Raw genomic sequence first — 144,179 nt, forward strand, 5'->3', positions numbered from 1 at the left:
TAAAGTGATAATTATACCACAGAAAGATATACAGCCTCTCAATCGAACAGACATTTATCTCACACATGAGCTCGCACCCTGTTCAGCTGGCTTTCAATGTTATGCTGATTGTGGCCAGCCTATAGTATCTAAAGCGGCATGTCTACGGTTTGGTATGAGGGTACATGCGCAGTTCTACTGTGAAGCCTGTTTGTCAAGTCAAACTGTGATTCTCATAGCCATGTATCGAGTAAGGTTATTACTTAATCATTATAAAAATTATAGGCATCAGCCCAGGTTGTAAAGTCGAGAAAAATGCTTTGTGCAATTCACGAAACATATAAACAGCATGTAATACGGTTAAGTACCATGTGCTAGTTTGTATATCTAGCGATTAAGAGAGTGATATATGGGTTGTTTTGCTAATCTGGTTTGTTTGTTGTGTTACAACACAGGCTGTGGAGTAAACTTGAACATGTCTAAGTATTTACGAAATGGGAAAGGTGGCAGTGAGACTCCTCTGGGAAGCAGCACCTCAGTCGTACTAATGATATGGCTTGACCATAAAATTCCATCATTGCATGGTTCAAGATCTCGTGGTGACCAATGAAATGCCACAACAAGGTTGCACATCCTCCCTTACTTTTCAGAGGCTTACAAGGAAACATTACTTGGGGTATGCGGATTTTTACGGTACGTCTGAATGAGTACCCGATTTGCCACTATGCATTTTTGTTCTCGTGGAACAATTTTATGTTCAGCGCAAAGTCTGAGTCACTGAGGCATCCTAACTGCAAAATTGCGGTGTTCTGTTTCACAGTAAACATTATTCGCGTTGGACTACTTGTGGAGTGATTGGATGATTATAGAACACGTCGACATTGCATATTTACACAGAACATACTGTGCATTCGTCATAAAGCTCCACCGAAGCAACTATCTGTTGGTTATGAAAATAAAAGATGGCAGCAAACGCTACCTTACTTTCTTGTGCTGCCCTGCGCATGGTGCAAATTAACTAACGTCGATAATGCAAACATTTTGTTCTTTCATTAGAGGTTGGTCCAAGTTGCACAGACACAGTGAATATGCACTCATTGCCTACAAGCTACTGCATGCTGTAATTGGTGTGTCAACACCCGCCGTGGTGGCTTAGCGGCTGTGATGTTGCGCTGCTAAGGACGAGGTCGCGGGATCGCATCCCGGCCGCGGCGGCCGCATTTCGATGGGGCGAAATGCCAAAACGTCCGTGTACCGTGCACGTTAAAAAAAACCAGGGGGTGAAAATTTATCCGGAGTCCCGCTCTACGGCGTGCCTTATAATCAGATCGTGGTTCTGGCACAGAAACCCGCAAAATTTTTTTTTTGATGTGACAACAGTCATGGCTTAATGTTCTGTCCTACTTGTGTCTTGCACCATATGAGTGTGAGCTTAATTTAATTGTCGCGTGCCTGGCTAAGTATTTACTAATTAAGAAAGGCAAATACAAAACCACTTACTAAGTAAATCGTTTTGCACTTGAGATCACTGTACTCTTTGCAAAGCTTCATCTTTGAGTTGAAATACAGGTAGTGGGCACCTGTTTATGTTATCCTATCCACTTTTATTTTTTAAATGTTGCTTTACATTAGCTAACTAGGTTGTCACTACATGAACCACATTCAACCCATGCCCAACTCAATAAAATAATTAGAATAGAGTTTGCTAGAGCACACTGACTTCATGCATCCTATGTAAGCTTTTATTTTTTACAGCGAAGCTGTAAAAAAAAGCTTACACAGCGTGCATGAAGTTATGCATAAAAAAAAAGGCTTACGCAAGCTTTGTTACAGCAAAGCTGTAAAAAAAGGGACTCGTTCTGTGCTCACCCAAAAACAGTACCGCCACCTTGCGGCCGCGGCCACTCAGACAGACCTCAAAGGAAAGCTAGAAAAGGACTTTGTCCGAGTTTCCGCGTAACAGAATTATGTTTTCTCTTATATTCGAATGACAATTCGAAGCTACATCACTGAAGTTTGTGTGTAAGCTGTACTTTACGAATTTTCTGACGCAATATACTTTGACAAATTAATTAGTTCAATAACGCACTTTCACTTGGCGGAGGGCTTAGGAAAATGAGGATGTAAGCGGCACTACCGCACGCATGCGTGCGCGCGTGACGTATATATATATATACGTGTGCAGACAACCTATCTGTCCTTGATGCGTGAGCGTTCTGCCCGTTGCGTCCGTCTCACAGCGTGTGTGTGCTGCAACCGTAATCAACATTCTGGCAAACACTGAATGGATGGATGAATGTCATGAGCATGCAAGTGCACACTGGTGATGATGATGATTTAATGGCATCCCCTTTGAAACGGGGCGCTGACAAATAGTCACCTGGCCTGCTTGATTTAATCAAGTATGCTATACATGTTTTTTATCTAGCATTTTTGTATACATCTCACTAATCTTTTTCCCGCTCCTTGTACCGCTACCTATCACTGCAAGAGATCAGGTCGTATGAATCTCTTCCTACTTTTTTTCCACCAATACTCTAAAGATCTCTTGCTTATCTCGAGTCCTGACCGGTTGATGATTCCGTCCACTTTAAACCAAAGCGCCCCTGAAAGGTGTACGTTACCTACGGTTCTCACTGTGGAAATCCCTTCGCATTCCATTAGGATGTGCTGAGCGGTCTCCGGATCTTTGCTGCAGCATACACATGCCTCATTTAGATCCGAATATTTGCTCCGGTATGTTTTGGTCCTTAGGCAACCGGCTCAAGCCTCGAACACTGTCCGAAAGCAGTACCATCTCCTAGCGACCGCGGCCACTCAGACAGACAACAAAGGCAGCTGGAAAAGTGCTTTGAGTTTCTGTGTAACAGAGATATGTTTTCTCCTATATTAAAATTGCAATCCGAAGCTATCATATCTGCAGCCTGTGTGAAGTTGTAGTTTACGAACTGTCAGACGCAATTTACTTTGAAAAATTCAATTAGTTCAGTAAGGCAGTTGCGTTTGGCGGAGGGCCTATAAGAATTAGGATATATGCTGCACTTCCGCACACGCGCGTGCGCACTTGACGGACGTCGCTTGTGGTGGTGGTGCCTGTCTTACGTCGTCTAACGTCGGTTGTGCTTGTCTAACGTCGGCAACAGCTTCGATGTATATTCACTTTCACAGGGCGGAATTGAGGCGGATTTTGAGAGTGCAGCTCTTAGGTGCCCGTTCCTGCGGCAAGCGTCGGCGTAACCGAGCGAACGAGCGCAACCAACGGGAATGAAAACAGCGGCGAGAGCGTGAGGAGGAAAGCGGAGGAGTAGGGCGTGGCAAAAGCGTGAGAAGAAAAGCGTAGTGCCGCGAAAGACGCGCACTGCGGCGACGATAGCTACGAAATGGCGCCAGTGTAGCGCGCCTCGTCTAGGAAGTCTGTCCGCCGTGGCTACTGTGAATCGCGCCCATACGTCACCCACGCCCTGCTTTTTGCGATCTTCCGTTTAGCGAGGCAGTCGCGCCATGCTTCGCTCCGTTCGCAGATCGTCCGCGCCAGCCAATATATCGTTAAAAATTATGGGGTTTTATGTGCTAAAGCCACGATCTGATTATGAGGCACGCCGTAGTGGAGGACTCCGGAATATTTTGGACCACCTGGGGATCTTTCACGTGCACCTAAGGCTATGTACACAGGTGTTTTCGCAGTTCGCCCCCATCGGAATGCGGTCGCCGTCGCCGGGATTCGATCCCGCGACCTCGTGTGCAATTAAAACACGTATAGAGTTGCGCTCAAATTTCGCATTAGCGAGTATCGTAATCGTTGGTACATTTTTCGTCTTTCTGTATCGAGAGAAAAAAATAAAAAGAGAACACACACATGGATGATCCCGACCGCATCAAAGGGGGCCCGATCATGCTTGATAGTCACCATTGCTGAGAGCGCCAGCATTCCTGTATACACTTTGACCATGGGCCGTAAAGTATTGTTTAAATCTGAATGAGATAATGACGAAGTAGTGAAGGGACAGCAGACTGCTTACCCAGGCCTTCTTGCATGAGCATTGCTGCCTTGTGCGTCCTCTTAAACCTGCCGGCTCTTAAAGGATGAATGGGATAATAACACTGCTATTTGTGGTGACGTTCGTTGCATGAAGAAGAAATGTACACATTGTGTGATTTCAGTCCTAATGAAGGGTAATGTGAGCAATATGAATTAATATTTATTTTCATACAATCATTCTGCTCTTGAAAATATAACGGATAAGCATTTCTGCATAAAGCACCTATCATCACACATATATCGCTTTTATGTCAGTCATAATGAATAGTAATCAGTGGTAGGATCACTTTTACAGCGAAGCTGTTAGCCTCTAGTTGGTCGCGAGTTCTCATGGCGTGCTCACCCAAAAAATGGCAGCTGGAACATGGGCTTTTGCTCGAGTTTTGCATAACAGAATTATGTTTTCTCGTATATTCGAATTACAATCCGATGTTATCATGTCGGCAGGTTGTGTGTAAGTCGTACTTTGCGAATTTTCTAACGCATTTTACGTCGATAAATTCAGTTACTTCAATCACGCACTTGTGCTAGGCGGACCGCCAAGAAATATGAGGATGGATGCTGTGCTGACGGTACCGCCACCAAACGGCCGCGGGCACGCACACAGACCTCAAACGGAAGTTGGAAAAGGGCTTTGTCTTTAAGTTTCCGCGTAACCGATTTATGTTTTATCGTATGTTCTAATAACAATCCGAAGCTTCCAAAGTGAAGCTATATAAGTACTAGATCACATTTATGGAATGCCCAATAGATCACCCTTAGTGTGAGAGCAATGGTACGCAGCAAAGCAAAATAGAAGACTGCTGGGCATCGCCGCCATAGTATTCCCGCAACGGCCCTGATGGCCATCTGCTCGGTGCTAGTGGCATGCTTTACCCACAAAAAATTTCATGGCTTCCTGCAGTAAACAAAAATCCTGTGGTAATTTTTCTCCAACTTGACTGTGCCGAAAATCCTCCTAATGAAAGGATGTGGCGTCAAATTTGTGCCCTCGCCGTGGCGTCATCGACTCAATTATATACGGTCCAATTTTGTGAAGAGAAACTTTCGCCTTCCTTTTCTTGTCCACGTACCTTCCAAGGTCAAGCCAAATTTCAGCGACAGCAACTGTCAACATCACATCCTATAATAATGTGCGTCGCGGGTTGGCAGAACGTCAAGCTCGAGCTTTCTAACGGAACTCCCAGAGTGACAAACTTCGGTGATGGAACTTCTGGCGCAGCTTCCACAGCGTTGTACGCTAAGTCTGAAACGGAGTATAGTAACGTCCCGCGAGAGCAAGACCATGAATAGATTCAGCACCAGCTGGTGCTGGAAATATTCGGCTGTGGTAGTTCAACGGTAGTTCGTCGGAACTACCGTGTCCTGCATATATCGCCAATGCGTTGCCAGAGGTGCGCCGCGATTTTGTAGCGATGCCTTTTCCGATGCTGATCCTTTTCTCGCTGCGTCAGTGGTCATAGCGACACCCCATCCGCGTTATCAGTAGAATGAGCCGGCCATGAACGAGAGATGAGAAGAGTGGCATAGAATCGAGCGAAAGGCATCACTACAGAATCACGGCCGAGGTTCCGACTGATAACCCGCGCACGCGTTCAAGTTGCTACAGGTCACTCTACGCCAAATGTCGCATTGCTCGTCCATCCGAGATTTTCGTGCAACAAATCATGGCTATTTACTACTTGCTCTGTCATTTCCCAATATAATTTTGCTGAAACATTTTGTTCTCTCGGCACATGCTTCCAAAGTTTGATCAATTGCGTGAAACATGGTTCTGCGAGGAAAGTATTATAAAAGTTATTTTGGTGTGTATAACGGTCCACCTTCACGTGCTGAACCAATAAATGTTTGTCTACATGATATATAGTAGTGTTTCTTGGCAATTCCGGTCAGAAAAAGTGCTTTAAGAACTACAACTTTTGGCAAAACCTTGCCAAATTGACCATTTTTATTCGCAATGTTACTGTAATATTCACATTTATGTATACATTGTATTTTAATTTCCTAAATCTGTACTCAACAGTAGAAGTTCTCTTGCATCAATATATTGTGAGGATTTTCTGAAAAAAAAATTAGAGCCCTTCCACTACTGTGAAGATGGAAGCCAGCGGAGCCGTGACTACTATGGTGGGTCTGCTATGGTGAATTTATATATGATCATTATTGGCTATATTGAGCGTCTTCGGCATGTTCGTCTAAGAGCAAGGAAATCGGCGTATTGTTTTCACCCGGTGCGATGGCCAAGTAGTGCGTTTGCTGCGCCAAGTCCGCCCCATCGTCATATACTAGCGTATGAGCCACAGCGTTCATAGCTGTGGCACACTGCACGGCGTCGTCAGTATCTTGACGTCGGGGTCCTGGAAGATGTGGTTAAAGGAGCGTCGATCATATAGCGAGTCCAAACGGCAACTGCTGATAACAGCGCGATCTGTACGTCACGAGACAAAGGGGTACAGCGATTGGTGGGACGTGCCGCCGCCGAGTAGTGCGACACTTTGAAAGAGGCATCGGCGGTTGCGAGGGGTATAACAATGGGCCATCCATCACCCGTTTTCACACCTGTGCTAAGGCACAACTGGCGGCAAACCGTCAAACATGGAGCCAAACCACCACGCACATGGAGCGAAAGCATTGCTGATGATAATATTTTTGTCTACACGTGGACACTTGCCTGGGGAACCTAGCCCTTAACAGCTTCGCTGTAAAAAAAAAAAAAAAAAAAAAACACGGCAAACATACATGCCAAAGAATTCTGGACGTTGCCCTTCACCATTCTGTGGTACCCGCCGGGGTAGCTCAGTCAGCTAAGGCGTTGCGCTGCTGAGCTCGAGATCGCGGGATCGAATCCCGGCCGCGGCGGCCGCGTTTCGATGGAGGCGAAATGCAAAAACGCCCGTGTGCTTGCGTTGTAGTGCACGTTAAAGAACCCCAGGTGGTCGAAATTATTCCGGAGCCCTCCACTACGGCGTGCCTCATAATCAGAACTGGTTTTGGCACGTAAAACCCCAGAAAGAAAGAAGAAGAAGAACCATTCTGTGGAACTTCACAGCCATGCACAGGTGTGGCTGAATGGCCAGAATATTGGGAAAATTATATTTGAAAATATCGGCTGAGTACCAACAAGTTTCAACTGACTGCTACGCGAGGGTAGTCCATTCTAACAACATCTGCATTTATGACACTTAGTCGGAACATTTGTGGAGCAATGTTTTGGTCAGGGATGGGCGGTGAAGCCACACGACAGGAGAAAAGCGCTTTGCACCCTCCCGGCATAGGGCACATCGACTTGAAGAAGCGTCTATTTAAACCGTAAAGCGATTTATGAGTGGCATTCAGTCTGTTTGCACGCGCGGGTTTTTGAGAGGCAGCAGGGAGGGAGAGGGAGTGTATAGGCGGGTTCACGTCTTGAGCGTGCGTGCATGTGTACTTGCATTTGCGTGTGCGTGCGTATTTGTGTCTCCATATTTGAATATGTGAGCGTGTGCGAGCATGCACGTGTTTGTGTATGCGTACGTGCGTACATTATTGTGCGTGTGTGCATGCGTGGGTGCGGCGAGTAAATGTATATGGGGGCGAACATGTGTCGTATCTAGGCATGTGTGTGTGTGTGTGTGTGTGTGTGTGTGTGTGTGTGTGTGTGTGTGTGTCGAATTTGACTTAGAGACATTCAATCTTTGTTCACTAACACCTTGCGCCACGCGGAGGGCCTGTGCGGTCGCGGTGGTTCGGGTGATTTTCTGCGCCACGTACGCCGATGCCTACGCCAGCGCCGACGCCGGATTTACTGCGACACTAGGCCCTTAACGGCTGGCACACAGCTGTCAGCTCGACAGCGCAATGGCTGTCGTGCTGCAGGCAGTCGGGACGCGCAACGTGGGACTCTATAACGCGAATTGCTGTAGCACCTGAGGGCTCGACTACGTTGCACAGTCCCCAAAATCATTATAAATATTGTCTTCGCCTTGTCTTCCTGCCGTACCTCCCAAAAACACCACGATGGTGCGGATGCCGAACAGTGGAGTTCAAGAAAAAAAATTCACCGACGATTACGATACTCCCTAATGCGAAATTTGAGCGCAGCTCTATGCGTGTTTTCATTTCGCGATATGTTGGCGGGAGCGAACAATCGGTCTCGTGCGGCACATTGCAAACGGAGAGAAGTGTGGTGCGATTGCCTCGCTAATCTGAAGATCGTGAGAGGCAGCACGTGGGTGACCTATGGGTGCGAATTCACAGCCGCCGCCGCAGACCAACCCCCGCTAATGCAGCCCTTTGTTTGTATATATGGTATCGGTGGACGCGCTCGCCGCATTCCATTGGTGAACAGACGACGGCGCGCTACTTAGGCGGCATCTCGTAGCGGTCGTCACTGCAGAGCCCATCTTGCGTGGCATTACGCCTTTCTTCTCACGCTTTCGCTGTACCTTCCTCCTCCATTTTCCGCCTTATGGTTACGCACGACGCCGAGGGACGCTGACGCTGAACGCAGGAACGGGTGCCTAAGAGCTGCGCTCTAAAATATAACATACGAATAAGCAGCGCAAGAGCAGCCATTTTCTCTCGTTTCCCGCAACGCTCAACATAAGGCAGTACTTGATTGCGAGGGTAGCGGCGCGGCTGACTCTGCCGCTACGAGGCTATAAAAATCTGGTCTATAGACCTTTTTTTGTGGGTGGCGCCATATTGCGTAGGCATATATTAGCCGTCGCCCTGTTGGCTTGGTCGGACCCGTCTTGTATGCAAGGTATACACTCGGCAGCAGTTTCTGGTGGTTGTTTTCGAGCTCGAGCAGTTTACATTTAGCAGCACATGGCGTCTTCTACGTTGTAAACGGTTCTGTGAGACGTACTGAAGTTATTTAACTTGGCATGGGTCGAAGTTTCTGCTGCTGATGAGGTGGATGATGATCTCAACGCGATGTGTAAATGTACGCATGCTTGAGCCTACAATCAGCCTCGGAAATAAGTTGTGTATTTATAAAAATAAATGCAATAAATAAACAATAAATAAAAATAAATAATAAATAAAAATAATAAATAAATAAATAATAAATAAATAAATAAATAAATAAATAAATAAATAAATAAATAAATAAATAGTGTACCTATAGCGCCGGGCGGCGCGTTGTGCAATCGTCGAGGCGCTGATCTATAGACGCAGCATCTATTGGAGTATCAAGAAACGTCTCAGCCACGTGGAGCGATAAATTCGGCTTGGTATTGGCCGAGGAAACTTTCCGTCTAATGTTCGCGGGGACGTGCGTGCCTCGTCAAGCGCAGGACGTTCGCGAGCGCCGGCAGAGGAAAACAACCAAGGCCGCCCGCGCCATCGTCGGCAATTTTGCAACAACCCGCGCTTCTCTCACGACTGAAACATCTCGCCCCCAAGAGCCAACGCAAGGCGTCAAATGAAACACAGCGCTACCGGTTCCACACACCGGAGACAAGACGCACCAGGAGAAGCTTAATCGCACCAAACAACAGGTAAGGGGCATTCTTCTCGAACTGTACCTCCTGTTAAATAGCTTTCACGAAAGTACAAATCGTGATAGATGCGGTCTTCCGATTAACCTCGATCCTACGATCCATTGTCCCTGACTAATTTCTTGTGCCCTCCGCAATGTTTAGTATGTTATAAGTTAGACGCAGGTGCCGGTCTTTATATAAGGTCTCATGTGTGGTATTGTGGATAAATTACTGTGAAAATTTTTGGCAACTGCAAAACGCTCAGTATGCAACACCAGACTATCAATCAACCAATAAAGTGAGGAAGGCCTTCGATATTAAACAAAGAATTTGGGGTTGCATGTATCAAAAGCCCGATCTGATTAAGCGTCACGCTGTGGAGGGGAGCTCAGAATTAATTTTGACCGCCTGGAGTTCTTAACGTGCGCCGAAATCCAAGTACACGAGCGTATTTGTGTTTCGCTCCCATTAGAATGCGGCCGCCGTGGCGGGGAATCAAAGCTGCGTCCTCGTGCTTCGAAGCCACCATGAAGCAACCGCGGCGGGTAGGTGGCCTTCGGTTGGAAAAACAAAAGACAAATTGCTATCAGCAACGAGGTCATACCTCCTTCATTGCAAAACATTGCAAGAAAAAAATGTCTGCTGTGCCGCAAGTTAATTTTTGAGATACAAAATGTTAGCTTCTCGGACGCTGTGATGGTGACTGTAAAGACGGTACAGATGCATCGAAGTATTTCAAAAAATACTTCAGTGTTCCATAGCAGCTGAGCAAGATTTGTAGCCTGTGTCGCATTACTTCATATACAGTTCGCACACCAGAAGCGTGCGTGCTTCGCGTAGCTGCGTATTACCACGGTTTTTCAATACTTTTCACGAAACTCCCGCATAACTCGTTAAAACGCTATCGGAGCGCTTCATATAGCGCACAGAGTGGACGCGGCGCAGGCGCAAGCCGATCGGGGCACATGCCGAAAAAACTCTACAGGGTTGACTGCCGTTATCGATATGTGCTCCTCTTTGCTCCACATATGTGCTATCGATATGTGCTCCTCTTTGCTCCACATATGTGCTATCGATATGTGCTCCTCTTTGCTCCTCGTTTTCTCTATACATCTCTCCACGTGGGGCGTCAGTGATGCCCTGTGACTACTTCAATGCTTAATTGTTGTTGTGTGCCTGCGCGTCGGTCCGGCTACAAGGACGCCGCACAAAAGGTGTGCTTGTTTTCGTTGCATATCGACGCGGACCTACGAGAAAAGCGGAAACGAGCCATTTCGGCACGAGAGACCCTCGGCTCCCCATTTAATTACAAAAATGTTCGCGTGTGTGAAAAACATTTTCATGCCGAAGACATTATTCGTTAAGACGTGTGCACCATGAAGGGAAATGTGGTGTCCCTCAGACGCGAGTGAGCTAAGCTTCGGGTGAAGGTTTTCTGGCCAGGATAATAGTATGGAAGGACTCTGCTGTAACTGACTCAACTAATTGAACTTAATTACCTAACTATACTAACGAACACCAACCTTAACTTCAACAATGCTAGCCTAGCTAATAAATACCTTAATTAAACTATCGTGAACTAAATAAGCAACTAAACTGACTAATTTTACCAATAACTAACTTAACTAAACTAATTGTGAAATCACTTACTAAACTGAACTATATTACTAACTAAAAATGACACCTAGCTAACTAGCTATACTAAATAATAACTAGATGAATAACTTGTTTACTAAATAAACTAACCTAAGTCAAATAAATACTAACTAAGGTTAACTAACTTAACTATTACAATTACTAACTAAACAAAACCAACTAACCTAACTGATAACTAGCTAATTATCTAAGTAACTAAGTGAAGTTAACTAACCTAAATGATAACTGGCTCATTATCTAAGTAACTAAGCTACGTTAACTAACCTAACAAAACAAACCTACAGGGTATCTAAAATAACTTTTAAAAAATATCTAACCAAACCGACCTAATACACGTCCTAACTATGCTAAATTTTATCAAAACTGAAGTAACCAAACTAAGTAAAAAATAATGAAACTACCTAACTAAACAGAGAACAGTGTAAGTTATTAGTTACCTTACCGGAATTTTTTTGCGAGGAATGCGACGACTTGGTTTCGGGGGGCGCATTCCTCCCAAAATGATCCGGTGTATAATTTAAGCACAAACGCGTCGCACGATAAATAACTTTTCATAAAGTTCCCGTGGCTTGTTTAGTTTGTAAACATGCGGAAATAAATATAGGAGGGGCGCCTTTGCTGGTAAAAGTTGCGCTTCATCGGGCAGCCCTGCATCCTGGCGCGGATGATTGTAGTGTCGTGACCAGAACGAAAATTTAGAAAGACCCTAGGTATTCCATTCGGCTTCACAAACAAGACTCATGGCAATGTGTTCCTTTTTTGCAGTTACAATGGCATATTGACATCGTGTGTGTGTGTTTAAACTAAAACTTTAAAATATAATAATACAGTTTTGTTAATTGGCGACTAATTAACACGTATAACCCGTCACCCCGTATACTCCACCACTGACGGCAAGGCTCCGACGGAAACGTCCATTTATTTCAAAACGGCAATTTTTAAATATTACTTATTCTTCGTTATTACTTCGACCCTGCATAAAGTCAGCTTTAGCAGGAATCCACTATACAGCGCAGGCGGCAGTAGATAGAGCGCCACCTACAGATCTTCACCTGCAATACCATTCAGGTCATGCATAAACGCTTAGTTGCCTTGGCCGCATTTCGGCGCCGAGCGAAAGGCACGGCGTTTTCTTTCAGCGTGCGGCCGACAGACACAGTGAGTATTAATGTTTTTCAGTGCGCTGTGGTTCTCTCTCTTTTCTTTGGGTTTACTTTTATAAACATTCGCAAGAAGGATTGTTTCTTTCCAAAGTATTTTGCGAGTTTTGTCACGAAACTGCAAAAGCATTCTGTTGAAGCGAGTGTCTTTTCAATCAGAGTGGAATCTCTCTATTTAAGGAGTACTTACACAAGCATGTGTGACGTCAAATCACAACAGAAAAATAACATACCTAAAGGATTGTAAGATTACAAAGACTCTATAATGCACCTGCCACCTAACTTCAGAGTTAAGCACGTTTTTTTTAAACCAATACCAAGCGTAATTTTAATTTTTAGAGGAGTAGGTACACAATTCTAAATGAGAGCTCCAGCAAATTCTAACAGGCATCTGCCGTACGTATTTCGTGCACAAGGTAAACTTAAACACGTAATGCATGCAGCGCTTGTGCTACACGCTGGCAGCGTAAATGGTGTATCAGCAAAGCTGTCTTAAGTTTTAAATTCAAGCTCTAGGTATACGATGCTGTTTGGCTTGGCTTGCAGTATTTATGCAGTATATGCCGCAATTAGCACATTATTGCACAGTCCTGTGACAACGTGCTCGGTGGCATTCATGAAGAGAGCGCATCTGGCGCAACGTTAATAAAGTGGTTCCACAAAAACAAAGTGAGAGAGAGAGAGAGAGAAAGGATGCATAGAAAGGCAGGGAGGTTACCCAGCGGTAGTAGCTGTTGCCTACCCTGCATGGGGGGGGGGGGGAGTACGTTGATAAAAAGAGAAAGAGAGTGGACGGGAGAGAGAGAGGAGCGACAAACACAAACAAACCGCGTACACTATAGAGCGGTAGGAGGCGGCCTTTTTAAAGTCTATCGTGAAGTGAAATTATTTTAACAATATACAGGGTGGCCCAACTATCATGCACCGAGATTTTAAAATATGCAGATGCCACGTAGCTGGACAGAACAAAGGTAATGTTTTTTGCCATCGCTTTGAGATACTCAGACTAATACTTTACATTCTGCCTAATTACGTAATTAGTCTTATTTAATTAATCGACTCCTCAAATATTACAATTAGATGAAAAATTTCGTTGGGAAAATTGCAGAGCAACATGAAAAACTCCCGATACAGCTTTCCGTTGCTCAATACGTACTACATAAAAGTTTTTTTCCGAGACCAAAGAAGCGCAAGAATACATGCAATATTGCCGCGCGACTGGCCACTCGGGGCACTTTGCGTGTATTCGTGGGCTTCTTTCACGCTCGGAAAAACACTTTTATGCAGCACGTATTGAGCAACGGAAAGCTGTATCGGGAGTTTTTCATGTTGCTCTGCAATTTTCCCATCGACATTTTTCATCTAATTGTAATATTTGAGGAGTCGATAAATAAATAAGACTAATTATATAATTAGGCGGAATGCAAAAAAAATAGTATGAGTATCTCCAAGCGACGGCAAACAACGTTACCTTGGTTCTACTCAGCTACGTGGCATTTGCATATTTTTAAATCTTCATGCATGATACTTGCGACACCCTGTAGATCAAACGCTAAGTAAAACTTGCGGAAGCCGCAACCTGTGGTTGCTGGAGCGGATTGTGGACTCGACAGCGACTGTTCTCGGTGAGTTCCGGACTTCCCGTTATGGTCGGTAAGCTTGGCGCACGAGTTGTCGGTATTCCGTGTCTCCTGCAAAGCTTAGCTTGATCGATTGGCGTGGCATAACGAATACGAAAATATCCCTGTGGCTACGAGAGGCGCCGTTGCGGAGGGCTCTGGTTTAATTTTAGCCACCTGGGTTTACTTAGCATGCACCTGAACCTATATTTACACGGTTATGGTTGCATTTATCCCATCGAAATGCAGTCGCCTTGGCAGGGAATCGAACCCGGGACCTCGTGCTGAGCAGAACAACACCATAAACACTGAGCCACTGTGGCGGGCCCGTAATTTAGGCGCTGTCTGATAACGACGGCAAGCGAGTATTCACGTTACAGCGCTTGTAACGAGACGCCAAGCGAAGCCGCCTCCCATAAGTTGCTCCTTAAAATGTTACTTGACATAATATTTCTTTTGAACCATGGCGTAAATTAGCGAGACATGAAAACCAGCACGTCTGCCAGAGTCATATAAATGGAAAGTAAAGACAGCAAAAGCTTATTTATTTTGTTTCATTTTATTTTATTTTGACCAGTATGTTTTAGCTGTATTAGTACATTTCCCTTTTACGATACCACGAAAACTACTCCTACCACGAGAAGTGTTCGGAAAGCCAGCAAACACGCAGAAATGAGACTGCTGGCGACGCCGCCTTGACGTTCCCGCACCATCCAACTGTGACGTCATGGATTTTAAAAGGATTTTTTTAGCCTAGTTACCTTTCAATCAGTAAAAAATAGAATGCACTGTATTCTGAAAAAGCCAAAGATTGAATTTAGCATGTTTCAAGAACTTTCACTGAGCCACACAGCCGAAATTCTACCAAAATACTTTGAAATATATGGCGTCTCACTGATGTACCTGCGCTAGGGTCTCGGCGCTAAATCTAAAAAAGAAAATTATTTTGACTTTCATTTTCTGTCCCAATATAACCCACCTATTGGTGTAAAAATGAACGAAACTAAACTTTTGGATGTATAGTTTATCAGACTTAAGGAAAGAGGCCAATCGAAAATTGCAACATTTTTTTCACAATGTCATTTTTTTGTTTTGGACTTTGTTAGATGTCAAATTTCTCGGGCAGCATCTTACTGAAAAAATGTTTCTTTCTACACTGTTTCTTTCAAGAGATACATAAAAAATTGTACACCCACCCAGGGTCTACGAAACCAAAACTGAACGCGCCAGTTTCGTGTGCCACATAATAATGCCTGAATTTGTAGTTTTTTTCTTACCCAATCATATCGCGAACAAAAAAAGTAATAATGCCTTAATAGCATTTTCAGCACATTATGTGCCAATTAAAAATCTATACTTCTGACCAGGGGGACGCGCGACATTTTGCACGTGCTGTTTACATTCTGGAGGCTTCGTGCGCGCGCCGCAGGAGCAGAGCGGATTGCTGTTTGGATGCGTTTACTCGCCGTCGCTTCCTTTTTTCTTACTGGTAGCCACAGTATGAGGCAGGCGCACAAAACGGAACTTTGCCGGCAATCGACACAAAGAAGTCGGACTGCGCGATGAACCCGGAGACGTGAGTGGTTCTGCGAGTGCGTTGAAACTCCGTGAACTGGATGGCGGCTACTGTAATGGAGAGTCAAGTTCTCCCCCGCAACTGAACAAGATCAGGGATCTTGGTATTTTGCCACGTCTGTTTTTATCAGTGGCTTGCCCCAGTGCCTCACTATACATCTCTGAAACTGGAGGAGCGCCTCTAACGACGGGTGCCTTGTGTATTTGCTGTTGTGTGCATTGCTTGCGGCTTTGAGCATGTGTTTAATACTTCGAAAAAAAAAATCAGGAAGCATGACGGAAAACAATGTTGGTGTGCGCAATGCGGCAGATTGGGAAAGGACACGAGGGAGCAGAAATATTATGCAAAGTGATGAATATGCCCCCACCCATGCAGCATTTTGCTTAGGACAAGATGTCATGGAAGCTCGCTGCAGCTTCCCAACTCGTCGCATCGAAGTCAATGATTGATGCTGCTGCAGAAGTGCGCCATGCAGTGCACAGTGGTGAGTGCGGGGTGTTCGGGAATGGTACGGGGCAAAAACGTGGGCACTCGTCATTGAATGGTTGCATGCCAGTGATTTCCGTGGACCCAAGAAAAGGTCTCGATGTAGAGATTTTATCGAGAAGCTGCAAGGCATGCAAACTGTCTCACAAGTGCCGAATCCGAAGAGGGGCAACCAAAACACATTAAATATTAGGCCACCCTTACAGGTATTGCTGGAGATATGGAACCCGTTGGACTATACCGCATATTCGATAGATCCGAAGGAACATGTAGTTTAATATACGTGGATTACTACGGAGACGGTGATTCAGAAAGCCATACTGCAGTGAAGAACATTTATGGCAAGAACAGTGTCGTAAAGCTAGAAACCATTGGGCACGTGCAAACGCGTGTTGGCTGCCGGCTGCGAAAGGTAAAGATGACAGTGGCTGGCTTGGCAGGAAGAGAAATATTGACAGATGCCCTCATTGACCGTCTTCAAAACTATTACCGCATTGTCATCAAGGCTAATGGTGCAGATATTCGAGGAATGAAACAGGCAATACTAGCCTGTTTGTTTCACTGCAACTCAACAGATGAGCATCCAAGGCATGGCTAGTGCCCCCTTAGACCAAGTTGCTGGTGCAGCCTCAAGAGAGCTGAAGTATAAAAGAGGGCTTTCTGATGACGTTCTCAACAAGGCGAATAAGGTACAGTGACCTCTCTTCAGATGATTTACTATAGAAATGCTAGCATGGAAGAACGCAGAATGCCAACGAGTGCTTCAATGGTATGATTTGGCAAAGGGCACCCAAAGACACGTATGTGAGCCTACCAATCGTCAACTTTCCATTGTATGATACTGTGTGTAATTTTAACAATGGCAACAGAGGCACCCTCGAAGTCCTCAACCAAGTTGACATTGAACTCTGGCCTCTACACTACTACAGTTTGCCTCATAAATGATCAGCAGCGCATCGCAGGGGCCTCCCATCACAGTAGTGATGGTGCAAAGCAAGCTAGAAAAAAAATCGAGGTGCCACTCGAACAAAAGCAGACACGAACAAGACACAAGACGGAACTAGCTACAAATATCGGGGATTTCAGCTCTCTTGGTCATCTTATGTAAGCGATGCACTTGTTTAAAATCTTTTTGTCGATTTTCTCAGAACGAATTTTCTTAGCAATTCCTTCATACGCAAACAAACATAACTTCTTTTCTAATAAAGATTTGTTAGTGAAACTTGGTACAGTTCTCCTCGCGTTACTGGGTGTGCAATGAACCACAAGGAGTAAAATCGTGTCACAAGTTTTGATATGGCTGCCTTTTATGTAGCAAGGCGTACTCATTGCAAGCTAACATTTTTGGCTATTTCATCACTACGCGCCGAGTATTTATCTGATATCATTAATTTTGGTTCATTGCACAGGTCAAAGGCTCCCCTATGCTGCTACCAAAACTGTGCTTTTAACGAGCTAAATTAGAGTTATGAGGGTTGGCTTGTGATCCACATTAACTAGTTAATAAATAAAAAACAATAATAATAATAGTACCCACTAATAAGGCTGGCATGGGCTTAAAAAGTGTGAAATATAAAGTAGTATAATAATTTGTATTGGTTGTCTTCTTTTAAATTTCTTTCCCCGGCACTTGGGCTCATACATTAACTCATTTAGTGTTTCTCCTTAAGGTCCGTCTAATGGGATAGCTCTGCTGGTTACTGTATGAAGCGTTTACAGCCACACCCTGGGGTCGAGATTACGGAACGATATAAATGGACACAGTGCACAAGAAAGAAATAAACTAAGCGAAAAATCCCGGTAGAACCAAAGTTGGGTTGATGTCTTTGTAAGCGTCCCTCAGCATATCATGTTATGAGTAACGCACACACGCACACACACACACACCACACACACACACACGCACATATATATATATATATATATATATATATATATATATATATATATATATATAACCTTTCTGCTAGTTCAATATATATATATATATATATATATATGAGCGAGCAGAAAGGGAACCGAGGGGCCCGATTTTTATTAATCGTATAAGAAGCCAACAAACGGAGACACCAAGGACACCATAGGGGAAATGTGCTAGTACTGAATAATTGAATTACTTCTTCTTCTTTCTGGGGTTTTACGTGCCAAAACCAGGGGCGCTATAACGTAAAACGGTACCCCAAACTGTCTTTATTCCAAACTCCTGACGTAAAATTTACGTAACCACCGACGCAAGCATCGGGCGGTGACCCGCAGCGTTGTCTGAACAAACCAATCAAACACTCTCCTCGTTTATAGGAGGTCTCCTTTGTTCGCTTTCAAAACCAATAACATTGTCTACACTCAGCGATTTTTCTTATCTAATTGGCGAGGAGCACGCTCTAGTGGCGAGGGTTTCGATGGGGCCGAGCCGGCACAGTGAAAATAGATAACCGCATGAAGAGGGTGAGGCCGGCTTCTCCGATTGGTCCGCTTCGCCATACTTAGCTTGCGGTGGCTGGTCGAAAATCGCGGCGGCGTGCAACGGAAGGATAAGAATTCCGCTAAAACGGAACCTCAGCAAGGAAGAATTGGCAGAGCGATCTCGTATGCATGCCGAAAGGGCTCGATAACGTTTTACTATCACTCAAAAAGGTTTATCATGCGCAAATAAATACATGCTCACCGGCAGGTGCGAGTAGCGAGAGCCTGAGCGATCGGCGGGCAGCCATCCTATATTCCTTTCGGAACGGGGCCGTCTGTGGCTATTCAGAAAAAAATCAGTTTTGTTCGGCATAATAATGCATTTTTTTTCGCGTCACGTCACTTTGACGCGATGAATTTTCGCGGTTTTGTGAGGTCGCGTGACAGACAGGCGAAGTGGGCGTATCCAGAAAACATTGTACCAATAGCAGAGGGTTAATGGTGAAAAGGCGTCGAATCAGGGATGATTATTTTTCTTTTGTGCGGTTTAATCATGCATAATCAGTCCGTAAGCGTTATATCAGATAGGGAGCTATCGCGGTTTTCGTGACGTCGCGTGACCGACAGGCGAAGTTGGGAGTGGCCCGAAAATGTTTTGACCAATCGTGGAGGCTGATTGCAGAAATTGGAATCAATACAGTTTGGAATCATTTTACGTTATAGCGCCCCAGTTCTGATTATGAGGCACGCCGTAGTGGAGGGCTCCGGATTAATTTTGACCACCTGGGGTTCTTTAACGTGCACTACAACTCAAGCACATGGGCGTTTTTGCATTTCGCCTCCATCGAACTGCGGCCGCAGCGGCCGGGATTCGATCCCACGATCTCGTGCTCAGCAGCGCAACGCCTTAGCTGACTGAGCCACCGCGGCGGGGGTAATAATTGAATTAAAGAAATGATAGAATAATGGAAATGAAAGCGGATAAAAAACAACTTGCCACAGGCGGCGAACGACTCCACGTCTTAGCATTACGCGTGCGATGCCCTTAACCAATTGAGCTACCGCGGCGCCGTCTTCCCATCCACTTTCTAGGGTGTTTATGATTGTACTACTAAAACTAACCCAGGGAGTGTTAGCCAGTGCCACCACTGTTCGCATGCGTATTGCGAAGACGTGGGATCGTTCCCATCTGCGGCCAGGTGTTTTTCATCCACTTATGTATATATATATATATATATATATATATATATATATATATATATATATATATACGTAAGCGTGTGTGTGTGTGTGTGTGTTCATTTTTTTTCGCAATAGTTTCATCAAATGCCCACGCCTTCCTTCTTTCCCCTGATTTTCTTCTGATCCATCTTCATTCCAGCCGCTGTTGATCTCGCGTGCAGCTCCAACGCGCGCGTTGCGGTCCACTGCGAAGCAACGCCTTGTTTAGTGATGCCTATTTGACTCTATACAAGGACTGGCTTGGCTTGGTTTGGTTGGGTTTGGTTTGATTAGTTTTGTGTGGGGGGAATCGGCATTGGGCCTCACAAATTCTGGAGCATAAGCCAAGAACGAGCACACCCCCGCCGACACAAATTGAGTGGCTAAATAAAAGACAATAAAGTAAATCACGGAATCTGCTATATGTAATTCACAATTCCATTAACAGATCGATGTAACTTAGAGATGTCTGTGAGCCGACATTATATGTTCAGGTTTTATGCAGGGAGTTTTCTTTTTTCTTTTGGTACACAGAACATGGGCAGGAATACTTGGTCATCATGCAAGGGCTATTAAATCCCGTTCGCTGGTACTTTCATTCGGTACCCATTAACAGCTAGTGGCATCCAGTGTCCCAAGTTGGCAGTAAATGGCCAGAAAGTGACAAACTGGAAGGTCGGGGGAAGAGCCAAAGTAAAAAAAAAATGTAGATTCAATGCACATCTTGGAATACATGTGAAGTGAAGCTATAGTGAAGCAGTTAATGAAATGCTATAAACTAAAGACGATGTATATAATGTTGTTTATTTTTATGCTCTGCAACAATGCTATATATGCATAAGTTGATTCACCGCAAAGATCGCAACTTTAATCTCATGCGTTTTTTACATTATTATTCCACCGTTCACAATACACTGGGGAAGTGCAAGTAGCGAATCAGTTGGATACGCAGTGTGAAACATCTACGCAGTTGTACATACACAGAAGCCCCAGAATGGTATAGCCCAAATACATGAAAATCAAGATGTCGTTGAATACCATGTGCTGTTGCATTAAGATATCTGTGTGCTTTAGAAGCGTATGAGCCGACATTAGGTACAGACGTTTTATGTCGTGATGTATTGTCTGACTACGCAGAATGGAGGTGCGCTCACTGGTGCTACTTTGCCGGTAGGGCTACTAATTGAGGGCTATATAAGCTGTCAATTTTACACACACCTGCTAGACACCGTCCTGGTGCCGTACGCGCTCAGCGGTGCATTTCACGACGATTATTTCTACCAGCGCCACCGCAGCCCCATCCATACTGATGCATCCGTTACTGGCCTCCTGGAAGAGAATTGTGTGATGGTGCTGGACTGGCCTCCGCAAGGTGCGGACATGAACATTATCGAAAACATCTGGGCGGAGATAAAGAAAGCCCTTTCTCGTCGGCCGATGCAACGGTGTTCAGCGAACGACCTGGGGGTGGCGGTACACACAGAAGGACAGAGGCTGGCGGTGTGTTCTAGCTTTGCCATGACCCTGTATGATAGTCTGCCACGCAGAATGGATGCCGTCGTGGCTGCGAAAGGAGAGCCGACAAAATACTAATACTCCGCACTTCATGCGAACGTGTCTGCAACTGCGTCTTCTACTCTTTTTTTTAACAGCGAAGCTGTTTAAACCAGTCGTAATATGTGCGCGTTTCAAGAAAAGCCAGCCGCGCCGTAGCCATGGAAACCAGCGACGCCACAGCTGCCTGCCACTGCGTTGCCTCGCAACCACCTCGCGGAGCGTCGCGCGCTATGTTCGGGAGAGAGAAATAGAAAATGAGAGCGAAAGAGAGAGACAGGGAAACAAATTGTAGCAGCACCAACAAGGCAACGCGCAGAGGTGCTGCAGCCGCCAACCGCGCTTCTCCGTTTCCCAGCATTAGCGCCGAACGCTCGCGGTGCCCGTGACTGCAGAAGGCGCCTCTGGCGGTGGCTCGGCCTAGCTCACACCAGCTGCGCGCTGCTGCGCATGCGCCGTGACGTCATCCAGGCGTTTCGTCTGTTGTGCGCTGCCCGTGCACTGTGTATAGCTTTCGCCCCACTGCAAGTGTTTCGCGAGGCGTTCCCCGATGCCACGGACCACGAGGAAATGCTTATACGCTTCGTATAACTTAGCATCACTTAGCATTACTTCGTATAACTTAACATCACTTCGTATAGCCATGACCAGCTAGGAACCGAGGAGCTCCGCTGTGTCTTTAGCCTTACGACCCCAGTGCAAGCTACCCCGATTTTTTTTTCTAGAAGTTAAGATTCTGGAATAAAGTTTGCTATTCCTTCGTGCAGACACTCGTTTTATTCAGATGTGCGTAACGTTGCCTTAGTTGCACAGCATATGTGCCGCATCGGAAGGACACGCGTAACAACAGGACGCGAGCCGCCGAGGTCGCGAAATCGGCACACAAGCGCGCTCCAGCGCGCCTAGCGCTCCAAACGCGCCAGGCTTCCAGCGCCCCGCTGGCGCTGCAGGGAACCACAGTCCCGCTCCTTAGCAACCGGAAGCAGTAAGCCACGCTCCACAATGCAACTGGGCCTTTTCGATTTTCGTTGTTTGGGCAGCCAGACAACAGCTCCCTGACGAAAAAATAACGTCATGCCGGCATTGTGGTCACCAGAGCCAAAAGTTTCCGGCAAGTCTCGGGCAGCCCGAGGCGGTCGCGAGCCTCGCGAAATCGAACAGCCGGCAGCTGGCGCTACCGTGCCGACGCTGCAGACGCTGCTAGACGCTGCCGTTCGCTCAGTATCGTCTGGTCCGTCATCTGCTTGTAGAAGAGCAGAGCTTCGGCGGACGAGATTGCAGTGCTGCTTCAAGCAGCAACCGAACTGTTGGATGCATACGAGACTATTGAAGAGGAACGTGACGAAGTGGACGAGCATGCCATGAACCTTTTGCTGGCTCGACTCGTGAGGCAGGATCGGCACAGAGTTCCCCTGTACGTGGAGCGGGTTGTGCCGGCATACATGGAAATGGAGTTTAAGAAGATGTTTCGACTTTCCAGAAGCTCAGCTGCGGCTGTTATCGAAGAATTTGAAAAGTCAGCGTTTTACCCTCAAAGTTCGCATGCATGGAAACAGTTGTCAGCTGAGAAGACGGTGCTGATAACGCTTAGGGACTTGGTACCATGGGTTCTTCGGCATGTCGACGACTTGTTTGAGCTCCAGGTTCTTCAGTAGATGACACAATTGTTCTAGTCTGTACGCGCCGTGATCGTAAAGCCCATTTGTTAGTATTATAACAACGCCATTTCTGAGTTATATAAAATCTAAAGTTCATGTAATAGCCTTTTGTTTTTTCCTCTTCATATAATTTGAGACAGTCTGGTGTAGTAAAATAAAAGGATAGGTTGTATTCTTGTGATCCTTGTGGTCCATATAAATTCATGAATTGTTTGAAACTAGGGAACGCTGTTATCAAATCGGTAAATTTATCAAGGATCACAGCGCGTTTAGAGTTTACTGGTAAATAACATAACGTATGGTGACGAGGACCACGTGGATAAGCTTTACGCCAATCTTCACTAACCGGCTGAGTATTATCAGTTATAACTCCATATTTATCCCATATTGTAAATAAATACTGATTATTTAAATGCTGATATTGTTCGAACTGTCCAGTATATACTTTTTGCCTTTGCTCTACATTAATATCTAATGTAATACCTGCCTGGACTATGATATCTGAGATTGTTATTTTAACCCATTTTAAATATTTAGTATGGTAGCAATCCCATTGTGAAGAACCTCTACAGTCATAGGTAGATGACCAGCGTCCATCGATATCAAGTTTTGCGCGAATTGCACGCAAACTACAATGTATACGATTGCTGACAAATTCGATGTGTGCGAGTCAAGCGTACACACTTCAATCCGGCGTGTTCTCGACTTCTTGATGTCTATCAGCGCAAGAGAGATTAAATGGCCCGACGGCAACGACATCGTACGAAGCAAGAGGGCATTTCGAGCCCTTTATCACCGCCGGGGCGTGGAAGCCGGCCTGCCGCATGTCATTGGGGCTGTCGGCGGAGGCCACATCCGAATATCAAGACCCTCCGAGAGTCAGAGGAGAGTTATTTGAAAAGAAAGAAGCTTCACTCGATAATCTTACAGGGAGTCTGCAACGCCGACATGATGTTTACGCACGTTTTCATCGGCTTTCCTGGCAGCGCACACGATGCCCGGGTACTGCAGGAAAGCTCCCCTTTCCGAGATGCCGGAACGAAGTGCGAAGGTAAGAAAAAAATATCTGTATGTAGTCAGTTGCAGCCTCTATAATTAACTTTGTTAGGTGATTTATCGAACAATTCCCATTGTAGCATAGGTCTGATCGAGCTGCCGGATAATAAACCCTTGCAGGAGGTTACCTGATCGGCGACTGTGCCTATCCATTGCTGGCCTGGCTGCAGACCCCATACCGTCAATGCGGAGCGAGTTGGCAGCCATCGATGGAGGCCTTCAACGCAGCCCACTGCAAGCAGCGGGTCGTCATCGAGGGAGCTTTCGGCCTGTTAAAGGCCCGCTTCCGACGACTGGCGTACGTTGATGTCGCTACCATCCCGCAAGCTGTGGACATCGTGATGGCGGCCTGCGTCCTCCACAATATTGCCAGCAGAAGCGGCGACGCCGTGGACGATGTGGAGCCAGTGGACAGCGGAACAAATGTTTCGTCTAATGACCCAGAGAGTGGGGTATAGGCATTGGTCCTTGCAACAACTGTCCGCAACATCATAGCACAGGCTCTGTAGTTTGTCTTGACGGAGCATTCTTGAAGTTTTGTTTGTTTTGCTTGAGTTTATTACTGCTCTTTTGGACATCTGATTAACCTTTTTTTATTATACACTCAACATCTTTATGGTTGCTCAGTGGCCGTGTAATCATTATCCATGCTGCCATATCCCAAAGTGTTTTTGAACCTAATCTTGATAAAGGCAATTTCTTTCTATAGTACTGCGCCCATTGCGCATGGTATGTATACACACTCCCGACAATGATCTTAGACGACTAACAAATGACTTGAAAGGAAGTTTAATCACTAAAAAATTTGTACACGTCACGAAAACTAAGACAATTATATGTTTGTGAATACACACAGCGCGCTCTTAAAACTGAGGATGGCACTTAGTTCTCACGTCAATATCGGGCATTCTCACAGTGGATATCGTTACTATATAGCAGTTGAAATTAAGGTTAAAACAAAATAGAAAGTAATTAGTTATCTGCAATTAGTGACAATCAGAAATAAATTAGAGCACTGGTTAGTGTAATATATGCAGAGGAACGGGATTGCCACTTTAAATATAGAAAAATGAATAAAGCACACATTATACTGATCATTAAAGGAAACAATAAAACATTTCGAATGCCCATTGCATGTATACAGGAAACTATATGTGATGTACAAGAAAACGAGACTGCGCTTCTTGAAGGAATAGAGGATCTATCATTTATACATTTATTGAAAGCAAAAACATCACAGAGGCATCCGGCGAGAATTCTTGGTAACTAGATAAAACCAAGGCACATATTCATCGAAAAAGTAATTGCACTACTCGTCATCATCTGGCTGCCACGAACTGCGCGCAAAATAACTTTCTGTAGCAGCAAAAAGCCTTTCAAGTAGCGCTTCATGCCTGGCCCGACTGGCCGTTAGCTCTTTGTGGCATTCCTCCCAATTTTTCCCCATTTATCTAAACGCTACAGAAGTTCCTGTTGAATTTCCCGCGTTCTTCCTACAAGAAAGAAGAGGACGAGCATCGGGCCAGGGAGCGCGTGAGCGCGTTCGAAGGGATTAGCTGCCATCTTGGACGCTAATAAACGCCTGTCTGAGTCTCGAGTTTTTGTCGGCTGTTCCGTGTGCCACGTACTCTAACATTTGATGCCGAAGAACCCGGGACGCGACAGCCGGGAGCTATCGTCAAGGGACTTCGCTGGTGGCTACCGATTGGAACCACTGCCACGAACCACGGAGGTATACGGATCAGCTGACCGCCATGGATAAGCTCAAGTTGAAGCGAGCCACAAGAAGGGCCCAAAACACCAGGATCATACAAGAGGCAAGTGCGGTGCTAGAAAACAATGCCGCGACATTGCGACAGATTGACTGTATTTACGAGCGGCTCAAGATCAATAACGATGAATTGAAGAATATTAATGATGAATTAGAAAGCCACATAAGTGACGAGGCATTCGAGGCGGATTACGCAAACGTAATAGAGTATGAGGACAACGCGACCCGCATCTTAGCCGAGCTCCAGAGCAAACGCCGCCAGCAGTCCGAAACCACTTCAGTGTGATCGCCAGTCGATGTTCGCGACATGCCGGTGGCCACGGGGCATTCTGAAAGGCCAGGAGTCAAGTTGCCGAAGCTGATAATAAATGCTTTCGATGTTGATCTGTGCAAGTGGAACGCGTTCTGGGAGCAATTCGACCAGATCATCAACCAGAACGGAAGTCTTACAGCTACCGACAAATTCAACTACCTGAGGTTATTTTTGAAAGGAGACGCGGCGACAGCTATAGCGGGGCTGCCTACCGCCGAAGCGTGTTACGTTGACGCCTTGGACATGCTAAAAAGACGTTTCGGGGACAAGAAGCGATTGGAGCAGGAGTATTTCTCTAGGCTTCGAAGGCTCACTCCTGTGCGTTCCTCTAATGAAGTAACAGAACTTCGCAAGTTGTACGACCAGGTGCTCATTAACACGCGGGGACTGGAGGCGCTTGGCGTGAGCAAGTCGTCTTTCTCGTCGATGCAATGCGACGTTCTGCTCAGGGCACTGCCACATGACATTGTCGTAGCGTATCACAGATCATGCGCTACACAAGCTGCAAGTTCCGCCAATGACTTTGGGGAGCAAAAAGTATACGACAAGGCGACTCATCCTAGAGACAATAAGAACCGCCGTTTTGACAGTGCGATCCCAACGTCATCAGTGCTTCATAACCAAGCTTCAAAAACACCTCCGGACACGGGCTGCATTTTCTGCAAGTCAATGCAGCATTTGACGGAATCTTGCCGTACAGACCTATCGCTGTCAGCGAAGAAGAAAATTCTCGCCACCGACATGCGGTGCTTTCGATGCACCACTAAAGGCCGGCCGTGCAAGGGATTGCAGACGGAGAAGTGCGTGCTCCAGCTGCAGAGGTCGTCATGCGTCTAGTATTTGCGACCTAGATAAACTAAACCGAAAGGCCCATGAAGACGTAAAAGGCAGCAGTACGACTCTATGCGCAGCTACAACTAAGGGCAACGAAAGAAGTGACACTTTGACGTGTATGCTCCTACAAACTTTCCGAGCATGGGCAGTGACAGATTATTCATGCCGCTACATCAGAGGCGTGTTTGACGGAGGAAGTGAATGTACGTTCGTAACAGAAGCTCTCTCAAGGCGGTTAAAGCTGAGGAGTCTTGGCTTTGATACCATAGCAATAAACACTTTCGCCAGTGTGAGCAGTTGCACACCAAAAATATTTCGCATCGTCCAGCTTCACCTCCGAAGTCAGCATTCCGACGTTGAAGTTGCATTGAGAGCCATCGAGATACGCCACATTTGCCGAGACATATCAGCCAACACGATGACTCCTTCGTTCGTCACATCATTAAAAAAAACCGGGCACGATATCGCCGATGAACTGATCCACCCGTCCATTGAAAAAGAAAACGGAGTAAGTGTACTAATTGGCTCAGACCAGATTTGGGCGGTGATGACAGGTGAACTCTCCAGACCGGGAAACGAGGAAACACTCATCGCTATGAACTCAAAGTTCGGATGGATCTTTCAAGGGAGCACCGAGCACTTGTCGTCAAAGCCAATCAACTCACGAGTCATGAATCTGCAAGCAAGCCAGCCGTCTGCAGAAGATGAGCAGTTGTTGAGTCGGCTGGAGTTGCTCAAGAGGGAAGTCGACAAGCTGACAGCCACAGTGGAGAACCTGTCCAAGCAGCATGATCACTTGCTTGTGGAGAGGGACAGCCAGGCTCGCCAGCTTGCCCTGCTGACTGTAAAACTCAAGGAAAAGGATAGATAAACCGACTGCCCACTTTGCATGCCGAGCTACAGAATCACACATTGACAAGCTGCAAGACAACCTAAACAGCAAGGAGAGTGATGTTGTGAGGCTCACATGTCGAGTGAGAGAGTTGGAAGCAGAAGCTGCATCAGCAGCCGAGTCCCATTCCCACCTCCTGCAAGAAAACCAGAGGCTTCATAGGAACTTTACACTTGTGGCGAAAGAGCACAAGAACATGGCATCTGACTTGGAGAATGCTGTACAACAGAAGAAAGACTTTGAACTTCAAATCCAGGAGTATGTGACTAAAGTGGCCAAAATGGAAGAGCTGCTGCGTACAAGGGATCGAGAGAGGGAAGATTTTTTGGACCAGTACCGGTTCCTTATCTCGGCCAACGCTGATCTGCTGACTCAGGCCGAGCAGAGCCAGAAAGAACAAGACCGCAGTGATGCCACACTCAATAGCCTGCGTCAGCAGCTTGCAAGACACATGAGTGTGACGACAGAGCAGGAGCAGAAGCTGGCTTCACTGGGAGCAACTATGGCAGCCTTGCAAGAGTCCCTGCAGCACAGCGCTGCCGAGGGAAGTCGGCTGAAGGAGGAACTTCAGAAGAGCTCAGACATGCGCGCAAGGCTCGTCGAGCAAGTGGAATCGCTTCAGGACCAGCTCGCCAAAGAACAAACTGTCAACAATCATATTTCTGGGCACTTGAGGCGCCTAGAGGACGATTTTTGTCTGGCACGTACCGAAACAGCTACGGCTCGCTCCGACGCAACCAGTATGGAGCGCTTGCTTGCCACATCTCGGGAGCAGCGCTGCCAGACAGACATTGCCCTCGAAAGGCTCTCTACCGAGATGGAAAACATGAAGCAGGAGGTGCAAGCAGGAGCCACGAGCAGGGCAGCCCAAAATGAAGAGGTCAGTTTTCTCAGAAGCAAGCTGTCAGAGTTTGAGCATGCAGTGGAGCAACTAAAGCAACAAGTCATCAGTGAGCAATATGCAAGGGTGATTAAAGTCTACGCAGGAGAAGATGGACACGTTCGCTCTTGCAAGATAAAGCGACAAGACGGCCTCGTGACAAGGGCCATCCAAAGACTGTTTCCGCTTGAACTACAGGCATGACCGCACTTCGCGGCCGAGAATGTGTTGAATTTCCTGCGTTCTTCCTACAAGAAAGAAGAGGACGAGGATCGGGCCAGGGAGCGCGTGAGCACGTTCGAAGGGACTAGCTGCCATCTTGGACGTTCTGCGCTGAGGTGGATGCTAATAAACGCCTCTCCGAGTCCCGAGTTTTTGTCGGCTGTTCCGTGTGCCACGTACTCTAACATGCCTCTGCGACAGTGGTTTTTTTTTGTTTTTTTTTTTCCTTGCGGGACCTCTAGGCCGGTGGCCTGCATTCGGTCTGCTGCGCCGTTGAAGGAACCTCAGTGGCCTACTCAACCACGTCGGAAGCATCTGGGTTATCCTCGGCGGATTCTGGCTGGGGTTGAGTGCTGACATTAATAGACTGCATAATCAGTACAAGGTACCTTACAAAAGACATATCTGCGCAACAGCATGTGTTAACATTTACCAGTATACGCAATTGACACATAGTTTGCCAAAGAATATAACCCAACCTGCCGCCATTCATAATTTATCAACTATGCATGCAGTGCGTGTCTCCATACTTGCAAACATTGCAGACAGCAAGCGTGAAACACACACAAGATATTTTTACTAGTAAATTAGTGATAAAAGCGACATGCCTAACTGCTTGTTAATTCTAACAATCGGTGTTCATGCTGGAATGAGGAAAGCAAACGCATTTCATGAGGAAATATGCCTTTAAAAAGAAATATATGGAAGCGAATTCAACCTATCCTTCCACAGATATAAAGAAATAGATGTCATGAGCTGACATTTTCATTCACCTATTTAGGTACACAGCCAGATCTGCCAATGTTCCTCCATTTATTGACATTTTGCAACTCATTCTTCGAATAGCATATGTGAAAAAGAAAGAGAAAAGAAATACTGCAATGAACGCTACTATATAGATCAGTTGAGCACGCATGCCCTTGGCATGCTCATCTTACAATTGAGACTTACTCATTGCTTCTTTTTACAACTTCAGGCTCCACCAAGTACGTTACGTTGACAGCGTGTTTTTTTTTTTTTCAAATATCTCGCCGAGCTCCCTGGTGAATATAGATCATGAAAAGTGAACAATATCCCATGTATGACATATTTTATCACACCATAGACGCATGCGGGATCTACGCCATGCTGGTTTAGTGGTCTCATCAAACGTCACAATTATTTACATCTACATTCTAAAGCACAACTGCATGAGTATGAAATAAAGAACATTATTAAGTATACTTATGCACTTTATATTCGCGCACATCGTAAAATACATTTCGCATAACCGCCTAATTAAGTTTTTTTTTTTCGAGTTGGCTGACATTGATATGGCACCCGGAACTCAGTCAACAATACTGCACTAGTGCATCACGATACGCAGTCACATATCTGTTATAGTATGCAAATCAAATTGATGGAGAATGCACCTAGCGGGCAAAATGATACAGAATAACAAAAGAAATTCAGAATTAAACGATTTAGAACATACTCCTCAAAGTTGATAACTTTGCGGTCATTTCCTGAGCGACTATTCTGGCTTTTCGCCTTCAATTATGCACGCTTCATCGCGCGCCACTTGTTTTCCAACTGGTTTGCTGCGAGATCTACCCCAAACTCGGCGTTTATTGAAACCGCCAGTTCCTTCCACTCTTCGTTCTTTGTCTTAAGCTTGTTCTTATTGTTCTGCTCGAAACGCTCCTTTGTTTCTATTAAAAAAAGAACTTTTTCACGGGGCCACAGCTGCCTATATCGCCCGCTTCGTTTTCTGCGCGGGTCGCTTCGTGTGATGGCGCCAACACCCCGTCATCATTTTCGTTGGCCTTTGTGGTGCCTGGAGTGCTTCCGCCGCAAGCTTCTTCGACAAAAGTGACGTGTGTGCCTCCTGCGCGAAATCACAAATAAGACGTGAACGACGTGAAAATGTCACTCGCACGAAACTGAAATGCCTTACCTTTAGTAACATACATGGGATTACCTTCGTGAAGCACTAGGCAGTCATTTCTTATAAGCGGACGAACTTAAGTTAGCCAAGTAGGACATAGCAGGACAGAGACGACGAGACTGCAAGCCGATGGAGACCGCGAAAGCTAGCGCGAAGCTTTTGCTCCAACAATTGACGAGCAGACGACGCGAAAGAAAAAAAAAAACGCGTCGTCTGCTCGCTTGCCGGAGAAAAATCGCCCGCGGGCAGCCCGCGAGCAGCGGGAGGAGGGAAACGAACACGATTCCGGCAGCGCTCGGACTGGTGGGCGGAGCTTCGAGAAAAACGAACGTCCGGCAGGCATTCGGGCTGTCCGCTGGCTGCCCGAGCGGATAATCGAAGAGGCCCAGTATTACTGTAGCAACACCTTGCTTCAACGGGCGGCCACGGGCGGCGCTGCATGTACCGGCTGCCACGCGCTCGCAGTGTCGCGTTTCAATGCGTGAGCATTGCGCATCTGCCATCTCCCTCCAACTGTTTTAAAGGTACGTTAGATGGATTCGACAGTGTTTTATAGATGTACAACACCCTTGCAATTTTTTTTAATATCACGCGTGCGTCGACCGGGCGGTGTGTCAGTGGTATTGTAGCGGTGAGGGGCGGCGGGATCGGCGGCAGTACGCGCTGGCATGCAAGGCCACTTCCCAGTTCATATGTATTAAGCTGGAACGTTCAGGAGTGTCCCTCGCCGCTACAAAGCCGCTGACACGCTGTGCGGTCGACGCTTGCGTGATATTAATAAAAAAATTGCAAGGGTGTACGTCCGACGTTCTCGTTGGTTTTTCAATGTTTCACGCTAGGATACGTCGAGCGTAAGCACGGCGTATGCTATATGACTATGCTATATGACTATGCTCACAAAGCTCATGAAGATAGCATAGTCATTTGTAAGTTTGTTCATAATTTAAGGTGATGGCGCACAGAAAGTCGTCGCTCGCGCACACTAGTTAAACATTTGGGCGACTGTACATGTTTCCCTCGCGTCAGCGCTTATTCTGTGCGTGTTGTGTTGCAGCATGCCTGTTTCGGCTCAGCCCGCTCAGATCGGAGTGCTCATCTTTGCTGCAACAACTGCCGCGTCTGCTTCCGTATCATCAATGTGCGCTTTCACAGCAAGAAAAACGCATTCCATTTTGTGCCCCTCGGCTAACGCGTGCTTATTACAAATACAGCAAAGCAGCAATCACGCTTCGCTACCTACCCAATACTGGCGAGATGAAAATCCGTTCGTGTTCCAGCATTTCGCGATTACAAAGACGTCAAAGTCGAAACTGCAGTCCACAAAAAATAACAGAATTCTTAATTCACGAGAGCGGAGAAGCACAACTCTTAATGATAATGATATTGTTACGAAGGTATGGGTTTATTTACATGTGATGATAGATGAGAACACATGAAGGGAGCAGCCAAAGGCGAAAACCAGTCCGGTACGATCAACCGCCCAGTTCAAGCACGCGCTCCACGCCACCTCTTTGTCTTCTTCTAACCTCCGCGCATTGCCGCTACATTTTCCCCGGGGGCAGACGAAGCTCGCCGAGCGAGTTAAATGGGTCGGTGATAATACTGCTTGAGGCGAGCCACATGAACAACTTGTGTCACGCGCGAACGCCGGTTATTTGCAGTCACTTGGGCGACAACGTAGCTTTCGTCACTTAGACGAGCGAGAATGACGAAGGGTCCAGAGTAGGTGGCGAGAAACTTGCGGTACAGCCCTTTTTTGCGAACTGGTTACTAAACAAATAGGTCATCTAACTAAGCACGAGGTCGCGGGATGAAATCCAGGCCGCGGCGACCGCATTTCCATGGGGGCGAAACGCAAGAACGCCCGTGTCCGGTGCATTGGGGGCACGGGAAAGATCCCCTGGTGGTCAAAATTAATCTCGATTCCCCCACTACGGCGTGCCTCAAAATCAATTTGTGGTTTTGGCGCGTAAAACCCCAGAATTCATTAGGTCATCTAAGAGATTGGGGATGGATTTGTGTAGAAGTTCTAATACAACGTTGACGCGCACGTGTTTTTAAAGATAGTGATTAACTGTAAATGACATGAGTATACAAGTGCGTTCCAAAATTCACAGGCAGTATAGTTCTGTGCAAATATTTTTTAAATCGTCTTATGGTCAAAGCATAGCGTATCGTTAATAGCAGTTGCGTGGGCGTACGTCTGCCTTCAATTATGTTGCAGAAATACAAATTGTTCCTAAACAGTTATATTTCGGGAGGGCCTGCACGTGTCCATGAATAACGGGTGGGCGCTTCCTTCCCGTGAGTATGCGCAGATAAGTTTTGTGTGTTACTCCTCTTCCGCCAGTGTACGGGGAACCCTTCAGTTGATAATCAGCGATATTTTGTTCGTTCCTTGTTATCTCTGTGTTTGCATGCCTCCCTTTAAGCAACATGAATCCATATGAACTTGCTGAACTCTAAGTGGTTCTAAAATTTTTTAACAAATGCCTGTGGCCGATAGCGCAATTTTATTCCTTCAACTGGGCTTCTCAAAGGAACGGACATTACTTGCGCAGTAAATCGAAGTATGTGGTTAACAAAATGTTACTCATGAAATTTTTAATAACTAATTTACGGCCACATATTGCGATTCATATCTTGTAACCGGTTAGCTTGCAAGCCATATTGCCTGAAACGAATTGCGAGGATTACACCACTTTCCAGCTAGCGCCGTCAAATTTCCGTAAAGAATGCTCTGTGGGTTCTTAACTTTCTGTTAAAGATGCCGTGTTATGTATCGAAGCACAAAAATAACTGGAACTCTAATACATTTCTTCGTACACTTTGGGAATGAATTTCACGAAATTGACGTCATCCTCAGAATGTGTGCCAAGTGGATACGGCTTGCGAACTCGTCAGTTACAATTCGTAAATTGCAATATACGTCGTGAAGTTAATAGTTCCATATTATTGAAATTTTGTTATTTACCCAATTATGCATTTGAGTTTCACGTGGCAGTAATGTCCTCCTCTTCGCCTCATCCCTTTGAAGGCAACAATTGTGCTATCTGCCATAGGCGATCTTCTCGGCGATCACCGTGTATATTGCCACTTAGTCTAGCGTTCGACGGAATGCGGTCTGGCGAGGAAGGTACGTGTACTGAAGCACGAATAAACGAACGCTCACCAAAATCAGGAAAAATAAAGGAAAACAAAGAAAGTTATTCCTTTATTTTTCCTAATTTTGGCGGGTGTTTGTTTACTTTTGTTACCTCTTCGCAAATCAAGGCACAGACCCCCTTTCACAAGGATCTGTACCGGCCAAGCGAGCTTGAGCATTAATGGCCTGGAACTGGAAGATGAGCTGTCGATTCGGAATATATCCGCGTCGCATTTAATGCTACATTTTCGGTTATTCAGCTGGCATTCATTGATTCGCGGAATGTGGAATCCTTGTAAATTTACGACGCGCATGAATGTGAACTTACCCTAGAAACGTTTCCGATAAAAAGAAACGCTATGTTTGAATTTGAATTTATTTGCCAGAAAAATACAAAAATGATGAAAATAGATGAGAAGCATCTGGATCTTGAGCATCAAGCTAAAGAAATCTTCTTATGAGTGATACTTCCGTCACCTTTACAGCGGCGAGAAAACGTTTTCGAAAAAAAATGCAATGGTCGGGCTGTAGGCGGCTCGAAAATCGTAATGATTAAGTACACTGCCGCTATTTCGTTCTGTGTGTTCTACATTATGAGTACGTAGCTGTTTCCGTATATTCTAATTGCCTGTTGTAGAAAAAAAGGTTTGAGTTAGCACCGGTACCATGTGCATCCTTTTGTTTTTGTGAAAGTTCGCGCTTCTTTCGTTCTTACTGTTATTGTACTGAATAGTTTTTACGGATGTGCGCCATGTTCCGCACGTATGTGCCCGTTTTCAATGCTTTTCTTAAGTGCATCCTCCCGCTTTTTTTTTCGTCTTTTTTTCCCCTCTGTGTGTGATGTGCGAAAGATGTGAGAATTAGCTATTTTCAGTAACGATGCCGTTCTCAGTTGTGGCTGAAAATTAGTATGGTGGATTTATAGGTAATAAAAAAGGAGTGCTACACTTTTTTTGCTGTAGATTACCGTTACCACGCCATTATTCTACTTCATAATATGTGAATACGTATTAATGTATTTCTGGAAACAAATTTTTAACTACGTAGACGATTCAGAAAATAATTCATTTCATTTTTCATTTCATTTTATTTGGGCCCGTTTACAAGCAAATGGAGGGGGCCAAGGTAAAAGCTGCTTATCGGCAGCTTGAGCGGTCCCTGGCCCCTTTTACATATTGGCAGAACGGTGGCAAAGAACAGTTTCAGAAGTGAAAAAACAAATAACAGTTGGTTACATCGATTAAAGGGAATAATTACATTTCTTTCACTGTGAGTACACGAGGTTTCACTGTACCATGGTGATTTAAATTATAGTTTTCGCAAGACAGATGAGCTCCGATTGTGTCAAGACATGAATGTCAACTCCGGCTTCTAGATAAGAATTTAGTAGCCGTGGCAGGGTTGCTATGTTTGTTATTAGGTTGCTTCTATCGTTTACCTGAAAGTAGTAAGTGCGTAGGAGAATTTGTTTGTAGAGATGATGACATTTTGTTATGTTGTACTTGGTGAAAAGACCTTCAGTGTGTGAGTTGTACGGCACATTTGCAATAGCGCGTATTACTTTTTTTGCATCAGTAGTGTTTTAGAGAGATTGGAAGCCGATGTTGTGCCCCATACAAGATGGCAATAATTTACATGCGAGGAAAACAGTGCATTATAAATGATCAATTTAGCTGACGTTGGTAAAAGGTACCGATTTCGATGTAGTATACCTGTTATGCGGCTCCGTTTCTGGAGTATAAAATCCACGTGAGCATCCCATTGCAATGTGTCGGTAAAGTATACGCCAAGTACTTTTACTGTGTCAACAACCTCTATATTCTCAGAGTTGTAAAATATCTTGTGGGTCAAAGGAGTACAGGTACCTCTTGTTTTAAAGATGACTGCTTGTGTTTTATTGGAGTTTACTTTTAAAAAATTCCCCTGGCTCCATTTTGAGAGATGGGTGAAGAGATTGTTCGCTGCACTAATGAGGCCTGTATAGGAGTTGTTTGATAAAAAAACGCTTCTATCATCTGCGTAGTTTACGAATTTTGCCTCGCGGGGGATAAGAACTATGTCATTTATGTAGATGTTAAATAGAAATGGACTAAGGATACTTCCCTGAGGGACACCTGTTTGTATTTGTCGTGTAGATGATATGCTAGTATTTATAGCCACATATTGCTGCCGATTTCTAAGGTAGGATGTCAGCAACTGAAGAGGAAGGCCCCTGATGCCATATCTTTCAAGCTTAAGTATTAGGAGGTGATGATTTATGCAGTCGAATGCTTTTGTGAAGTCTATGAATAGACCAATTACAAGTAACTTATTTTCGATGTTTTGCATTATATATTCTTTCCGTGCTACTAGTGCTAGTTCTGTTGATTTACCTTGTTGGAAACCGTATTGAGCATCTGCGATTAGTTTATGTTTCTTGCTGTAAGATGTTAATTGGTTGAGTAAGATTTTTTCAAGACCTTTAGAAAACTGCGCGAGAATAGATATCGGGCGGTAATTTTTTATATCGAGCTTGTCATCTTTCTTATATAACACAATTACTTTTGCGATTTTCATTTTTTCAGGAAAAGTACCTGATGTTATGCATAAGTTATAGATATACGCTAAGACAGGTGCAATGTCAGAAATGACATGTTTGATAGGTCTTATTTGGAGGCCGTCAGCATCGCAGCTACATGAATTTTTCAGCTTGAGAAAAACTGAACAAACCTCGGTAGGGGTTGTCGCTTGAAAAAAAAATAGTGTCCGTAGTGGCAGGGAACTCAAGTGTATATGGTGGGCTTTGGTGATGAATAGGAATCAGTGTCTGTAAAGTAATCATTAAATGCATTAACTAAATGATCTCCGGTTAAAAGGCATCCATTTACAGAAACTTTGTTTATAGGTTCAGTGTTTTGTTTGCGTCCCATTAGCTCATTTAACTTGTTCTACATCTTCTCTGTATGTCCCTCGCATGAAGAAAATGTACGTAGATAATAGCGATTTCTTGTATTTCTTAGCTCTTTATTTAACTTATTTCTAAAAAGTTTGAAGCATTTTAGATCCTCGCTATTCTGAGATTTTATAAACCTGGCATAAAGCTTACCTCTTTTTTTTTTTTTTTTTAGAAGCTCTTTGGTGATGCAAGGTTTCCGATAAGCTTTATGGTTTCTTTTCTTGTGTATGAAATGTTGCGCATAAACAGCTGAGAATTTCTTTAAGAAAGTGTTGTATGCTGACTCAGCCTCGTTTTGTTGAAAAACCTCCTTCCAAGATACTTGTCTCAAGACATCTTGAAAGGCAGTTAATGTGTGCTCGTTTGTTGTCTGAAATGTTTTTTCAGTGTTTTCTTTTTCGTTCTCGTTTGCTCTTGCGTGGATAAACATGACTATTGGCATGTGGTCGCTAAGAGGGCAGTTTAAGACTCCGCTAGTCACTAAGAATGGATTATAGTTGGTTATAAAAAGATCAAGAGTAGTTTTCGTAGTTTCTGTTATTCTCGTGAAGGTTTCAACTGCATTTATACATCCGCTTGACACAAAATTTCTTTGAAATGTCGTTTTCCTAGCACCATCTGAACTCATATCAATGTTGAAGTCTCCTCCTAAGACCACTTTAGATTTGTTTTCTGACGCAAATTCTAGCATGCGCTCTAAAAAAATTAAAAAAAGGTTCCAATAAACCATCCGGCGGGCGGTAACATACTGCAAAAAGTACACCCGGTGTTTGGAAGCCCACTAATTTGCCAATAGTACTTCAAACATTTTGATCTCTTTATCATTATTACACTGATGTTTAAGCTATAGAATGCCGCTTGCCGCCCCTTCCTATCTTTTCTTGTTCCAGAGTAATCGAGCAATCCATGGCATCCAGTGGTGACGTCCGGTTGAAATAGCAGACTAATTGAATTTCTGACTGCGAAAGGTTGTGCGCCCGTCAACATTCATCGCCGTCTGACTGCAGTTTATGGAGATGCCTGTGTTGACGTCAGCACTGTGCGGAGGTAGGCAAGGACTGTGAAAGACCAAAGTCCAGCCGCATCAAATCTCCACACAAGCCACAACGTTCCGCAGTCAGAAATTCAATTACAGCCCGCTGTTTCAACCGGATGTCACAACTGGATGACATGGATTGCTGAAATACTCTGGAACCAGAAGAGCTAAAAAGGGGCGGCAGGCGACATTCTATAGCTTAAAAATCAGTGCATTCATGAAAAATAGTTGAAAATGTTTGCAATGCTATTGGCAAAGTAGTGGGCTTGGAGGCATTACTTTCTGAATTGCCCTCGTAATATGAATCTAACATTGATGAACACCTTATTTTCTTCGGAAAATATACTTAGGAAACCTTGAAACCCACTACATTAATCAAGAAATTTAAGATTTTTTTTCTTACATAACTCGCATTGCACGAAATATTTCGAACTTCTTACGTTCATGCAACCAACAATGATTAGGGCAAACACAGATGAATAGTGTACAGGGTTGAAAAAACTCGGAACATACAAGTGGTTCAGAAGAACGGTTCATAACTGGCGCTTGCGTGACTAAACACCACACATCATCGAGAATAGTTCATGCTTAGGACACGAGAAACTATTAGGAAAGCAATAAAATTTTTAGCAGCCGAATTCTCAAAGGTTCTCGTTCGTAAGGGCTATTTAAGACTAGCCGGTTGCATTCGCTTATATTATATCCATCTGGATTGGCTGTAAATTTCTCTTATGACGATTTCTATTGTAAAATATTTTTGTGAATGTTGTCCCAGATTAGCAGCACTTTTGGCGCTATTTTTACCAGGGTGAGTGTCGAGTAGATCTCGAGAAAGAGGTGGGAGGACAGACCCTCCTCCATGCACCTATCCTTCTCTTTAAATCTGTTTATCAGCACCCACACATTTAGTTACAAATCGAATTTCTCTTGCACCAGTCGGTCCCAAATATGCATATCTGTTTACAGTCAGGTGCTGCCTAATACAAAGAGAACCGCTGGTTAGAAGATTGAGGAACGCTAATAATAAATGCCGACCCCTCCGGCTCACTCATGCAAAACAAGAGTCAACGAAGCACACGATATAGTAAATGCAAGACCGTCTCTATCTCTTCAATTACGACGAAATTGTATTGGCTAGTTGCGACGAAGACGACTATAGGTCTGAATCCGGCCACCGTCTATTGTTAAAGAGATCCTGAATTTACTATAGAATGTCATAGTGCGTCATTACTTAGTCCTTTCTTCTTTTCGATTTCCTCCCAATGGGGCTTCAGCAATCATTTAAATTTATATTGTGCTGACTCCATGTGTCTCCGAAATTGGAACTCAGTGGCTTTGTACAGCATGAATTCTTGATTACTTAACGAGCCAACACCGCGTCCACGACAGATCTGTTTCTCTCCTGCGCCCTGTCCGATTTTTCAGCTGTTTTTGGGAAGGCAAAGTAGACGGGAGTGATAGATTGTAAATTTCTCGCTACATTTGATTTATTCATTCATTCATTGAAACCCGCTGTGGTGGGTTAGCAGCTATGGTGTTGCGCTGCTAAGCACGAGGCCGCGCGAAAGATCCCTTGGTTGTCAAAATTAATCCGGAGTCCCCCAATAACTCGTAATCCTCATAATCAAATAGTGGTTTTGGCACGTAAAACCACAGAATTCAATTCAATTCGTTGATTCCATTTTATGTATAAAGCATCAAAGGCGACGACTATGACAGACGCTGAAGTGAAAGAATCAGATATTGACAACGTGGGTTACCTTGACATGCATCCAAGGCTCTCTAAGCGAGGGTTTTTGCATTCTATGATGATCGGCATGCGTCCGCCAGTCGCATAGGCGTAGCCAGGAATTTGTTTGTGTGTGTGTGGGCGGGCCACGTACTTCACCGGGGACGGGGTTTACAGAGAGGAGTGAGGGGGTTTAGCAGTCAGCATCCTGGTACACAGAAATTTGGGGGTGCCTGGTGTGCCCCCCCCCCCCCTTTCGTGGCTACTCTCCTGGCCGGTCAAGTGTCAAACCCGCTGCCTCGTTCTCAGCAGCCGAACGCCGCGGCCGCTTATCTGAAGTTTAGGCTTAATTTACTGCCTCTTTCTTCCAGAACATGGAGCAATAGTTTGTTGATTTGCACAATTCGAGAAGCGTTGAAACGGTTTAAGCTTATGGAATTAGTGTAGTGTAAATGAAAGTGTATTTGCAGCGCACACGCAAAATGGCAGCTGCGGTGCGTGACGTCTATCAAGCGCACTGGGTGCTCAACTCACAACAGCTCTTTTATCTAACTTGCAAAGTGATTCCGCTGCGAGGGATGAGAAGCTAACTATACCGAACTATGTCTAATTTTCAGTAAATGGGTCCAGTATCTTGGAGAGTTGTGGAATCCCTGTTCACAATAGTAGCCGTAGCTGTCGTGTCCTGGGTACTGCACAGGCGCTGGAAGCACGGCCTTTTCAAGCGGTATGGAATACCAGGACCTGAGGCGCGCAGCCTGCTTTTTGGACACTGGAGAGACCTTAGAAGAGACACGATTAAAGTGAGTGGAATGCAAGCTTTCAGCCTGTCTAGACGCTGTTTAACCTCACCTGTAAATTATGATTTTCCCCCAATTTTTCAGTGATATTCTTACAGCAACGGCACCTGTGATGACACGGCAAGCGCAATGGTTATCGCTCTAGTACGATGTCTTTACTGCTAGGTCGGCAAGTGTAAGCGGTAGGCTGCCTAGTGCATAGAACATCAACTGTTTCTGAAGGATGAGGCTATGTCTGCATATTATCTGGTAGAAGCTAGGATGAACGTAAAATAATAGATTTTTTGCTCCCAGCAAACTTGGTAGATTACGTCAGTTAAGGTACGAGGCCAAGTAGTAAGAAAAAAGTTTAGGAGCAGAAAATGAATACAGATTACTGGTCTCCGTTATAGAGCACACTTCTTTAGGCACACGACAGCCTCATAATCTGTTTACCAATTTTTATATTTTGTTATTAAAAGAATGAATAAATGTGAGTCTCACGCCCACACATAACTATACTTTGCCTCATCATAACAAAACAATTATTGGCAGCAATATAAGTAAGCCCTTGAACTGTGCAATGAACCAAAGCTAATCAGATCAAGTGAATTCTCGGAGTAGACTGATTGAATAACCAAAAAATATCCTCTTCCGATTGACACGCCTTCCTCTAAAATCGAGCCATATCCAAACTTGTCGCATAACTGTACTTGTTGTGGTTCATTGCCCAGACAACAATGTGAGAAATAGGTATGCAAAGTTTTACTAAAAAATCTTTATCAGGAAAAATGGCACGCTTGCTCGCGCATGGAACTGCGCAAAAAATTGGCTTGGGGAAAATATTTCAAAGAAATGCATCGTGCACAGAAGACATCCAGGACAGATAATATCACCCATATATGTAGCTTGTCTCGTCCTGTGTCATTTTCTTGTCTGCTTTTTCTCGCGTGTCTCCTCGTCGTTTTCTTTTCTTTTGCCCCCTTTTTTTCACGTTTTTTCTCTCTTTTTCTCTACCTTGTTTTGCTGCTTCACTGCAACGCCGGATACGCCGCTTTCGTGAGTTGATTGCGGGCAAACTTTTGTTTTCCTCGCCTCTTCGCTCTGAAGGTAGCCATACTGTGGCTACCAGTACAGAAGAGAACATGACAGCGTGTAAACATCGCTAAACAAGACAATCCGCTGCTCCCTCGAAGCGCGCACAGAACCTCCAGAACGTAAACAACGCGTTTCAAATGTAGCGCGCCCCCCTTGTGAGAGTTAATGTTTGTTAAAGATAACAACATGCTGAAAATGCCCTCAGACCATTATTGTTTGCTTACACGTAATATTAAGGTGAAATAGTAATTTTAAAAGGAGCTTCAAAATTCGTACACCTTTACGTTTCGCACAAAACATGCATTTTCAGTTTCCGTTTCGCAGACGCTGGGTTGGGTTACATTTTCTGCTATATCTTTTTTTCTGCAAGAGGCTCCTCGATAAATCGGACATTTCACTAAATAAAAAACAAGAAATCAAAATTTGGAAAAAAACAAGTTGGGTTGTCAACGTCGCCTTACACCAAAAGCAGTTTGGCTTGGTGGGGTGGTTGGCGAAGTCGTACTTGGAAAGGGTTTCCCGCCCTGCTATATGCAGAGCTTTCTAATTCAGGTCTGGAGGTTGAAGCGATGTGAAGGAGACACGAAAACCAACTAAAGAAACAAAGAAAAGCAAACAAACAAGTTAAGCCTCGAGACGTGGCGTATGCACTTCCAAACAAAATTTACTCTGGTAAGATTTTCAGGATAGTTGGCCAACAAAGCATACTACACAATGTACGGGTGCCCTTAATGCGTTATCATTCCATGGGTACTTCACGCACTTTCCGGGGGCTATGTATCTATATGTCTATGTTTGTATCTATGTATGCTTATATGTAACCGTTTTCCCGTCTACGTGGATCAGTGGGTAATCCGTGGTCGAATGGTTAGCGCATCGAGCTGTTGTGCTGGGGGAACAGGGTTTGAAGCCAACCATCGGACAAACTTGGGTCACTTAGTATGTCGCAATGTGTACCATACTGCCGCTCTTCAACAAGCCTCATTCACGCCAACTTGGGCCGCAGTAGATGCGGAACCGGGTAGGCCCCGCTGTTCGAAGAAACTCTCTGACGCCGACTTGTAGCACTGGTTTTCGGCCACTCAGTCTGTGCCACGGTGTAAGAAGAACAGGTGATCCGACGACACAGCGACCGTTGCTGCGCAGCGCGTCTCACTAATGGTGGAGTTTCACGTCTGCACCGCTGCACGGCAGCACAGGTTACGAGGCTGAAAAAGCGGGAAATTCGAACGTGTAAATAATTGTAACTGTAGGTAAAGCGCCTTTAAAATAATTAAACCAAATTTTTTAACTGTTTCTGTGTGCCACTATACTAATTGAAATCCCTCAGGCGCCGAAACAGACGATAATGTCTCCGGCATTGCGGTCGCGTCGCTGGATCTAGCAGACGGCGTTTGACAACGTCTGGAAGCAGTCGCAGAAAAGTGGTGCGGGCAGATGATAAGTTATCTTTTCTTAATATTTTGCAACGTTTGCTTTACCGCTGAGCGATCAGTCACCCTTGTTCTCGGTAAGCGCTTAATAAAGTGTTCCCGTGGTATACATAATAGAAAAGGACGAATCCGTTTAATCGCAAGAAAGGGAAGAGAGATTTGCCGTTTGAGCCGCGACGTTGCCTGGCGGAGACGGATCTAGCCTGACTATGGGCAAGAAGTGTTTAGTTTCCAACTGCAAGAGTGGATATGACTCGTGCAAAGACAAAGTATGTATGTTCAGTGTCCCTAAAGAGACGAGTCGAGTGCAAGCATGGCGGGATGCTATACAACGTGAAGACCGAGTTCTGCGACCAGGGGACTACGTGTGCGAAAAGCACTTCGACCCAATGTACGTGTCAAAAACATGAACGGCAACGCACAACGGAGTTGTTTTAGCCAGCACGACCCGAAGAGCTTATCTAGCTAGAGATGCTGTGCCGACTCATTTTCCGGTTACTTCACACTACACTTTCAAAGAACTGTGTTTCGTGACAACTGACGCCTGCGAAGCGCTCCCGAAAGAAAGAGCAATAGGCAGAAAGCACAAGCGAAAAAGAAGAAACAAAGCCAAATGTAGTGAATAGCGAGTTACTGGAGCTAGCAACTTACGTGTCAATAGAAGACGGCCATAACCAGAATAGCGAAGCCAACACAGAACAGACAGTAGCTGACGGCAAGCGCAAATCAAAACCCGAAGGCAGTGAACTGCAAGAACCGCAGGCAAAAGCATATGTGATGCAAGAGACAAGAGCTCAAGAGACTTCTCGTGTGGACAAGGAAACGTTAGCCATAGCAGCTCAGCAGTCTACAAGACCTCACAAAATTCGGGACTTCAGTGCAGCATCACATGACGGTAACACCGGCAGCATCCACTTCAACACGCTCTTTGAAAATACGTTTCGCCAGGAATAATGTCACAGCTGGGTATGTATATTCTACATCGATGGACTTCCTTTCGATTGGTTTGCAAGTTGCTTTCATTTGTTTTTCTGCTTCCTCGCAATTTTGAATCAAAAAGCAAGAAAAACGATCGGCGCCTTCTATCATGAATATTTTATTAAGGAGCATGCGTATTAGGATATACGCATGCAAGGTGCCGCATGCTTCATAAGAAACAAACAGCCTTTAAATTGGTGCTTTATGGACCCAATACTATGCACGAAGCCTGTATCGGAAACGCGCAAACTAAATTTTCGTTTGAGTCTACAGAACAATGATAGCACAGTTCCATTGTACGCGGTACTCCCCTACGCACTGTTTTCGCATAAGAAATGAAAACTGGGACGCAGCGTATAGTGACGACAGATAGAAACTCGTCATCGAAACGTAACTTGCAAAATGAATTGTCAGCTTCTCCAACAAAAATGCGGACTGTTAGCGCCGCTTTGAGCGAAATATACGCTTTTGATTTAAAAATGCAGCAAGCCTAGCGACACTCTCAAATAACTCTTTAAGCTTTTGGGAAATTAAGATAATAACCTCAATATGAGAGCGTTAACACTAACAGGCGCTCTGAAAAACGCAGGCTGAAACAGCTGAAACGCGCGCGCTCAGGGTATGTTTGCCCCCGGCCCCCGACGCCCAGCCTCCTAGTCGCGTGCGCCACCTAGCGGCTTCCCAACATTCGTGAGACACGCCGCGTGCTTCCGTCGGATCACCTGTTCTTACACCGTGGTCTGTGCTGGCCTTCAATGAACCTGTTTGATGCCAACTTGGGTAATTAGTTATGTGCCACTGGGAAGGTGCCGCTCTGCAGTGACGAAAAAGATTCCTTAAATTTCCGCCCCAATGCTGAGCGGAATCGAACCCACGTCACAAGGGTTCCTCAAGGACAGCAACCCGATGCATTAGCGAGCTGCGCCAAGAATCCACTGGGTATGAGCCGCTCTTCAATGAACTTCTCGCCAACTCGGGTCAATGAGTATGTGCCCCTCAGTGCGCAGCAAGTGAGGTAACAAGTCTCAGCGTTCGCAAGCGCCGGCGCGCCACGCTTCTCGTCTCGGAGGCCACGCGTGGACTTCTTCGCAGTGCCACTAGATGGCGCAGCGTGCCCACAAAGAAGCGCCATAGTGGAGCCCCGCTGCCGCATGGAGCGTTTCTCAGCGTTCGCACGCACCGGCGTGCCGTGAATCTTGGATGCCACGCGTAGGTTTCGCGGCGGCGGCGTTAGATGGCGCCGGGTGTTCTGGGGGAAGCGCGAAAGCGGAATCACGCTGCAATACACGCCTCGCATGTATCTCATTTCGTCGGTAGAAATACGTTGTGTCGCTTTATCGATTCAATATTAAATGCATTACCGTCGACAGTTATGGTGCAATAGGTTCTGTCGCATTTCTTTTAAGATACACTTTATTAAAATCACCTGGTGGTAGACAGCGCAATTTTAATAATTCAAGTGGGTTACTGGATGAGGCAAACATTATTTGCATGAGCATTCAAAATGCGTATTCGACTAATTAACAACAATGCTCTAGGTGAGTTTTTAATGCGAAGCGTTTTTTGCGAATTTCAGGCACTTTGAGTGTATGTATTTAGGCTTTAAGCCGCAGGGCTGGCCATGGGGTATATTCTCATATTCGCGTTGCCGGCGTGGTAACAGCATCGTCGTCATTCTATAGCTCCGTCATCTGACCCTGGCCTCCGATTCTCGCGTACTATCCTGCGCCGAGCCAGGTGGCGCGCGTAAGATCATCCAAATATGTCGGCGGCGGAACACCGGGTGGTGGTTTCCTCAGTACGAACAGCGATTCATAAGCAAGTTTCCCACCCCATGCACGCCAACCGGCTCCTGACGCTAACAAAGAAGGTCTTAGAAGACCGCAGCTTCGTCCAGAAGTGCGTCAACTTGGACATTGCGTTCCTCAGAGGTTTGCTTGAGCAGCTCGAGGATGGCATACTGCTGGTCTACTACTGGGTGCAACGGAAGGGGGAACGTGTTCTAATTGATCGAGCAGCGATGCAAGCCCACGTTCTTTCAGACACTCAGCATGTCTGAGCTCTACAATGAGCGCCTGCTCTAAATGAGCTGGTCGAGGTGCGCCACCGCAGGGTCCATGGCAAAGCCAGATACCTGCAAAATGTTTCGCAGGACTTTGATTCCCACAGTACGGAAGATCTGCATAATTTTTGACTAATTAATGCAATGCACATATTGCACCTTACGGATTGCAGCCGGTGAGTTCGCAAGGTGTATCCACTGGGAATGAATTCTCAGTGTGACATCAGTTCCTCGATACTCATTCCCTATGTGTGCGACAAAGTACATTGGCGTTCCAGTAAATTTTGTGCTTCATTAAATGAAACTGTGTGTTCTTAAAAAAAATCGCCAGCCCTTCCCCTGACGAGAAAATGGGGGTAAGCGAAGTTTGTTGTGCGTGTACCTGACCTACTACTTTTCCTTCCCTTTCCTACTACTTTCCCTTTCCTTTTGTATTACTTGTCCGAATTCCTTTTACTTGTACTTGCAGCTGCTACTGACTAGTTTAAGTACGCCAGTGGCGCTAACAGCTGCAAAAATTATGCAAGCTATGACAGTCTTCTAGCTACACTGTGGTATCCTCTACCTCTGCCCGCGAAGGTGACTGTGCTGTTCTGGGAAGTGTGCACGTACGCGTAGCACAAACAGTATGCTGTGCAGCCCTCATCATCGTGTTCACCATACCACCATCCTCTTTCCTCTTCACATCCTATCTCTGCTATGCCCCCAAACCCCTTCCCCAGCGTGGAGTAGCAGGCTAGAGGCACTTCACTCAGGCTGACCTCTCCACCTTTCTGCCATTAAAACGTCTCTCTCTCTCTCTTCCCTTTTGTGCAACTTTTCCTTCTGTTGCGTTGTATGATTCTCTGCTCGTGCTGTTGTTGTTTGCTTTCGATGTCTCCAGTTTGCTCGGCGCCGTGGTTAGCAGCATTCGCCCGCCATTGCCGCTTGTGATTCGTCGAAATTAAATTGCTGCAAAATTAAATCTGTCCATAACATAAGACAATGAATGGCTCATGCCCCCTTAAGCAATGGCTCATACGCCTGTAAACGCGGCATCCGCATTACGACGACAGAAGAGAAGTGAACGCTGAAATGATGAGCGGCAACGGCGCCAGCTGTGGTCGAAGACAACGACGAACGTGGGAGCAGTGGCACGAGCGCGTGCCGAGCACGAGCGCAACCCGAGGGGCACCAACGAGCCAGCTGCGGAAGAAGACTACGACGCTAGAGCCAATGCTGATGAGGAACATGTTTTGAGGCAACAACAACAACATACCGCGTACGCGTACACTGACCCCGACACAAGCGAGCCTATAAAGCTTCGCTTAAAAATAAGCGCGATAACAGTGCATTTTTTACCGGAAGTTTGATGGCGCATATCCCGAAATCAGTGCTATCCTCACAGTTATTACCGAGACATTATGCCGTGCAAGTTCAGCGGCAATATGTGTTAATTGGTCGACGACGCATTTAGATTTTTCGTGGCAGTAATGTCCACTTCTTCGAGTAAGCCAGTTCATATATTACAATTATACCATTTGCCATAGGCGACCTTTAAAATGTCAGCATGGTTTAAAAAAACACTCACAGGTCGGTTACTAGTGTGTAACGCGAATGTCGAATGCTTAAACGTTAGCTGTGGTGTGGGCTATGCCGTATTTGCTTCCGATATTCTCTAGCTCCGCGAATAGTTCGAGGGTATGAACGTACCAGTTCTTCCGTGACATGTCAGTGTAAAGAATGTTTTATAGCGTTCTTGTTTAAACTACCACGCTCTTCTCTGATGCTCGAGTGCTCGCCGGCTTTCTAAGGATACACTGGCGCAGCCCAAGGCGCTATGACGTCGATGGCATGACAGTGGGATGGAGATTCTTTGAAATGATGAAGGGAGTATAACGACGGCCGAGTGACGACGATGCCATGAGATGACGACGATGGCGTGTCGACCACTGTATGACGACGTACGATGGCATGACGAGAATTGGATCACGACGGTGGCATAAGATGGCGGGATGAAGACTGGATAATAGAGAGACGATGACGTCGTAGAGACGATAGCACATACCCAGTGGCACATACCGATGGGAACTGTCGGCTGCAATATTTCTGGGATCAGCGCACCACTGTGGAAGGCGCGCATAACTTAGCAACGGGCTTAGAAAATCTAACGCCTTATGTCAAATTTTTCTTGGGCCGCTACACTGCCTAATTAAAGAGAGATAAATGAGATGCGAAAGGCAGGGAGGTTAACCGGAAGGTAGATATCCAGTTTGCTACCCTGCACTGGGGAAGGGGTAAGGGGAGACAGAATGATAAAGAAAACTGCACACACATAGACAGAGAGGGAGATTAAAAAACGCACACATACACACACAAAGCAACTCAGGAGCGACACAGTCGTTCACACAGGTCACTTGACCGGAGGAACTTCAGTAGCGCCCTCGTTGCCTTCTGGTGTGAAGACCGTATCAGCCGGCATTCTAAGATCGTCTACTGAGAAAGCGGCCGGTCGTCGAGGCGCGCCAGCGTCGTCATGAGCGTCTGCCTCTGGGAGCTGTGACGGGGACAATGACTCAGGATATGTTCGATTGTTTCCTCGCTGTCGCAACTATCACAGGTAGCACTGTCAGTCATTCCGATGCGGCAAGCAAAAGCATTCGTAAAAGGTACTCCAAGCCACAGTCGGCAGAGAGCAGTTTTCTCGATTCGGGAAAGTCCAGATGTAATATGTAGTCGGAGGGATGGGTCCAAGCGGTGCAGTCGAGTATATCGGAATCCTGGCGTGTTCCACATGGATCGAGTGTCATCACGCGCGAGTATACGCCTTGAAAGTGTAATGGGTTCCTTCACAGCATTTTCGTGAGCCTTCCTAGCAGCTTCATCGGCCTGTTCGCTGCCCAATATGCCGCAGTGGCCGAAAAGTAATATCATGTCCTTTTTCTACTAGTTGGTGATATATCTGCCTTATTTCAAGCACAAGTTGGTCTTGTGGTCCACGACGCAGAGCGAATAGCAGACACTGCAGGGCTGCCTTCGAATCAGTAAATATACTCCATTTTCGTGGTAAAACGTCATGAAGCATGTGAAGGGCGCTGCGAAGTGCAGCAAGCTCCGCAACAGTCGATGTTGTCCGGTGACAAGTTTTAAACTGAAGGTCACGGCTTTTTCGGGGAAGATCACAGCTCCTGTAGATCCGTCAAGAGTTGTCGAGCCATCAGTGTAAATGTGAACGTGGTCCTTGTATGCCTCGTGCAGCATGATTAGAGATAGCTGCTTGACAGCTGGTGACGGGAATTCTGCTTTCGTTCGAATCCCTGGTACCGAGACTCGAACTTGTGGGCGAGCCAAACACCAAGGAGGTGATAGCAGCCTCTCGGCAGGCGTATAATTTCGAGGGAGGCAGTCAAGGTACGTCAATACCACCTGGCAAAAGGAGGCATTGGGTCGGTCTTTCGGCAGCGTGGCGAGGTGATGGAAAGGGGCGCGGGCAATGTGCCTGATGTGTGCTCTGAGCACTTCCAATGCCATATGAGTTGTGACTGGGTAATCTTGAGCTATCGCCATTGCTTCCGCTGTCGGCGTGCAGCGCGGCAATCCAAGACAAGCCCTGAGTGCCTGTGCCTGAGCACTCTCGATTGTGCGGATGTTGCTTCTGCAGGTATTGCTAAGTACAGGTAAGCTGTACCTCAGGTAGCTGAGAAACAGCGCCCTGTGTAGGCCACATGAGGACTCCAGCTGAGGTCTCGATCAATGATCACCCCTAAGAATGTATGCATCCTGGCGTAACATACGTTTTGCCCATTGATGGATATGGCGTACGACGTCATTGGCTTCCACGTAAACACGATCAGTGCACATTTCTCAGGTTAAATCTGGAGGCCTTGTTCGCTAAGATACGCCGATATTGAAGTCGCGGCTTTTTGAAGCCTCGCGCGCACCTGAGGATGTGTTACACCTGACGTCCACACGCAGATGTCATAGGCGTACATTGATATCTGGAGAGCACTTGATATGCGTTCCACGAGAACGACAAGAATAAGGTTTAATAGTGCGGGGCTCAAGACGCCACCTTGGGGAACACCACGGTATGTGTAGTGTTGTTTGGTCGGACCGTCATCGGCCTGCACAAAAAACGACCCCATGTGTAAGTAGTTGCGGGACCACCGGTACACTCGGCCACCAAGGCCGACTGATTCAAGAGCGTCAAGTATGGCGTCATGAGCAACATTGTCATAAGCTCCTTTTACGTCGAGAAACATGGCGCAGATAACCGTTTCAATCTTTTGATGCTGGACATAAGTGACCAGATCGATGACATCAATAGAGCAACGGAGACGTCCAAAACCTGCCATAGCGTTTGGACAAAGTTTGTGGCGTTCCAGGTACCACTCCAATCTGGCAAGGATCATGCGTTCCATCACCTTCCCTATGCAACTTGCCAGTGCGATTGGGTGGTATGACGTGAGCTCTAGTGGTGACTTGCCAGGTTTGAGGAGTGGCACCAGACGGCTTGTCTTCCATTCCTGAGGGACGTTTCATCCCGCCAGGATTAATTTAATATATCCAGTAACGCATTTCGTGCTCTCTCACCCAGGTGGCACAAGATGCGGTACGATATGCCATCTGGTCCAGGAGACGACGACCGACTACACAAAGCAACAGCCGCATCAAGTTCCTCGGTGGTGAAAGGCAGGTCTATGCGTGAATCCCGTGGATGGGGCATGATGCTATTGGTACTAAGGGCGCCTGTGTACGTTGATTGGCCAGCAATCTTCCCGCAAAAATCTCCCGCAACCTCGATGTTCTCTCGACGTTGGAAAAGCGCCAGGGCTTTGAATGGCGCGCGTTGTTCGGGAAATGTACGTAGGCCTGGCACAGTTCTCCATATATGAGAAAGATATTTTCGGGGGTCTAGGGATTCACAAAATTTTGCCCACCGTTGAGACTCCAATTTGTCCATTCGGCGCTGGATCTTCTTTTGCGTACGTCTGGCTATTCTTAGATCATGGATGGACTTTGTGCGTCGGTATCTTCGCTCAGCGCGCCGACGAATCGCACGGAGTTCCTCCAATTCCACGTTGGATTTTGAGAACATGGAAGTGCATGTCAGTGTGCACATCGCATTCTGCGTTGCTTCTTTGATCGCTTGCTGAAGGCCAGAAGGGAGACCTTTGCGACAAGCTTCTTCCATGCTGGTTTCGAATGTAGTACAGTCAATTCGCCGGATTGTGTTTGGCGAATGACCGCTTGCCAAACATTTGATCTTAAGGTAACTGGAGATATGATCACTCCCATGCGTCTTGCGTAATTAATGTTGCAGTATGAGTCAAAACGCTATTGTTTCTAACTTTGTCACAATTTCCGCAGAATTTTAAGCTTTTATTTGTTCACAAAGTTGTTTTATCAGCTAGTATACAGACCTAGAAAGCTCAAAGTGTGGCATTATTCCATTTTAACCACTTACTTTTTCTGCTCTAAAATGTATAAATTCCTGAATTTTGTGTTTTTTCGTGGCTGAAAAAAAATTGCAATAAAGCTGATTCTTTGCAGCAGTCATGAAACATTAGCATCCTTATGCTACATAGAATACGTTTCGGGGTAGTAGGTAAGGACAATAATTTTCGGGCCGTTGTGCTGCACAGCGTAGATTCATTTCTATGCGCAAAGTTTAAAGCACCCTCACGGCACCAAAAAAATGTTTTTCAGACACAAATATCTGGACTTAGTACTTCTCACAGTGAGGCGAAGTATCATCGTTTATTTTTGAGAGGAGTCGGATATGGTCGACAAAACACCTGCTATAGTTGAGATGAAAAGACCCTATATTTTGCTATAATCTGGGATTGCCTATATTACGTATCTGCTATGGCGTTACGAAATTTGGCGGTGTCTCCAATAGTGACACCCAGCCGGGAGAGTGGTTTCATTCTAGCGAAGTTCCACGAATGAAAGATTGATAAGGAGCGATGTATGACTTGGCAAAATTTCAACCTTTTCAGAATTGTCGTTCCGCGATGTAGGTAAAGGACGTAATTAGACTGCCGCATAGTTGGAAATTTTCGTAGTATATCTTGGGGACCACCAGAATGCGGAAATGTTTACGACGAGAGGAAAGAGGTGGAAGTTGCAAATATGTTTTCGTGCATATGACCCTAGCTGTGCGATTGTTATCATTTAAACACGTTCAAGATATTGAACGAGAATTATAAAGGAGAGGTCCCTAACAGAGGCCACATATTCCATTCACTTGCTAACCAAAAAAACAAGTATATATATATATATATATATATATATATATATATATATATATATATATACCGGGTGTTTCAGCGAACACTTTCAAAATTTATTTAAGGTTGCCTGTGGCAGAACAGATAGCCCAATTCTAGTTAATGAGCTGGTCTACTCAAAGAGGCTGACATTACTTGCACAAAAAATTGAAATGCATAATCGACTAATTAACAAAAATCCACTAATGAAGTTTTTAACTAATTACCTGATGACCCATATTGCAATTTACAAATTGTAGCCGTTGAGTTCGCAAGGCGGATCCACTTGGAACGAATTCTCGGGATGACACCAGTTTCGAGATATTAATTCGCGAACTTTGCGGAGAAATGCATTGGCGTTCCAATTTATTTTGTGCTTCAATGTATAAAGCGACGTTGTGTTAAGAACCTAACTGGTCGCCTCTTTGCGTAGACCAGCTCATGGACTAGAATTGTGCTATCTGCCACAGGCAATCTTTTAGAATTTTTGAAAGTGTTCGCTGAAACACCCTGTATATATATATGTGTGTGTGTGCGTGTGTGTGTGTGTGGTGTGTGTGTGGTGTGTGCGTGCGTGCGTGCGGTGTGTGTGTGTGTGTTGTGTGTGTGTGGGTGTGTGTGTGTGTGTGTGTTGTGTGTGTGTGTGTGTGTGTGTGTGTGTGTGTGTGTGTGGTGTGTGTGTGTGTGTGTGTGTGTGCCTAACAAGTGGTTAGCGTTGTTGATTGCGTGTGTGTGTGTGTGTGTGTGTGTGTGTGTGTGTGTGCGTGCGTGCGTGCGTGCGTGCGTGCGTGCGTGCGTGCGTGCGTGCGTGTGTGTGTGTGTGTGTGTGTGTGTGTGTGTGTGTGTGTGTGTGTGTGTGTGTGTGTGTGTGTGTGTGTGTGTGTGTGTGTGTGTGTGTGTGTGTGTGTGTGTGTGTGTGTGTGTGTGTGTGTGTGTGTGTGTGTGTGTGTGTGTGTGTGTGTGTGTGTGTGTGTGTGTGTGTGTGTGTGTGTGTGTGTGTGTGTGTGTGTGTGTGTGTGTGTGTGTGTAAAGTTAACTTTACCCAACTGGGAGGCCAAAGAAAAGTTTCATCGAAGATAGCCTAACAACTGGTTAGCGTTGTTGATTGCGCTACTAATATGTGCAGGGCAAGAAAATGTCGCGGTTATTAGAACACCTAATTATTTATAAAATGGTACGTGGACTAGGAAATTATTAAGATTACAAGATGGAGCACAAGATACACATATGGCAACGCGCATAGTTTTACATTTATATGTGTTAAATTACATAGTGTTGCACTAGTTAGAGATTGCAATAATATGATCTTGCAGGATGCTAATCTCTGAATCATCGTCAATTTCTCGAAATATAACGCAGTCGGGGGCAGAAGGCGAATGCTGGAAGAAACGCAGTTAGGTAAAGCATCAATATTAGTTATAAAAAGATGCCCTCGGCAGTCCCTGTGGCACACCACAGTCGACAGGTCGATGTGGAGAAACTTTATTGTTAGAGGCAACTGACTGCGAACGGTTAAAAAGAAAATGCTCGACGCCTGAGAATAGATTAAGAGCATTATTTGATTTCATCAGTTTAAACAAAGTTTGTGTCATACTTTCCGAAAGCTTCGGAAAAATAGAGAGCTATGCAATCCGTGCCCGATCGATTGTGAAGGATGAGATGAGCTTTGTGAGTAAAGGATAGAAAGCAGTTGTGTTTGCGAAATGCGTGCTGTACAGATGCGCTCCTTCATTATATATTCCTGCTAGAAAGCACGCCTTCATAAAATATGCTGGCAAGAATATTTATGAGCGTCCTTGTTTATCTTTTTTCCAGTGACCGCGTTTCACCGGCTAACAAATGTTAACCTATTGCTCAGCGTGTGACGCGCCTGCATGTATCAGAACATTCTCGATCATTCTCCCAGATTGTATCTGTTGTCTGTGTTGTAGCCACACATTTTGTAATCAGATCGCATGCTCGACGCGAATAGTTTTGCACATTCTGGAAGGCACGCAAGCATCAGGGATTACGCAGGAATCTTTGAATCTTTGACGAGTAATGTATAAATAGCCGATCCGCTTGAGCCGCATATAATTTTTTCGACGACCAACGAGGGCTCTTGCCGTTATGATTGTTCTGAGCATTACTTGCTTTACTATGCACTAGTTCCCCTAATAAACAATGTCTCAGGCCTTGCGGTGTGCCACTGGGGTTTTTCATCGTCGGTACGTGACAATATTCTCTTCTCGGAGAGAGCTTTAACACCGGGTTTTGGGTATAGGTCGATGACAGCTGAGATGTTTGAGGCCAACAAAAATAGCGACGGCCGCTTAATTCACTCTTTGTTAATAGCTTCCTCTGGGCCGGTATTTTGTAGCGATGCCTTTAAAGTAATAATGCCTTTTCGCGCTTATCGCGCTTTGTCAGTGGTCAGAGCGACGGTCCGCTCACGTATCAACGTTGATAACGCGAGCGACCGTCGCTCTGACCACTGACAAAGCGCGATAAGCGCGAAAAGGCATTATTACTTTAAAGGCATTGCTACAAAATACCGGCCCTGAACTCAGGCACACCGACGTATTATGCTGTGTAGGGCCGCGATTTTGTAGCGATGTCTTATGACTTATTTTGGAATAGTCTTATCATCCACCGCTCACGGCCGGCTGATCCCGTTGATAACGCGAGCGGACCGTCGCTCTGACCACTGACAAAGCGCGATAAGTGCGAAAAGGCATTATTACTTTAAAGTCATCGCTACAAAATACCGGCCTAGTATGCACAAAGTCATAACTATATATTAACGGTCAAGCTATGGCTATGCGGAATTTAAAACAAAGGGCTGCGGAAACTACATATACCGGAACAAAAAAAACTAAAACATCCATGAAGTCTCTCAGATTATTGGCTGATGCGCTTCAGTTAGAAAAGTAAGAGCTGTTTTAGCAGGCTCAGAGTTGAATTAACGACTCAGTTGTAGAACGGACGAATTCGTCCCGAAGAAGGTCCCGAAGCAAAAAGCTTACTGTTGAATTTCGTTCACATTTTACACGTCTACCTCGACTCATCATGCGTACAGAGGAGACCACAGACACAGTCAAAGGGCCGAGAACTCACCATGAGAAGTGCGTGGTTGTCAATATATAATTCTGATTACAGATCCAACTGTGTTTTTAGGAAGCTTACAATGTATCAGAACAATTATTTCATTCGTTTCTCTTTACATATTTGCACTGATGTTTAAGGTGGAAGAAAAAACAGGAGATCCTTAGAAGAAAGCATGACTGGCTTCCGCTACATGTGCCAGCTTAACTGGACGCGCCGGTTTCGCACTGCTGACTACTTCCATAAAGCAAGTGAAGCGTAAAACCCAAATATACATTTGAAACGGAAGTGTATTGGTTTTATAAGTCTCAAAACTGCACTAGTATATCCAAGATTCGAACACCCGTCCAAAGAGTGTATAAAAAAGGATGTCTAACAATCAAAATGCGTGTTCAGGGAGAAGGAAGTTTGCAGGTCGTGGATCGGTAATCATAATTGTATTGTGCTTCATTGCAGATGATGGATGACTGGATTCAGAACTATGGTTCTCTCGTGGGAATATACGGTGGCGATGTGCCGTTACTTCTCGTTAGTGACCTGGATGCGATCAAAGACTGCCTAGTAAAGCGGGCACATGAGTTCCGTGACCGTGTACCTCTGATAGTGAACGTGGAACCCCTTAAGAGCAGCCTTCTGGGAATTAAAGGTACTTATGCGTTTTCTTACGGATAGAAACGATGCCTGTGTTGCTCATGTTGCGACCTGCAACATATTTGTTATATTACTTGCGGCGTGACAGTCAGTCGGACAGCTCTTCTTAACATTAGCCAACATTTATTGAGTAATTATTTTCTGCAGCGAGTGACCAGAGATGTATCCGTCTACCAAGTAGGATTGTCGTTTGGGTTGAAACAAGCAGCTCGTGAATGAGTACAAAACGTTTCCAACACTAACTGACTCAGGAAAAAAATGTTAAGAGCGTGCAGCTGAATCAAGACAGAGTCACTGTTAAGCATAGTAGAACTATGATCAACATAGGTGTAAACGTTCTTTTTGTAAGATTCATGCCTTCCAAGCGCTCTGAAATGGTTCTGTCAATTCTGGCTAACAATCTCAAGCAGCATTAGGGCTATACACGAACCAATACAAATTGTGTCGTTTTGTATAATAGGTTTCCCGTCCCACAAAACATCGGTCGTCTTCAGGTAAAATGATAACAGTTATAAAAATCTGCTCGCGAAAACACACGATGCACTTTCAAGGCTGCGCACTCACATGTGTCAGTACAATTTTGTACCATAGTTTGAAGTTGGTCATGACGAGGTCAATAGTACAAATCTGTTCGATACAATCATAAAAGCTTTTGTCTGCACATGATTGTACGCGCATAAAATTCGAGGCTTGTTTTAAAGACGTAACAAGAAAATGGTCTTGTATTTCTGCAAATAGAAACGGGAAGTCATATTTATTCCCTAAGTAAGCAGCACTGTTTATTGAATTCCCCCTTTTTTCTGTGGCGTAGTATGATCGCACTGACGGGACCTTGTGCAAGTGGTAGGTTAAATGAGCCCAGTGACAGTGTGAATAGTGCACATGATGGCTGGCTCGCCCTCTATTGCCGATCCTGTGGCAATGCACCACTTTAATACATGTATTATTGTCAACAATACACATGCTAAGCTCTCTAGGAAAATAATCGAAGCGGAAACAATATCACGCCAGGCCCACGTTGTTTTAAAGCTCCTCTGTGGGCCTCAACGACAAACAGCTATCGTTTCTCTTGCTGTTTAACTTAACATTTGCTTCTCATCTCACACATCTCAGGTGCCGAATGGAAGATGGTGCGGAGCGTTCTGAATCCAACATTTTCGACCGCAAAAATGAGGATGATATCACGCATCATAGATGACTGCACTAACACTACAGTGGAAATACTGGACCAACAACTTGCCTCGAGTGCTAGGGATGTGGATGTATCTGTTATGGCTCAAGGACTGACCATGGACTGTATCGCGAAATCAGTGCTTGGTTGGAAGGTAAGGTTACTAAAGCCCAAACCGCATGAGAGCGATTTTGTGCGCGACGGAGACGAGCGACGGCTTCGAGCGACGAAACGGGCCGTCGCGCGAACAGATCGCTCGGTCTTTTCGCTCAATCGCTCGGTTTTAGAAATATAGATTTAGTCGCTCGTCGCCCCGAAGTGCCATGAGCGACTAGCCAATAGCGCGAAGCCGGAACTGTATATTTCATCAGTCAAGCACTACCGATTGTCGCACGGAACGAGCAAGCCTCTGGATTTTGATATGTGCAAGGATAATAACGTTGTGCAAGACCTTTCGAAATATTTTTGCTCCTCTTTACACTAAAACACATCAAGTTAAATTAATAAAGCAAGCGTCACGCCAGTTTCGGCGAGCATTTGCTGCCCTCATACCGGCAACACCGGGCAGACGTCGCTCAAAGTCGTCGCTCAAAGTCGTCGCTCGCATGCGGTACGACTTGTAGCCGACGAGCGACCGCGACAGCCATCTCCATCGCGTCGCTTGTCGCTGTCGCGCGCAAGATCGCGTGCATGCGGTTTATACATAACTGCGAAAGCGTTGTCCTGTACAGCATATTGACAGCTCACAGGCTCCTCGTGAACCTCGTCTGTTATCAACGTGCACGTTCTCAATTGACAGTATGGTGGCCGAATAAGCTTGATTGTTTTTGCAGCCCACAGGGACATTCTTTTAATATCTTAGAGAAAATTTTGCCAGCTTATTTTGATCTTGTGCACCCACGTGCACAAGATCATTAAATTTGAAAACAAAACTGTTGTTTGATGTGTGGTAGTGAAGCCATTCAATGCTTAACAATTTGTGCATCATATCATGTTTGTTTGAGATCTGTATAAAGTACCTAGGGGTGGGGAGAATTCAAGTCTACGTAAGTGAAGCACAGAGGCGTATTAGAAAATGCATCGCTGCGGTAAAGATATTGGAAAACGGTTTCATTAACTGCAGATAAGACAACTCACTACTTATGTAGGCAAGTTCACTACACTTTGCTGATCACGTAAACTGCGCAACTAGCTACACGAACTTGCGAACTAGTGCATCAGTGAAATCGTGTAGTAGTTCGAAGATATAAAGCTAAGAGCTGACAATTTTGGCTGTATATACAGCATCTATTTTGTAGGTGTGTGAATACTGATTTTTGAGGCCGAATTAAATACTAATCGAATAGTGTCAGAAGCGAATCGAATCGAATATCGAACACTTTTCGAATAGATTTCGAATAATGAATAACCGTTATCAGAATTAATATAAAACGATGTTTACATCCCAGCCTTCTTTTAGCAAGTTTCTGTGAGTTTCACAGTTTCATAGTACGTTATGAAGCTTTGTATATTAAAAGCACAAAGTGAGCATTAGGAGTATAGTTTCTTCGCATCAACAGGGCACTTCAGAGAGTGCGAATGAGCGCTGTACAGCCTGTAAAGTATTGCGATCTAAGTGACGTAGCCTGCTCCGCTACGCAAGTTCTCATGTTTTATGTCTACGCTATGCCCTTAGGGGTGGAAATTTACCGTACTTTTACTGCGACTGTATGTTTATTTGGGCGCAGTTGACATTTGGAAATGTTCTAAACCTACTCAAAAGTTATCCCAATTAAGAATATTCACTATTTGATTCGAAGACTGAATCGAATAGGACACTATTTGATTCGTTATTCTAAAGTTTCGAGTATTCGCACGCCCCTACTAATTTGGCCCGCATTAACGTAGTGCAAAATCCCAATGAAGAGAGGCCGCCCGAAAGACCGCTATTCTTGCTGTGAGGCCAGTAAAGGTAAAGTTTATATTTTCATTGGACGATTGTCTTGGTGCGTCACTGGTCTGCGTTGAGCGTATCACATTTTTGCTCCGAGTGTGACGAAAAAGGCAGAAACCGACCGAAAAAAAACGTAGCTATTGTTTTTTTTTAAAGTTTAGCACGTACCCACGTGGGGGTATTACCTCCCTCCTCGGAATTCTTAAGATTCTTATTAGACACTATACCACAAAGAAAAAAAGATATCTCGTGATTTTAGTGACAGATTCAGGCCGAACGCTAAAATAAATCTTCCGTAGTCTGCTTCGCTATTATGATTGACGAAAATTATTCTCGAGGAAAGTGTTATCGATATCGGAAGATTCACGACAGAGTTATGCGCTATTCGGCAGCCCACTTGTATAGATGTACAGTCGTCAGTATTACTAGAGGGAACACCGAATGCGCCTTTGAGAAACTGTTACACATTATGTCAGGATTGGCATCTAGGATATCAATATGTAACACGTAGCTTCGCCGTTGGACATTCAGTCGCTTAGAACAATCTTAAGCAGGCCATGTGTGTTAAGCACCGTGACCTTGTGAAGGCAATTTAGTTGTTCTCTTTAATATCCATTGAGAGGGTCATATGTATCAAGCCAAATAATAAGTTTCTTTGTCGTTCACACTTGTCACAGCTTTCACCGATTCGTCGTCGGCGCGAAGTCGATCGACGGGGTATACAAGCCGGTTGGTCGTTCCGTACTCAAGCGAACACAGTGAAAGAGTCAGAGTCGGGAGTAAACAAAAAACAAGATATTTATCGACTGATAAATATACACAAATTAATAAAATCAAATAATAAAAAGAGACAAGACAGGCTAACACACTTGAACATAATATAGCACAATGATGATGACGAAGAAATATGACGAGCAATTAACAGTAGATATAAAAATGAAACAGTGCGAGGATCAAATACACAAGAATGCGCTTAACAGTAATTCACTAAAACAACGTTCAAAAGAAAACAAAGTTCACAAGAAAAAAACCAACGATGTCATACGCGTGGCCGGCAAGCAGCAGCAAGTCCATAAACCATGAAGTCGGCGCGCAGAGCTTTCCCGAAGAATGCTGGCGGGCCGATCTTGTCGAGGTGGGTGCGATTGCTGGGCGGGGTTTCCCGGGAGTTTAGACCTGACGACTCCCCTCAAGCAGGTTGAGCTAACTTGAGGCGAACTACCGTGAGCTTTGTTGCAGACGCTGGTTTGATGTCTCGTACGTCAACTAGTTACTTGGAGTTCCGACGTGGCCAGGCGGCCCAGGCGATACTGGACGGCACTAGTCCCCCGACGACTTCTCAGCAGCTCATAGGTTCAGCTTCTAGACTAATTAGCAGGGCCCAAAACCTGCGCCTAAATAGCCTCTCCTTTCCCTATGCAGGGGAACTGCCGGTATGCAGAGTTGACCTAATTATTTCATGACTTCTCCCAAAAGTCTTGGCTGCACCCCTTTCACCCGGAGGGAAGGACGGTAGATTCCCCTCTCTCCAAGGTCGAGCCCCGGCACTGCACCACACGGTCGCACACGCACACCTCTGGGTCCGTTAATAGGCGTGTGGCTTTTTCGAAACGAGATGCCACCCCGTGGGGCCACGACGTTTTTGACGCCGGTTAATCGGCGTGTCGCCTTCTCGAAATTATATGCCGCACAGTGAGGACACGACGTTCTTGGCGGCCGCTAATCGGCGTGTCGATGTCTCGAGAGACTATATGCTGCCCCGTGAGGACACGACGTTTTTACCGGACGTTAATTGGCCTCAAAACCACTCGAAAACTCTCGAAAATATGCCGCTCCGTGACAACCCTTCTGCTGGTTTCACACGAGACGCTTGTTGGTAGTGAGCAGAGTGTTTTAGCTTAGTACTACCACTGTCCCACTGATTACCGACCTTACCACGTACGAACACGATGTTCAAACGTTAGCCATATAGAGGTAACGCATCTCGTAAAACGCCCTACGGCGCACCACTTGCTTCGATTTCCTCGCAATTATCAGGTGTTGCTCTATATTTTGCAACGTCAGTGGCATCTGTAAGAGCGAACAGGAGGGAAAATAGGCGTATTCTGACGTTATGTTTATACACAAGCGATGCCGCCTCTCCTAACCTTTTACTACACAGATGGTTGTGCGCAATTTGAATAAACAATGGATGAAAGCTTTTATTACTAAGCTTTGGTTTCATTTCTGCCCACTCCTCAACCCACTTCTTTTCTATGCAGTGCGAGTATCAGCGAAATCCACAAGACCCCTTCCTCACGAGTTTGAGGGAGACGCTGATAGGTGCCGACAATCCCATCGTGAGCGTCGCCGTGGCTTTTCCTCCCGTGCGATGGCTCATAAAATTGGTGTATCCGTACGTGAACTACGGAAGGTTCTTCTCCTTGGTTACCGACAGCGTACGCGAAGTGATCAAAGCGCGACGGCTTCTGGAATACAAAAATCGGGAGGAGAATGCTCGTGCAGTGGACATGCTGCAGCTCATGCTGGATGCGCAGTACAAAAGCCACACAGAGAACGTCGAGTCTTGCAGCAACCGTCCATCCATGACGGACGATCATGTGGTGTCCAACTGTTTCGTCACTTTAGGTGGTGGCTTTGAGACGACGTCGCTGACGCTGGCGCTGCTCTTGGATGAACTTGCTAGGAATCCGGACGAGCAACAGAAACTGTACGCAGAGGTTTCTTCAGCCTTCCAGGGCGACGTAACCTCGGAGGCGCTGTACGACAAGCTACAGGGTCTCAAGAGGCTCGAGATGGTAATCAATGAAGGGTTGCGTAAGTACCCGCCACTGGTGTTCTTCACCGCGAGGATGTGCTACCAGGACACAGAGCTCGCTGGAAAGGTCGTTCCAGCAGGGACGCGCCTGATAGTGCCTACGTGGAGCATTCACCGGAATCCAGAACTGTGGCCGGATCCGGAAAGGTTTGACCCGGAGCGATTTTCAGAAGGCTTGGAGAAAGACAGGCATCCCGCCTCTTACATACCTTTTGGCATGGGACCCCGAGAGTGCATTGGAAAGAAGTTCGCGATGCTGGAACTCAAGATGGCGCTTTGTAAACTGGTACGGCGATACGAATTCAGCTTGAGCAGTCAAAGTGTGGCCACGCTCGAATTTAAGGTTCCATTGATATCCATAAACCCTGTAAAGAATATCGTGCTTCAAGTTAAGCGTAGGGGCAGCGCTCTGTGATCAGCTTCTCGTAGATATCTCCCGTGCTGTATTATGTCACGTGACCCTGAAAAAAACCACCTGAAATGAATTTGTTGGGGTTGTCTCAGTACAGCCACCGTCAAAAGTTCAACGCTAATGTGCATGGCAATAATCAGGTGCCCTAAAAGTTGAAGCTAAATGTACCACAAGGCTACAAAGGAATACCGTACAGATTACTCCGAAAGAAACCATTTTCCTGCATTATTCCGGAGTCCCCCACTACGGCGTGCCTCATAATCAGATCGTGGTTTTAGCACGTAAAGCACCATAATTTAATTTAATCACCCTTCATTTATACTTCATCTGAGATCAAGAGGGAAACAAAAAGGGGCTATTATGAGGCAGGTCCCGTTTTCTACACTGATGAGAGTAAAAGGTATCTAAAGAGAAAGGTAGGGAAAGAGGTGAGTAGATAAACGCAGACTGTCGCAGAAGAATACGAGGCGGCACGCATCACTCTCACAGCTTATCACGCAAACCGAAGGATGCGAACTAGCGCTTTGGCTGCCTTTAGCGCAGACGTCCACCGCGGCCACTTAATATCGCTTGTTAAATGCGCAAGCATTTCTATGCTTACCCAACGAGAAAAAGCGTCCGTCCGTCCAGTAAGACGATCGCTTTCAAGATATAGCCCGCAGCAGCGAGCGAATTCACCTTCGCGCTGCCTCCTGCGCCGAGCGCGAACGAAGCGGCGAGAACACAGCTATCACGGAGCTCTCAGCACATGCTGCACTCTGCCCCTTTCGCAGATCGCTTTCAAGATAGGGGCCTCCGCGTCTCTCTTCAACGCGAAGCGGCGAGAACACAGCGCGCGCAGCTATCAGCAGTCGGCCCTCTGTGCGCATCGCAGAACGCTTTCAGAACGTGCCATACGCAGCCGTCGCCGAAGTACGTTTGATCACGGTTCATAATTGTTCGACGCAATGGATAAGGCGCTAAAGAGAGATAACGGCTTATAATAATCGGAACGTAATCAGCGCACCTATCGCCGATACCTGCAGTACTTTGCTTGAGTCATCCATGCACCTTGCGCCGGCACCCGCACCAGTTCGTGTCGCCGCCACGCTGTCGTTGCTCTCGTTTTTACTGGCCCGATCAAGTTTCATAACATTAATAATAACATCGGGCTGCGTGGCGATGAGCAAGTGTCCCAATGCTTACGCATACTTAGACAACTCCCAGAAGAGTTTCTGCGTGAATCTTGTAGACAGTGACCCATTGTCTATAGCGTGGTACGCAGAACTTGCTTCTTTTGACTTTAGTGAGGTCAAGTGCAAAGCAGTTGGCCCATAATTTCATCGCAGCTGCAATATACTGGTACAAAACCATGCAGGAAAGCCAGAGAGCAGATATCTACCATTGTCTTGACGGTTACTACGACGCTTGGTCACATGCCTACTTGGCCGTCCAGGTTGTCTGCATGTGTATCTAGTAAATAAATTTCCGTGTTTGCTTCCTCCTCCTTGCAACAATATAAAAGCAGATTTGGTGTTCAGTGAAATAGCTCATCCTTCATGTCTTGCAACTGATCTAGCCGACATGAACTCATGAGCGCCACATCGCTGAAAGTTGGGAGAAAACCTTACATAAGCCTAAGGAGTTTTCTTAGCTGCGCCTGCACCCCGACTGCACTGCGGCTCAACCATTCACAACTGCATGCATCCAACACGTTGTCTGCTGTCATCCTTATGTAAGACCTGCTTTGTAAGTAAATCTAGGTCGTTCCTACCTGCCTGCCTATCAAAAATAAAAAGGCATATATTTTTTACAGATAACAAGGCGAAAATCAACTTCTGAAGTTTGAGAAAAAGGTGTATCTCTATTCTGCTTACAACAACTTACGGTATGCCCGTATGTTCTCTAGTCACTCTAGTATTGAGCCAGTTGTACATCAATATGGCGATTTGATCATTATACGCAAGGTTTTTGGGAGGGCATAGTGCTGATGCGCACGTTTTTTTTTTGCCACCGTTGGTGCGGACTGTATGTCACACTTTATAATTCTTCTTTTATGCTTTTCGGCCAATAAAACTCTACTGCCAGGAATTCGAGCATAAAGAGGGATTATTTTTGTTTCTACGCAAGCTCACTAGCATTGTGGAGCATCACTCTGCTCCTTAGAGTCCTCTGAACACATGAGAAACAATGAAGTAATGCAAAAACATGTGGCACGTGGCCGCGTGTACTTAGCCAACTGTGGAAGAAATATTAAAAAAAGCTTCACTTCCACTTTATTTTTTTTTCGCTAGAAGTGTCCCCTCCTCACATAGATGGCGCTAAGCCCCATAAACCGCTGATGAGCTGCCATTTTCTATAAGGCATGGGCTTTTATGAAAGCGTCGCTACCAAGTATACATTTATCTTTCTGAAACCTTTGTACCGGTACTTGAGTCTGCCGCCACAAATTTAAAACATTTTCTCGTATTTGGGCCATTTCTCTAGATGAAACGCTCCCAAAACTTACTAGGGGAAGTCTTCAGTTTCTTTAGAAGGCAAAACACTCCTTCTTTTGCGATGGACAATTAGGTAGACCTAAGCAGAAGCATCAAAATCCATGTTGTCACAGCGAGCCGGTACATATTGAAGACAGAGACTGACGTCCGTCGGATGCGGTTTATTCATCCAACTGCTAAGATGGGGCTGGCGCGACCCTTCGCCTCGCTCGTTCTCCACTTCTTCGTCAACTTCAGTTTTCATGACACTCCCGCGGCCGCGTTGCACGTGTGCGCTTCCAGGAGGTAACGCCGCTGTATAGGACGTCGGACTTGCTGGCCGTTTGAAAGTAGTATCAGGAAGGACCGCGCAATGCCTTCTGTTCCTTGAAACGCCTTAACGACACGTCCCATCTTACATGTCAGAGGTGGTGCACTTATGTCCTCGGCGGCAAGCTCGTGGGGCTTTAAGTTTAATGAAGGCACAGGCTTGCTGTGGTGAGCAGCGCGTAGGAACAGAATGTACTCCTTCTTCCACTGCTTCCAAAGCCTCCGAAGCAGCTGTTCCCGATACCGAGATCGTCATCGAAGGTCAGGCACAGCAGCACTAAGAGCAAGGCTTTCTTGTTGTTTTAGCGAAGTGACGAGAAGCTTGCCGACTGAGAAGTGCTAGGGCGTCATAACATCTGTGAATGTGACGTCATCCTCCATGTGGGTGACCAGATGGCAGTTAACTGCCGCCTCAACTTCAGCGAACACGGTGAGTAGCTCGTTGTAACTCAAGCTCCTCCGTCCCAGGCAACGCTTTAGTGCATCCTGAATGGTGCGGATTACGCGCTCCCAAAAGCCTCCCTACCACGGTGCACATTAAACAATAAAGCGCCATTGCATTCGGTGAGAGCTGGCATAGCCGTGAACATTGTCTTCCAAAAGGGAGCACAAATTCTTGGCGCTGCAGCGGAATGTTTTTGCGTTGTCGGAGTGCACTATGGCAGGAATTGCACTCCGTGCTGGAAAGCGACGCGCTGTCAAATCTGTGGTCAACTCCAGGTGTACTGCCTTCGTCACAGCACAAGAAAAGACAACGATGTACACTTTTACAGTAGATGGTAATTCAGCCCGGCAGTAGAGTTGCCCATAGAAGTCAATTCCCACCACTTCAAATGGCGTTGCTTCACTGATTCTTTCCTTTGGCAAGGTTGCTGCGGGGGCAAGTTCGGCGGCATGCTAAGCACGATTTCAGAACGTGCTTCACAGTGCGACGCCCCTTGAGTACCCCAAAACGTTCCCGGAGGTCTGAGAGGGTGAATTTAACTCATCTATGTAGGAGTCGGACGTGCGTTGCATCAACCAACCGGTCGGTAAATCGGTGATCTGCAGGAAGCATTATCGGATGCTTCAATTCCTCTCGGTCGTTAAGCTGCTGCAGTCGGCATCCTACTCGAAGTAGTCTGTCACGGTCGAGAAACGGTTGTAACGTCAGCAGACTGGAGGTGTTGGGAACTCGTTGTCCTTCCTCCAAGGCCGCGACTTCGCTTGCGAATGCGGAGTGTTGGACAATTGCTTCAAACAATACATATCCGCCTGGTGAAACTCTGACGCCGTAAGTGGTCCGGTAGAAGATGGCTTGTTCTGCGAAGCGTTCCGACGAAATCTCGTGATCCAGGCCCTTACTCGGAGTAATCGGGTGAGGCGTCCAAAGCTGGCAACCTCAAGTAGTGGCTCGTGTGGGGGCGCAGGGGGTGCCGGTGGGGCAAGCTTATATCTCTTCACTGTTCTCGCTGAAACGGTCTCCGGTGAAGGAGAAGAACAAATATTCGCAGGCCATTGCAAACGAGACTGTGGATACCACGAAGGACCGGTCCACCACAGAGACTTCAGGGTCAATGACACGGCTGCTGCTCCACGCGTGAGCAAATATGCTGGATTGTCCTTGCCTGCGCAGTGCCTCCAAGAATACCCCGAAGTCAATCGTTGTATTTCGATAGCACGGTTTCTCACGAAAGTCTCCCATCGTTTAACGTCAGCAGCAATCCAATGTATGACTCTCGATGAGTCACTTCAAAAACAGCCCTGACACCTGGATGCTTCTGTAATTTCTCGTATGTAGTTCCAGCGAGGTAGGTTTCAGTGGTGTAACCCTCCACTTGCGCATGGGCACCTGAACCTCAAATGTTCCTCATTTGATCTCGTAGATCGTGTAGACGGCTACACCGTATGCGAGTGGGCTTGCATCGCAGAACAGGTGAAGTTGAAGTGGTGGAATCCGTCGCGGAGTGGAACAAATGACGCAGTGAGAAGAGCGTCGGTGGTTCGGATGTCTAGCGTTCACACAGTTTCTCGACGTCCTTTGGTAATGGCTCGTTCCACGGTGAGTTCACTCGCCACAGCTGCTGTAACAACAATTTCGCTTGAATGACGAACGAAGCCATGATGACTAACGTATCGTAGAGTCTTGCGAATGACTGCAGAATGGTTCGATTCGTGCCTGAGTGCGCAGAGGCCTACTTGGAAACGGCTTTGGTGGGAAACACAATATCGTCAGCGTTGCGGTCACATACTAAGCCAAGCAACTTTGTTGCTGCTCTGGCTTCTCCAATGCTGTCGAGAGAAGTGCTGTCCTTGAGGGGCCAATGACAGAGAATGCTGGAGTTGGGGCACCACTTTCTCAACTCCATACTTGCATCTCCTAACATAGCCAATGCAGCGCGGTAGATTTCGAGGGCCCCTTCAGTGGAAGCTCCTATGACGAGGTCATCCACGTAGAATGATGTCTGTAGGTGTGTAGCTTGCCGTAGACCTTGTAGACCTTGCCGAAAACAAGCAAATTGAAAGCGTCGTCGGCGATGCCCTTTAACACATGTGCCACTTTATCTGCTTCATACATAGTGTCATCAGCATTCTTCTTCTTTCTGGGGTTTTACGTGCCAAAACCAGTTCTGATTATGAGGCACGCCGTAGTGGAAGGCTCCAGATGAATTTTGACCACGTGGGGTTCTTTAACGTGCACTACAACGCAAGCACACGGGCGTTTTTGCATTTCGCCTCCATCGAAATGCGGCCGCCGGGGCCAAGATTCGATCCCGCGACCTCGTGCTCAGAAGCGCAACGCCTTAGTTGACTGAGCCACCCCGGCGGGTGTCGTCAGCTTTTCGGCATAGAGCCAAAACGTCGAGGATGTAGGAAACGTAGGGCTCCGTAGATGTCTGAACACGAGACGCAAGAGCCTTTCTCGCGGCAACCTTACGCCCAATGGGGTCGCCGAACAGTTCCCGTAGCTTTTCTTTGAAACTGTCCCAACTGGTTAACTCACCTTCATGCGTTTGGTGCCACACGCGTGGGGTGCCGCCGAGATAAAAGATGACATTGGCGAGCATAATCGTTCGGTACCACCTGTTATTAGCAATGGCGTATTCATAGAGCTTGATCCATTCGTCAACGTCCTGTCCCTCCAGGCCAGAGAACACACCAGGGTCGCGATGTTGGGCAACCGTGATGATTGGAGCAGGCGGACGAGCCGAAGCCGCTGCAGATGCGGTCTCGTCACCGGGAGGCATAGTGACAAGCTCGATGTACCGACCACTTCGGAGTTCCGTGGCGAGGACGGCGATCGCAACCCTCCACCAGAATGTTACGTGTGGAAAGACACACACGAAAGAGGCTATTTACAATAGATTTACACTGGAACCAAACCACCAGGCCAACACTTTGCTCGCACCAACAGCCCCGCCACACTTCATCGTCTTTCTCGCGGTAGCTCGTCTCTTCAGCATCTTTCGATGCTATCGTAATACTATTATTGGCTGAGTCTCTTTTCACATTTTGAGGTGATGCTGCAATGCAGCCGATAGAAGGAAAGAGTTAGGCTACGCTTCGAAGGGCATACGAGTCATTCGCCATTCGACGATGGAAGGTATTGCAACCTCTTCGCCGGGCAGTCGGTCGACCCATAGAAAGCGGAGAGCGTCGCGGTCTTCTTGTCGAATTGAAATGTGAAGAAAAGGCTTCGGGATGTCCGCTGTCAGGATAACTGGGTTGATCATGAACTGTACAAACAGTTTCAAGAGCTCGGCCACAAGTTTCACCCCTTTGTCCAAGATATCGTTGAGGGATTACTCGCCACTTTCATGGGAAGAGGCGTCTACACTACGCGTATCTTCGGAGTGATAACTTCTCGACGGATGACTCCATGGTGTGGAAGATAGTAAATTGTCACTGCGGGCTCTAGATAGGTGTCTACTTGTTCGGCGTGACCTTCATTGAAGTACTCGATAATGGTTTGGTCATACTCTTGCAGTCCCCTCCCGCTGTCTTTCGAAGCGCTGAAGCGGGCGTCGGAGCCGGTTTTCGGCGACACTTCGGTTTATGCTAGTCAGTCTTCCCTGGTGCCTTATCATGAGAGGAACCACGTAACGTCCACCTTCCTTGTGAACGTACTGTGTGAACTGAGTCACAGCCGCTTGGTCACAAATGCCTGCGGTATCTTGAGGGTAGGTGATCCCTATTGCATCGAGTCACCACATCTCCGTCGGGTGAGCAATGTCATATGAGGATTGCCCATTCCGCTCACACGCAAGGAATAGGGTCGATGTGCTGGAGTTCAAATTAGGCAAGGCATTGGCTGACCTTACTGGGTAGACGCCTTGCACCAGCCAACCGAATACTGTCTCTACTGCGCATAGGTCACTGCTTCGACGTTCACTATGCGCCAATAGTAATCTGATCCTATAAGGACACTAACCGTCGGTATCGGCCGATCGCCCAATCGATGCCCATCTGCGACAAGCATCTTGTATTCACACCACTGTACGAGATCTTGTCCGATGGATGGAGTCTTGACGGTGAAGACTTCCGGTACCTCCTACGCATCTACCGTGATGTTGGGGGAGTCGAGCGGACTATAAAGTTTGAGCTTGACCCTTCGATAGCTGTGAGGGCGGGAACACTTAGAAGTGCCAAACGTCACCAGAGAGAGAGGTCTTCTGTCCCAAGGGAAGGCAGGTCAAGCCTTTTGGACAGGTCGCGTCGAATAAACGTTCTCTGGCTGCCGGTGTCAAGCTGTAATCGAACTAACACGGAATTGTGGTTGTGGTTTCCGGACGCCCACACTGTGGCCGATTGCATCAGGACAGATGCAGACGTAGAACTACTAGCTGGAGCACTTGTCACTGGCGACTTGTCACTTTTCGTTGGGTCATGGTTGACAAGTCACTGCTTTCGGTAGACGGGCGGTTCCTGTCTTCTTTCCATTTGGCGCAGAGTGCTGAAAGATGATGTTTCGAGCAATATTTTACTTAAGCCACGCGGCGTTGCAACATTTTCGTGGGACGTGCCCATCTCTGCCGCATTTAAAAGAACAGTTTTTTTTTTTCAGTTAGTCGGCGTCTAATCTCGTCGGCTGACAATGTGACGTGGCAGTCCTTTATGGCATGGTAACGTTGATCGCACAGTTCACAGCAGAGATGATCGTGCTTTACTATAGGAATCTGATATTGACAAAAGAAGCTGGTCCGTTTCGGGTGACGTAAATATTGAACTCAATCATTCCCGAAGAAAAAGAACTTGGATTCGTGGGACCAGATCACCCGTTTCCACTCCTCACGTGTCCAATTCAAGTGCTATTTGGCCCACTTAATCCTGACGTCCCGGTTCTTCTTACTGATAAGCGGTTTTCTTGCTGGCCTCCTGGCATTTAGCCCAGCAGATCGCAAGCGATGTCTAACAGCCCATGAGACCAGGCTGGAGGCGAATATCTGGGAAAAGTTATTAGATATGTCGACCGCACAGAGGCGAGGTTTTTATCACTCGTTCGAACAATGGCTGTGTCGGCCACAGCAGATGTCGGTCATGGTTGTCCCGGTGAAGCTCGTGCTGTGTCCTGCCGGAACGGTAGCCGTGCGCAACTGTCATTTCAACTGCCATTGCTAAATTACTTGCACGTTTCACTCTGCCCATTCTGAAGAAAACATGCACAAACACCTATATCTGCGAAATATTGCAGTGTAACATAAAAGCCACCTAGTAATAGTAAGAGACCAGAAAAGAATGCGATAAAAAGCTGCCTTGATCGGATGAACATATAAATCTAACCGAAAGATAAGAGATAACATAAACGTGCAATATTTAGGTATACTATATATATCACAGGCAATTCCGTAATGTAACCGTGTGTAGTGTTGGAAGAAGAGGACTCTTTGCGTCTTCAAAGCGGCGACATTCGGTTATGCTCTCAATAACCGTCGTTAAGTTCTTATAAACCAGAAGGTAAACGTGTCGTCCACGATGCCCGTTAGGACGTGGCTAACTTTGCCTCTGCCATGTTATCGTCCGTCTAGCGGCAAAGAGTTAGAACGTCCTGGATATACGTCACGTAGGATTCAGTGGACGTCTGTGCACGGGTCGCAAGGCCCTTCTTAGCAGGGCGTTGGTGGCCGACGGGCTTGCCGAACAAATGTACGAACTTATACTTGCACTGATCCTAACTAGTTATCTCTTCTTCGTGGGTCTCTAACCAGACACGTGCAGTCTTCTTTAGATATATTATGTTCGCCAGCATAAGCGTGTTATCCCACTTGTTGTGGGAGCTGACCCGTTCGTAATTCTGCAACCAGTCCTCCACGTCAACGGTGTCGATCCTAGAAAACATCCCAGGATCGCAGGGCTGGGACAGGATGACCCTCGGCGGTGTCGACGGGGCCGCGGTTAAAGGCTCTCCTTCGGATGACATGGCGGCCAGGTTCCGTGCGCTGCGGAGCGCCGTCTTGCGCAGGTGACTACACCGCACCTCCACCCAAGATGTTACGAGAAGATGTAACAGGGAGAAGCGTATGTATATTTAAATAGTTTTTAATGGCTGAGCCAACGAGCGCCGAAGAGCATTAGTGCCAAATCTTCCTCATCGCCTTTCAGACCGGAATTCAAGTCCTCTTCGTCCAACATTACACACTGTTACAATATTATGGGATAAATTTTCAATTTTAGCACGTAAACCTAAAATATATATTTTTTGTTCACTACTGTAAGTCCTAGCTGCTAGAATTATACGGTTTCTCTGATAATAAAACCAGATTCTGAGGTTCAGTGGCTATGGCTTCGAAGGGCGCGCGTCCCACATGGTCCACAGGATGTTCCGTATCTACTGCCGCAGCCGCAAACGACAATGTGTGTCATCCACGCATGACATGCTTAAATTGTGGCTTGTTTGTATGGTGATATATACATGAGCCGGGCGAAATGTCCCTAATGTTTCAACCGCGAACAGACATTGTCGGCCGATCCTGTAGGTAGTGCAGAAAAGGTCCAAGTGCAATGGCACATACCCCTGTGAACAAGCGAAGCGGAGCCTGCCTAAGTCTAGCTAAGCATGGTTGGGACTACTTAAGCTTAGTCAGTCATCGATAGCCAATCACTAGCTAATTGATAATCGATCAATAATCAATACATTCCGGAAAATGCTGGGTATGACTTGGTAGTGCTATAGCCTTGCCCAAATGCGTGACCAATACCTTGCGATAGCCAATCGATAGCCGATCAATAGCTAATCGATATCGATCAATAATCAATAAGTTCTGGAAAATACTGGGGATGACTTGGTAGTGCTTAGCGTAGCCCAAAAGCCAGGCTAGCTAGGCGCCGATCAACTGCGCTGTCTATTTAGCATTGCGCCTCCAGTGCAAGCTACGCTAATTTTTTCATACTAGCCATTCCAAGAGCAAGCTTAGCACCTATATACCTCACAAAGTGCTTGTGGAACCTTTCCATAAACTGGCTACATTCTTGTTGAATGCAGATTAGCAGCGAGAATTCTAGCGGATGTTGTAGGCTGAATAATTGAGTTTATTACCTTCCACACCTTCTTAGTATCATGGTCATTTGCATTTATTTGCCAGCTATAATAACCTATTATTGCCTAGGCATATCTGTGACTGCCTTATTCCTGTAAATTTTGAACTGCGAACTATACTACGCATTGCCGTTATTCTGTTTCATTTTAGTGTATCAGTATTGACGTTGTTTTATTGCACTCGGTTCTCGGTTGTATATAAATTTTTTCCTAGCACTGGTGCAACAATCCCTAATTGCATTCCTTAGTCTCTCTACCAGCATGTGACAGTACTCATTAGCATCCACATCGGCAAGGCCAGAAAAACTGAGATGAAAAAGCAGACTTCGGATTTTGTCAAAATCAGCTCGTCTAGTGTTACCGCGATTGTTATGGTCGTGCTACATTGTACTTTTTATTTGGTATCTAAAAGGGTGTTGGGAGGTAACCGACAGAGCAATGTCATACGCACGGAGAGGCTGCACTCTGGTTCAAAGTCTGCTGCTCATATATCGTTGACAAAAAGAACAAGACAACACAATAGACATTTGGCGATCCAGAGAACGAACGCGCACCAGAAAATTACATCTTGCCACTGTCCCTACCACCTTGCCAGTAAAAAAATGAAATTGTTACTGTTATTAGAAACTCGATACAATGCTCTTGAGCTTCTAATACATTTGCGGACATTTATTGCGCAGGCAGAAATGTGGCATATGGACTTGCTGCTAACTTGTATATTTACGAATGTACTCCGAATACTATGGATTTATAATCTGGACAATAGTAACTTTACTGCCAATGCAATAGTGTCATTACCACGAGAGCGTAAGCACGGATTACGCGATGAGCTAGAGCTGGAGTTCGCCTTGAAGTCAGCTCAGGCCGCCGAGCTGTAGGTGCGCGCGGTATACAAACAAGCTTCGACAAGCTTGTTGACGATTTCACTAAATGGTGTCGCCATCTGCTGTTGATAAAACGAAGCAAGCGCAAGAGGCTGCCAGGCAAAAAGCATGGCCTCCATGATAGTCGATTTGTGGAACCAGAGCGCACCATGCGTTCTTTGAAGTTGGCGACAGGTGGACGCACCACTGTGCTGCCGCCTAAATATGCAGCCAGCCGAAGCAGCCGAAGCTGAAATGCGATGCTGAATAGCAGGCTGCCCGCCCAGAGCCTGAAGATTTTCTAACCCGTTCGTGGAATTATAGGTCTGGTCTGTATGTATAATATTAGAACAACACAATCATGCGTTTTTATTGCCTGAACCCTCGCCAGCGCTATGCAACAGGTCATTTCACAAAGCTCCTGATTAAGTACCACCCCATCCGCCACAGTAACCCCCTGGTTATGGCGTTGTGCTGATGAGCTTAATATGTCGCGGGTTCCGCCCGCGGCGGCCGCATTTCGATGGGGGCGGAATGCATAACTGTTCGTGTACTTAGATTTAGAAATCCGTTAAAGATCCCCATCTGGTCCAAGTTAGTCAGGAGCCCCTCGCTACAGCGTGGCTCATAATCAGATTGTGGTTTTGACACGTAAAACCCAAAAATTTATTTCTCTTTTTCTTTCTTGCTTTGTTTTACTTTTTTTTAAGTACGACCCCTAAATTTCACCAAGCGCGAAAGTCTGAGCGCAAAGGTGATTTTGCATACTACTTTCGTCGTAATGTGACCGCCACAGCCGCCAATCGACTGCGATATACATGTATGTCGCGTTTTATATAAACTTCCTTGTGTCGTTGCATGCCGCACAACTTCTTGCACGCTGATAGCTCGTCGCCGGCTATGATGATAACGCGCGTTCTTTCTGCATGCAAGTTCGCGAACATCTTAAGGTATCATCGACTGGTCGCCTCGGAGCGCTCTAGATCGCTCTCGCGAGTGGCGTTGTGTTCGGCTGGTTGAAAGAGGGTGCGCGCCATGCGTTCGGCTGGTTCTTTTCGATCGCTCTCCCCCCGCGTCGAGCGCTCTGAGGCACTCCGCGCCCTGTCGTCGGAGCAGTCGTCGAGATGAGAGCGTTTCCAGCAAAGTCATCACAGCACAGTGTCGCCGTTCTTGGCAACGGTCCACCGTAGCTTAGGCAACCTAGGCCACAGCATGCTGGCGGCTCAAAGAACGCTCGTCCCACCGGCGCATCCGCCGGTTTAGCTTTCGATAGCCGAAACATCGGACGTTAGCAGTAGTCACGCGGTTTCGCATCTGCCATTTCCTCCTCCGAGAGCGACACACGTTCGGCTTGCGCGCTTGTCCTCTACCTCCGAGTTCGGGGAACGCCGGATCTGCACGACTCTGCTTTGGGGGATGGATGCGACCAGTCGAAGATACCATTAGTCATCGCAGTACATTTAAATGGAATGTGATGAACGTAATGGTACACGCTGAATGCGCTAACAAAAAAACCTGGCCAAGTCGTCGTCATGTTTTGGATTTCTATTTAAAAGCCTTTGGTCATGTAGTACGTGTCACAAGCCAGGTTTACCGAGACCGTCTTTCTTGCCATTCATTTATTTCACATTCTTCGTCTTCATTGGCTCGCAGGAAAACGCGTCCCTGAGATCGGTCATTCAGCGGGACTGATGATAGCAGATAAATAAGGGGTGTTCGAATGCTAAAAATTTCAAATAATAATCGAATAGTCTTTGCTATCCGATTCGTATTCGATTCGAGAATTCCATATTCGAAAATGCCGAATGTTCGCTTCATTTGAATGTAATGAATATCAACACTATAGTTAGTCTCCGAGGGAGAAAGTGATGCATTTTCTTAATTATGAAAGATTACTTTTTAAAATAAGACATCATAATAATTTCCAGACATTCATTTAAGAACCCCTCGAGGAAGTCTCGCCGTGTTCGGTTTTTAAAAAATATGTTGCAATGTTCTAATATCAATCTTAACTCTTTCAACAAATTTGTACGTGCACCTTGTGACCTGCAGAGAGAGAGAGAGAGATTCAACTTTTATTCGTGCCAGCAATTCACGAGGGTGGACGCAGCCTCCCTCCGCCTAGTAGACGGCCGAGATCCCCTGGGTCTCAGCGGCTGCCTCGGCTAGCTGGATGGCCCAGACCTGGTCTTTCTGGTCTGAGCTCAGCAGAAGGCTCTCCCACTGCTGCCGGTTTTGAATTTTGCGGCCCTCGAAAAGAGCCGCCTTCGAGCATGCCCATAGAATATGTGGCAGATCCGCCCTACCTTTACATAATTTGCATTGATCATTGTATTTCCCTGGATAGAATCTGCTGCAGGCCACTGGGTTTGGATACATGTTTGTTTGCAGGAGGCGCCAAACCACCGCCTGTTTCCTGGTTAGCGCGGGATGAGCTGGTGGGTACCGGGCCCTTCCCAGCCGATAGTAATCGGTTATTTCCTTGTAGCTGACCATGCGGTCTCCTCTCGTTCCCTGCTGGGCTGGCTCACTTGCTCGGCGAGTAAGTCCTCGAGCTATACGTTGTGAGCCGCCTCGTTGCCGGGGAGAGAGGAGTGCGTGGGTGCCCAAATAATTTGGATCGTCCCGCGATGACGGTCGCTGTTATTGTTTAAAATTTTGAGTGCCTCTGGTGAGATGCGTCCTTTCGCGAAATTATTAACTGCAATTTTAGGGTCGCTTACGATAATTATCGCTTTCGTGGAGGCCGCCGCTAATGCTATGGCGGCTTCCTCCGCAACATCGGCGTTGTCCGTTCTCGCGGTGCCACTCGCCAAGGGTTCTCCGTCTGCGTTTACCGCTACTACGGACATCCCTTTGCGTTCTCTGTATTCCGCGGCGTCTACGTAGGCCGCGCCCTCTACGTCATGGTATTTGCGCTCAATGTGGCGTGCCCTTGCCTCTCGTCGCTCCTTGTGGTGCTCCGGGTGCATGTTCTTGGGCAGTGGAGGAATTTTAAATTTCCTCCTCGTCTCTAGTGGAATACTTAATTTCGTGCCGTGTTGCGCTTCATATCGAATTTTGAGTTTCCGTAGAATATGTTGCCTCGTTGGGGTTTGTGTGAGTCTTTCGTATTGGGCGATAGTGTGCGCCTCGATTAGTTTGTCAAGCGTGTTGTGCGGCCCCAACTCTAAGAGTTTGTCGTTGGATGTTGTGACTGGGACGCCAATTGCCTGTTTGAAAGCTCGTCTGATGATGCATTCTATGTTGTTTTTTTCGGCCACTCCAAATCTTAGGTACGGTGCCACATGGACGACGCGGCTGATGACGAAGGCCTGCACTAAACGAATTAGGCTGACCTCCGCCATGCCGTATATTGTGTCTATTGGCAATCCGTTTGATTAGCCTTAGTGTTTGCTGTGAGCTGCTCTCTAGCGCCTTGATGGTACCGAGGTTTCTGCCTTCCGCATGCAACCGAAGTCCTAGGACTTTGATTTGGTCTACGATAGGTATCGGGCCCCCGTTCACCTTGATGTTAATGTTCAGTGTTCCTCCGTATTGTTTCCTGGTCGTAGGGTACACCAGCAGGAGTTCGGACTTTTCAGAGGAGCAACTGAGCCGCTTCTCATGCCGCGTAGCGTTCGACGGCATCCGTGACCGGTTGGAGGGTTTCCTCGATTTGGCGTTCGCTGCCGCCTCTCACCCACAACGTCATGTCGTCGGCGTACAGGCTGTGGTTGAGGCCGCGGATCTTGCTGAGGATTTTCGGCAGGCCGATCATGGACACATGACCTGCAGTATTTTTTCTGCATTGCTATTAGGTTTTAATTAAAACCAGCATATAGTTCCCTTTGCTGTAATTGTCGTGGTGCACCGCATACCTTGTGGGGTCTCACACATGCTCTTGGGACAAAGGAACGACAACACAGTAGTGCAAACAATCAAAAGGGCATTTATTGCACCTTTCATACACAAATACACACTAGTCGAATTACAACCAATAGAACATTCACATGGGCGCGCCACAAATCAAGGGAGTCCGACTCACCACGACCCGATGGCGAGCGAATATGTTCGCCCCATGCTGTGACACCATTGCCTAGTTGTTCACGTGTACGGTCACGAGAACGGTGGCGCGTTCGAACGATCCGTGTTCGTCCATACCGGTGTCCTGCTCTTAGCCTCGCGAGACGGCGCACGCCCGAAGCGTTCGTGCGCGTTGGTCGCCGATCCCAAGCCAAAGAGGAAGCGCCATCGACCGCTTTCTCCCAAGTCACCCTGCCGTTCGGTGGCGTTAGCATCGCAACACTCGCGCCATCTCTCGCAATGCGCCGCAACCACCACGACCACCGCCGGAGCTTAGCCACGTGGTGAAGCCGGATTACAGGAGACGCGTGAGAGTCGCGCATTCCCACAACCTAAGAGAAGCTTCCTTTTCAGATTTTTTGCTTCCTTTTCAGCTTCCTTTTCCGTTGACCTGACTTACAGCTGTGAACGGCGTTGCATGCATGCCGGTATGATAAACATGTTGATTTTCCTCTTTTTTTTGTGTTCTGGCAACGGGACTCCGTGCAAAGTGTACTTTCATTTTCTTTATAAATTGGAAACTATTTCAGATTCGATTCAAAGGCGAAGTTCGTTTTTGTCAAATATTCTCATTCGAATCGATTCAAAATTTTCCCTATTCGAACACCTCTAAAATAAATAGAATTCGAGGAAAAGAATTCTTACAAAATGCGGCGTGAGCGGCATTATTAGTAATGAGGTAAATTGGTTGTGTTCCTACATTTTGAATAGGAAGCAGAGAACTCCCGTTGTTCCCGGTGTGCCTCCGAGCTGAGTATTGAAACAGCTCCTGCATTTCATTTTTATTAGCAGCATGGGAGTTGTAAGTCAAAGAGGTCGGTGCCGATTGTTTACAGATTATTTCTATTGACGTGTCACCATGGATACTCAAGAGCATGTGATCATGACTTATCTACCAATCGTACGTGCGAAAAGTAAAAATAAAGGTAAATTATTTTTCCTTGAGTCTCAGTTTTAGGAGGTCTAACAAAAGGTCCTGAGTAATCGCGTTTAGATTGCCTTCCTCCGAAACATTGAATTGACAACCGTTTGGCGAGGCACTTGTGTTAGCTTCCGGAACGGGAACTTTATTATGGAATAGAATTGGAAAAGCCTCATAAAAGAAGTGTTCATTTTATATTCGTGCTTTCATATTCAATAAGCTCGTAATGTGTGTTAGGAGCGATGACTAGGCGCAGGGAGACTATCATGAAATTTCTTTTGTAAGGAAGCGCAAGCGAGCAGAGAACTTTCTAGCTCACTGTACACTTCACCATGGCCTAACTGTACAACATCGCGCAATGTAATTAGCGTACAAGTACAACTGTGGCAATTTGGAAGAGGTCAGACTTGCCCGAATGGCAGAAGTGAGCGAAATTCAAGCGCGCACTGGCGAACAAATTGGACTGTAACCGTACTCGATCAAGCATCGGTCGAAGATGTCGCACTCTGTTCCGTTGCAAACTAGCTAGGTAGCGGTGGCATTCTGAAGCTTGAAAGCACGACGGGGAGACAGTTAACCACGACCGCAACGACACTGCTAGATTACTGATATGTACCATCCCGCTTCACGTCAATCAAAGAAATCCTACCATACATTGCTTCGTATCGGTTAGCACGTCGATTCATACACTAGCAGTAGTACATCTCCTTTAACAAGCAGTGCAACTTGTCATTGCCCGACATACTTCAGGAATTCTAAGTCCCACAAAGACAGACCAACGCACACATATGACAAGATGGTACCCGTGCTATCGCATGTATTCTTTCTCCGTGTCTTTATGGAGTCGTTGACATCCTGAAGTATGATGCACCAACTAACTCAAACCAAGATTCTGCCAGACTTATGCAGGAGTAATAACACATCGATTCAGCATCAAGGCTTGATGTTTTCGGGTTCCGTTATATATAGTCGGGTTTTTGCGGACCAAGACTTGAATTGTGTGCGTATTATAATGCTCTGAACATGTGTAACCATCTGAGATTCTTTAACTTTCATGTAAACGTTGATGCATGGTAACTGATGCATTCCATCCTAATTGCAATATGGCTGTTGTCACAGGTGATAGAACCAACAACATCACGCTTCCCAGCAAAGCCGCATAACAACTGAGACTATACAAAGAAAAGAAAAATTCTCGACTGAAAAAAAAAAACAAATGTCGCAGTTTTGCGTGGAAGGCGAAACATCGATTGCGATGGCACAATATTAGACAGCTATTCGAAGTAAGGATAGTAGTTTTATCGGCCGTATAAACATGTAAGCAATCATTAACTAACAAATTAAATTACCAAGCAAGGCGTCACGCGCGCAGAGGCAAGCATGAACACCTCTCACTCGATGACCGCGTACCCTCGCTGTCAAAACGCTGGCGTGAGGAAGGGCGGCTGCAACAGCCAGCGAATTGCCCTTCATGTTGCCTCTCGCCTTCAGCGCGAACTAAGTGGCGAGAACACAGCGCACTCGCAACCATCAGCCCTCGGCGCGCCTACAATCTGTACCCACTGCAGATCGCTTTCAAGATAGGGCCCGCGCGGCCCCGCACGGCTGTGCCCACCGTGGCCGCGCTATGCGGAGCCGATGATGATGATGATGGTTTATTGGCATCCGCTTTGAAACGGGGAGGTGACAAATAGTCATCTAGCCTGCTTGCGTTAATCACGCTAGCTTTACATGCTTTTCATTCTAACATTTTATTATACATATCCTTTATATTTTTTTTTCTTTTCCTCAAAACTTCTACATCTACCTTGTACCGCTACCTTTGCCTGTAACGGATCCCGTCGTATCCATCTTTTCCCTGCCGCCACCGGAGTAGAAGGAACCCTGCTGCCTTGCACACGATTTAAGACAGCGCGCTTCCTCCCCACCTTCCTCCCTTCCGCGCGCGAGATCACGCCACCATGCTTTCCACTTGCTTTTAAAGTTTACTAAATGGTGGTGTCGTCATCTGCGGTTGACAAAACTATGCAAGTACAAGAGGCTGCCAGGCAAGACGCATGGCGTCCATAATAGTCGGTTTGTTGAACCAGTGAAGTAAACTTCCCTGCTGGCGGATGCTCGGCTCACCCTCACACGCGTTCAGCCGCACCCACAGCACACAGGCGCGCGGCCGCGATGTTATGGTACTTGGACTTTGCACGGAATATCACGACAACGCCGCCGACGACGACGGCGGCGGAAGTTCGCCTGGAGTGTCCATAAATTGCCATCGCAATAATATGAACACCCGCCGAGGTTGCTTAGTGGCTATGGTATTGCGCTGCTAGGCACGAGGTCGCGGGATCAAATCCCGGCCACGGCGGCCGCGTTTCGATGAGGGCGAAATGCAAAAATGCCCGCGCACTTAGATTTATGTGCACGTTGAAGAACTCCAGGTGGTCCAAATTATTCCGGCGTCCCTTACTACGACGTGCCTCATAATGAGATCGTGGTTATAGCGCGTAGAAGCCCATAAAAAACAATAAAAAAAGATTTACGTGCACGTTAAAGAACCCAAGGTGGCAAATTATTCCCGTGTCCTTTACTACGGAGTGCCTCATAATGAGATTGTGGTTTTGCACGTAAAACTCCATAACTTAATAATATAAATGGCATGACACCACAAGTTTCTGTACACAAGTCATAGCCAGCGATTCGCAGTAGCAGGGGCGCTATAGCTTAAAGCTATTCCAAAATGATTCTATTACATTTCGGTAGTGAGCCCTTCACGACTGCTGAAACATTTTTCGGGTCACCCTCACTTCACTTCTCTTGTCCGGCGACGTCACGAAAATCGCGAGAACTCCCCATCTGATATGACATGTGCACACTGATTATGTGTGATTAGACCGAACGAAATTTTCAAAATATTTTCCGATTCTACGCATTTTCGCCATCATCCCTCCATTATTGGTCAAACGTTTTCGGGCAGCGCCCACTTCGCCTTTCTGTCACGCGACGTCACAAAACCGCGAAAACTTACCACGTCAAAGTGACGTGTACACACAAGTGATGCATTAAAATTCCTAAGAAATCTGATATTTTTTTTCTAGGAATAGCCGGAGACTGCCCCGTTCTGGAATGAATAGAAGAGGGGATCTCGCGGATTTCTCTGGCACTGGCGATTCGGAGCTGCCGAGGAGAATGCATTTATTCGATTATAAAAAAATTTGCTTAGCTGTGTAACGTTGTCAAGCCATTTCGGCATGTATGTGACATTGCTTTGTTAACTCTTCTTCGCTGAGGATCTGTTTTAGCGGCATTGTTAAGCTTGCGGGTTGCTCCCCGCCCCTTTTTTAGACCAGCCACCGTAAGCTCAGCAAGGCGAAGCGCCAGATGCCGGCACTATAGTCCCTATATAAGAAAAGTACCGCCATCCTTTGATAAACGCCGCTTCTCTCTCTCCTGTAACTCCGATTGGACGATGATAGCGCGCGCTTTTCACTTCTTTAGATTTTCTTTTTTTCCGCCTCAGAGCCATGTTGAAAGTCCTCTGCGCAGCCGCAGTAGCCGGCGGCGGCGGCGGCGCGCGCCCGGCCTGAAAGCTTCAACTTGGACTTTCTAGGTGCGCCACCGTCGACTTGACTTTCGCAAGTAAAAAGTAAAGAAAAAAGCAAGCGCTTTAGGAGAGGAGGTGGCGGAGGAAAGAGTAGATGTCGGTACTTTTCTTATATAGGGACTTTAGCCGGCAGCACTCTCCTCATCCGGTTATCTACTTTCACTTCGCTGGCTCATCCCCATCGAAAGCCTCTCCCCTCTTGCATGCTTCTCACCTCTTATCAGCCAGCTAGATAAGAAAAACCTGTCAAGGTAGGCAACGCTATTCGCTTTGATAGCAAAAAGGGACCTCCTGTGAACGAGGAGAGCGTTTGATTGGGCTGTTCAAGCAATGCTGCGGGTCACCGCCCGATGCTTGCATCGGCGTTACGTAAATTTCACGTCAGGAGATTGGAATAAAAATAGATTAGAATAACGTTACGTGATAGGGACAAGTTTTATGCAATGCAAATATGCACATTGCAGAGGCACGTAGAGTGTAGGCTTTCACATCCAACGTGTTCGAATCCGTACTACGCGAAGCGCGTATTTTCATTTCGTCAAGGGCGCCCACCCGCGATAACTGCGCCGCCTTGGCCCGACGCTTGTGCGCATGTGTGAACTGCGAGAGGAAAATCTGGCGACTGCGCCTAGGTACTACGGAGGAGTACACGCTTTGCTCCGTTCGTCCCTAGCCGATGACAATGCGCGCTACGCGAGAACCGACGCTTGGGTGTGTTCAGATAAGGACAGGCTAAGGGGGGTCCCGACTATCTTAGTTTTCAGCGAACTTCTTATTTGAGGTGGGAAAATGTCTTTGTAGAAAGGAATAAACCTTCGGCCTGCGAAAATTAGTACGGATTTCTTTTTTAACAAAAATCTTATTTCACTAAAGACGAAAAAGAGCGTCTTAACAAGTTGCAGATTTTACAAACTCGAAGCCCTATCCCTCTAACGTTAACGCATTGTACCTTGTCAAAATTGTTTCGGCAAATCTACACCATTAGTACTACTGCTTCAAGGCAAGTTAAATTTATGTCACGCACAGCATGTTTTTTTTCTAATTGCCGCACTTTCTTGAGCCCTGAAGGTGCCTCTGAATGACACCGAAATCAGGGCTTTCTTCCTTCTTTTTTTTGGGGGGGGGGTGGGGAGGGGAGAGGAAATTTTTACTAAGGCGACGAAGCTGGTAAATACTTCGGCAAATCTTCAAAAATGTTTCTCGCAAATTAAAAGAAGAAGTATGCAACTACATTACGTATTTATTTCGTTATAAAATTCCAAAGACGCCGAAATTGCTAAAATAGCGAAAATTGGAACATTTCAGAGCCGCTTCACAAATTCATCGTAGCCGACTTTTATGAAAATCCTAAATACCCACCCGGGACTGGTAAATCTAGTACTGCAAAAACATATCGCATTATTTCAAGTGAGGAAATTGAGCCTGTTTTAAGACCCATGTAGGATCATCCCAACGATGCACCCGCCGCGGTGGCTTAGCGGCTGTGGTGTTGCGCTGCTAAGCACAAGGTCGCGGGATCAAATCCCGGCCGCGGCGGCTGCATTTCGATGGGGACGAAATGCAAAAACGCCTATGTCATATGCATTGGGGGCACGTTCAGGATCCCCTGGTGGTCAGAATTAATCCGGAGTCTCCCAATATATGGCGTGCCTCATAATCAAACCATGGTTTTGGTACGTTTTTCCCCAGAATTCATTCATTCATTCATCCCAACGATGCCCTCATCTCGTTCTAATAATAAAATAAAAATCACACTCATATTGAATTCTGAACTCATTCTGTTTGTTGTAGTAAAGAAGAGTGACTGAAATTATGTCTTTTTTTTGCCTCTTTTTGGCCATAAAATTCGTTGAGCTTGAATTTTCAGGGCTCCTGCATCCGTATTCCTAGTACGGTAGGTTGAGGTAGCAAGTATGCGAGAGCGCGTACAGTTTTATTGCGATAGCAATTATATGGACACTCAAAAGCAAATTTCTGCCGTCGCCGTCGTCGTCGCCGTCGTCGTCGCCGTCGCCGTCGCCGTGAGGTTCCGTATGACGTCAATGGAGATGAAATCGTCGCCGCATGCCGAACGCTCTATGTGCGAGTGAAAGGGCGCGAGGGACGCGCGCTTTCACGGGGAGTGAACGCACGGCGGAGAACAAACGCGCGTTCTGCGCCGTGCTCCTTAAGGGCTGCAGAAGTAGGCGTCTCTTTCCTTCTTTACAATCACCATATATGTAGAGCAAACGCGCCTTCTTCCGACGCGCGAAAGGCCGTGGGGGAGGGGGGGGAGGGGGAGGGAAGGGAGGCGACCTTTAGCTGCGGCACCAAGTGCCTATTTATATCAGAGGCTCCGGCAACAGTCACCAACGCTGCACGCATTTTGAGCGAACGCGGGCAAAACACCGACGGCGTCGACAGCAGTTCTGCGTGTTGCCGGTGCTGCTGCATGTCCAAGTTTATACACCTGATAAAGCTACTATCATTACTCCGTATAGCTCTCTACAAATTTGCTATCGCAATTGATGCTTCGCCTTTCAGGTGAAACTGCGACAACTTTTTTAAGACTAATCGGGGGCAACTGTTTCTTGCACTGATCTCTAATTATATCTGCTATTTGAAATGCTCCACGTGTACATGAACGATGCACCAGCCCAGTGGCAAAGCGCGATGACGCCACTGCAGTGAATGAGCCAGTTGGGTATGTTCAGATGAGCAAACTCCCAAAACGGTCCCAAATATTTTTCATTTACACTTGAATTTTTGCATTAGCCATAAAAATCCTTCCAAACAGCGGAACTGCGACTACTTTTCGAACACCCATTTTTTAAAAAAACATTTGTTCACGCAACAAATCTTAACTGAGAGAAGGTGCAAGAATATCATTATCGAGTCGCAAAACGTTGTAAGCTTTAAAAGCGTGGTATAAGATAACACTTTTCTACACGTTGACCCTTTTACTCCATGTCTATTCCACCTTCCGCACGGAATTAAGGCAAACTGAATTTAATTAATGTTCGGCCGAAAATACGCGAAAAAGTTAGAGGCTCATTTGGACGTCTCTTTATAGCGCCTTGGATTAAGGGTTCAAATTCTTTTTTTTTTTTTGCTCCGTTGTTCGTTAGGTGCAACAAAATTTACAAAATAGTGTGTTCACTATTTGCGCTACGTACAAGGAATTTCCTTGCTCAGAGTTCACGTTTTTCCACGTATGGGTTATCAGAATTCCTTGCACCCGCCTGGCACCTTTCCATTCTTCTTTCTTCCGTCCTCTGAAGGATTCATCCTTCTTCATGTGCAATAACAAAATGTTTTAAAATTTACCAGCTACAATGTTCACAAGGTCACTTGAGCGTTGATGTCGACTTTCTCATCATAGCGCTACGGCAGTGTACGAGTATCTCATTTGATGCGCCGAAAAATCCTCTCAAGAACGCTCGAATGACCGACATTATTGCTTCCTTGATGGTCTTAAGCTAAACGGCGTAGTTTCTATTTATGCTACTGGGAACAACTTAGGCTATGCTCCTGAATATTGCAGTCCTGTCCAAGGAAGCCGTAATGTGAGACGCGTTCGCAACATTCGCAATCTCACGCTGCCAGTGGATTCCTGTGGGTTTTCCTCTCACGACAACATAAAAATAGGATAGGCAGAGACATAGGAGAGAGCAAAAGGATAAATGAAAGACAGGGAGGTTAACCAGGATTGAGCCCGGTTGGCTACCCAGCACTGAGAGAAGGGAAAATGGGAGGAAAAGATTAAGAGAAGAAGAGAAAGTCTGCTGTGGATATTGCGGATAACAAGAATGGGGAAGTGGGCAGTTGATAACTTTCTACAATAGGTGACTGCCGCTGGAGAGAAAGGTTTGTGTACACACTGATCTGCACTGTGAAAATCACTCGCTCAAACACGCTCCCACAGGCCAGTTGGCTTTTTAAAAATTGCTGCTCCCCACGTTTCGCTCCAGTGACTTTAATGCGATAGCATTATGGGATCCTCTGATTATCTTTCCACATCCGCAAGACGTTCTCTCCATAACCTCGTGATAATCTGTAAGTTATTGTGAGATTACAATGCACTGCTGTCAAGTACTTCTGTCTACAAGACCACACCGAGACCTGTTGTCAACCGAAACACAAGAGCCTACCCTCCAGAGATATATTTGTGCATATATATATATATATATATATATATATATATATATATACGAAGGCTATGTCTGCGGCGATTGCAAGTACTAGCAAATGGGTTTATATGGTCCCTGTAGGATGACTGACAAAATAGTGCAAGGGCACCTCTGTTCTGCATAATGCAAAAAGAAAGTCCTACACAAAACTTGACTATATAATGTCAGCTCAAGCATTTCACAAATCAAAGTTACCTCTTAGCTAAATTCGGCATTATATTTAACGGATTGTTGATTTACTTCATTTTCTTTGATTTAGTCATTCGGTATTTGTCACTGGGTGTGTGCTCATTCTTGGCCAATCCTCCAGAACAGGTATGTGCCACTGGCACACAAGAGGTCGATCATCCCTAAATGCAGCTAGATATGAGCTGTACTTTTTTGCGCGTACGCCTGTCATCGTCAGTGTTCGCTCTACAAGCGTCGAATACATCTCCTTCGGCCTCGTGACGTTGCTGCGTAGACGTCTCACACTGTGCATTTATTTGATTTCGTGTTTGCATTTTGACATAGTGTGTGAGCGGTATAGTATACAAACACAAACATTTCATGGGATTTGACGTTCCATACGATAAATACAAATACAATTGTACACATCATTACTTCTATAGCATTTAACAGCATCACTACAACTTCGCTTCCTATACATACCAACATGTTCATTGGATCTGCAGTTTTTTTTTCGGATTCTTTTAATATTGGCTCTGCAGTGTTTTTTTTTAGTTCGGATTCTTTGAAAAAAATTCGGCAGCATGTTACACTCCTGTAATAAGTGTAGGCGAAAGCCTGCTGCACACTTAATAATGCATTGAATTATGCGATCTGAGGGGTCAGACTTATTTACGATGCAGCCTCAATGAAGGGGAAAGCAGCACTCGCGGTCGAGCACCTTACTCCCGCCGCTTCGCACGTCATTTTTCGCTTGGCGAGCATCCTCGGCCGTAGCGTACTTCCGAGGTCAGCGCGCAATCCACTAGGCCCCAGCCCAGCGTCCTCCATCCGCGTCTCTCTTGCTTCACAGTTGACTGTCGCCACAGCCGCCGCCGCGTGACTTAAGCGACGCACAAGATGTTTTGCAGGGTAAGCTGTTATGGGCTCATTCCAATAGCCGTTTCGGGTCGCGAAGATGACGCCGTCGGCGGCGTCCGCCGCGTGACCGCTATCGCCGGAAACGCGAAAGAAGTGCCCGATTCCCGCCGGGATCGAACCCGCGCCCGCTGCGTGGGAGCCGGATACTCTACCACTGAGCCACGCAAGCGCTTGCTATCGGGCCGCGGAAAATACTCTATAAGGCAAGCACGCAGGGGGAGACGACTCGAGCCTCCGCCAGTGTGGTGGTGCCATCTCGGTAAGATGCCTGCAAACGCATCATCCGAAGGCGCAGACGAGATATGCGATTCAGACGAGGCGCGCAATCAACGCGTTCCTGAGCTGCCGAGCCTCCGCCAGTATGGTGTTGCCATCTAGTTAAGGTGCCTGCAAACGCGGCGCACCTGACATGTAAGTTGCAATTGTAAGGCTTGATCGGGCTCAGCAGACGGCTTTGCAGAGAGCATTACAAACCGCAGCTCGCCGTCGACGCCGGACGGACCGTTCAGATCGTTCTCGTCAAAACGAGGCGAACAGACTGCCGCGAAGACCCCGTTGTGCGTGGCGCTCAAATTGGAGCTACACTCTAAGAAAAATGCCGGGGAAAACGGGAGTAACTGGACAGTTAGTCCTAAAAAGAGCGCTTTCGTCCCTAAAAGGACTAACTGCAGGAGTGTGCGTGCCGTGTGCAAATTGTTGAGAGTAACTGTTTAGTCCCTGGTCGTAAAGAGAGTAACGGCAGGATTAACGGCAACAGTTAGTCCCCCTGCACGCCCATGTTTCCCTCCGCGTCATCGAGTGAAGCGGCGCAGAAACGAAAACCTAAATAATTTGAGTTATATGCCTTTATATTGAACTATATACCGTATTTATTCGAATATAAGGCGAGGTTTTTTTTCCGAAAACCGCGGCCTCAAAGTCTACCCCCGCCTTATATTCGAGGTAAACATCAATCATTGCTTCACAGTCGGGAAAGGCACACTAATATTTTCTTTGCATGAAAATGTAAATAATTCTGAATATTTAACATTATAACGCTATTACATGTTTGTGCTGCAATCAAATGGGTCATCGTCAGTGAGAACGGGGGAAAAAAGAAAACGATCTGACGGCAGTTGCCTTCGCAAAGGCAACGGCCGAGAATGTCGCGGGCTCCGAGATCAGCAACGGCGCGTCGCGGGAAGTCATAAAAAGTCAAAAACAGCCAGCGAAAATCCAGTATGTTTTAATCCACAAGCCGAGTTCAAAACCGCAGCCAGCTATTCGGCCACTTTTCCATGTGCGTTTGCACGCGCTTGTCTTTTGTGTTCCCTCGCTGGTGGAGCGGCAGCCTCCCGTGACCTTTGTTAAGAGTGTACGCTACCTTCGTTCGGCGTGGCATTTGACTGGATTACCTACGAAGAAAAGCTGCTGTCGTTTCAACGTTATGTCATAGGACTGCGAAGAGAGCGCACTGGCAGCACACTGGCAGCACTATAGGCCTATTCGTGACAAAATTTCGCGAAATTAAAAGGCGAAATATGACGAGCAATGCGCTGAAATAAATGAGCGATATCCATTAAACGCGCGCGTCATTGATCGACTGGTAGAATTCTTTTTTCCGTCGTGCCTAAGACACCGCTGGTATACGATCATGTGCAGTCCAAGCTTGCAAACACAAACAAACCCACTCAGGCCTGCAAGTGCTTCTCAGGAAAAAAAGAAAAAAAGTTGCTGTGGCTTAGCTCGGCTATGCCAGGATATACGTAGCGTTAGCAAAGGTTCAGCTGATATTCTTAGCTTATTCTTAAGATTCTTCTTCAGATAAGATTATTCTTATGAGTCAAGCTTCTCCGTTCTTCTGCGCTGTTGAGCAGCATTTGCGCTCTCCTTCTCCATGGCAATACCACACTGGCAAACGCCAGTCAGAAGCGCAGCGGCTCCAGCGCAGTGTCAGACGGCGACTGCACAGCGAGCGAGCGCGCGCCGGCGCCAGTGCGTCTACCACGGCTACGACGTCACTCCTCTGGAATGCGCAGACCGGCGGCGGCGGAGTGCGCGAGAGGTGCCGGCTCCGGTGCGCAAGCCATGTGACATCACTGATCCTTGCGCATGCGCAGCACGGCCCTTGATGTGCCGCGCGAAACGGGCTTGGCTAGGCCCGTATAGCTAACGCTACAAAACTCGGATTGCATTTTTACGCACAACGCATGCTGTGCTCTATCAGATGCCCCATTTTGGGGATGTAAGTGACGTCCGCTGACACACACTTCGTCGGTATACAGACATGCGGTATGCGGCGTGCGGTATACAGGCCGTTTCCCGTTCCCGGGCCGCCGTACAAAGGATGGGATCGGGACCCATTTGTGCGGCAGCCGTAGACCAACGTGGCCAATCAGTTTGCAAGCCACTTATATGCCGGCGCTGATCGGCGGCGCCGATATCGTGGCTAAGCCTTCTCCGGTTCAATTCAAAGCCAAAGCTGACGGCGCTTCGGTACGAATCACCGTCGCTCACAATCAAGCCGCAATATTTTGCTAAATGTAATTATACACAAAAGAAGAAAATACGCTATTAGCGGTGCCGTCGGCTGCGATGCGAGCACAGCCGAGCCGGTCGTCTGCTGTCGGTAGACGCGTGCACTGCAGCTGAGCTTGACAAGTATCGGAGCTTTCGCTCGTGTTTTCTTTTTGTTTGTTTGTTGTTATTTTTTTATTTTTAGCCATATTACGACGTTCCCTTTATCGCGCCGATCGACACCAGATGTAGGCCACACGTCTTTGCTGTGCAGGGACATACAGTAAGTACGTATGCTGATTGCAAGCATGTCAATGCCAACGCAAAGCAACATACAGAAAGCGAGAAATAAAAAATGGCACTGAAAGTAAATGGACTCCAGCTCGTCTCGTGGCGCGTAGCCTAGCTAGACGTACTGCAGGGACGCGCAGTGGGGGGAGGGTAGGCACACCCGACTCATGTCTCCTCCCCCCTTCTGAAATTTTAGTATACCGGGACATCTGGCATAAAACAGCCTGCCGCAACATACGCCTCTGCGGTCCACTCTGCGGTCGAATGCATAACCCCCCCCCCCACTCTCTCCACTTTTCCTCGAAAAAAAATATTCCTTGCGATGCCACTGACTGTACATGGTTACACGCCGCTGTCGCTACTCCTGAGCGGTGGGGACCTGTTGTCAAGTGAGCTGGCGGAGCTCCACATTTTGGAATAGCAAGGGAAGCACGAGGAGCGGACGATATTTGTGTGTGTGCCTGAAATGACTGTCATATAGCACATCTATGTTAACCTGTACGTGTAAATTATTAAATAGAGCAAACAGAAAAACAAAAAATGGACATGTATCAATCACCATACAACAATATTGATGAATAGCATCACAGCCAGGACTGGAAAGATACTTTGCAATTGTATCATAATACGATACAAGATACTCGGACCACAAGTATTTGAGATACAGATACAAGATACTACTGCTATTATTGTATCTTAAGATAATTCGATACATTCACAAATTTCGTTTTATAGATCTATATAATTTAGCAGCAATTGTGTATTCATTGTGATCTCGGCAGCGATCACAATATCCTCAATATCACTGCTAAATCCAAGGGCAAAAAACTGAACATTGTAGACTGGAACAAACTCAGAAAAATTTGCGAGAAAACGAATAATACTATCACAGACAGCGCGGACTGGAGCATGCAGCTTAAGCAGGGTGTTAACTCAGCCACACAAGTTATCCCCCAGGATGCGCAAAAGGAACAGGAAGACAGTAAACTCCTACATATGTGGGAAGCTAAAGAAGGTCTCCTGAGGAGAAGGAAAACTTGGAGACAAAACAGGACGCTCTGACGCAGGCTAGCCCGGCTCTGTAAGCTCTGTAACCAACAATGAGAAGCAACATGCACCAATATGGATAATCAGTTAGGATTATCCATAACATGGAACTTCCTTAGGCACCTTTTGAATCCTGAGGAAAGTAAAGCCACGTACAGACGAAACATAAACAAAATCTTACATGCATATGACAAAACTGAAGAAGCTTTTATCGATTAGATACCCACGAAGTATTTATCTCGGGCTAAGCCAACAGCTCACCCAGATTACACAGGCACCAAAAACAAACAATTATACGAAGAGATTAGCGAAGCGGAATTAAGAGCAGGTATACAAAAGCTGAATACTACATCCGTGCCAGGACTAGACGGAATAACAAACAAGATGATCCGAAATCTCGATAATGCCTCTCTAGAACAACTTACCAAGTATATAAACAAATGCAGGCCATCCGGTACAACACCACAACAATGAAAAACGGCCCAAATTATTCTAATACCTAAACCTGGCAAGCGGCTACAGTTGAAGAACCTGAGACCCATTTCACTCACGTCCTGTGTGGGCAAACTCTTGGAGCACGTTTTCCTAACGAGACTGACCAACTAGCTCGAGGACAACAACGTTCTCCGCCTTACAATGTTGGGCTTCCGGAGAAAGTTGTCTACACAGGATGCAATGCTCCAACTTAAGCATCAAATTATAGATAACACAAGTCAAAACTATCTTAGGATTGAACCTAAAAAAAAGCTTTTGACAGTGTTACCCACGAAACAATATTAAACAGAATAAATGAGCTAGGCCAAGGCCAGCGAGTATACAATTATATACGAGACTTGCTTACTAACAGAAAAAGCACACATTCAGATAGGAGACCTTAACTCCAAAGACCTACAGATTGGAAGCACAGGTCCACCGCAAGGTTCAGTAATATCACCGATGCTGTTTAATCTGGCTCTGATTGGATTACCAACAAAGCTACAGGAAATCGATGGCCTCAATCATACCATCTACACTGACGACATCACCCTCTGGGTGAGCGATGGCAACGATGTACAGGTTGAAAACACATTACGACGTGCAATAGAAGCAGTTGAACAATACCTAGCAGGAACTGGACTGGTGTGTTCGGCAGAGAAATCTGAGCTCCTCATTTATATACCATCGCGACGTGGCCGAAAACCAGGCAACTACGAGGAACGAATCAATCCGAAAATTCGCCTAACTTCCACGGCCCATACCCATGGTTGACAAGATCAGAGTATTGGGGCTCATCATTGAAAGTAACGGCTACAATGGAAAGACCATATGTAAATTATACAATATGACATCGCAAATCATGCGACTACACTGTAAAAAAAAATTGCTTCAGTTTACGGTGAAAGTTGAAGGTAAAAAGTTGCCGGACACTTTCCGTAAATGAAAAACGGAGTTTCCGTGAACCGGACAGTCTGTAAAAATTTTTTCCGTCGAATGAAAAACGGAGAGTTCCGTCGAATGGAAAACGGAGAGTTCCGTCAAATGGAAAACGGAGAGTTCTGTTGAATGGAAAACGGTGATTTCCGTCGAATGGAAAATGGTGATTTCCGTAGTTGTGATCACAGAATTGTCTGTATTTTCCAAATACAAAACGGTGAGCTCCGTAGAACGGAAATTCTGTAAATTGAGCCCCGTACTTTCCTAATTAAAAACGGATAGACCGTGGCGAGGAAAGGTATGCACATAAAACACACAAAAAGAACAAAAAGGAAGACAGAAGCACCTTTTTTTTGTTCTTCTTTTGTCCATGTTTTCTATGCTTGCGTTCCTGGCACCATGAATCCGTACGAACTTGTTCAGCTTTATCTTGCTTCGTATCAACAGCTGAAAATTTGTTTTGTAAATGATGATGCGGGTGTATATGTCCAGACAATGAGAAAATTGTTTGTTTCATTGAAATAAGTTATACCAAGTTGTACATAACAACATGGCTAACTCGCATCAGATATAGCTTGAAATGGGGCAGAAATCAATGCACATAAGCGGACATACACCACGCTCAACATGCTGTGTGTGCACGTTTCCTCCTTGGGTAACTGTCTTTTACACCGCGTCATTTTCGTGTCAGTGTTGCCATGTTGCATTTGAGTTCTGTACATGACGTCCACAAAGCATACATACAAATTCGTGCCCAAAAAGCAACAAGCCACCTGAATCTGAACGAAACTGCATGTTTATTGTGCTTTACTGAAAAAAAGAACTTGCAAGATAAGACACTAGAAATGGCCTGACTAGAAGAAGGATTGGTTGAGAATCTGAATGACTAGTTGCTTGCACATGCCTCCTGCTTTGCCTGAAAAGGGAAAAGAACACCAATCAATTAGGACTCTTTATTAGTAAAATCTCGTTACAAGAGACACTCGGTCATGAGAGACATTTGAAAATGGTTTGGTTGGTTTTCCTATGTTTGCCATGTTAACAACATTGCATACAAGAGACATGGTTACAAGAGACACTCGGTTACTAAGGACAACTTTTTTATGTCCCTAGAGCAAATTCTTCACTATTTATAAGAGACACAACCCAGACACGCTCACGTAATGCGGCTAACATCGTACTAACCGGTATGTGCTGCAATTTTCATTCCCTTGGCTCGATTTTGTTCCATTCCGCAGCCGGCTGTCATTCCTCGCATGGTTGAGACTACCAATTTCACAGAATTTTCTGCGATTATGCTTCTATAATCGCTGTCGCGCTCCCACACCGACTCTGCGACAGAGTACCATTGAGTTGGATTTCCGTCACAGCGTCTGCGGTGCTGGTCGCTTTGTATGCCGGTAGTCATACTCCGGAGCCATTGCCATGTTTCCATGAGACAGCTCTGTTCGCATCAAAGATGTGTTTAAACACACTTTGGTGCTGATGTATAATAAAGTGGTCTAGTCCGACTCCTCAGTATTTTTAGAATTTTTGGTTACAAGAGACCTTGGTTACAAGCGACATGTTTCCCGGGTCTCTTGAGTGTCTCTTGTAACAAGGTTTACTGTACCACCATCATCACCGTTTTTAGTCAGATACATCAACAATAAATGATTTCCAAGTCACAAATATAATTACCAGTGCTCTGGTCAAAACAAATGGGTCATAAAAAAATGTCATACTCTGCCTTGTTGGTATATGTTCCTAGCCTTATAACATGAAAAGCTTCACATGAAACCTCCCCAAGTCATTTGATGGCTCACTTGGAACAGGCAAAGCTCTCACGTGCACATTGACATTCAGAGATTACATTTTCTGCATGTAGGTAGAGCTACCACGACCACATACTGCGGACCACGGCTTTCAACCTTCACTGCCCTAACAGAAAACCTTGCAGATTCCACTGTTTTCCAAAAACAATGAAGCACTCTTGAAACGAGCTCAAACCACTCATGTTGTACAATTCCGATGCAAAACAACCAAGCCAGAGGTACTGTCCAGATGACAAGCTTATAAATTAGTAACAATATGAAGAAAGCATGCCTTGCACCACAACATGCGCGCCTTTTAGCCTCTTTCAGATTTGGTTTGTTTTGTCATGAAAATAGCAATGTGCAATACACTTTTTACTTAAGCAATGATAATTGAAAGTTATATTCGTTAGTGCATCAACATACTATCTCCATCTCCTTAAAAAGTTATAATTATGCGCTGTGTTCACCCAAAAATTCGCCGTTTTGTCAGTCTGTGCTTTTCGAAGCAACCTGTAGCACTTTCACGAGGTAAAGGAACCTGCAACAAGTACACATGGACCCCATATGTGGCAGCTACATGCAGTACACCGTTTATTCTGTCCATTCCACGACTGGCAACCCCACAACGAAACAAATTATGCAACATGTCCTTCCAGACAGCATTACTCCGTGACGTGCTTAATTTAGGAATTTTTTAAGAATCCCGCCTCTCCTAAGGAAATTTTAAAGTAAAGCTGAAACTAAAGCAATGCCCAAATATGAGCGCTTCTCGTGGATTTTGAAAGTCAACGAGGGCAGAGCAATTTGCCCCAAATGTCTGGGACTTTAATGGCAACAGGATGGCCAAATTCCGTGCTGCTAATAGATGCAGATAAAAACACACATATGTGCAACGTTGTGTTTTCAAAGGTTTACTTCTTCATATCGTAGCAGGGATACTCCGTGGTAATTAGTTGGAATTCATGCTATTTGCCTGTAGTCTGTGCCAAAATATTCTTAGAGCCATAGCCACAACACTTTTTCTTTGGGATAATTCAAAATGCGGATTCAGCAAAATTAAAAAAAATGCTTCCAATTGAACAGATGCTTCTATATTGTATTTTCAAAGACAATTCTTTTTCTTGCGAAACTAACGATGAGGGTAGCTATGGGGGCTTGTTTGTATGGCATCTTTTATTTTGTTGTAGCGCAAGGCTGAACAATAGGTACAACAGAAAGGCACATTTGGCATGCACACAGTGTTATCTTCCAACAACAGATTTATTTCCCGTTTTCATCACTATATATACCCTCAAAACGTCATACAACATAATATGTGTAAAGGCTCGGTAAACATGAACTAAAGAAAACCTGGAACCACACGCATGCAGTTTTTTTAGCCACAGAGATTGAGACATGTACACGTTTAACACGAACAAAGATGTACAAGCTCTTTCGAGGATAATGAAATTGAAGGCTTACTGATGCATGCGTCACCAAATGTTGATATGTTTCTAGTGTCTATAGTTAAGCGCATCATCTTGCTACTGCTTCTGTTCATGATAACTGCTTTTTTGAATCTAGGTTTGCACTTGCATCTTTGGCAATGAAGAACAAGAAAACTGTCAGCAGCCAGGGTATTTAATTTGTTATTGTGTTCTCATAGCCTGTTATTTATACATCTACCAGTTTGACCAATGTAGGAGCCTCCACACCCAAGAGGAATGCGGTATACAACACACACGATATAATCAATGAATTTGCTTTTATGTTCCTTCTCGCATGCAGTATCCGAAATTCTTTCTGGCCTGGACTTCCTACACAGGCTCATTATTTTATTAGGCGTTGAAAAAACAACATTGATGTGACTCCTTCCAGCAATCTTTAATCTGTGGGAGAAACTATGTATGTAGGGAATGGCAGCAATCTTTTTCTTTATGTCAGTACTTGTACCATATACCTGCTCAGAACCTTTTTGCTGTGCCTTTTTAAGCAGTCCTGCTGCGACTGACATGAGCACGTGGCTCGGGTAACCAAAGCGGCTTAAACGTGAGACTTGCCGTTCGAAGCTATCGTGCATTAGGTGCAGGATAGCCATGTTGCGGGAAGATGAGATTCCTTGACATTAATTTTGTGCTCACCGATAACAAAACCTGCTGGTGTTAAGAACCTAGGGCAAGTAAGGCCCTTTTACCATTTCATTCCAAGCATACAAAACTTGCGAAGAGGAGAATCACGAAAGTGTGTTTCAGTGAAGCGCTGTAGAAGCCATGCCAGCACCTAATGCACAATAGCTTCGGATGGCAAGTCTCACATTTAAACGGCGCTGGTTACCCGAGCCAAGTGGAAAAAGTTTCCGAGCAAGTGGATGGTACAAACACCAACATAAAGAAAAGAAAGGTTGCTGTCATCCCCTTTATACATAGTTTCTCCCACAGAATAAAGGCTACTGGAAGGTGTGACATCAACATTGTTTTTCCAGCTCCTAATAAATTGGGGAGCCAGTGTAAGAAGACAAGGCCAGAAAGAATTGCGGATACTGCATGCAAAAAGGAACATAAAAACAAATTCATTGATTGCATCACGTGTGTTGTATACGACATTCCTTTGAGTGTAGATGGTCCTACATTGGTTAAACTGGTAGATGTATAAATGACAGGCTACGAGAACACAATAACAAATTAAATACCTGGCTGCTGACGGTTTTCTTGCCCTCCATTTCCAAAGATTCAAGTGCAAACCTAGATTTAAAAAAACAGTTATCATGAGTAGAAGCAGGTGAAAGATGATGCGATCTTTGTTCGCGTTAAACGTGTATATGTCTGTCAATCTGTGTGCCTAAAAAACTGCATGCGTGTGGTTCCTGTTTTTTTAGTTCATGTTTACTGATTTTTTACACGTTTTGTATGATGTTTTGAGGGTATATATAGTGACGAGAACTGGAAACGAATCTGTTGTTGAACGTTAACGCTGGCTGTGCGTTGAATTTGCTTTTCTGTTGTCCCTGTCGTTCAGCTTACGCTACAACAAAATAGAAGATACCATTGATTTCATTGTCGTCAGGCTCGGGCACCAAATAAAATTTGTTCACCAAAATTAAGTGGTCACCAGGCATGTCTAGTTTAATTTATCTGAACATGCTCTACTGTCGGTGGTGAAGATGTTGCCAGTTTAAAGGGCTGCAAGAAGGCACTAGTTATGTTTTCTAGGGCAAGAAGGCAACAGTGTATGTTACCTAAGGCAAGTAGTCACAGGAGTCCTGGACCAGTAGAAGAAAATTTAGGGAATAATAATTGGTCGGAACACTAATGTCACGCACTTCTGAGTCACGAAGCGCTTGTCTTTGTCTCCCTTTCTTGTGCCCGTGTATTTTTATTGCGGTAAGTTACATGTGCATTTGTGCACTATGATGACGAACTTGTTTTGGAAAAGTTCAAATGTGTACCTGACGTTCGACTCACTTTTGCATGTAAGTAAAAATTATGACCTTGTCGCTGTGAACAGTCATCTGCACCTTCTGTACACTTGTGAGATAGGGGTAACAGTATTTGAAGGTTTGTGCATTAAGGCAGGAGAGCAGCAGTTGCTGGATGGCTCATAATTTAATTTGCGGGAAAATTCAGCAGTGTGCAACAATTGTATCACTAATGACCTTGAAAATCTTGTTAGTTCTTCATTTGTAAATACCTGTTGTCAAACAGCCTGCCGACTAAGAGTCTGAACACATTATACACAATTATAGCAGGTACTACTACATGAAAGAAAACCTGTAATAGAACCTACCAAATACAATATCAGTGTTGTGGCAGGTCAAATGGCTCCTCAATGCTTGTGTCCTTCCTGGGAGAAGGAAAGAAATGTTAAGCTTACACTGACAGCACTAAACCACGCAAATGTAACTGCCACAGAACATGAGGAGTTGTAACTAGATACAGTCAACCTGCTTAACCATCTCATAGACATTCAACGACAGAATGTACCTTCATGGAGCCTCTAATCTATGAAATTCATGCTGTAATACAAACATGCTAGTAGACAGAATAAGAATTGCATCTATGAAAATTCTCAGGAAAACTATATATCCTAGCTACCGCAGTCCCCTCGTTGTGAAGTACAAGTGACGGTCTAAGCTACAATCAGAAAGTAGAAAATTAGGGATCCTTTTTATTAAACAACTAACCATATCTCTACCTGTACTCAGCAATACAAAGGTGAATCACAAGTACTATACTGATAAAGAACAGTTCCGAACTGCTGCCAAGTGAGTGCAATAAATAAATGATTTCAAATTTATCTTCATGTAAGACTAGGCGTGTTAATTTTCTTTACATTACACGAAAGACTGGTCAGAAAAATATTGCATTCAGTCAATATTGTGATTAGCAAAACAGTAGTAAGAGGTTAAGGTGGGAGACCCTCAGGTGGTATGTTGCGATGTTTCGAGAAATTGTTTTAAGGAGCGTCTTTCCTTAACCCTTTCACATTCATAAAATGCTTACAGATGCACAATAGATTAAGAGTTTTCAGTTCTTTAGTGAGTTTGTCAAGTTTATAGAATGTGCACTCCATGCAAAAACTCAGTGCAAGTACATGAGATTTGCAAACATCAACTATTTCATGTCTACCAGGCTTGAACAGCACCTATCCAGCCACTCAAAAATTATGACTGGTGCAACACACTGTGAAAAACGATGAAAGAAGTGACATATACCAAGCAAAGAACCCAACCATCTACCTTCATACTTACTTTACTAAAACAATTTGCCTGTGTAATTCAATCTCGCAGCACTATTTCAATCAGAAGAGTTTCAAGATGTACGGGACACATTTTAAATATCCTTACTTTAATCAATGCTATTGCTATTAAGACACTATCTTGGTGTATTGAATTGCGTGCAGAGTGTCTGAAAGGATTAATCATATTCGAGTAATCTTTACTAAAACTCAAGGCATAATACTCATATTTGTTTACAGTTTTGTGATGAGACAACACGATAGATGCGGGAGTTAAAAAACATCTTTATAAAATGCTGTAGAAAGCAAATTTCTACAACCTCTCGCAATACCGAGCTATTTCCTATGAGTGTTCTGTAACATGATGCAGTGTTTTCACAGACATAGCTTGAATCGTTGTATCTCAAGTTTTGGAAGCAACTTAAGAATAGCTATAACAAGCAGATCTGAAGCCCTACCCAGACTGCACAGCCACTTACTTTCTTTAACACCAACACGTGTAATGAATAATGTCATCCCAATGGCACAGTTTCCGATTATATTCTCAAGCATGAATCTTATAATTGCAAGTTATGCAAGAGTGTACCTATGGGATAACTTGGGGACAGCACGAAAAGACAGGAGAAGGCTAGACAACACGAACGCAGGCAAAGAATTTTGTTTACAGACAAACATCTATATATACTAAGCCTGTGTGTCCTGCGTAGTTGCAGCTGCAGGATAGCGGGATAATGTAAACAACCGCACAGTTGAACTGCTGTTCTGCCTTTTGCTACACTTTGCGTCAAGGCTCGGTCCGAGTCAACTTTTCGCACAATGTACACCGATTGCTCGACGTGAAAAATAAAAGGAAAGTTCCAGCTTTCAGCTTTCCCAACAGTCTATTTGAGACTATGACTGACCTTGTGAATATGATATAACAGTGGCCACCACACTGCAAGCAAATGTTAGACATGAGTTCAGAAGCTCTCCTCCACATGGTGATGCCTCGATTTCTTGAGGACACCTTTTGGTGTTCCTGTGATGAGCTTCACAGCCAAAGAGCGTGCCGACGCGGAAGGCAGAATAGCCTCCTCCAAACATTGGGCATAGCTCCAGCACACATAACACTAACCAAAGAAAACCCTGCGGTCCAGAAATGGAAGATCACTGTCTAATGGTAGTTTTTCTCTGTACGTGAACTCATCTAGCACTGCAGAGAAGACAGAAAAAAAATCACTCTACCCATTTAGTAGCCTTACTTCACCTAATATAGAGGAGAAAGTTGCTAATGAAGCAAAATAACTTTACTACACTGGTGCCCACAATAGCTAGTGTTTTACGGTTACCTGACAGTGTTTTTGTCTGTGAGAAGTTGCCAAGCAAGGCTACTCAAGGAGTTCAGCCATTTTTTTTATGTCTCCTCCACAGTGCCAGGTGTGCTCATGGAAGTAAAACTGCTGGAAAGCAAGCTCCAATATCTAGCGTGAAGGTTTTCTGTGGTGAGCATTGTGCTGGATCTATGATCCACACTCATAAGTGTCTTGGCCTTTACTATTATCGCACTTGAACACTGAAGCGTGTTGTTGCTACAGGAACGCAAGGGAGCACTCTTGGCACCACCACGAAGTGGAGGGGAGCTTCCAGACCCAAGTACGGTTGCTTTTAACAGTGTTCGCACTGCCTTTCGGCATGCGTTGCCAAGAAGCATTTAACGGAGCTGAACATAGGTGAAGTCTCCAGTCGGAGTACTTCAAGGAAGCCAAGGCCTACCACTGCTATACAATATGTACACAAAGGAAGCTGTCAATTCAAGCAAATTGCTGGGGACAGTTAGAACTACATTTTTATTTTCAGGGCCAAACAAACTGGGCAGGTACAAAAATGTCAACCGGACCAGGCCAAGACGTGAAGTTTGCATCAAGAAGTATGTGCTGGAGGTCATAGGAAGTGCAGTTGGTGCTGTTTACATCCTACTGCCCTGCAGCAGCAATTATGTAGGACAAACAGGACGAAAACTCAAGGACTATCTTAGGAAACACTCACAGACCCTCGATACAAGATGGGGAAGCAACATAGCTATCGATGCTGCTTTGTGCAGTTGTATATCAAGTTTTGAGCAAAGAAGAATCCTCATGGCACATGTTCAAAACATACAAAATTTGCAGACTAGCCCCCACATATGCTAGTGTGTAATCACTTAATCTTCTAGACAAATTGAGGTATTCAGATGAACTGCGAGAGCGTTCTGAACTGGGCTGGTTGGTGCATGTTTAGGAAGGAACTGAATAGTGCCATAGACAGGATAAAGGGAATATGTTGCTGTGCCCGTTGCCTTCACTTTGTTCTGGCAGTAGTGCTGTTCATTCCCTTCAAAATATTCATATATTTTGGTCACCTGACCACGTGACACAGCTGCGTGCTCAGGCTATATTTTACCTTGTTATGATACTTTCCAATGTCACACGCAAATCCGTCGAGGCATCTTCACCTATTATAGTAAGCTGAACAATGGCTAACAGTGAGCTTAACTGTGGCTACACTTCGTTACCATGGGGCCCATGCATGACAGTGTTAGAGGTCAGTATGCAGGTGTTTTTGCATACTCATAGAGGCAAACTGGACAAAGAATTGACTTATTGGTGCGTGTTTTATCTGTTGCCTCAAATCCCAAATTCCGGTGCTATTAGTGTTTTTTGAACACCACTCATGTGCATCCTAGACAAGTCTGAAACAATACCACTTTTAAGTCGACGTCCTCATGCTGAACCAATTGGTTGCCCCAGGAAAAACAAAACATCATTTATCTTTTGGATGCATCTGCAACAATTATTATACTTGTATAGGCATTGTCATTCCAACAACATTTGTAATCAATGTCCATTAGGACTGCATATGCATGACTGATATACGATAGAATGGTCCAGCTTACCAGAACAAATAGCACTAATGCAAGACTGCTTTTCCACTGGTGTTGCAAGCAGGCCCCCATGGCTGAGAAACTGAATGCAAGGCAGCACACAGACATCCTTCACTGGTGCAACGGCTGCAAATGAAATACTGATATCAGTTACTTTCTGACCGGTCATCCAAAGCAATGCACAAACATTTTTATATACAATTACACCAGTAGCGTACCCAGGATCTCTGCCAGGGGGGGTTGACAGTTTGCCAATACCGTCTAAATAGCACTAATTTCCATTTCTTCATGGGAAATTGTCAAAAAATGCGCATTTTGTGAGTGTGCAGACGATTACGCGTCTTATATCTTATGGTATCTTCAACTGGTCACCTCGGAGCGCTCTAGAGCGCTCTCTCGAGCGGCGTTGTCTTCGGCTGGTTGAAAAAGAGTGTGTGCCTTGCGTTCGGCTGGTTCTTTTCGATCGCTCTCCTCCCGCGTCGAGCGCTCTGAGACGCTCCGAGACCTGTCGTCGGAGCAGTCGCCGAGATGAGAGCGTTTCCAGAAACGTCATCACAGTACAGCGTCGCCGTTCTTGGCGACGTTCCATTGTAGCCTAGGCAACCTAGGCCACAGCATGCTGGCGTCTCAACGAATGGTCGTCCCACCGGCCGGTTTATCTTTGGATAGGCGAAACATCGGACGTTAGCACTAGTCACGTGGTATCGCATCTGCCATTTCCTCCTCCGAGAGCGAGTCACACGTTCGGCTTGCGCGCTTGTCCTCTACCTCCGAGTTCGGGGAACGCCAGATCAGCATCACTCTGCTTCGGGGGATGGATGCGACCAGTCGAAGATACCATTAGTTGCAGTACTCAAATGCGCAAGGAAAGAAACGGGGTTAAACAAAATAGGGGGGGGGGGGTTAAGTCGGCCTCAGGGGGGGGGGGGTTACAACACCCAAACCCCCCCCCCCCCCGTCGGTGCGCCACTGAATTACACTATGCATATAAGCTCGTCACTCAGTTACTGTTATTGCTGTGAGATAGCTCACAGTATTTTATAAAGTGCTAATGGCCTCGTTTAACTTATTTGCAAAAAAACTTTATGAAGCACCTTCTATTCGAAAAATTAGCTGACAAAATATTTTGCCCTGCATAACTTACAACACATGCACGCATTTTAGAATTATTGCAGTATTGTTATGCAGAATTATTAAGCGGCAATCCTCCCTCCCAGAATACGTGATATCCTCACGTACTTCGTCAGAACGTTAATCGTCAGCCTGGTAGCTGTCAAAAAAAACTAATACAGATTGCCAGGTAGAAAATAATCCGTTTCCTTTGCAATGAACCTTAACGGGTATCACGCGGACAACTTTCAATTGCGATCGTGCACGAGTGCTCGGGCTCTACTACAAACGAAAGGGCACCGTGTGACACCCGTGTTACCTAACACTGCAGATTGCACAAGGTTACGGCAATAAGCACGCTCCACCGTCATTTGATTGTAATGAAGGGGCATGCACATCAAACATGCTCTATGAGGTCTTCATACATGACCAATCTTCCAATCCCGGGTGTGAACACTGCGATTAGGCACGCCCAGCCAGGGCACTGCGTCCGAAGCTTATAATAATTGCTAAAAACTTCACTTTGATTCAATGCGTCACCGAATATTGGTAACATAGCGTTGCACCGCGTCGGAAGCGATAGTAATGGGTACAACGCCTTCACTTAATTTTGGAACGCCGAGCACACAGCACAACACACTACAAACTGGAATGCTAACGTCAGTAAACCAGCGGCCACATACAGACGACAAAGGAGCTGCTAGAGGCGTCAACGCCGCTAATATTGCCTACGCGTCTCAGCTGCAGTGAGTATGCATTCAACACAACAAATGCAACACCCCTTTATCACAGACTCGCAATGTCGCTTTGTCAATCCTCATGGCCAAGGAATCTCGTTAAAAGCGTGCTCACACAACACAATTGAGCCCATCACCGGCCATCGCGGAGCATTTCGCACGCGCAACGTGCACCAATAACGAAAAAAGGACACGTAAATCACTTACTTGTGTAACAATCCAGCGCCGATTCCTTCCTATTTAGAGTGAAATCACAAATGCGCCAAGAACACCACCTTTACCGTCCGCCATTAGCGACCAGTCGTACCGTCGTACGGTTGTTTGTGCCGGAGAAATGCAACCCAGCGTGTAGGCGCGATGAAGGTGTGGTAAGCAGCGCCACCGCTCAAACCCTACCTGCTTCTTTTTGTGTGTTTACTATACTCGCACGCGCATAATGTTCAAACAGCGTTATCTATGGTGATATATGTAACTGGCAGTTAGAGTAGACAGTGTCTTTTCGTTATATTCTTTGCGTGTTCATTTTTCACTCGTGACATGTTCAGTTGCCCTCCACATGAAATTACGGACGGCTCTCCGTATTTCAAAAACGGAGCTCACGTCCGTCTTTTTTACGTAGAATCCTGCCGTTTTTTTATAAACGGAGCTCACGTCCGTCTTTTTTACGTAGAATCCCGCCGTTTTTCATAAAACGGAATGGTCTGCGTAAATTTTACGTAGGTTTTCGCTGTAAAATTACGGAAATTTTTTACAGTGTAGCCAACAGACATAGTGGAATGAAAGAAGGCAATCTGCTTAGACTAGTTCAAGCATTTGTAATAAGCAGAATAGTATACGTGGCATCGTACCTACGATGGTACTCGTCGTAAAGATACAAATTAGACTGCTTAATCAGAAAAATCTACAAGCAAGCAATCGGACTCTCCATCACCACCAGCAATGACTACTCAAGCTAGGTCTACACAGTACACTGGATGAGCTAATCAAGGCACAACGCATAGCACAATATGAACGCCTGTCCAAAACTAAAACAGGTAGGCAAATATTGGATCGCCTGGGTCTACGGTATCATACCCAACATGGTGTCAAAGTTCATATGCCCAGGCACATCAGAGGCATGATAAGCATCCCTTCAATACCCAAGAATATGCATCCCACCCACCATCAGAGTAGGCGGGAAAGCAGAGCACGCGATATACAGTAGAAATTCAGTAACAGCAAGGACACCACATTTGTAGACGCAGCTAGATACGTGACATATAGAGTCATGACATTTGATCGTAGCCACCGTACTGGTGCTGCCTATGCCAATGCGTGCGGCATCTCTCGTGCAAATTCTTATGCCTCTATAGTGTCGTTATCGAAGTTTCTCTTGCATGGTCTCATCTACATTTTCGATGGTTTAGATGTCAAGCAAACATTCCTGTATACAAATATTGTCAGGATCTGCAGCCACCGTGAATCTACCCACAGCCAAAATTGCGGCTAGAGATAGAAGGCATGAAGAAAAAATGCAAAGTTCTTCCCTTGGTCTAGCCTGTTCTGCTTCAACATCAGGAGAAGCTTTCAGTCATAAAAAATATATTCACACATGAAGCCCATATGCAGTATTTCTCAGTGTGCCCCACTGTCATTTCAGCCTTGGATGAACAGTATCTACTTGGACTATTCTCACTTTACATCCAGTACAGCAGATCTATGTGCCACACTAGAAGCAGCAAAGTTCATTGCCAGAAGTGATGCACCTGAAAACTGGGTGGTCTTCTTGTACTGGCATTGGAGTTTCTATATATGTATAACATCCACGCAAGATCATCATACAATGAGATTACTGCTTCAGTTGTGGAATATACACACAGCCCAGCATGTTGTGGAAATGCATGGTGTTGCATTTCAGTGAGGGCCCAATCACACTGGATTATCCAGGAATGACCAGACAGACAAAATGGGCCCGTGAATATGGTGACAAATGTATTATTGCTCTCATCAGCCATGGCATATAAGATACATTATGAAGAGCGCTGTATTCTATATGCAGTAAATTCTGGTTCACTTCCTGGTAGTTTACCAAGAGATGTGGAAACTGTTTCAACTTTGCTAGGTGTGGCCTTTACCAACTACCTTCCACATGAAATAGGCTGTGCTGAATCATCATCATGTGCCTCGTGGTAAACAACATACCACACATGTGCTGCTAACCTGTCCATTAGAAGGGAAGGCTAGGCAAGATGGTATTTTATAACGAAATGGCAGCAAATTACAGTGCATGTGATATTTGTCACTACTTGTCTCTTGATAGGATTGTCATGCTACTGATTCTTTGTAACTTGCCTGCTTTGTGCCGAGCTTTGTGATAACTGCTGCTTTGTGAGAACTGTGCGTCAAGCTTAGAGGAACAAAGGAACAGGCAAGGGATCAAACTGTGGCCTTCTCCAGGTATTGTGAGGAGGACATTACATGCTGTGCAGTTCTTTGTTTCGTGGAACCTAGCCGTAAATTACGACAGCATGCATATCTTAAAGCTATTCGATTTTTCAACCTTGTGCTTCAGTATAATATAATGTTCTCCACTATTTATTATTTATTCTTTGACCAATTTTTACATGTCAATCAGCATTTATTTTTAAAGTAATTTTGGTCCCTTTTTTCATTATAAAACCTTAGCCAAAACATAAGTAAAAAAGAGTAGCCGTAATTTCTCAGAATGAAGCAGCAATCTCTCCACTTAATCCCTCATCTATATCCAATCTAATCTAAGAACATTAGTGGACATTTTCCGGCTTTCATCCATAACTTAAGACCATTCTCCAGCTCATCCCACAATCAGAACTTTATCCATGTCGTGTAACTGTATTGTTTTCTCTAAATGTGTACAGAATCATTGCTTAAGTTTGTTAATGTGTGTGTGCATGTTCATGCACACAATGGGACACAAATCCTGATGTGTACATATATATGCACATTACTACAGGTGCCGATGATCAGAACTCGTCTCATATATGTCTCATATACTTAACACTTCATTTTATGTATTGCCCTGGGAGGCACCTTTCAGGGCACTACAAATAATGCCATGGTTGACTTGACAGGCCCTATTTGCACCACACCTTTGTCTGCATCACCCCCAAGTCTGTCATGCCTTCATTATCCAACATGCTCAGCTCCTTGTGTTGATAATTGCTGCTCAACATATGTCACTGAACACTGGTATGGTCCCCCATCTGCCTGGTGTCTAGTGTGCACCCCCCTGGCTATGTCCCTGGTGATAATCTAACCTGAATATTAAGCTTTTTAGTTATATTATATAGTGCTCTAAGAATAAAAAATAAAAAACACTCATTGTATCAGCCTGTGCACATGCCCTTACGAAAGTGAGTTTGTGTGCAGCTTCATGAAGAAGAAAGTAAACTTAACCTTGCACTGAGCTCCATTTTTTACCATGCAGACTTTGTAACTTAGATTGCATTGTACACTTTTCTGCGTTTGTGAGTTACCAAAGATGATTGTTCTCATTCAGTCGATTGTTCTCATTCAGTCGATCCTTATCATTGAAAGGGCAACACATGTCAGTGACTGACTTCATTTACCCACACCTTATTCTCTGTTCTCAGAAGTAAAGGCAACTAAAATGACATAAGTAATTTTGGGGATAGCATATTCATTTACAGAGACTTGCAGCAGCATATGGCCACAATTTTGATATGTTTAAATGGGGTTGATTAGTAATTGGACAGAAGGAAGCTTTTTTTGCAACATGCAAATGAGAAAGAGGGTATGAAAGGACATGACAGAGTGCTAACCAACTGCCAGCTGAAATATATTGCTTAGAATAACAATATGGAGAGAGAAAAGATTTAAATGCTGCATACATAAATTGTTGCAGAATAACAGAAAGGGGTTTTCACAGCTTTTTTGATCAGCATTTTTCAGGCCCTTCAGCTGTCATATCTAGGTACAATCTTGCATTTTCAAACATACATGTTCATGTGCATTGGTATTCAACAGCACTTTGTTCTATCCATTGTTTGGACACACCGAAAAATTTCCCTGCCTTCAGTGTTTAGTTATTCTCTGTAAAGTCTGGAGGCCAAGGCTGGCATTGTGGAAATAAATTTTGGATTGCCCGCAGAGCTAGTTGGATGCAACGAGCTCTTTCTCTCTCCCTCTCGCTATGTGTGTGTGTGTGTGTGTGTGTGTGTGTGTGCCCTCAGTGTTGCACAGCATTACAGAGGGAGGAGGTAGTACACAACATCATAATAAATATACAAAGAATACAGTGCTTGAGTACTAATTGCTGTTATGCAACAAAACTGTTTCTAGTTATACAATATATGCCACAATATGCTTAGAAATTTCACCTACATAAAAAAGTAATGTGCTGCATGTACACCCATTATCTACTTCTGCTTCACTTGCTACTAAAGTAGAAGACTATGTAGACATTCTGTGATGTTGCTGCTAAGCCAACAGAATTGCAAAAATGGGCTCCTATTCAAGACCTTTGCTGCTGGTTAGGCTTATGTGCAAAAGCAAAACATACTTGCTTTAATGATGTGACATCATGGCATGAAGTTTAATACTGGCTCTCAATCTCATCAGGTAAACCTGCTTTTAAATTTTTGTCTAAGCACAATTCAGCAACATATTAAAGCTGATTCGATATGGCTCTGATAATAGGATTGGTATCTGAATGTAGGTTGACTTTTATTTCTGTAATACTGGATTTAAACTTCAACGAGAGGAATTATGGATGTTTCTTCAGTCCCATCACCTAATCTGAGACCATGAGCTGAAAGGCGATGCAATAGTTTAAACCTGTAGTAAGCATAACAAATTTGAAATTATATTATGCAGCATCAATAAGCAAACACCATTTATTAGTCGAACAGCTATAAGAGTAAGACATGCATCAGCGGCGCGTAAGACAGTTTGCATGCCAATGCCTAATTCTCAACTCCCTTATTTGTCAGCGGTGGGGACAAGCTCAAGAAGACGGACAGCACCTTGCTATTTATAGATTACCTGCTTGCCCTAGAGTATTACAGCATATTTATACCTTCATCATACTTTAAAGTTGACGCTTAGCTCTCATAATCAGACAAGTGATAATATTTAAGTATGTGATGCATGCTAATAGCATGCTATATTGAGGCCAGTTGGTGTAGCAAAGCCCTGATAAAACATGTTGAGTGCAAACTCGTAACAATCGCTTCGTGTATTTTATCCTGCTGCCTTATCTTTGTTAACAGTTGGTTTCTGTTCAAATAGCATTGTACTTAGCCACATGCTGTGCGATATGGCACATTGTGTCTTACGTGACCTTTTACATACAGCAACCACAAAGATGACACTAAAAAAGAATATGGCTGTGCATGTGCCACATTGTTTGTGCATCTCATCCTTGTAGGCATTGTACATGAAGATTATGAACCACCAACTCATGCAAGCCTCCACCCAAGCAAACTAGGCCTTATAAGATAGCCTGGTATTCTGTAGTCATGAGATTTCTTTTTAAATCGTACAGGGAAATGCTATTGCTTATGTTTACCTGCTTTGCCCGGATAATATGCTAGCTTGTGTTTGTTTGCTAAGAGCTGTTTTCGTTTTCGACTCAGAGTTATGTCAATGCAAATGTGAGAGGAGTCGCCCTAGATGTCTAAAAAATACTTTCATACAAGCAGTATGTAGGAATGTTACAGGCGCATTAATGACATAACTTCCTGTTAGATGCATCAAAAGCATTTATTTCATTTAGGAACACCAGCTGTGCATTGTCTTTGGACAGTAGTGAGGCTATCAACATCCCCTACAAATGATTTTAGGAGTTGTTTGCTATATGTACAATGGACCTGACATGCTGGAGTTTTGAACATGCCATGCTGCAACATGGTGGTGAACAACGAAGTTGGCTGGGTAGTAGAAGTCATAGTTCTCTGCATTGGGTTGCGCTGTCACTTGGCTGTACAGCCGCTCTCGTTTGCTTTGTTTGTGTGTTCAGGCTGCATTTTATGGTTCATTCGGATGTTCAGCTATCAGAAAAGGCACCTGCATTCCCTCAAAGTTGCCTTTGTCTCATCTTGTGAAGAGAGCACTCCATTCTTCGCTTAGCCATGCAAAAAGCTGGTGCAACAATATAGTCGAGCCTCTAAAGCTGTGGGTGTTTAAAAGCTGCCATGCACTTAAATTCATAAGATTTAAGGGGACTTCTGATGGTACAATGGCCCACATAAGTAAGTGAAAGTTCATAGGGTGGTAGTAACTAATGCAGAACACATTGCAAAGTGGAAAGTCAAAAAAAATCAATGAACTGATGTGGTACAGACAGTCACATGTAGTATGAAGCTAGGAAACTGTAGATAAGAAGTGGTGTTTAAACATCCATTTTCACATTATGCATTGCTGTAAACAAATGATTCGCAACAAATAAAATTACTGCTGGCAAATCGTTACCTCTATAAAAGCAAAATTACTGCACATGAATGCAAGGGCTCCAGGCAATCACTCGTGCCCTTTACCGATAGTCATATCTGGAAATGTGCTTTTGCTGCACAATAATATTCTTGGTGGGCACTCTCACTGTAAACACGTACCAGAACTGCTCAAGCTCAGCCATAATGCTAATGCCAGCAGCTCATTTACTCTTTTATTTGTTTGATTAGTTGATTACATTTCTGTTCGGAGGCCATGGTTCAGAGTCGATGCATGTTAAGCGAGTCGACACATAGTGCGACACCCTACCGTAGCATCTCAACATCGTGCGACTTCAGTACATATAGACGAAAGCAGCAGCGCAGCGAAATTGTCTACAACTTCTGGTACGCAGTGTATGCATTTGGCATAGCACTTTGCTTTCTTGACGAAGGAAGGCATGCTATGTACAAAGCCTCCCCATGCACAAAATTATCCATAATTCCCGTTGCAGCGTAGCTCAGACGAGCAGATACTTTCGTTCACCAGCAGGGCCTCGTGTTTCGTACTGCCCAAAATCATTAAGTACAGCATGGGGAGCTCCGTTGACTGGCATTTCTGCAGTGTCACCTGGGCTGTGCATCATGCCCATAATTCAGTACTGCTCAGATAATGAGGTATATGTTTTTTCAATTTCGCCTGGGTTGCTATGTGCATGCCTGCCACAGTTTCCCACTTTGGGACTTCTTCAGCCATTTCAATGCAAGTCCAGCACATAACGTTGACAACTGACTTCCAGGCACAGAAACAACATCTATGCCAGTCAGAGAACTCTACTACCAATGATAATTTCAATATCTATATGGTACTTGGCACAGTAGCAAAAGTGTAATCTTTATGTTTGCTGCACAGTTGCGACCGCAATTCCTTCCTAGTAGTTTCAACTCACCCATTTTTTATTTGTATATTTGTTAACATTTCTTACAAGTAAAAATTGGCTACGAGTGGAGCACGTTCTGTTCTCACTTTCATCAGTCCTTGTTCAAGTAGCGCGGTTGATATACAATGAAATTTTGAGCCTTCCCTACCCCTCCCATTACCCCCCTGGTCAACTTGCATCATGGCAAGTATTATGCAGGACAATCCATCGTAAGCATATGCTTTGTTATGCAACATTGAGTACTTGTCCCGTTGATATTTTTTTTCTTTGTGCACATGTTGTTCGCGATAACTAGCATTTCCCATGGCTTTCATTGAATTCACTTTACTTCAACACCACTGATGTTTAGGACCAACTGTTAGCAAAATGACATTGCCTTCTTTGTGGCATTACGACTTTGAACATTTCTACTTTGGGTTATGTTCTGGAATAGCATGCCATAGCTACGAATAATGTGATACAGTCAAACAGACATTTTTTTTTTGTGGGAGAAACAAACAAGGCAGGACAAGCAAATTTATTAGACATATTGGCGACACTGTCTAAGTTGCAAGCATTAAATATACAAAGCATTTAAAAATATCTAAAGAATGCAAAAAAGGAACACTTCCTCTGCACAACACTCATAGGTAATACAAACGTGCATTGTTGCATAACAAGACTTATTTCACCAAGTTTCCCATCGAGGAACTAGTTTAGAACCTTGATACAAGTCCAGTAGGCAATGTTCAAACTTGTCATCGGGCTGGCAGATCTTCTGATCACTTGATCTCTTGACGCAATAGCAATACTTGTGACGGTCAAAGTATTCCACTAGTAAAGTTCTTGTGAGGAGGTAGAGCCTTCCACTTGCCACAATTAGCGACTCAATCATATGAAACACCGGGCCTTCTTCCGAAGTTGCAACAAGAACACTCCCACACTTGTATGAGCATTGATCAAGCGTTGCACTCCTTACTTCATAGACTCTCATTGGCAAGACTTCCTTGGCACAGCCTGGAAGTGTGTTCCAATCGACAGGCTTACTTCTAGCTGTTCGAAGCCCTTGGTAAAGTTGAAATGTATGCAGTTGGTAACACTGTCTCAATTGGTGTCGATTTGCTAGTGTATACGTCAAATTTCTGAAATTCTTGACTGTTCTTGCCAGTTTCTTGAAGTTTTGGTGCTTTGCTTCAAATCTCATTGACCAAAAATGTCTCAGAGGGCCAACTTCCCGTACAAACCTTGCATAATGCACCATGTAGTGCAGCTTGGGGATGAGTGCAAGAGTGCCATATCTGCCTGCAAATTCAATCAAGAAGGTCTACACAATTACATCCAAATAAGAAAGGCGTGCAGATGAGATTTCAGATGCAAATGTGATGTCTAAAATTTCACGGAACTTCAAAAAGATCTCCCAATCTTCATTTCCTTCTGGAATTTTCGATCCTAGTATCAATGGCAAAAACCTAAAGAAACACCATTTGTTTGATGCAGTGCCTGCCAAAACGGAGTGGTTGTCTAAAAATGCCATGTTTAACGGTGGGGGCCTGTTCATTGCATCATTCGGACCATAGTCAAATGATGACACTGCTTCAAGGTCTTTCTTTGAGATCACGTGACCAGATATTAGAGATTTCAGAACATGCCGCAGAACGCATTCTCCTCCCCCTTCCAAGATGTCGTACATTAGATCTGGAGGCAACTGCCGGGTCACATCGAAATACTGCAACTGCAGAAGGGGCGATACCTCATTCACGCCATACAAGCACTTGTTAACTGCATTCACAGTAATTGCTCGAAGATGCAACTGGTGCCTGTTTAATGTACGGGCTTGGCACATTGTTTCACTAGTTTTTTCGGCCAAATGCTTTATTGATACCATGCAGTATCTGCAAACTCGTCCTTTGCTGAAACAAGAAGAAAATCCACCTAAGCGGTTTAGGGAAAGATTATCACCGCAAAAGGCAAGCACAACAACAGTTGCACATATCTTCTCTCCCCTGATTGTAATTGTGAGGACATCCTTGTACATGTGCGTTAAGTCATCTAGCATTGGTTGCAATACTTTGTCTAGACCATGAGCCTTCACGTCGGCATAGCGCACGAGCATGACTAAATAGATGTTGTCAAGCTGTGACCTGTGCTTGGCGTGAAGGTTTAACAAGGCACAGTACATAGCAAGGAGCTTGTGCTTGCCACGTTTCGCACCCAATGGATTTACCACTTCAATCTCATCAGTATAGAACAAAGTGATGATGGTGTGTGTGCAACGCTCAGGGATTAAAGCTCGAAGGTGTTCCCTGTACAGAAGACCATCACTGTAGTCCCTGTACATACTGGGTGCATGATTCACAATGTCCAGGCGTCATTAGATGAGCGGCAATGTCGGGGATTTCACGAACTGCAGTGAGAAGCTTGGGCAATGGAACGTAGTGGTATCTTGCAGCCTGGCCCAAATGCTGTTCTTCAGGTGATACGAATGGAAATGTTTTCATAGCATATTCATCTCGATGATGTTTGCTGTCAAGTCCACAGAAAAGCTCAGACACAAATGAGCAGTCGAGTAGACGCTGTACATCAGGAGCTGTTGCCTATGCGTTCATGGCATGTGCAATCTCATCACTGTAAGCCTTTAGCACTAGTTCGAACATCACATGCAATTCAGCAAACACATTGACAGCTGCTGTATGTGGCAGACAATGTTTCTCTGTGACACAAAAAAAGAAATTCCATATAGTTGACTTCGCCTGCTTGAGAAAGCACTCGAAGCGATCAAGTGGAGCCGTTGTAGGCTCTGACGACAAATCATCTGTGGAAGATCGTTCACTGAAAACGTTCGCGCTGCCGTCAGCATAGTTCCATTGCTTCTGGAAAATGTTCGCTGTCCTGCACATCTGAATTTCCTCCACCACCAGGCTGTTCAGTGCGTCGCTGTTGCAAAGTGCTGCTGTTTTCTTCGAGTAAGTTACGATGCCGACGATACAGATGCGATCTGTATGAAGAGAAATTTGTATACGTGCTCGCACAGCCTTCGATGCCGCAGTATACACTGAAGTTGGGCTCCGCACTGTGCACTAGGCCTATGTGCGTGACGACTCGTGTAAGTTGGCATGAGAAGAACGGGCACCTTGGACAATACTTCACATTCATTGTTAGTGCCACAAGCCACCAAAGTCTCAGAGTACGCTAGTGCATTTCCTAACCATTCCGGAAACGAAATGTTCACATTTCAGGAGTATCGTGGACTTGCCAATGACACGCACGACAGATTGTACGCGCACCAACACGACACAAAATTTCACTGAACCAGTTCGCGCGCGCGAACGTCGCTGCTACAGTATACTAGCACGTACTTGAATAGTTCGTACCACTATACAGACTATACTACTATACCGCTTGCGCGTAGCGAAGCACAGACGAAACGCGCGGAGTGATACATTTTGGTGACCGTACCACTGCCTTCTTGCGTAGCTGATGTATGAATGTGAACGCCGCGCGCCGCTATCATACATGGTGCTTCAATGAGCGCATGTGATGCCAGCGCCTCCTCTATATGAAATTATAGAGGAGGCGCTGGTGATGCCTGACATCGCCCATTCATCCAGTCGGAGCCGAAACCGCATTGACAACGACAACATTCCAAGAGCATAGCGCCGCGCCATTGCGCGCGACCGTCAATCTCGCATCAGTGGGGATTCTATGCTCGCATTGTGCAGCATTTGAGGGTTCTCGCACGCCGTGCGTAATATTTCAAGTTCAGTGATTGCGGTCGGCGCAATCGAAGAGCCCGCGATTCGTGAGCCATGGCATCAAAATGCTTGATTACCTACGGCGGCAGTAATGTCGTCGGGTCTTTCGACGAGCCTTGGAGCCGGCAGGACCTTCTAAGCCACCTTTCAGAGAATCAAATGTTCAAGGATGTCGACGAGTGTGCCCTTGAATTAACGGTGGGCGTTCATGAATTATCCTCATAATTGTTGCACTCTAAACCAGCTTTTTTTCTCCTTTGTGTTGATCATGCGTGTTTTGCAGTAGCGGTGCAGGCACGGTTAGCGTTTAGCGAAGTTAATTTCAACGTAGCTTGGTGTTTGTCTTCTCTTGCTCCAGCCTTGCGTTTTAATGCACAAACAGTAGATCAAACCTAGGTGTTCGTACGATATCTTTTGCATTCGGCACGATGAGCCAGACTTGTGCATTCGCGCTTTCAGTGCACACGTGCACTGAAAAGCGTATATGTGCTTTGTGACGGCTTTACAGGCAGATGTGTAAGTAAATATCGGGCGTTTTGCATCCAGAAAGCGGAGGACAAGTGAAAAGCCAACATTAAAATAATTGATAGTGAACGCGGTATCTTGTGCAGATGGTACACTGTGACGAGGGTTGCGCAATGTTGACTTGTGCCTCATGACGGAAAAACAGGGTGAAAATACGGAAAAAGAAAGGACAATGCACTGTCCTGGATTTGTGCATTGTGCAAATTTTGTATAGGGGTAATCAGTAAAAGGCACTAAAATGTAACTGTGTTGTGTATTCATTCCTGCCCCCCCCCCTTTTTATTAGGCCTAATTCTTAATTGGAAGATTTGCTAACAGGCTGAATAGTTTTAATTTTATGTAGCGTATGTTCTGGCAGCTTAAGTTGGTCTGCGGTGCGTGTTAACACTATGCCACAGAAGCACAGCTTTTTTTGTTCCTCTTGGACCCTATGATCTAATACCGACCATGCCGAGGTGTGAACATCTCCTTTGTTGTCATGAGGCACATTGGAGGTAGCAGTTTTTCTTGTAATACTGTGCAATAGCTTAAACATCGGTTTTCTAAAAGCCAGAGACAATACCAACTGCGCATAAGTTGTGACCAACGAATACCAGTCTGATTGCTTTAGTTTAAATGTGCTCGGAAACTTAGCGCAGCACTGAGGCCAAACTTCCTCATCCTCCCTGAAGCAGTCATTTTAACCTGATGGCATTTTCACAGATCTATGATGAGGACTTCGACACCTTAGTTGACATAACAGCAGACTCTGTTATTCACAACAAGGCAAGAATTAAAATCAATGAGAAGAGCCAAGTAAGGTGAGTGTTGCATCAATGCAGATGTTTGGTATTTAAGTCTTCATTTTAGATTGTGTCAAAGAAGCTCTTATTTCTTTCGGTTGTCACATCTAAAATTTCGAAAGTTATCCGAAAGCACTACACAATGTCTTTCCTTTTTTTCTCCCATCAACTGTATTGCAGGATAGCAGATGTCCTCGAAAAAGGCCCACCATATTCACCACAACAGGCACGCCCCGGTCATGTGTACATGCTGCCAGCTGTGCCACAGGACATAATAATGAGCACAGACAGACACAGGGCTGGGCAGCATTTCAAAAACAGGCTGCGGGTGCTACAGTGGTTATACCACGATTTGTGCCTGCAAACAATGTAAGTCAACACTACCTTTTAGAAACCAGGTTCAGCACATCTTGGCTTGTGGCTGTCTTGCTGAGCTATGTTGAAAGGTGCCTGCCATTAAAGCTGTGTTGACTAAACCAATTTGTTGGAAAAAATTTCAGGTGCTAGAAGCAAAAAATAATGATTATTGTATTGCTGACGGGCAATTTTCCCCCTGGACATTATGTTCAAAGTGCTGTAGTTACATATTAACTGTAGTTACAATCACTCTAGTTACATATTAACTACAGCGATTTCAGTATCTGAAGTATCAGTTAGGTATGTAAAGACCTGTATTGCTTCAGCATAAACCAGCGTTGCAGCAGTTAAATATCCAGTAGAAGTCTTATGGCATTGCCATCTTTAAACTTAATTATGTAATCTGACTTCTGTCTATTTCTAGTTTCCTCTTTGTTGCTTTTATTTGGGCTGTGCAAATAGTAATTTTTATAATAAAATCAATTAGTACCAGAAGCAAATTGTATATGAAATTCGTTTTGAATAATACTGTTTTCACCTTTCTAAAATATTTCTCCAATATGGTCCAAGTAGAACTTCCATATTTTGTTATTTTGTACTTATTGCTTCATTGCTATGGTAGTTCACATTTTTAAGCAGCTGTTAGCTCGATAAAATGAACAGGTGCTGGTTTTTCACCTTGCCCTAATTACTTAGGCTGTAGTTTGGATTTACCAAAACAGTTTCAAAGTGTAGCATTTCCGTACTGTTAGCCAGTTACTGCCTACCTGTATTTCCTTAGTATTACTGATTTAAAATCAATTTTGCATCATGCCACCTATGTTCTTTGCCTCTCTGAATCTGCTAGGTACCCTGCGAAACTGTATGCAGAGGCAGCCCGAGCCCTCATAGCCAAGTTTCCTAACTTGGCTGACAGTGCAGGGACTGGCTATGTAAGTTGCTCATTGTTTTCTTTGCCAGCTGAACCAAGATGTGGCTTAAGCTGGTTGCCAACTTTCTCATAAGGCGACTCGTCATTTTAGGGCGAAATGGCAGAATGGCAGTCCAGGTTGGTGTAGCTGTAGCCTTTGCAGGCTTCATTGACTTACTAGGAATACCAAGGAAACTATTCAAAAGGGTGTAAAAAGAGTGCCAGGTTGAAATGTGTCAAGGGTACTTTTAGTTCTTTGAATTTGTGTATATAAGCCTTTCCGCAGGCGTTTATGTATAAACCCTGGCATGATTGCCATTCTGCAAAATGCATATGTATATTACATACTGGATTTTTCATGTAGCGTGAACCAAACCTTAAAAATAAGTAGTGCACCTTAAACGAGTGAGACTGAGAGGTGGTCATCTTAAAGGGAACCTTAAACTATTTTGACAAATGTGCATAGTCTGAGTCATTAAGGTGGGCCCTTCTGATCATTGACACATTTGAATAATTCTTTATTGGTTTGTCACAATACATGTGATGGGAGGTGAATAGAAAAGCCATTTAAGGATTGCTTGAGAAGGTCCTTTGCCCCCATACTTTTTAAGTGCTCCACATAAAGCGTGTAATTTATTATAGGTCTATAAATATGTGCATTGCTACCGATTGCAGTGTCGCTGCTCCCCCGAGTTTTCAGCCGCCCTTTCACCTGACATATAGCAAGTGCGCACGTCAGTCGGGCATGACCATTGCAACGAGCCACTTGTGGCTTTCTTTTTTCTTTGTCGCTTCGTTCGCTCTTTCATTTGTTCATTCATATTCAGCCATTGCATTTTTGCTTGCTTATGGGAGTATGAGCCATTCCTGGTGATAATTTTTGCATCACTTGACTAGACGCCACTTTTTTTTTTGGGGGGGGGGGGGGTATGAGCCATTGCAACAATCCACTTAAGGCTTTCTTTTTAGAATACAATCTGCCACAAGCTATTCATGATAGAGTTTTGCTGAACTGGGTATTCGGCTCTAAGAGACCTGTACTAGTGAATATAGACCAGCGCTACTAGCGTTGTATAGATTTCTGTGAGCTGTGCAACATTGTAGTTGCTGTTTATTGCTGTCAGGCATGTGACAATGTTTACTTTTGTTTGCCAGTGTATACGGGTTTGCTTGCCTAGTAATAGTTTGGAGTGCTTTTTGTCTAGGACTCGTGGCGAGAAGCTTTAAGGTTTAAAGCTAAATATGAGCGAAGAAAGCTCAGGCTGCAAGAACGCACTGATGATGGCCCACCACCTAAAAGACCGACAGTGGTCAACAGTGACAGTCTTGCCCCAAAAGGGTCACAAGACCATTTTCAGTATGTATAATAATTTTAGTGTGAATCTACAGGTTGCCAGCTTACTATAGCGTTAAATAATTAACATGGTTTTTTTCAGGCTGCTGCCATGGAAGATGGAGAGGACAAGGATACAATTGACGCTCATCTTGTGGCTATGGCTAAAGAAGTGTCGAAGGCCCGGCCTGACGTCAATTACACTTCTGACTGTATGGCTAGAACATTTGCTAGCAGAAGGAAATGGATTGGCGAAAACCCATCAGTGGCAGACATTGTGAAGGAGTACCCGGCTCTTTCCATGAGCACAATCGTAAGTTCTTGAAGGGAAAGTATTTGGCTATCAGTAAACACAGGAAAATGCATGGGCATACAAAACCATAACTTTGTACCATATACAGATATCATTGTTTTGTAAAGTGCATCTGTTAGAGCATCTGAAGTGGACAAATATGTACATACGTGTTCAGCTTCTATGTAATTGTTAAAACACTTGTGAGGCTTTTTGCGAAATTCCTATTGACAAATTAGCTGCTTATTTCAGTTTCCCTTTCCCTTTTTGTCCCAAGTAATCATTTAACACTCGTTTGGAACACAAACGAAAATGCGACAAAGGAAAAAGAAAGCGAGCAAAACCAGGGATTAAAGGTGCTTCTCTGCACCTGACTAGGTCCTTGTCTTCAATATACGAGGTGTTTCAGCAAATACTTCTAAAATTTTTAAAGGTTTCAGTGGCAGATAGCACAATTCTAGTTCATGAGCTGGTCTACTCCAAGAGGCGGACATAACTTGAAAAAAAATATTGATATGCATAATCGACTAATTAACAAAATTCACTAATTAAGTTGACTAATTATGGCCCATATTGAAATTTACAAATTGTAGTCATGGATTTCGCTGGGCAGATCCACTTGGAACGAATTCTCAGAATGACACCCACTAGTTTCGAGATATTAATGGCGCAGAAATGCATTAGTGTTCCTGTTTAAAAATTTTTGAAAGTGTTCGCTGAAACACCCTGTATTGTACACTCAAGCAACAGTGGTACCATCTCATTGAGCCACAAATTGAGAAAGAAAAAGCCTAGATAAGCAATATGAATTTTGTGCCTCTTGCAAAATGAACCTAAATGTCTTGGCAAGAAGTCTTTACACAAATGAAAAATGCCTTTACCAAGAGGTAAAAGGAATTGTTCAAGAGACCTCTCGTAACTAAACAGCATTCTACAAGCAATTAGGCAAAGAACACCCACTATCTATGTTTCGGTAAAGCAAGTAAAATTGAGCTTGACATTAAAATGAAAAAAAAATGCGAATGAAAAAAGCCATTGTGCCAAGTGGTACGATGTAAAACAGACACGTGGGCATTCCGTTTATATGTTTTATGATTTCTCTAAAGTTTAATTCGTCTATTGCAGCAAAAGGTAAAACAAATAAATGTTACCTTGAATAATTCTCAATTTCACATGCCACTGTGAGTGATGGCAGCACTGCCATGTATGTAGTGCACTTGTGCAATATATCCTACGTCGACCCTCCGGCTGGGAGTGTCGCACCCACAAGGAGAAGGGCAAACGGTGTTTGGTTTCACATTGCACTTGTTTCTGCAGTGCATAGGGATGTAATACTTAATACTTAGCAGACACGATCGCTAGCATGCATTGCATGCATTGCACTTGTCAGCTCAAGACTGTCAGACCTGGTGAGGGGCCCTCTAAAAAAGCTACTTTCTACAGTTGGTACATGTAAACTTTGACTTTAAATGCAACAAACCTAATCAATATCAGTACCACGTATTCCAAGAAAAACAGTTTCTCCATCCCCATGTATTGACACTACGTATGGCAATGCCTAAAATGCTGTGAAAAGCTTTTTAATCTGCACTTTCTTTGTTTTGACAAGTACCAGGGAAAGCGTACATTTTTTTGCAGTGCACGAGATAGAAAGAGTGCAATAACGTAAAGCTGATGCCACGAGCATGGTTTTGCATGCTTTTATCCTTCATTTTTCATGGGCTGCGTGAGTGTGCTAACCAACTAGCCTATGAACATACTGGTATGTGCAGCTAATTTAATGCATCCATCAATATGACCAAGCATATCTTGGAGCTGCTATAAGCCATTGCTGTTGCATAACTTCGGTCTTGCCAAAACCTGTGATGTGATCTTTCGCCTTGTTATTCATTTTCCTAAGGCTCAGCTGGAGTTTCAGCGCATGACAGACGTTGCAGTTTTGGAGAAACTTGAAGAGGTTTTAGGACCATCTGCAAAAAAATCATTATGGTTTCCAGGAAGAAGCGTCACCTCCGGAGCTTCCTCCAAAGCTTTCATGAATCCATCAGCGGCGCCTCGGAGGCCTCACAATATGGTACTTATCACGATATCAGCGGGCCACAACTAATATTTTATCATGTGAAAGTTCTCCCCATAAATGTGAACATCTTGTGATTAGAGAGGGTATACTGCAAATAAGGTCTTTAGTATAAATAGTAACAATAAGAATGGGTGGGTAGTCAACCAGAGCAGTGGGCAGCATTTACCCCGCCACCCATTGTGGGGAATCATGTTTAGCAGTATGGTTCTCCCGACATCCCATTTGCATGTAGTTGGACATGTAAGATAGTATTTTTCTAGGGTAATCTTTAAGGTGCTCTTTACTCTCAATATGCTTCAGTGCAGCTTAGACCCTGCCCTCAACGAGAAGACCACTGTTTGCTGGCAGCTGTGAGGAATTTAGTCCATGGTCTTTACTCTCTTGTGAAAACTATTTTACTGGCTTTGCTTTTATATGGGGCTGAAATGTTCTTCCAGAATCCCTTGGCTATGTTAGTACTAGCACGTTCAAGAGTATGTAGCATACAATTTCTGTTATAGTGACTCAGTCAAGGGCTCCTTGATGAGCATGGAGTCGTCTGCATGCTCGAAAATTCCTTAGATGCAGTATACTACTACCGAGTTTGCTACATAGTTTCATGTAGCATTTACTGCTGCATATGATGGCTAAGTGTCACGTCTGTGAATTTATGTTGATCCAGTAAATCATTCTTCTGCAAGTATAGAGGTGGTTTTGCGGCCCCACATAAGCCCATTATCCATGATTTCCAATCAAGGCCTTTCAAAATGAAGCATGCAAACGAAAGTGAGCAGAAGTTTGAATTTATGCAGAGTTCAACTGTGTGGTGAAGCAGTGTGTCTAATGCTCCTGCATAACTTTTTCAGAGATTACACTTAAGCAGCACTTTGTTTACTGCCTAGCATGGTGAAGGAGCGCATGGAAGCCTTCATTTGCTCTTCTGTAAGTATTCCCTTTTTGGAAGTTTTTAAAATTCTAGACTGCTTTGCAACTGGCTGCAAGGTTGAGTTTATGTATTTTCGTTATAAATGCTTAGAAAGCATTGTCATACTATTGTAGGCAAAAGAAACACAAACAGGAAAGCATTAAAAAACACCTGACCTGTAGACAACAACTGTCAAGATGGCTGCGTATGGTGTTGCAAAAATGGTGCGGGTCCCGAGGCAAGTGTACAAGCCTAAATCATGCTGAGATGACACGGAGTGACAAATGTTGAAGCAAAAGAATGCATTCTGGTCGGCCCTAGTTTACTGTTCGTTGGTCTGCAATGGTACATTTGTGAACTATTCTAAAAATCTATGCAGCTACTTTTGGCCATGACATTGGCTTAAAAGGTATAATAGGCATGTTGTTCATATGAAACCTGCCGAGGATAAAGGCAAAAGGTGACAGGACAAATGCTGAGCTCACAATTGTTACTTTTCTCAGAGGTAACTAACATATGAAAGCACCACATCACTGTAAATATGTCTTAATCAAAGTTTGGTCATTGCTTTTGATCACCAAGAATGACAGACTGGCACCATATTTCTGCCTGGAGCTGTTATTTTTTTAAACTAAGATATGCTTCCGAGAAGTCGCATCACATGTTTTCCCACCATTCGCACATAACTGCACATTTACAACATGAGAGGGTAATTGGCCATTTACGGTTCTGGATGATGTGTCAGTGCGCCGTCCTGTTATGCTCGTTGATGAAAATTGCAAGTATCACGAGCAGTTCTGAATGCTAATAGAAAGCTTCAGGATAAGGGCTGATATCTAAATTCCTGGGAATGGCAAAATAATTTTTCTCGGCAATCACTACACCGATCTTGATATGTCTGCACTGGTCTGGTGCATGCATAAAATGTTAGCTTGTGGTATCTTTGAATAAACCAAAAAGTGAAAGTCCGGCATCTGTCCTATTTCCATCTTGCCTCTGTTCTCGTCTCTTTCGGCTAGTTTCATATATTCATGGCTTATCAGTTTAGAAACACTGCAGTCACCGTCGCAACTAACATTTTTGTCCTAGTGTGTCGCTTTGTGGCCCCCCTGCTGTGGACTTAAAATTGGCTGATCATGATGTAGCTTGGTATAATATATTATAGCTAAAATTCTTACATATTCTTTGCCTGAGTTCTTGCCTTGTCAATTCAAATATTCTTTTATTGCAGATAGCATTCTTGGTATTGTCAAACCAGTTTTCGTTACATGTGTCTAAGCATTTTCTTGAAACACCCAGACGGAAGTGGTGATGCTCTGGCAAAAATATTAGCGTGTAGTTAAGTGATGAAGAAATCTTAAATAAGGGATACGTACATGAAAATTACTTGTGTTGGTTGGCTTAAATAAGTGTTCGTTTAAATATAGGTAATGAATGGTTAACGTAAAAAAACAACTGCTAACCAAGTGATAGTGTGAGTGCTCCCTCGAGTGCAGTTCTAGTGTGTGTGGGTTGCTTCCAGAACGCCGTAAAGATGCATATTGCGCTCACTCTGCCCTAGGCGCTTGAGGATTTTAAAAATGTGGGTCGTTCCCATGGTTATGTGTCCGTGGGGCCAGTAGGCATGTGTTTATTTTATGTTTCAGGTATATTGCAAAGTATTAATGGAATACTGTTTGATTGAAAGCAATGTAGGCCTGTTTAAAACCATACCATAATGTCGCTTTTGTAAATTATATTTTGCGTTTAGTTTCTTCCAGGACCCCACAGTGGTGCATTACCTGCCCACTATTACGTTTGAAGGTGCACTTTTGGACACGAAGTCATTTGCTGTCTGCCTAGAGGAGCTGAGAATTGAAGAAGACAGCTTGTTGGCTACAATAGCCACCTTACTGGCCCTGTACTGGGCCTTCAACATTGTTTTTGGGAAGAAAGGCCAAAAGTCTCTTGATTTATTGTGCCGCCTCAATGAAGTGGGTAGTGGTATCCCGGCGACACCACTCGTCCGTGTATCCCACAGCCTTCTGGCAAAATAAATTGTTACAGTGCAATGCTTGTGGTTTTGTACAACCCCATAAAGGCGCTAACAGACGCACTGCCAGGCTGAGTTGTCCCAAGTCTGTTCTAATCTTGTCAAAAGTGAACCTATAGGGACAAGTGTAGTAACGGTTCAACTCCTCGATGACAAGCTAGTGGATGAAGATTTGCGGCAAGTGTAGAACTTGTGGGGTTCAAAATTAGCCTTTGTAGCAGCATTTGAAGGAGAATCTGTTAGTCCCTTTGGGATCTTTGGAAGGATAAATTGTTAGTCTGTTTAGGAGCATCTGTTAGTCCCTTCAGGAGTACCTGAAAATATTAATAGTTAGTCCTTTTGGGAGCATCTGTTGGTCCCTTTGGGGACCAACATGAAAGATAAACTATTAGTTCCTTTAGGTGCATCCGTTAGTCCCTCCGGGAGTAACTGAAAAGATTAACTGTTAGTCCCTTCAGGTGCATCCGTTGGTCCCTTTGGGAGTAACTTAAAGGATGAATTGTTGGTCTCTTCGGGAGTAACTGGAAGGATAAACTCTTAGTCCATGAGGACTAAATGAAAGGGGACTAACAGTTCATCCCATATCAGTTAGTCACCAAAAGGACTAATGGTTGTGGCAAATCAGTTAGTCCTCAAAAGGACTAACCTCCCTACCCCTTTTAGTCCTTTTTTTCTTAGAGTGTACTCATGAGCCGCTCCACCAGCTTACGCTGCAGCGTAAGCTGGTGCTGCGCGTGCCGCGCAGGCCTGTGACATTTTCTGTGTGCACGCGCCGCTCGTTACCCTCTCCACTCGCCCCTCGCTCGGAGAAGGTGACGTGGTTTCTGCGCGCGCCACTCTTCTCTTCACCGGGCGCTCGCTCGGAGAAGGTCACGCGATTTTTCGTAATCGCTTGACTGGGCGCCGCGTCTTTTATTTATTTATTTATTTATTTATTATTTATTTATTTATTTATTTATTTATTTATTTATTTATTTTCGATACCCTCAATCGCCGAGGAAAGTGGGTAACATATAAATAAAGAAAAGAACAGAAAAAAAACATGCAGCATTATACAGCATTAGCGACAAATTGTAAAAGTGAAATGAAATATAACCGAATGGTACTAAAACAAATATAACTGAACTGAACCGAACAGAAATAAACACATTATGTTATACAATACTAGTGGCAAAATATGAACGTAACAGAAATTTGGGAAAGGGAGAAAAAAACATCAGAAAGAAAACATGAAAAAACAAAAACGGCCGGCTTAAACGGAGCTGTTTAAGCCGGCCGTTATTCCGTTAGTCTTCCACAAAAAATGTGGGCCGATCCTGGCGGTTGCGCAGAAGTGCTCCAAGCGCAATGGCACATGCCCCTGTAAACTAGCTAGGCTGAGCCTGGCTAAATCTAGGTAAGCTTGCATGGTTGGGATACTTAAGCTTAGTCAGTCATTGATAGCCAATTGATAGCCAATCAATAGCTAACCGATAATCGATTAATAATCAATAAATTTCGTATAATGCTGGGGATGACTTGGTAGTGCTTAGCCTAGCCCAAATACGTGACCAATACCTTGCGATAGTCAATCAATAGCCAATCAATAGCTATCAATAATCGATCAATAATCAATAAATTCTGGGAAATGCTGGGGTTGACTTCATAGGGCTTAGCCTAGCCCAAAATCCAGGACTAGCTAGGTGCCCATGATCTCCGCTGTCTCTTTAGCATTGCGCCTCGAGTGCAAGCAACGCTAGTTTTTTTTTCCAAAGCCATCGCGCACCGAGCCACTTAAGGCTTCGGACTTGAAAAAATTAAGAACATTTACTACAATTATATCCCTACAAAAGGAACTTCCTGCCCAGAGGATATTTTTAGGAAGAAAACATTAGAGCGCAGCTCTTAAGCGCTCCTTCCTTCGGCGAACGTCGGCGTCGTACCTCGTAACCGAGCGAACGAGCAAAGCGAAAGATGAAAGCGAGCGCGGAGCGTAGCGGGCGATGAAAGACGGCGAGAGTGAAGAGAACGCGAGGAGTAAAGCGGAGGAGGAGGGTGCAGCAGAACCATGAGGCAAAAAGCGGAAGAGGAAGGTATGGAGAAAGGGTCAAATTGTCCGCGCCAGCCAATATATCGCGAAATGAAAACTCGTATAGATTGGTGCTCAAATTTCGCATTAGGCAGTATTGTAATCGTGGGTGACCTTTCTTTAAGCTAATTATATTACTTTATTTTGTAGTTATAAATGTTTAGTACTTGTCTGAAAGTAATCGTTAATAGTGAACAGCGAGAATCACGGATTTCAATAAATTCAGGACAAAACAAACCAAAATCGTGATCAATAAATAAATCAAACCCTTCTACGTCGCAGGGAGGTTCGAATGGGAGCTGCTCTTCGCAGTCTGTCAGGAGTAATCTGACGTCAAATTCACAAAGCTTTACTTTCGTAAGTCGTCTTCGCCATTGGCTGGCCGACTTCTCTAATGATATGTCCAACATCAGTATTGGTTAGAATTAGCTCCTACGGACAATTTTAGTGCAAGAGGTTTTAGTAAACGGTGTCACCTGCGGTACAGGGCAAGCCAAGAAGGCAATAATTTCTCACAAGTGAAGCGCGCTACACATGAAAAACAAAGCACTCCAATAAGAACTGTTGTTCAAGTCTTACAGGAACCACAGGACGCGCGCGAGGTACTGTCCACTCGTCCTCGTGTAAAGGCCGTAGTACCTGGAGCGAACTTTCGCGACGAACTTTGCGCGTCAAGTAAAAGACGCGGCGGCATGAAATTCGCTGTGCCTCTCTGCACGTGGCGAACGCCACTGCGCGTTTACCGCCGTGCAGCCAATGTGTCCAGGTGGGGCTCACTGAAATAAAACGAAATAGCAAATCCCGGTTATGGAACATTGCGACGTTGAAAATTTATAATATATTATTACTGTGTATTGATTTCTTGTTTATATTGGACAAACTTTTTTCTGCGGTGTAAAACCATGTGACATGGTTTTGCCCGCTAACCAAGTGCCGAGGCGACTCAGGCTGCAGAGCCAACAAAGCGCGCGTACGGTGCGAGTGCGTTTGTTTCGTGTATCCTGCGAGCTTAATAATTAAGTGCAGTCGTTGAAGGATCCAGAGAAGTAAGCGACGCCCGTTTTGCAACGCCTAGACAAACCTAGATATCGCATTGTGGCCAGGACAACGCCGCGTGGTGTTCTGCAGTGGGACACGTCCGGCGCCTTCTTCTTCTGAAGCAGAAATTTCCGCTTATGAAGCAACGGGAAGAGAAACAAAGGCAAAGAATATTCTGCGCCCACCTTGTCTGGCAGCAGCGGAAGACGGAGAACGAGCGCCACACAGCTGCGAGTGAACAATAATGTTTGTGAAATTATAGTGAAGTATAATGTTCTAACGTTTCGCGTATATAGGGTGTTTCACTTAACTTGGTTATATTGAATGATTGGGACCGTAAAATGCGATCTTTCTGCTGAATTCGAGTAAATAACCGCGAAGCGATAAGCGCTTTCTTCTCAAAGACTTTAAGCGAAAGACGCGGGTACCATTAATGTTTCTATATCAAATGCGTTTTTATTAACCTTGCCTCTTGCTCATCCCTGTCACAGTTCAAGCTCATGAGGTACGATCCTACAGCGTTAGTCGAATACTACCGCATGACACCTGAAACTTTTTTATGTTTTGCACTGTACTGGTCAGCAGAGGCTTGAGAAAGAAGTTGCTGTGCTGGGAGCCTGTTTGCTCGAGAGAGCGGCATGCCATTACTCTCAAGTACATCACTAATGAACACATGAGTAACTTCACCTCATGAGTGCAGTATGGGTCTGACATGATCACTTTTGCACATAGGTATATTTCCTCAGGAATAAGCATAAAGCAAGAGGCCATTGTGTTCAGAGTTGCCCCAGCAACATGTAGTCTGGCAATTCATCCCACATGCAGAGCACTTTTTATGTGCTTGAAGTCACTATACCTACTCATGAGTATGGATTGCATGCATATATAATATATATATATATATATATATATATATATATATATATATATATAATATATACATAATAATACATATATAATATATATATATATATATATATATATATATATATATGTTAACCTGTAGTCCCCAGGTTAACATATATATTTTAGAGCACTGCACGGGCCCATTTTTACGTTGGGCTGCCTGCCCGAGCTTGACCAAAAGTTTAAGGACGAGACCCGGGCCCGGAAATAATCTACGTCACCCGCCCGGCCCGGCCCGCCACCCCTTTACCTTAGACCCGTGCCCGGCCCGAGACCGAAAAAGATCACCAAGCGGTATTAGAAAAAAATAAAAAAGACAGTGAATGGAATCTATTCTTAAGGCATAAATACATGTCATATGCAATTATGAACACCGTTTGAGGGGTCTGAATGCAAATACACCAGCGCGCGAAGGAGTACTAATGACGCTGTCGAGCAGTATTGCCAGAAGTTTCCAACGGCGCGACCATTATCCCGCCGAATCCACTTTTGTGAGAGCTCCGCCATAGTATTTTTCCACGGCTGGCGCCTCACTGCAAAGTATGCGCCGCCCCAGCCGCTCGTCCCACTCAACCGTATTCTATAGTAAACTCTAGCCGAAGCGCAGCCATGACCGGTCGTAAGCGCAGCTCGTGGATGAAGTAAATAGAGAAAAAAAAAAGCTTCTCGTACCTCCTTGGTGCAGCGTAATGCGCTGCTGCTAGGTGGCCGGTTGAGAATATGCGTGCAATCACGGATGGACGCAGGGCCATATTTGAGCCCCGTGACGAATTATCTTATCTTACCAGTCATCGTTTTACCAATTCGCCTTTGAAGGAAGGAAGGGAGGAAGGAGGAAGGAAAGAGTGGAGAAGGAAAGGCAGGGAGGTTAACCAGTTCAGCACAACCGGTTTGCTACCTACACGTGGGAGCGGGATGAGGGGAAATGAAAGATGGTAAGGAGAGAGAGAAAGAGAGCACATAACACAGCACACTCATCGTCAGTCACAGTCCGTCACTCTTGCGTGGTACGTAACATCACGGTCAAAGCCGCTTGTCCAAGCCCGTTTCTTTTAAAAACCTGAGTAGTTCTTTCGTCGCCTTCAGCTGCGATTACTTCTGTCGACGACACGTGAGAATCGTTTCAATTGTCAATGTGTGCTAGAACGGACGCTAGGGACTGTCTCGGATCATTATATTCAGGACAGTCGCATAGAATGTGTTCTAGCGTCTCCTCGCAAAGACAGGCATTGCAAAAAGCGTTGTCGGCCATTCCAATGAGAAATGAATAATATTTCGCGAATGCCACTCCTAGTCATAAGCGATAAAGCATAGTGGCCTCTCTTCGGCGGAGTCCTCGCCTTTGAAGAATCAGCAAGTCGCGAACGTGCTTACACCGCGCTGAAAGCATTAATTGCATTGATTTAGGTAAGGAATACAATGGCATCCTTTGGTTTGAGGCGACTTCGGTTTTTCTGGACATTTACATTCTGTTCAAACAGCGCAAAATAGGACGGAAGAAAAGGGAAGTACACAGGAGTAGCACTGCTAGCTTCCAGCAGCGCCGGGGCAACAGGTTTTTCAGAGTCGAAATGCGCGAGGATAACTCGCTGCACGTTACATGCACACCACCAGAAAGTCAGAGCCCGACCCGGGCCCGGGTCAAAAAGCACATGCGGTGCCCGAGCCCGGCCCGAGCCCATGAAAAAACTGCCCTACCCGGCCCGGCCCGGGCTTTCGGGTAAGCCCGAGCCCGTGCAGTGTGTAATATATATGACGAAGGCTGGTCCAGCAGCCGAAACGTTGGACAAGGAAAAAAGAACGTGTTTCCACGTACGTCGTGTTTATTCTTTTATTCGATATCAATGGAGCCAGTGTAATGTTTCCACCGCTATCTCTCTCTCTCTCTCTCTCTCTATATATATATATATATATATATATATATATATATATTGTGAGCACAATATTCATCCTTCATCTTCTTCACCTGTACATAATCATCATCACTGTGCGCGTCGTCTTCGATCAGCGCGTGGGTCAGCCGAATAAACGCGTCGAGACAACAGCTGTGCTGCTGCTGCCTTACAAAGTGGTGGATACTGCTTTCGATCCCCTAGACCTCTACGACGTCGAGTTCCACTGGAGCTTCGTTCGGGTTGCCGTTTGCTCCGCCTGTCCCCTGCCATGACCGAAGTACCGCAACCCGGAGCCTGCGGCACCACCCCCTCTGCCCCCAACCAGCCGCCTACGCATGGACCGTTACCGCCCCGCAGCGTGACCCCACTATATTCTCTGGTCTCCCGCCGACGACGTCGAGGACTAGCTGGAGAACTATGACCGAGTGAGTGGGTACAACCACTGGGACGACACTCAAAAACTTCGCCACGTCGCTTTCTACCTGTCTCATGTCGCGAAGACGTGGTTCTTTAACCATGAGAGCACCTTGCCCGATTGGACCACCTCCCAGCACCAAGTCCGGAAGATTTTCGGAACACCATCCATCCGTTCTGAAGTTTCAAAGCTGCAGCTCGATGCGCGCATGCAACAACCAGGGGAGACGTACACTTCGTACATTGAAGACGTCCTTTCCCTTTGCCACCGCGTCGACGCGGCAATGAGCGAGCCCGATCGTGTTCGACACATTTTAAAAGGCATTGGGCACGTTGCGTTTAACGCACTGGCAGGTAAAAACCCCACCACCGTGGACGATGTCATCGCGACCTGCCAGCATCTGGATACACTACAAGCCATCCGGTTACAGCCAGACGTCTGTGACACGCGACTTTCTTCGGACGCTGATTCGCGCACGTTGATTCGGGCTCTGATCCGCGAAGAGCTTCAAGAACAAGCCCTGTCGTGCTCTGCTGTTCCTCAAGCTCACTCTCCGTCCACTGGGCTACGAGAAATCATCAAAGACGAGCTGTCTTCCTTGGTTTCCGCTGTACGCCCTGACCCTCCGACGCCGCCAAATCCGCCACTCACGTACGCCCAAGTTGCTGTCATGCAACCTTCCGTCGCTCAGCGTGCCCTTCCGGTTCCTCAGAACGACGTAGCAGCCTTTACACCACGTGCACCTGTACCTGCATTTTACGCCCCCTGGCGTTCCTCTCGCCCAATCTGTTATTATTGTGGCATTCGAGGCCACATCTCGCGGTTTTGTCGGAAGAACCAGCAGGACGAACGCCGCGGCTACGATGCTTACGAGAGGGATCAGGGGCGCTATAACTTAAAATTATTCCAAACTGTTTTGATTCCAAACTCCTGACGTCAAATTTACGTAACCACCGACGCAAGCATCGGGCGGTGACCCGCGGGCTTGTCCGAACAGTCCAATCAAACACTCTCCTCGTATACAGGTGGTCACCTTTGTTTGCTTTCAAAACCAATAACATTGTCTACACTCAGAGTTTTTTTTTTATCTAACTGGCTGACAAGAGGCGAGGAGCAGGCTCTAGTGGAGAGGGTTTTGATGGGGTGGAGCCAACACAGTAAAAATTGATAGCCGCATGAAGAGGGTGGTGCCGGCTTCTCCGATTGGTCCGCTTCGCCTCACTTAGGTTGCGGTGGCTGGTCGAAAATCGCGGCGGCGTGCAACGGAAGGATAATAATGCCGCTAAAACGGATCCTCAGCAAGGAAGAGTTGGCAGAGCGATGTCGTATGCATGCCGAGAGAGCTGGATACCGTTTTACTGCCACGCAAAAAAGGTTTATCGTACGCAAATAAATACATGCTCACCGGCAGGTGCGAGACTGAGCGATCGGCGGGCAGCCATCTTCAATTCCTTTCGGAACGGGGCAGTCCCGTGGCTATTCAGAAAAATTTTCAGTTTTGTTCGGCGTATTAATGCATTTTTTTCGCGTACACGTCACTTTGACGTGGTGAGCTTTCGCGGTTTTGTGACGTCGCGTGACAGACAGGCGAAGTGGGCGTATACCCAGAAAAGATTGGACCAATACCAGAGGGCTGCTGGTGAAAAGGCGTCGAATCAGGAATGATTATTTTTTCTTTTGTGTGGTTTAATCATGCATAATCAGTGTGTAACGTTATATCAGATGGGGAGGTATCGCGGTTTTCGTGACGTCGTGTGACAGACAGGCGAAGTTGGGAGTGGCTCGAAAATGTTTTGACCAATCGTGGAGGCTGATTGCAGAAATTGGAATCAAAACAGCTTGGAATCATTTTACGCTATAGCGCCCCTGGTGTCCTTTCCGAGCCCATACCAGCGCCGCCCTTCAACACGTTCCTTCTCCCCACCCGCTCCACCCGACGCTCCTCGAAACTACCGTCCAGGACGCCGCCGCTCTCCTTCCCCTCTCCGACGCTCAACATCGCCACTCCAGCCAGTCACCCACAACGACTACCACTCGGAAAACTAGATGGTGCAGTTTTTGGAGGGAAAGCTGCATCGCTCGGACAAACAACACCTCCTGAGAGCCCGGCCAATTTGTTATTAGTGTATGCTGAAGGTGTGCCTGTTGGAGCATTAGTTGATACGGGAGCCGCTATTTCTATTATTCATGCCGATTTTCGCTCTCGTCTACGCAAGGTCACTACACCTTACCATGGCACTCCTTTTCGTAGCGCGAATAACCTTACGATACGGCCATCGGCACAGTGTACCGTTCGAGTTTTTATTGATGGGATTCGCCACCATATTCCGTTCGCAGTGCTGCCTTCCTGCGCTTATATGCTCATTCTTGGTTGGGACTTTCTTTCTGCCACTGCCGCTTTCATCTCTTGCCGACAGCGCCTTGTCCACATGAGCGAGACCGATGACACCGACAAGGGGTCTCAGTCCCGCCACCGTCTGCGAACCGTAGCCGATTGTGTGGTCCCACCTAGCCACGAGCAACTTCTTGTGATTGCTTCCGACGTAATTTACAATGGCGATGTTCTAGTCACCCCATCAGCCCGTTGCCTGTCCAAAGGAATTGCGCTAGCGTCGAGTCTCGTTCGATTCATCAACGGCACGGCCCTTCTCGCCCTATTCAACGTCACAAATGAGCCGATTTTGCTTCCCAAAGGTGCTGTCGTGGTTTGCGGTGTGGACACACAGCCTGTCTTGGTGATGTATTCGAGTACTGGTACGGCAGAACCACGCCCACCTGCAAATGCTGCTCCTGCTACTGCTCTCGCCAGCGCATTCAGTACGGATCTGACTCCGCAGCAAGCACATCAACTACAGGCCTTGTTGTCGAAACATAAATCTTCCTTCGACGTATACTCACCTCTCTTGGGACAGACTTCAGCGGCAACTCATCGCATACACGTCAATGGAAGTTCTATTGTCCGCCGTCGACCATATCACGTCTCTTCCGCCGAACGCGAGATAATCGACAAGCACGTTGCCGACATGCTCGAGCGAAATATCATCCGCCCCTCCGCCAGCCCTTGGTCGTCACCCGTCGTTCTGGTGCGCAAGAAAGGTGGCTCAGTGCGATTTCGTGTTGATTACCGTGCCTTGAACAAAATAACCCGAAAAGACGTATATCCTTTGCCTCGCATTGACGACGCTTTAGATCCATTGCAAGGCGTGGAATACTTTTCCAGTCTTGACTTACGCTCGAGTTATTGGCAAATTCCGATGCACTAGGCCGACAAGGAAAAAACTGCCTTTGCAACACCTGCAGAGAGAAGTGTAGTACCGGGCAAGAAGGGCTCTGTGGCGACGATGGCTACGATTTGGCGCCAGAGTAGCGCACGTCGTCTGGAAGGTCTGTCTGCGGTGGCTGCTGTGAATCGAGCCCACGTGTCACCTGAGAGCTACTTCTCGCGACCTCCCGATTAGCGAGGCACTCGCGCCACACTTCGCCCCGTTTGCAACGTGCCGCACGAGACAGAGTGTCCGCGCCAGCCAATATATCGCGAAATAAAAACACGTATAGAGCTGCGCGCAAATTTCGCATTAGGGAGTATCGTAATAGTGGGTGAATTTTTTTCAGGGAGCATGCTCTACTGTTTTTATGGCCGTTGTTAATGCAGGCTATCGGTTCCTGATGGTTGATGTTGGAGCTCCAGGTCGACACAGTGACGGGGGAGTCTCCAAAGTTACATCATTTGGAAAACTACTTTCAAAAGAATCTGTGACTCCGCCAGCCCCCGCCCGACTCCCCAACAGCAACACAGTCGCACCACATATGTTCGTTGCCGAAGAATTTTTTCAACTACGTACCCATTTTATGCACCCCTACCCTGGGAATGGCATACAACCAAGCCATAGGATCTTCAACGACCGGCTGAGCAGAGCTGGGTAAAAAAGATTACGCAAAAGATATGAACATACCAGCATCCTATATACTAAAAAAAGGCAAGTGGATTAGATGCTGTACACGCAAGAGTTTGCATGTTTTGTTTCACTTTCTGATAGCCCTAGTAGGTATTCTGTCTTACCGTGTGTACTATGCATAGTACTATAGTATCTAAAGAGACCCTGATAAATTATTTTTCGGTCAGGAGCATCGTTGAAAATCCCTTCGGCATTTGACTGCCAGAGGGAGAGTTCTGCTTGGTCGCCTCAACCTGCTTCCAGACAATGCAACATTTATAGCCTTGGCCTGCTGCCCACTACACAAGTTTTTAAACAGTCAGCATGAAACAGCGTACACTCCACCGGGCTATGAGGACTTGGAGAACAACTATGGCAATGTTGTCCCTGGACACTGGAGGAGCGAAGCAAATGACTGTGCTCCGCGCAACTTAGCACCGACGTCGTCGAAGAGCCACACTGCAACTGCTGCTGAAACGAGGAGCGTCTTCGCACAATCTCCTACGAAGGAAGGTGTCGTGTCATGGCAATGGACGCATCCTGCTCTTCTGGCCTAACTACGCAGTGAGCAGAAACACTTCAGCTTTAGTGATATTAGGTAATTTTTTTTCAAATCTGCGGACTTTTTTTATTTGCGCATCTCAATGATGCCGTCGTATAGTCGTTCGAAAGTCCTCATTCCAGCTACACCATCCGATTCTCGCCATACCGTCGCGCCATCGTCGTCATACACTCGTCGTCATCCCATTGCCCTCATGACGTCATGCTGTCGTCGTTATTTATTTATTTATTTACGAAATACTGCAGGCCCAAGCTAGGGCCCATGCAGGAGGGGTATCAACAGTTTTACACAAGCAAAAAAACATTGAACAAAATTCATTACAGATCATGAAGAGAGGAAAAAAATAACACATACATAAACGTACACACCAATGAGCACCCTATGGCCGTGAAAACAATTATAAACATTGCAACTTTAGGGAAAACAGTCCTAGGGTTCACGACAAGAAAGAATGAAAAAGGGAAAAAAAGCAAGAAGAAAACAAAAGAAAGCGCTTCACATTATGACGTTAATGCGTCGAATAAGTCACTGTTCTGTAGCATACATAGCGGCAAAGCGTTCCAGTCTGTAATGGTTTGCGGAAAAAAGGAAACATTGAATGTGTTAGTACGTGTTCTAAATGGTGTTTGCGATTCAGCATGACGATTTCGAGTCAGTCGTGACATCAGAGGTTGGATGTACGGAGCAGGGTCTAATGCGAGATGGTTGTTTTTCAAGTGAAAAAAAAAACTTTAATCTCAGAATTTTGCGACGGAGCTTAAGTTCTTGGATATTATTTTGTTGCATCATAAGGGTTGGGGAGGCCGTCATGCGGTATTTAGAAAAGATAAACAGAATAGATTTACGTTGAATCATTTCTAGAGCATCAATGTTTTTCTTAGTGTGTGGGTCCCGAATAATACATGCGTATTCGAGGGCAGGCCTAATGATTGAATTATAGGCCAACAGCTTGACCGATGGAGGGGCTTGTCGAAGATTATATCTGAGGAAGCATAGCTTGCGGAAGGCGGATGCGCATATGTTAGATACGTGGTTATTCCAACTGAGATTCTTTGTTATTGTTACGCCAAGGTACTTGTATTCGCTGACTTCTTTGAGTAGGTGAGATGATAGCGTATATGGAAACGAGAAGTAATTTTTCTTTCTGGTTACATTCATGTACACTGTTTTTTCAGAGTTTAACTTCATACCCCATTGGTTGCACCATTGATAAACGTTACTCACGCATTTGTTTAGAAGCACCTGATTGTCTACGCTATCAATATTCTTAAACATAACACAATCGTCAGCGAATAGCCTTATTTCGACAGGTTCAGGGATAACATTAACAATGTCAATAATATATATCCTCCTGAGTTCCAGCTATGGAGATTTGTCCAATATATTGGACATCAAATACTCCATTACTATGCCGTCCTCAGCGTATTTTTCCACGTCAATACCATTTGTCCAATATTTTGCACACCTACTAGTGCCATCTCTGAAGTTTTATCGAAGTTGCGCCAGCGAATCCGGAAATAAAGGAGACGACATAGCGGCATTCAGCGGAGCGGCCTTCTACGGCGACCGCCGGAGAAGTAAATGCTGTTCATGGTATTATTTGACCATTTTACCGTGTTAGTTGTGATTAACTGGAAAGGTAATGATACAGGGAGTATGTTGAATGGAAAATTTTAGTTGCGCGTGCGCTTGCTTTTCTCTGCTAGTGATTTTATGTTGCATGTCCAACACATTGAACACTGGCACTCAAGACCATCATTGCGAATGCACGGACGCCACGTGCAGTGCGTTGAACGCGTGTTAATTTTGGTGTCACGCGACGTTTCTTTGTGCTTGCTTGTCTTTTAAGTGCGAAGCACGCGAGAAGCCCGGGCTGCCGGCGGGGCATGTCGTGGTCACGCGCAGAAACACAGTCAAAACAAGTGCAGAATTAATCAAAACCGGTTCAAAATAAACTAACATGTTTGAGAATAATCAACCATTGAGCGCATTAATTAGCAGAAACTCGTGAAAGTCATTAAAGTTTTGTAATTTGATCGCATGTCGTCGTGGCCACGCGCAGCAAAGGCTTTGGCTCCACGTGCGTGTCGCTTTGCCTCCATGTGCGTGGCGGTTTCCCACCAGTTGTGCCTTACCACAAGTGTCAAAACGTATGATGGATTGCTAAGCACAAGATAAACACATGTAGGATAAAACAAGATAAGCACAAGGAAAACACCGGCGAATCACTGCTTCGCACTTCCCCAGCTTCCACGTTGAGTAATTACCGCAGGCCACTGTACCAAATTTTCTTTTATGGCGTGCATGGATAAAGTGCCTCTTTTTTTCGTTCATGGGACAGGCCTCGCATGTCGGATGACACGGCGGAGCAGATACTCCAGAGCAATTCGTCAGACCTAGACTTGTCGGACAGCAACGATGACACTATCGCTGATCCGAGCTCTTCTGTGCCCCTTTAGGGCCAGAAATAAGAACCCACTTCGTATTTTATTTGACATTTGTAAAATGTTGATTATTAATGGTTTTTTCAGCATTGGTAACAATTTTCTTCTGTAAAGTAGCTTGCGTTGCTGCAAGCCCACTACTTCACAATTTACCTGATAGAGTTCCAGTGTCCAATATATTGAACATCATGCCATACTAAAACCATGGACATTACTGAAATAATAAGCGTCACTTTTTATCTTGTTGTCTACACATCATATCTTGAACGTTTCAGAAAAATCTGGGAACCTAAATCCAAGCAGCAAGTCAGGAGGATATTAAAAAAAGTAATGGTCCTAAAACACTTCCCTGAAGAACACCTGATGTAACCGGAAGTTTGGATGAGCAGTAACCATTTATAATGACGAACTGTGTGTGATTAGATATGCAAGCGGAAACCCAATCCACAATAAAACTTGGACGGCCGATATGTTTGAGTTTGAGTTTATGAGTTTGAAAATGAGTTTAGCGTGAGGAACTAAATCAAAGGCTTTCTTGAAGTCCAAAAAATAACATCAATTTGCCCGGATTTATCTAGAATAGATACGAAAGTATGTATGACTGAGACCAATTGAGTAACAGTGGAAAAATCCTTCCTGAAACCATGTTGAAAAGGGGTTAATATATTCCTATTGTTTAGAAAGTCAGTGATACAGTTGGCTACGATATGCTCAAGAATTTTGCAACAGGAAGAAGTGAGAGATATGAGGCGATAATTTGAGACCAGTGACATATCCCCTGTTTTGAATACTGGCACGATTCACGCTGTTTTCCAATCGCTGGGAATGCTGGATGAACGTAGGGAAGCACGGAAGATGATTACAAGAAAACTGGCAACCATCTCGGCATATCGACGCAGAAACGCATTTGCGATATTATCAGGGCCTGGTGAAGTTTTAGTTTTCAAATTGAGAAGCATAGACACCACGCCTGATAATGATACGATGTCGGAGTCAAGATGACATGACGTGGTATCGACGCATGCGCCATCGCAAGCCTTCGGTAAAACGCTCTGAAAGTAAACATTAAAATGCCAAGCGACGCTTTGCTTATCTGTAACGAGGGTGTCATTATGCATTATTTGATTAATGCCCTCTTTTTTCCGACACAATTGGGACCAAACTTTTTCAGCGGTGGTCTGGATAAAGTTTGGCAGCGTACGTTGAAAATAGGTCTGCTTTGCACTGCTTACAGCTTGGTTGAATACTGTCTGATTCGTTCGGATAATGCTGTGGGAGGCCCCGCACCGTCTTAGCCGTTTTAGTTTCCTTTTCTTGCGCAAAATGTCGCGCGTTATCCATGGGTTCTTTTTCTCTGTCTTTTTCGTTTTATTTGGAACAAAGTTATCTATTTTTGGAACAATTTAAACATAACTGTTTAAATTTCTCCCATAGTTTTGAGACATCAGGCCCACTAAAACTGCTGAGGTTAAGATCAAGGTAGTCTAAAATACTTTCATCTTCCACACGAAAAAAGTTTTTAACAGTCACTGTTTTTGTAGGAGCACTATTTCGTGCTTTTAGAGGGCATGAGAACTTCACCATATAGTGATCTGAAAGACCTGGTTCGACTGACACAGAAAAGGTTTCCATACATCGGCTAACTAAAACAAGATCCAATATTGACGACGAACTGCCTTGAATGCGAGTAGGTTGCTTAACCACTTGCTGCAGGTTCCTACATAACATTAAGTCTAGTACACTCTGAACATGCACGCTATGCCCACGAGAAGCAAAATGATTGTCCCAATCATCACCAAGAAGGTTGAAATCACCAGCAATAATTATTTTCTCCTGTGCGAAATTCGACATGTGTTCGTATATATCATGCAAAAACTGCGTAGGTGTATCGGGAGGACGGTACACTGCGAATACACTACACTACATACCATCGCTGTCATTTCAGAATCGTCATCCTATTGTCTTTATGCCATCGCCGTCATGCCATCCTCGTCTTACTGCCTTCGTAGTTTCATCGACGTCATTGCGTCGTCGTAATGCGGTCGTCGTCATGCCATCATAGTCATGGCCGACCCTGGCGTGCGAGTGTCTTAACAAAGGGGACCGATCCCGGGTGCATCGTATGTCGCATATAGCCAAAGCAATGGCAATCTAGGATCGGCCCCTGCAGATTTCTAATAAAGGTGTCTTCTACAATACGGCGTGTGGCTACATAGCTTGAATGCTAATCGCATCAACGTCGACTGTCCTCGTGAGATTGTTTGTGCCGGAATTTTTTAGGACAGCGGCTATTCGTCTAATAGTTCCAACGCCTTGGAGAATGTTCATACGTCTAGGATAGTGACATAAACGATGACAGATGTTCTCGTCAAAGCCGCCAAGTAGCGCTCGCTGAACTATCATTCATCAAAATGACAGCAGAAAGCTTTTGGTGAATACAATTCTGGTCCCTAAGCTATACCGTGAAAGGTGGATTGCCACAGAGTCCAGATGGAGAGTCCAGGTGGATTGTACAGAGTCCAGGTGGAGTGGAGGAGGAGCTGCAAAAAAGTTGTCAAGACTGTATAGTGCATGCGCGTAGATTTGGGCCTAATGACGCCGCACGGACAAGGGCAATAATGCGCCAAACAGAACGAGCGTTGCTACATATTCACTTAGATTAGCCGAACTAAATTCGGTGTAAATGAAATGTCGAGAGCGTAGAGTGCTTACACGCAACCTGTATGCACAGGCGCGTTCTCTACTACACGATGAAGAGAAAGCTTAGTCCGTGATGCGATTAGTTCGCTCAAATCGTTGACAATGTAGATCCAGTATTTACTGTGTATAAGGCCCTCCTCGTGTAAGGGAGGCACGCCCATTTTGGAGTCCCAAAATTTGGCAAAAACATTACAGGCGTCACGCGCATATTAGCCCCCGTGTTAATTTGCGCAAGCCGCTACCAGATCGCGCTAGTTGTCTTGCCGACGATGACATTGTCATAGTTGTCATCACCGTATCCCGCTATTTGCATCAGACTTTGGTCGCTGACTCCGACGAAGCGGCGAAGCGATGCTGGTTAGGCCTAGTGGGCTGGTTCGGCGGGCGCCATGCCATTGCGGGGAATTTACCAAATTGTTCCTATCGGCAGACCACATCGACGATTGGGCATATGATCACTTGCACGGGCAGTACTGCAGGCCACATGCGTGAAGCGAAGTTTGGGTCCCTGGCCGATCAGCCAGCAACCACCTCGAAAGTCTACCAAATATGTATGCCCGCTAACTAGAGGAATGGTGTAAGCTCTTGTGCCGGCAAATAAATGAACAAAACTCTCAACTTGTTTTGTGCAGCACAGCCTAAACTGAGAGTGTCACTCAGTCAAGGTCGCGGGTACGGTACTCTGTGATGTGATGTGTACTTCGCGACGGCTCGCGACGCACGTCGGGCTGCGCGATGGGTGAATGCGAAACGCACCTATCGCCTTGACCATCTAGAAATGTCATGTAAACTTTATTGTAATGGAGCACAAGATTGAGCAAGAGTCCAAACGAATTTTCTGCTGTGCTAGCGCTCTAAATGCAACTAAATCGATTTTATACTATCGCAATTCTTTTCCTTATTTTTTTAGACTGCCCGATTTCGCAGACATTTTCGTGCATTGTCAATGTTTTGAAAATTGATCCGCGACTGTGAAAGTGTTTATGTTTCAGCCGCCAGTGTTGCATTATTTCGCATAGTAGCTTGAGTACAGTTAGAGGCTTCCGTGAGAATATAGCTGCTTCTTCAGTGAGTATATATAGCCTGCCTCTTGTAAGGCCCGCAGCAAGTAAAAACAAACTGAAACAATAAGTGTGGGTCTATACACGAGTAAATATGGCACATCCTCCGTTTACTTTGAACTTTATTTGTTTATGCAGCCACAGTGAACATAACAGAGAAAGCAATCAGTATCATACAGCAGGTACACGATGACAAGAACGAACAGTGGTAATATTCTGGGGAGAAGACACACCAGGATAGCAGCCACGCGGCACCCGGAACTCTGAGCGCTTCCTACCACGAGTGCAAGAAACTGTCCAAGTCTATTCGTTCTCAATATATCGATGACTATCTATGTGCTGCAGGGGCGTAGCCAAAGGGGGGGGGGCGGTGCTTATGGGACTTCAGCCCCTCCCCCCCCCCCCCGAAATTTTTTCGTGCTTTCATGCACCGCTGACCAAAACAACCACCGGCGCCGGGAATCAATCTGCATTTTGTCTACACTGTCTTTTTCACGTGGGAAAGGACATTTCGGCTCGAACATTGGGAACTCAGGCTGGATTTCGCGGCAACGTCCATGCACCTGGAGTCACATAACGCAAGGAGCCCCATCCGAGCACAAAGTTTCAAGGGCTTTTCGATGGCGAGCGGGCGCGTCGCGGCTTCTTGCGGCGGCCGCGGAATTTCCGGAGCGCATGTATTTCAATTCCGAAACTTTATGGGTATAAAATTCTTTAACTTTTGACGCGAAAGGTGCACTGACATTTCCAAAGGCGTGCTTCAGATTTTAAATTCCGGAAGTTTATGGGCTTAATGTTCTTGTAAACTTGGGCCAACATGCGCGCACTGGAGCCCTCGTGGCCAAGCCGTTCCAGAAATGGAAGCACGCACTCGAAATCTTCCACACACACGCAATTACTAAATATCACCGTGACTGTGAGCTGGCAGCTGATGATTTTCTCCAAAATTTTTCATGAAGCGCGCTCAATGTGATTGATCAGCTGGACCAGGGCAGGCAAACTAAAATAAGAGAAAAGACAAGAAAGTTAACTTCTTCTTCTTTCTGTAGTTTTACGTGTCAAAAACAGCTTTTCTTCGCTGTGTCCCAGACCTAGGAGGTTAAAAATTTCGACATCTGAATTTGTAGAAGTTACCATGACAGAATTATCCGATGTCATCTTAACTGCACATCAATCGGCTCCTAGACCAGACCGTATCACCATTACTATGATTAAATTATTCTTTAACTCTTTCCGAGATGAGCTCTTGAATATAGTTAACTGTTCACTACAATATACATGGATTCTGACTTCTTGGAAAATTTCAAAAATTGTGCTTTTGTTTAAAAAACAAAACCTCGGATATATCTTGGACAACATTCGGCCAATTGCACTTACATCGAATCTAGTCAAAATTGTAGAAAAAGTAATTCATGTCTCGTGGTATTCTGTGCTCGAGACAAATAGGATTTAGGCCTCAATGTTCCATTTGGTCAGCTCACGTTGATTTAGAAAGCCGCATTCGATCGCAGGACAATCAGGAGATATATCGGCATTGGTAACTTTAGATATTGCAAAAGCATATGACAGTGTCGAACATGAAATTTTAATTTCTCGATTAGTTAGCTGTTCTGTTCCAGACTATTTAGTAGCCTGGATACAAGAGTTCCTTTTCGATAGAGAATTTTTTTGTTTCAAGGATGGGGTGACATCGAATACGTATAAACAGACGAGAGGCGTACCACAGGGATCAGTTCTTTCGCCACTTTTGTTTAATATTTTGTTATCTTCTGTGCCAATCCATCAGGATGTACAACTCTATCTCTATGCTGATGACTTTGCATTTTTCTCATCAGCAAGGGATATTAATACGTTATACCAAATTTTGCAATCTTATTTGTCTGAACTCGAGTCCTGGCTGGACGAGCTGTCTTTTTCGCTTAACGTAAAGAAATGCGCTCTACTGGTGTTTCCATTGTCAAATCCTGTCTCTATTTCTCTTCATTATCGTAATTAGCCGATTTCGCAAGTTCCAACTTTGAAGTACTTAGGGATAACTTATGATGGTAAGCTAAACTGGCAGCAGCAAATAGAAGCAAATTATAATAAAGGAGAACGTGCAGTGGCATTGTTGCGCCGGTCCAGCAATAAAAACACAGGGATGCGTAGAACTACGTTGCTGATGATTTATAAGCTTTACGTCCGCCCCATTCTAGAATTTGGTTGTGTTCTTTTTTCGGGACGTGCAGCATACAAGCTAAGACCTTTAATTCTACCGGAAAGGCAAACGCTGCGTCTCTGCCTCGGGCTACCACGTTTTGGGGCTAATAATGTGCTTTATCTGGAGTCTGGAATTATTCCGCTTGATTCCAGATTTAAGCAACTTACTGTCCTGACTTTCCTGAAGCTTTATGATACACCCCTTTCCAATTTGCAACCCGTTTTCATCAATTCACCAGAATCATTTTTCAGAACAGGATGGCGGCGTTACCGACAGCCACAAGTTATTTTTGTTCAATCGCTCTTATCAAAACTTCAAGTTAGCCTACCGCGCCTGATTTCTCCAAAATCTAATTCGTTCAAAATAAAACTAATTTTTGATGATATTTTTCCAAAACACGCCACACTTCTTCTTGCGCGCATACTTGAAGGTCTTCAAAATCATCTTAGTCAATTTCCGTCTCATTTGGTTATTTCTACGGACGCATCACAAAGTTTAGAGAAGGCTGGTGTTGGCATCTTTTCGAATCAACTCAACTGGTCTTTTGCTCTCCGTCTCGCTGATTACACTCCGATATTTCTTGCAAAATTTCTGGCAGTTATTTTTGCTATCCGAAAATTGGGTCCACAGAATTCTAAGGTAATTGCTGTTACAGATGCGCTTTCGGTCTGTACACATTTAACTTCCAATAATCAGTCACACCTACTGAGTATATTTTCCAATCTTGCCCCAGAATATTTATCCGAAGTCCGCTTTGTCTGGGTCCCCGGACATAGTGGAATCTTTTTAAATGAATCAGCTGACTCGCTCGCTTCGACATCACTAAATGGTCCGGTCATAAATGTTCTTCCTGATTTCTCTTTTATAACAGGAGCCAGATTTAAACGCCTTTTATTGCTGAATTACCATGACTCGTCCATACTTTATT

The 144,179-nt window shown here is 45.2% G+C and overlaps 1 protein-coding gene across 2 annotated transcripts; it reads left to right on the forward strand.

Annotated features, from left to right (window-relative positions):
* Positions 1-9,213: 9,213 nt before the first annotated feature.
* LOC119445723 (cytochrome P450 3A24) lies at positions 9,214-64,296 on the forward strand. 2 transcript variants are annotated; one of them, XM_049660584.1, is made up of 5 exons: positions 9,214-9,501; positions 40,174-40,359; positions 55,698-55,887; positions 57,006-57,217; positions 61,258-64,296. In XM_049660584.1, the coding sequence occupies exons 2-5, from the start codon at positions 40,177-40,179 to the stop codon at positions 62,227-62,229; spliced, it is 1,557 nt and encodes a 518-aa protein (XP_049516541.1). In that variant the 5' UTR covers positions 9,214-9,501; positions 40,174-40,176; the 3' UTR covers positions 62,230-64,296. The 2 variants fall into 2 exon arrangements, with proteins under 2 accessions (XP_049516541.1, XP_049516542.1); XM_049660585.1 differs by lacking the exon at positions 9,214-9,501 and adding an exon at positions 32,928-33,015.
* Positions 64,297-144,179: the final 79,883 nt, after the last annotated feature.

Source organism: Dermacentor silvarum, chromosome 1 (genome assembly GCF_013339745.2).
Source record: "Dermacentor silvarum isolate Dsil-2018 chromosome 1, BIME_Dsil_1.4, whole genome shotgun sequence".
In the NCBI taxonomy this organism is placed as follows: domain Eukaryota; kingdom Metazoa; phylum Arthropoda; class Arachnida; order Ixodida; family Ixodidae; genus Dermacentor; species Dermacentor silvarum.

Excerpts from the sequence above, each read along its gene's own strand:
- LOC119445723 (XM_049660584.1), top strand. The coding sequence starts at position 40,177 with ATGGGTCCAGTATCTTGGAGAGTTGTGGAATCCCTGTTCACAATAGTA. Across the intron at positions 40,360-55,697 it reads TTAGAAGAGACACGATTAAA|ATGATGGATGACTGGATTCA; the intron begins GTGAGTGGAATG and ends GCTTCATTGCAG. Across the intron at positions 57,218-61,257 it reads AATCAGTGCTTGGTTGGAAG|TGCGAGTATCAGCGAAATCC; the intron begins GTAAGGTTACTA and ends TTTTCTATGCAG.